Source organism: Ochotona curzoniae, unplaced genomic scaffold (genome assembly GCF_017591425.1).
Source record: "Ochotona curzoniae isolate NIBS_2020 unplaced genomic scaffold, NIBS_Ocur_1.0 scaffold_4506, whole genome shotgun sequence".
In the NCBI taxonomy this organism is placed as follows: Eukaryota; Metazoa; Chordata; class Mammalia; order Lagomorpha; family Ochotonidae; genus Ochotona; species Ochotona curzoniae.
In genome coordinates this window covers 69,654,058-69,798,236 of record NW_024467119.1, presented here as the reverse complement: position 1 = coordinate 69,798,236, position 144,179 = coordinate 69,654,058, and the positions used below count along the sequence as shown (strand labels likewise).

The 144,179-nt window shown below is 38.4% G+C and overlaps 1 protein-coding gene and 1 pseudogene across 1 annotated transcript; one reads left to right on the top strand and one right to left on the bottom strand.

The window, feature by feature from the left end:
* Window positions 1-42,992: 42,992 nt before the first annotated feature.
* On the bottom strand, window positions 42,993-117,586 carry IL15 (interleukin 15). The gene is made up of 8 exons (XM_040967108.1): window positions 117,396-117,586; window positions 92,193-92,316; window positions 57,791-57,889; window positions 56,750-56,847; window positions 54,764-54,848; window positions 49,543-49,587; window positions 47,202-47,339; window positions 42,993-43,294 (listed from the first exon to the last, which is right to left on the bottom strand). Exons 3-8 carry the CDS (start codon window positions 57,800-57,802, stop codon window positions 43,184-43,186), a joined length of 489 nt encoding a protein of 162 aa, XP_040823042.1. The 5' UTR covers window positions 57,803-57,889; window positions 92,193-92,316; window positions 117,396-117,586; the 3' UTR covers window positions 42,993-43,183.
* A 22,576-nt stretch (window positions 117,587-140,162) lies between these two features.
* Window positions 140,163-140,631, top strand: LOC121147471 (annotated as a pseudogene).
* Window positions 140,632-144,179: the final 3,548 nt, after the last annotated feature.

Below are 144,179 nucleotides of genomic sequence, written 5' to 3'. Positions count from 1 at the left end.
AACTCACTCTATAATTTTCTGTAGTTATAATTCTCCTGCAAAATCTTAATTGAGAAAGTCTATATGAAATGGTAATCAAAATAGTACAGCTATTCCACTTCCCTTCCAGCTCCCTGCTTGTGACCTAAGAAAGCAGTTGAGGACAGCCCAAAACCTTGTGACCCTGCACTTGCATGGGAGGCCCAGAAGAAACTCTTGGCTCCTGGCTTCAAATCAGCTCAGTTCTGGCCATTGCAGCCACTTGGGGAGTTAATCAGCAGACAGAAAATCTTCTTCTCTGTCTCTCCTCCTATCTGCATATCCGACTTTCCAATAGAAATAAATATGTCTTTTTAAAAAAAGAAAGAAAAATAGCTGTAATAGTGAGTGCCAGAAAGGATATGGACAAACTAAAACACTTGAACACTCATCATGAAAATATAAATTGATGATGTCACTATGAAAAATTGAAATATAAATTAAACTATTAAAATATTAAATTTAAATTTAAAAATAAGACTACATGTAATTTAACAGCCTTACCTCTGGTATTTATTCAAAAGAATCAAATTGAATGTCAATGAGTTATTTGCCCTCTCATATCCAGTGCAATTTTTGGTCAAAGAAGCTGAAATTAGAATGATGACTGCCAGACTTTGATGGGAAGGGGAAATGAGAATGTGTCATTTGCTTCTTCTGTGAACTAAGTTGTGTCCAACAAAAATTTCTATGTTGAAGCCCTAATCACTTGGCCTGTGATTTTTATTGGAGACATGACTCAAGTTAAATGAGCAGCACGCAGTTCTGCTGAAGTAGGATTAGCATCCTCAGCAGAAAAGGCACAAGAGAGCTCTCTCTCTCTCTCTTTCTCTCTCTCTCTCTTTCTTTCTCTCTCCCTCTCTCACTTCCTTCTGGATGCTTAAGAAGAAGCAATGCGATTGCATAGCAATACTGAAGGCCACTTCCTATCCAATAACTTGTAACTTAATATTGAATTCTTCCGGAACTCTGAGAAACTAAATGACCGATTTTTAAATTGCCCAGTCTGCATTTTGTTATAGCAACTCAAAGTGGCTAACGTAAGTAGATGCACAATTTCAATCATATAATGTTAACAAGACCTAAAGATCTTTGGTACAGAAATGTGCATATATTCAGCAATACTGTATTGTAAATTTTGTTAGGAGGGCAGATCCTGTGTTGTTCTTCTGTAAGCCCATATCCTACACACAACTATTCAAGACTTTTTATTTCTTTGGACACCATACTTTCCCAACTATTGCATCATATTTTACTATTTTTGTATTATCTTTGTTTATTTTTAGTTCTAAATATTAACTGGGAGAAATAACAGAAACACTGGGTCAGGGAAGATGAGGAGACCATTGAGGGTCAATACAAAATTCAGCTGCTCTAGAAGCTCAAACTGTAACATCTTTTCAACCAAAGAATGTCAGATTCTGTTCTAAGACCTCTGTAGTCCCTGCTCTTATATTGAAATTTTCCACCTGTAAAAACTGTGATGATTTCATGCATTTTAAAAGCAAAATGCCATCAGGGATTCACGCTCTATCTAGACAATGAGGCTTACCTGGAAGAACAGACAGTAGGCAGGCCAGTGATATGTCACCATGTCGGGATTGTTGAGTCTCCCATAGGAAGACCGCTCATCTAGCTCAGAGACTCAGAATCGTGTAGCTGCATGTGGCTTCTAGTAAGGCTGGATTCAGGCTGCAGCAACTAACCTCTGCTTTGTCTCTTTCTACATCCATTTTCAATCTGGTTTGTGGGGATACAAGCTTATGTTTTTATCCAGCTGCTGAAACATAGATTTATTACTCAAGATTGAAATGTATGATATAAAGGCTATGCTTATGCAACAGGATTGTGCAAGTTTGAAGGGATTCACTTCCGTAAATAACTGTTATGTGGGGCCATTGTAAGGACTCTAGCTGCAAGCATGGTTCTTTACCCCAATAAAGTCCCTCATAGAAAAAAAATCTAGAGGCAGACAAGGTTATTCAATAGATGCAAAGAAAATAAACAACTTCAAATACAAAAGCAGTTGTGTCTGCACAGGAGCCCATGTCCCTCTGCAGTTTGACATGAAGTTAAAATTCATATTACTTCCATGGAAAGTAGATCACCCATTCATCATGATCGTGAACTTTGCAGAAGACCAAGGAAGAAGGACTGAAAACAAACAAAAAAGATGAAAGAAAGTTTACTTAAAGAGGCTTGAAGTGCACAACTTGATCAAATTGGCATTAATTGTTGAGAAGCATAAAGGAATAATAGCAATATTAGCGAAAAGTCCAAATAGGAAAATGAGGATAATGTCGAATGGAAAATATAGCGAGATCAAAAGATGGCAAATTTAGAAAATGCAAAATCAGATGAAAAGACTGAATTTAGATTAATATGAAAATGAATAAAAAGGAGAAAAATGGCAGAGATCAAAGTGTGTTTCATTAAAATTTTTGATAGATTAAATTTGCCACAGAAGCAGAAATTGGTTGCATCTGCTGAATTTTCTTTGGATTTTACACTATTGAGCCTGTTAAAATACAGCCAAATTATTACAGTAAATTGGAAGTGAGAGAAAAAAAGCATATTATTGTCACTGTTTACTTTCCAAAATTTGTTCCTGCCTTCCTTCTTGCTAGAACAACCTCTCTTTGGACCATGCTATCTTTTGCCATGCTTTTTTTCTCTCACTTCCAATTTACTGAAAATAAATCACTCCATTCAAATATTCAAATATCATCTCAATCATAAAAGTGCCCAGCTCAGGAACCACAATGATTTTTCCAGATCCATCAGTTCGCAAACCTCTCCCTATCAACAGCTTAGTAAGCACATCACATCCAATAACTTAGGTGCAAAGTTTTTATATTTCTAATCTGTGTGTACAATTAAAGCTAATAGTAGGTAGGAAAGTGTATTATTTTTCAGTTTGTGTCTTATTACTGAGTAACTTGAGAAAGACACAGAGAAGTTTGCAGAAATAGTCAGGGATGAATGATCTGATTTGACTTGGGTGTTCACAGCTTTCTCCCTAGAAATGCTCCATTCTTGCCTAAAGCACTACTGAGGCAAGCCCAGCATGCTTAGAATCACCTAGAAATGCTGTCAAGCTGGTGATGCATGGGCCTTTCCATCAGTGTTGTACACCATGGTCAATCAGTGTAACCTTTAGCCTTGGTAAATTAGCATAGCTGAATCCCAATAATATGATTATTATCACATCATAATAAAATAATTACATCTGATTATATGATGAGGATGCTTCACAGATAAAGTAACAAATGGGAAGTCACAAATGCATAACACATCTATGTAGCAAAAGGGTATTTCAAAATGCCTACAGGGCTAAAACCCTGTATAATCCCAATAAAGGATTTGACTATGCTGGCTCCTACAAATTATCGTCAAAACACAAACACATGGCCAATAGTGCCTGCCAAGATGGTTTCTGTTTCACTGTATTCTCTAGATGGAGGGGATGTGCAAATGATGAAGCCAGAGAAATCATTTTGGTTTCTGGACCAAGCATGTTTATGCTTCAAAATGATCTTAGAATGGAATAACGTATAGAATAGATGGGAAGTGAGGGACAGAATATTCAGAACAGTAGGAAAATAAGTATGATTATCAGTAAGGTTGTACTAGCAAGAAAGAAGGCAAAAAAGATTTGGGCTTAAGAGACAAGGCTAGACAGCTTCACTGTGATATTGTTAGGTTACATTTTTAATAGAACTGGGTTTGGAAGTCCTGAATACAGTGCCCCATCCTATAACAGTTTAATGGAGGAACTGTGTACTCAGTAACTAAGGTCATTGACTGACACCCAATTACAATCCAGGACATCAAGGCTCAAATGGGCTTTTCTCACTTTGTGTGTTTTGTGATAATATCTAATTATTGAGTAACAAGAAGCGTTCTCTTCTGACTTGCACTGGATCCACATTCTACCTTTGCTGATTTTGATCTGTATCATTTCATTGCAATAAAGCATAATCATGAGCTTAACAGCTTTTCTGAATAGGAAAGTCATTGCAGCAAATTGTTCAACATTTGGATGACCTTGTGGGTCCCAACATAACAGCTCTTGGTAACTCATTTATAACTAAGAGGAAATCTAAAATCATCAGATCACCTGGAGAAATATAGTAATAACGTTTGTTTGGATAACTCAAAGTTTGCATCTTATCTTCTTGGGTCTCTTCAAAACGCTGTGAACACTGCTCCATTTGTTTTTCACATTAAGCACTACACTCATTTTTATGACATTACTTATTTATTACTACTTGATTAAAAAAACCTCAAAATATATTGGATGCAAAAGTAAACAAGTATAATTTTGTAATTTCCTTGTCAGGAATTCTACAAGCAGCTCAGCCTTGTGTATGGTGACAGCCAGTCAGGGAGACTGTTCTACTCAGGTCACCTGGAGGTTTAGAACATCATTTACCCTGCATACGAAGTTATCAATCTAAAAATTAGCCTGTTGTGGATGTATTTTCCAGTTCTATCTGCACTTTCCATGGTAGGGCCAGATCAAATTATTTCCCAAGCCTAGTACAACCTATAGGTTGGACTTTCCCTAGGCTTGGCAAAGTTTACAAGACATTCAACCACTTGGGACCATCACATGTGATGCCTTGATTGGAATTCACTTCTCTGCCTCAAATACCCCTTCCAGTGGCTACTGGCTGAAGGTCTTAGTTGCTTGCAGACTGGTTGCTGGGAGTCTCAGTTATTTTCTGATATGGTCCTCTCCACAGATGCACCAGTGTGTGCCCAAGCTGGCTCTCCCCAGAGCAAGAGAGAAGAATTAATGCATTTATGCTAACCTCTAACTGCCTTGAAATTTTTTCCATCTAATCTAAGGAATTTGTCAACTTCTACCTTCAATGGCACTGCCTAGAGGTAATGGTACTCATTTTAACACATCGCTGTAGCAAAACAAAGTATTGTTTCATTCTTTATTTGTCATGCATTCTTTTTCCTTAAGTCCTGAAATGTTTGTTTGCCTCTCTGAAAAAAGAAGAGGAAGAAGATAATTGGAGGTGGAAGGGGAAGCTAATGAAAGAATGTAGATTTTCTTCCAATAATTTGCTTCAATAAGAGAAATGTATGATTTTCTTCACTGTTTTTGTAACTTTACTGCTTTGAAATTAATTTTTCATTAAACATCAAAAACTATGATCTTTAATAAGGCATGCAGAAATATTGAGAAATAGGAACCCACAACCCTTTAGTGTTTGTGGTTTTATGATGAATGAAGATTTTAAGTGTTTAAATATGAGCTAAGGTATTGATATCTTGGAAAGGAATGCCATTACCATCCAAATTTTATTCCAATAATGGTAACTGGAAAACACAATAAATTAATTACAATGTGCAAGTCAATCAACCTAAAACCAAGTTAAGGGCCCTGGAACCTCTCAGTATGATGTGCAGTAGCTCTCAGTCAGCCATGCCATCACAGGGCAACACAGCTGTTACTCAGCAACTTTCTGTGTTGCTGCTCTGGGGTACTCAGTAGGCAAAGTACAAAACTTGCATGTCTACATGGCAGATTCAACTTATGATGACTTTCTCAGCAAGTAACTCCACTGTAAGCTGAAGAACTCCTACCTGAGTTCTAAGAAAGAGTCACCTCTCAAAAGAGTTTCTATCAATGTGTAGAAGGCCTCCACAAGCTGCATTATAAGCTAACTTCACCTAAAATGAAACACAAAAGGGGTTGTCTTCACAAAGTAGCTCTTGACTGGCAACTTCAGTAAACTGTAAGAAAAGCATAGAAATTGTTTCTGAGCGCTAATAGAGTGGCATGGGTTTAAGAGGCAAATTCCATGTGTGATTATCTCATTTTAATAGTACGGTCACACATTTTATATACAATTTATATTAGTCTTCTATTTTGTTCCTTAACTCATTAGAAGCTATGTAGTCTATAAAACATGCATTTATCGAATCCTACATTTCAAGAGTCTGGCACAAATCTGATTGGGCTAAACTGAAGATGCTTTCAGGGCTGTGTCTCTTACTGGGGGCTTTAAAATAGAGCTTATTTGCCTGCCTTTTCCAGTCCAAGAAAACACAAAACTTGGCTCATACTTTCTATCTCCAAAGCCAGCAGTGATGTAGCCATCTATACCTTCTTCTGTAGTTCTATCTCTCTTCCTCTCTCTTCTTTCTAACCTCTTTCACTTCTAAGTAATCTGATGTAGCCCATAAAACTCTGTACATACCTTATGGTCAACTAGTTCCGTCTTTAGAGTATATTTTTGTAATGCAATTTAGCACATTCACAGGTTCAGGAATTAGAATATTGATATGCTTTCGGATCTGTGAAGCATCACCATGCCTAACATCATTTTGATTTTATATAATTTACAAAATTATCACATGTTTTAACAATGAATTTTGGAATCCTAGTGATTACAGTCCCATTTATTACATGAAGTATATTTTTGTATTCACCCCTGCTTTGGTGAAAGACCATCAAACTGAGTTTTAAACTGCAAATTAGAGTTCATTATTGCAATTTACTTTCTCTAGAAAGTAACATTCCTTCTTTGAAAAATAGTTTTATGGTCCTAACACATGGATAATCATACATTTCTTACTCATCTCATGATTCTGTCATGTATGGTAACAAGATGATCAGAGGCATATTAAAGTATATATCATGATTGCTAAATAAATAACACAGTTTGTTCATAATATTAATGGCTAAAATATTCCAGTTTAATGACCAATTTCTCATAGCAGAGCTTTCAAGATATTAAGTATTACAAGAGTTAGCTAAAAGTCCTTAGGAAAATGTTTCCTACATTTTCAGAGTAAAGTATTCTGTAAGACACTGAATTTCCTAAGTGTGATGTTTTTAGGCCATACTAAAACTTCTAGAATCTCCAGGGTGCCTCATCTTCAAAGGATCTAGTTTAAAATAGACTATCTGTTTTATAGATGCAAATTGTCTGACAATCATGATTGGCTACATCTTCCACTTTCTGCAGGTGGTACCTTTTTGCTTCCCTTGCCTCCAACCGTATCAAGAAGGAAGACTGTCGCTTGTTTAAATAAGAGGATGCACACAGGTGGGCCAGGGCCCATGGTCTTCAATTTAAGGGCACACTTTCATTTTCAATGTAATTAGCTGTGTAATTGAGCATCCAAATTTAGCAGTACATTTGCATGTGCAATTAATTATGATTTAAAAGCAGTCTGCGTTAATGGTTTCTTTTCCATTATCTAAAAATGTAATTACTGAAGGATGGATTGAGTTGGGAAATCATTTGGGAAAACATTTTTACATCCCTGGAGCCCAGTGCTGTGAGTGCTAATGGTGATATGGGAACAGCATAACCAAAGGCAGAAGGCTGAACAACAGTTTATTTTGAAAGGACAGGGCTATTGCAGAAGGTCAGTATTCTGACTAAATATATATATATATATATATATATATATATATATAATCTTTTTTTCTGCACTCTGAAATTAATTGAAATTATAGTCACCAATGATTTAACTCTGGCAGAACAAAGATAAATTCTGGACTTGCAAAAAATGCATTTTGGAGGGGAAAGTTCACATTAAAAAATAATAACCTTCTCAGGAGAGACAGTTATCTTAGTAATTTTTCATCAGTCATAAGATCAGTAATGAGTTCACTGGAAAATTTGCACGGTTTTCTTGATTAAGGTAAATAAAGATATGACCTTCAAAAAGAGAGATGAAATTCAAATTAGAATGCAATAAAGACTAAAAAGGCTGAAAAGCCAAACAATAAAAAAAAATGTAAAAATTTTAAGTAGATTGTGTTCTTTGAACTGATTCAACGATCGATCCCTAGCATTATTTCTGTGAGAGCAAGACTGAGCACTACAAATCCCGTGCTTAGGCCCAGCGCGATGGCACAGTGGTTAAGGTCCTTGCCTTGCACGCCCAGGATCCCATATGGGCACCGGTTCTAATCCCGGCAGCCCCGCTTCCCTTCCAGCTCCCTGCCTGTGGCCCGGGAAAGCAGTCCAGGACAGCCCAAAGCTTTGGGCCCCTGCACCCTCGTGGGAGACCCAGAAGAGGCTCCTGGCTTCGGATCGTTGCGCTCACTTGGGGAGTGAATCATTGGACGGAAGATCTTCCTCTCTGTCTCTCCTCTCTGTATATCTGCCTTTCCAATAAAAATAAAATAAATCTTTAAAAAAAAAAATCAGTGCTCAAAAGTTTGCTGTAGAAGGAAACCTAAGGCCCTGCCCAGACTAGGACATCCGGCCTCAAGGGGCACACCGACACTGAGCTTGAAAAGCCCTGTCTTGTGCTGACCTCACAGAGGAAGCGTGACTTCCCCACAAAGAATATCTGGAAGGAAAGTGGTCAGTAAGGGAAGTTGGGGCAAGCAGAATGAAAAACCACGTGACAATAAAATCACCTCTTTATCAGTATATGCGGTATAACAAAAACAACAATTTCCCAGAACACTCAAGACCATTCAGATAATACCTTCAGAATATTCTTCCTGTGTCAGGATCTCCAATGTAACATCAGACGACTGACAGTCTCCACCCCTGAGTGTTGACGTAGTTTGACAGTAAGGAGTAGCACATCCACACCCAATCTTGGACACAGGAGAAAAGGCTGAACTATCTGTCACACATCTTCCCCTCCATCCCAACCCTCTCCATCCAAACTGTAGGCATATATGTGTCTGCAATACCCTTAAATTCATGCAAATAAAATTAAAATAACAGTTAAAAAGATAAACTAAGAAAATTACTACCCAATTCCTATATTTAAGTTTTAACCACTTATTATAGATGATTAAAAATAAACTTATTTTAAATTGTGTATTATTGAATATCAGTTTCTTGTGTATTGAAAAATGAAATGGAAATTTATTCAAAACAAATCATTTAAATAAAACACACTATGTACATAGTTTTAAAATAAGGAAACCAAGAGTATAGTAGCATCATTTTCTTCAAGAAGGTTCTTTTTTTAAAAAAATTTTTAAAGATTTATTTTTATTATTATTATTTTTTTTATTGGAAAGGCAGATATACAGAGAGGAGAGACAGAGAGGAAGATCTTCCGTCCGGTGATTCACTCCCCCAAGTGAGCGCAAAGGCCGATACTATGCCAGTCCGAAGCCAGGAGCCTCTTCCGGGTCTCCCACGAGGGTGCAGGGTCCCAAAGCTTTGGGCCGTCCTCGACTGCTTTCCCGGACCACAGGCAGGGAGCTGGAAGGGAAGCGGGGCTGCCGGGATTAGAACCGGCGCCCATATGGGATTCTGGGCGTGCAAGGCAAGGCGAACACCTTAACCACTTGCGCCACTACGCCAGGCCCCAAGAAGGTTCTTGATTTTCATTTCTTCAGCTACACGTCAGTCATTTAGTAGCATGCTATTTAACTTCTTGGTATCGTTAATTTCTTTTTTCTTCTTGATGTTGATTTTTTTTTGTGGCTCTTCATTAAAAGGGATGTATAGTAGCTGTGTAATGGAGACTGCCATATCTAGTAACATGTTATTCAACTTCATGGCATTGCAAATTTCTATTTTTCTCTCTACTGTGGATTTTGTGTTATGACTTTTCATTTGAGGGGATGTATAGTAGCTGTCAAATGGGACTAACATCCAGATGTGAGGATACAATGTAGTATGCATTTCTACTTCCAGACAAAGATGAACTTACAATGAAACTGTTTACTGTATCTTGACAACAGGATTCTGGACTCTTTGCCATTGTCCATGCCCACAATGATGGACATACAATGTTGTATAAAGAACTATACTTCAGTAATGATATAGAGGAACTAGGTGGGGGGTGCGGAAATTGGGGCTGAGGTAAGGGAAATACCAGGAGCCTATGGAACTGTATCATAAAATGATAATAATAATAATAATAATAATAATAAAATGCAAAAAAGAAATGAAAGTAAAATAGTTTCTCATAAAACAAAATCAACAACAGAAAGAAATTACAACATGAATGACTCGTGTATTGTTGAAGAAATGAAAAAAAATTAAAAATTTTCTTGAAGTAAATGATGCTACTATATGATCTAAGTCAGTAAAGAATTTAATAAGAGAAAAAAAAACTTTTTGAAGACATGGGAATAAAACCAAACATATCAAAATTATTGACATGTAGCAAAAACAATATTGCAATTGTATTTTCCATAAAGTTTGCCTTATATTACAGAGACATTTGTTATTTGTCCTTTTGGGACTGACTTATTCCACTGAATATGGTGGTTTGTAGTTGGGACCAATTAGTTGCAACTGCTTTTGGTGACTTTTCTAAGAGGGCTCTCCCAATTGCTATATCTTGGAGAGTGCTTCCTATGTTTTCCTCCAGCAATTCAATGGTTTCTGGATGCTTCAGCAACACGTTGATCATTCAGTACCATGTTACTTAACTGCATATTGTTGTAGTAATTTTTTTAAAAAATTGTTCTCTCTGTTGGTTTTATTTTGTGGCTTTTAATTTAAGGGGATGTATAGCAAATGTGAAGTAGAGACTATTAAATACAGATGTGAAGATACAATACAGTGTTCATCTCTACAAATCGAAGATGGACTCTCAATGAAACTGTTGAATATATCTTGACAATAGGATGCTGGACTCTGCAACTGTCCATGCCTACAATGTCAGGATACACTTAAATAGCAGAATGATGAACTTACAATCAATTGTGAAGGACAATACTATTGTAATGACATGGGAGAAATTAATTTGGGGAGGGGACAGATACTTAAGGAGGAAGGAAGGAAATCCTGGAGCCTATGGAACTGCATCATGGAATAATACAATCTATAAATTAAAAAAAAAATAGAGATAATTTTGTAAAGTTATAGTCCGTGGAATCTACAGTCTGAGGAACCCTCACATTATCTCTTTCTATGCATATATCTACAGTGAGAATCAATGAAATATTTTAATATGTAATATTATATTTCTCTTAAGATATGATGAAGGTATTTGAGTGTTTAAACAGCTCATGTGAAAAGAATCTTATGAAGAAAACTATGCACAGTTGTATTATGATAGTATTCATATTTTTTACTTACCCCAAATGGTAGAAAGTAATGTTTCTTGTCACACTGAGAGGCATAGCTCAGGTTTGCAAGCAGGTTTCTTCTGAATGATGAGCCATAAGGTTTCTTCTGTCTTATCTACCATTTTCTGCACTTGGTTTCCACATGTTATAATTTTTCATATTTATAAATGACAGCTTACCAAGCAAATCCCTCAAATCAATCTATTTTCTCTTTTATTATTAAAAATATTTAATGTATAAGAGTGCTATCTTCGCTGCTTGGTCCCTAGGATGAGTTATTTAGTCTTCTTGAGAATCACATGTTCAAGATTATAATGCCTTTTTCATAATTCTGCACAAGAATTTGCTTTAAACGGATCCTGTACCCCAATTAACTATGTAAAGATTGTCAAAAGTATAGCTTAAAAAGGTAAAAAAAAAAAAGGATCCCTTAGCAGTTCCTGGCATAACTTTGGTATTTACTGTATGTTGTCTTCCTTTTTTAGTCAATCAAGACAAAACATTACAACAAGAAAGGAGGAAGACCACACACTTATCCCTGATGTCCTGGAGAACTCAATGTGAAATGAACACTTCCAATGTTTGTCCGAAATCTCCAGTGAATCGCATACCTGTCTTTTGACTCACTGCATGCACTTCATTACCTCATGTACATTAAATTAAAACTCTAAGTTTCTAAGATAAATGAAGTGTAAGACTACAAACTGGAAAAAAAGAATCCATACCTTAATGAAGTATCTTTTGGTTTGTTTGTTTAATTTTGTATTTACTCCCCAGGGCCCCTTAGAATAAAAAGAAGTTGGAATTCTTAATTGTAAGTAGCCACTAGAATTGTTTAATCAATACTGGATTAAAACTGAATGCGTAGACAAATTTTGCTATTGCAGCTAATGTTAAATGAATTCCTAAGCATATATGTGTTAGTGTATCATATAATTTTCTTTTTCAATTTCTCTAGATAATGTCAGTTGAACTGAATAGAAGTAAATCTAACTACCTAAAATATACAGATGCATTTTCTTATGAGGAATAGAGAATTTATTTCTAACAAAATGATTACCCTGGATATATTCATGCTCTTTACAATCTCTTGAGAGTTTCAAATAGAAATGAATGCTACAATTCTGGATAATTATACCTTAAAGTGATTTTATGATGAAAGAATATGGAGAATTTTCTAACCAAGAAATAATTGAGAAAATGTTTGTGTAATTTGATAGGGTCTGTCTGGATAGTTTATAGCTTCTACATTTATCTGTCAGGTGTCAATTGTGTTTTGTTGGATTGGTCTCCTCTAAGTCAAACACATATACTATTTTTCTATTCACTGAGGTTTGTTGTTCACAATAAATCCTTATATTTATTATTGTTTAATCTAGACAAATATGATTATAAGGAATTTTTTCAATTGAGAACTCTTCTACTTAACTTACTTTGCTGGATCTGAGAAAATGATACTCTTAAAATCTTCTGTTTTATAATCAAAACCTTGTTAAAACATACACATTTCACACCATTCTTTGATATCCAGGGCAATTACCAGTATCAAATTCCTCTCAGAGATGATCTTCATGCTTTTCATTGAATTTGATTTGTCAATGTCACAAAGAGGCTACTTTGTAGAGACAACAACAACAACAACAAAATGAGTGACTCGAATACAGGTTAAGGTTTGATTCCACTAATAGCTTTGGTGGAGCCCCAACCCCGGCCCTAATGAGGACTGGCTGATGTTGCAACCCAACCCAGGCTGTTCTGCACCCTGTCCTGGCTCTCAAATCTGATAATGGATATTATGAACTGTCCCATCCTGGACCACCCCCAGACCTGATCCACATACCCATGGATACTGTAGCCTTGCATGGCATGGGCTGCTCCTTGCCTTGATTTTTTCACTTACCTGCAGAGACTGAGTCCTGAAAAAGGAGTTCCCCAAGATCCTCCATCAGATCTCTTTCCCCATGGCAGATCTTGTGCACACCAAATATGAATGAATGTGATTCTAGTGGAGGGAGGGTGACTTAGCCCAGGTTGACTTTGTCCACCTCTTGTTCTGGCAGAAATAGTATCCTGGCCAAATCAGCCCACACCCTTTACATTTCTTGTTGGGTGTTGCAGCCCAGCCACACCTGGTACACTCCCAGGCATAGCTCTCACATGGTTCAGCATGTTCTACACCCACACTGGCTCTCACAAGTACGAGTGGATTCTGGAGTCTAGCCCAGTCTGGCACTCCCCAGAGCCAGTCCACATCCATACTGAGGAAGATTGCAACCATGTCCAGTACAGACCACTGCCCCATTCTGGCTCTCAATTTCATCAGAAGGAACCCCAACCCAGCCAGGAACCCCAACCCTTAGCTTTCCAACCAGGCTTGTTTCCAGCCACAGATCTTGCATGTGTCAGTTTCTCAGTGGTGAACCCACATACCCACGGCACCCTACGTATTCTGCCTGCAGACCTAATTCTCTCACGTGTTGGTTATTGTCATGGCCCAGTCTAACATTACACCCCTGCCTGTTCCAACTCGCACTTGTGAGTATTGTGATGTAGCCCTGCCAGGTAGGCCTCCAGCCCTAGCCTTAACATATGTCAGTGAGTTGTATTCAGTGATGTTTGTTGCAGACTACCCCAGCTCAGATCTTCCACATGTGCTTGTGCTTTGGTCTGACCCTGAAAGATCCTCCCATTCCTTGCTCCAAATTAGGTCCCAGCACCCTCACTTACCTACAGGTACAGTGGCCTTGTCTGTGGAGGTCCCTCAGTGGTCATTTCTCACTTGGACATGAACCCTCAGGTCCCTGTTCACCCTCATTTGTGCCATCCTCCAGACACCCTGTAAGCCCACACCCCCAAGTACCTAGAGTACGCTGCCAGGCATGCAGAGTCAAGAGGACCAGACCAGATCTGACGTTGCCCCCACCACCTCAGGGAGAACTGGGGGCATTGTTCCATATCTTACTGCAATAGCCTTAGTCGGTTGAGTTGAATGACTATTTCATTTCAAAGGAATTCAAAGACTCTGCTTAAAGTTTAGCAATCAATGTTAGAGGACAGGGTAGATTTACTGTCCATTGCTCTCATGGAAACCTGTGATGTCAGTCTTCTGACAGGAGAAGGCCTTAATTACTCCTCCTTAGGCATCAGGAGAAATTGCTAAAATCCCCTTGGTTTAGGAGAACTTTGTGGATTAGATGGGAGGGAGCTGATATTTGAAATCTACAGCCCTGCAGGTGACACAGCTTCTGATTGGAGGGGCTTGAAATCAATCAGGTCAAGTTAGCATTGTTCATAAGTTTCCTGGGACAGCAGTAATTTGAAGAGGAATCACAGTACCAACAAGTCTTTGATGAGATGCATTGTCTATACTAGTATCTGAAACTAGAGGGAAGTCAGCTGAAAAGATTCCTAGATTCTGAAGAAAAAGCTCTTTAGTTGGAGTGCAGGCAGGCACTGGACAGACTTCCCTGAACCATTCTTGGTGTTGATTTTATAATGGTGTGTGATTTTCACAGGAAATGACAGTTTTAATTTCACTAAGTTAAAATTTTGGGAGAGAACATGGATACATCGTATGTGTATCAAGAAAAAATTAAAGACACAACCAAAATTGCGTGTAAAGAGCAAAAATTAAGAACAGAAAATAAAAACAAAACAGAGAAAAATCAAATCACCAAAACCAGAAAACGCTGCTAACAGAAACTGATGAAGTTACACTCTAACAATATGTGGAGTTTGCTACTGAAACATAAATTTTCTCCCTTAGAGCTTCTATAGTTGTATCAAACAAAATGATTGCAAGAGTCTTTGTTGTAGAGTGATATCGGATTGTTCCATTGCCCAATTTCCCCAGTGCCACAAACTCAAACACCTCTTGCTAGACTTCCACGTTGTTTTCCTGAAACTTCATCTGCCTTAGGCTTTAACGGTGTGCCTGGTGGATTTTTGAGATGCATTTACTTATTTTGTAAGTCAAAGTTAACAGAGAAAGAGGGGAAGAATGGGGAGGAAGAGAGAGATTCCACCTGCTTATTCACTCACCAGCACAAGACAAGCCTAAAGACCGGAGCCAGAAGCTTCATCCAGGTCTCCTTTATGACTGGCAAGGGTTCTTTCGGCCATGAGCAGGGAGCTGGATTGGAGGTAGAACAGGACATGAATGGGCACCCATATGTGATGGCAACATCTCAGAAAGCAACTTTACCCACTACAACCCTGAGCCAGTCACTGATGAAAGCTTTAAGCCTTGGATTTTTTTGGATCATGGTTGCACATGCGCACAGGGAAGTCATAACTGAGAACTATATGTATCACAGAAACCTGGATAGGCACGGTAAGAAAATGAAACTGGCAAAACCAAAGGAAATAAATCATTACAGGCATTTCACTTCTTCAAAGGCTTTTTGCAACAGAGTAACCTCTCCCAAGTCCCAATTTGTTTGGTGGGATTGCTGTTGAGATCCCAAATCTAGGTCCCCTCATGGGATTTGCAGAATGCTCATAACTGACATTGGGGTGGAGTAAAATAAAATAGACATTTGTTGCAAAGCACAGAGCAAGGAGCTAGGAGGGGCTGTTGCTCTTTTCTGGGGTCCCCAAGGAATTAGGGGTAAGAGTTCTTAATGATTGAAATTGGAGCTTGGAGGTGCATGGTCCAATTGTCTCCAAGTTCCTGGTTGCTCAGTAGTGTTCATGATTTTCCCATGATTGGCTGGTGTTTATAACAGCCTGTAGATTTCAGTTGGTCTAGGAGTGGGGTGGAGTATATATTTAGTAATAGATATCTTTTGCCCCAGATTCAAAATTTTCCTGCCTGAAACTGGAATTCATATCCACAAACCCCCAGCACAGCCCAATAAGGGTTCTATCTATTGAATAAATACATGATTTAATTTTTTTATAATACAGTTCAAAAGACTCAGGGATTTCTCTTACTTTATTCCCACTTCCCAATCCTCCTGTTCCGCACTGATTTCCCCTGTAATGTAGACTATCATACTGAAAAGCAAGTGCGTCTTGAGTCAGGTGATTAGAACCTTGTAGGGCCAGCTGGGTAACTCACTACCTTCAGTAATTTCTTTGCTGACTAGTAAGGATAACTTGGACCAATTTCAGGCCTCCGTTGCTTGCTACACACCATCTTTCTCCAGCCTCAAGGTCAGAGAGACATATTTGAATGACATACTCCTTCTTCAGCTGGCCAAGACTACGATCTGTCTCTTCTGTAAAGACTCACAGTACAGGTTGCTTTTATGGACAACTGGCAGTAGACCTTGCAGGACCTGCCTCATTCTGTAATGGGTTTTTCGTCGTACTCAAATTCACCTGATTACTTGCATAAAGTATAGTAAGTAATGATTGGGCCTATTGGCTCTTTGATTTCTTAATACAGTTTGTTAAAAAATTTCACCAATGGTTTTGAATTCTGGAGCGATCCAACAGGAGATGTAAATGTTCCAATTTGTCTCACAACGAAATATGTTTACAAAATTTTTACAAGCTATGGAAGGCTTTGTATCCTCCACCCACCAAAAAAAATCCTGAAGTCTAGAAAACAAACCATGAAAATAATTCGCAATGGGATAGGCAAAAACACAAAATACATAAACACATAATTAACATCATTTTAGTCATACATAATTGACTCTAGATTTATTGATGTTGGATTATCAAAAATATAACTTCAGTTTCTAAATTCTGGGATTATTCAATCCAATGTGGCATTTTCAAAGTTACCACTGACTGATAGTTAGAAATACTAATAATAGCTCTTTTGTCATTTTTATGAGCCATCAAAGAAAACTTAGGATTGTCCATTCATGCAAAGATCTTTCAAAAGAAACCACAGGACCAAAGACTCCATGATTCAAAATGTCCAAGTTAGGATAGGTGTGGTGATGTTGATCCTCTGCCTATTGGGCCAGCATCTCATGTGGGCATCCGTTCCAGTCTCATGTGTGTCTGCTTTACTTCCAATCCATCTCCCTTCTTGTGGTCAGTGTAAATGGTGGAGGACGACTCAAACCCTCATGCCCCTGCATGTGGAAGACGGACAAAGCTCCTGGCTTCTGGCTTCAGAAGACCTAGCTCTTTGCTGACATTTAGGGAATGAATTAATAGCTGGAATATCCCTCTCTCTCTCCCTCACCCTTTCTCTCTTTGTAACTCTTTCAAGTAAAGTAGATAAATCTTAAAAGAAAGTTCACATTTAAAAACCTTGGTATAGTTCACCTTAGCCAAAAATTTGCAAGTAAATATCATTATTTCTGTAGTGCACACAAAAAAATACAATGTCACAACTTATGACAGCTAACATTTACTAAGTCCTATCAAGCCACCATGAACTTCTAGACAATTTGGGAACATGTATTAGCAACACATTCATTCAAACAACAAGATTAAACATCATTCTCATTCTAAAGTATTTCACAGATTAAAATATGTAATACACCGAATTATTTCAAGATTTCTTTTCCAAAGCCAGGAACTCCAGAAGTCTCAGAATTAGTTTAGGGTCAGAGGGATTAATTTTGGTCTTTCAGAAAGTTTTCCAATATCAGAGGCTCAACACTTCACGGAAATAAGATCATAGGTCACTGTAAAATATTATAATTCATTTAATCAGAATGATTGTTCAAAATTATTAAAGAAAGTATAAGATATTACATAACTTAAAAAAAACCTTGTTTCTTTAATAGAGATTAGATTCAATTTCCCCAAGAGATTAATGCGCAAGTAAGTACAGGACATTATATGATCAACAGTCTCTGACTGTATGGGTTTGCATCCCTGTTCCATAGGATGAAATTGTATCTTCTTATTTCCTAGTAATAGTACATAAAAACAAATCCTACTGGTGAGCGGACTTTTGATGTTAATGATCAAATTTAAAACCCTTATAATAAATGCATTTAATTTTAGTCAGTTTGATCCACGTAATATTTTGGCAATTTTTTCATATAAACATATTTACATGTCAATATATTTACATGTGTATCTCTAAAATCTCAAAGCAGTCTTTCAAAATATTGTTTATTTATTTATTTATTTACTTATTTATTTATTTAGTTGATCCAAGAGACAGTGACAGAGAAGCTGAGAGCTCCCATCTGCTAGGTAACCATTTAAACACCTTCAGTGACCAGGCTATGTCAGATCAAATTGGATCCCAGGATGTCATTCTATGCCTCCCAAATAGATCACAGATCAGTTTTAAGCAATTACCTGCTGCCACCCAAAACGCACATCAAATAGAGTCGGGAGGGTACCTGACTCATGAATCCATCACTCTAATGTGGATGTTGGTGTCTAAATGACTGGATCAAATGCTTCTCTCCAAAGCAGTCATTTTTTATTGCTTTTTCAAAATTACTATTTTATTTTGATAATCTTTACATAGTTGATTAGGGCACAAAGTGTCAAGGGCTACAGGAAAGTATCTGTATCTGATTCAGGAAGGGAGACAAAAGGAGAAGCCTCATCCAGCCGCCCACCCATCCCAGGGTCTGAGGGTCTGAGGGTCTGAGCAAATCTCTTCAGATTTCACTGGCTAATGTAGTCCACCCTAGCGTCTCTGCCCAGATTTTCACTGCGAAAACATGGCTGGGGTAGATGATCGATTTGTTCTGTCCTCCATCCTCTATTGTGGTACCAGGTGTCCTCTGCAGGTTCCGATGGACTGCCATATCCTCCATGAGCATCTGGATATACTGTCCATTGCTCCGTCTGAGTCTCTGAGGAGGCTTTGACACATATACTCCATGGTCAGACCATGGAACCTGCACTTCTCTTCATGGTTGGGGTTCTGAAATCAGCAGTTCATTTGGAGGGATCCCCAAACAAACTCCATCTGAAGTAATCCCAGGCCTGATTTGTGTGTGTCCTTGCCAGTACAGGGTTCGGTACAGTCTGTCATCCCAATCAGCTTATGCATATGCTAGTGGTTGTAATTGTTGGGTCAGTTTTGTTTCCAGCCCTGTCTTCCACGCGAACCAATGGGTGTTGCAAAACAGTCTTTAAGCAACCTCCACATTAGATCATGCATATTTCCTTGAATATAAGGCATATCTTCATTCCTTCCTTTGAATTTCTCACCAAAATACACACATTTCTTAGTATAGTGTACATGGAAATACATCTCTTCTCTCCAACAGTTGCCATTGCTTGTGAGTGGGCTTGAAAAACTAGTGGGAAAAGGGCAGTAACAGATCAGGCACAATTTAAGTCAGAATTTTAAAATTATGCATCAGCATACTGTAAAATACCATTATTTCATACTTTCTAGAAATGTGTGTTTTCTCATACAGTAACAGAACATATTTACTTACAGGCCCAATTATATTTCTATTATTATAAAATTTAACAAACCAAAAGTCAATATATTTGAAGGATTGTTTAGTAATATTTTGGTATTTTATTTTATTTACAGAAGCTCAGAATCCTGATCAAGGCAACTGGCTGCACCGAGTCCTGGGTTCCTCTGATCTTAGACAGAAGTCTAGGAATAGGAAAATGCCACAGGACCTGATTCATTGACCAGAAAAGCCAGGCTGTAGGAGCAAAACAGCTATCTTATCACTCAGGTCACCAAGGCTGGGTGAGCTCTGAAATGCTTTCATTATGCCTGTCATTATGCTGTGGCTTTAGCTCCATGAATCCCGTGACTAATTTAGCTAATGAATTTTTCTCATAATTGATTGCCCATCACTGCCAGTTCAGTGTGACCCCAGTTAGATGTCTGAATTCCTTTTTAGCTATTTGTGCAGCATTATCTATTTGCATTCAGTAACTGCTGTTAGCCACATTTGAATTGCACTTCTTGGGACTAGCATTGTAGTAAAGCATGTTAAGCTTCCACCTGTGATGCCAGAATCTCATATGAAAACTGAGATCTTGCTGCTCACTTCCAACACTGTTTACACCTGGGACAGCAGTGGAAGGTGGTCCAAGTGTTTGGGTCCCTGACATCCATGTGGCACTGCTAGAGTTCCTGGATGCTGGTTTCCTTGAGGTCATCTGGGGAGTGAACCTGAAAATGGAAGATTCTCTATCCTTGTCTCTGTCATTCTTACTCTGCCTTTCAAATATATATATATATGTATATATATATATATCTTTGAAATATATATGTGTATATATACAAATTAGAATTTCCTTTAAAGAAATTCTTTAAAGGAAGGAAGGAAAGATAGAAGGAAAGAAAGAATGCAGAAAGGAAAGGAGGAAAGAAGGAAGGAAGGAATGCAGGAAGGAAGGAAGGAAGGAAGGATGGAAGAAAGAAAGAATGGAAGGAAAGAAAATTCACAGCTCTTCCCAGTGAATTGTCCATTTCCACACTCAAAGACCCCAGGGTCCCCTTGGAGTGTAAAGTAACTCTAGACACTCCCAAAAGCCAGCATTACCAACGATATTTAGGCCTTCCTATGTGAGGTGACCCTACCTGTGACTCCTGGGAATCCACCAGGGAGAAAGACAACTCCAAAAGGGGATTAATGGTCTTTCTGGAAATGACCTCAGAGCCACTGTGAGTGCCACAGTTTTCTTAGTAATATTTTTTTATCCATTGACATATGGCTTGAAACAGAAATGGCTTAAAGGGAATCCCATGGAGGACTGAAGGAAGTACATGGCAATAGGAAGAAAATGGGAAGATCAGGTTCCCAACAGTCAAAGTTCAGGAGATCGTGCAATTTCCCAAAACAAAAATCCTGCTCAAGAGGAAGCAGACAGGAGAGCTAAATATCGTTACAATGGCTCAGTTAACACAGATGAACCTATAGGGAGTACAGAAAATCTGAATAAGTGTGTGTGTATAACAAAAGTCTAAATAACAGTGTTTATTGTTTTTATTTATTTTCGTGCAAGATGATTTAAGAGAATCATATATACATTTCCATCATATTGTTTTTATCATCTCCTATATACCAATAAATTGTTGACGTGAGAGTTAAGAGGAAATTAACAAGTACAGAAGCTATACTAATTCAATTAATCCATTGTCTGGCCACTGACAACAAAGATTTCCAGTGGCATGTTTTAATCCACAATTTTTACCCTACCGACATTCTAAGAAAGAAAGAAAGAAATGAAAGTCGAGACCACAGCAGCCAAACTCCCAGGAAAAAGAGTGCTGCTTGGTCCCTTCATGACTTGGGTTCTTAGTCTTTTCAGATTATCTGCCAGGCACTGTGGACATGAATCTGTGGCAATCAGAGGTCACAAAGCCAGGCTCTCAGCTGGAGGATAAGAGGAAAAGAGAATCTGATTACATCTTTCTACTTTATGACATATCACAAAGTCTGAGACATGAATTCCTTTGAGATCTGGCATATTCAGACAGACAAGTTGGATTCACAGCAAACATGTGGTCGATTCGGTATAAACCCAGCAACAGGTGGTGAAAACCAAAGAATGTATCCTCTAGCTACAAATCCAAACTCCTGAGACAAAAACACAAAAGGAAACTCCTGTCTGGCTGGAACAGCAAGTGGTTGAGGCCCTGATGACTGTTGGCTCCACTCTGTGGTTTTCTTTAGGAAAGCTACACAAAAGGCACAGACAACGGAACCCATGACCACCTCTCAGGAGGCAAACTATCAAAGCAGGAGCTCTCTCACACACAGAGTGTAGCCCAGAGACTCCTTGACTCAAAGACACCAAAGGCTCTTTCAAAGAAATAATTCTTGCAAGTATTTTCCTCTGTCAACCTAAATTGTGAAAGAAATAGACAAAGACTTCCAGCACCTGCCAGAAGAGATTCCACAGGCTGCAGGCTGGGTCCTAGGAGACTGACATGATAGAATGCTTCCCTATGCCAGCCTAATTAGGGCCCATGTTCCCCAATCTTAGTCTCCAATACAGACTGAATGTTTTTAATCATCCCTTCATGCATGCTAGGATTATGATGAAGTTTTAACTTCACTCATTTCCCTCTGAATTTTCAGCAAATTTGATTAAAAAGGAAATTTTTGCAATATGTATGAAATGAACTGACAAAAGTCAGATAATAGGAAAAAGACCATACAGTATTTGTTGTGTGTGCATGAATTTATATGTATGACTCAAAGTGGGATCGGATATCAGACCCGTATAGAGAACGTCTAGGTAGTGGAGGTTGGAGTTCTGGGCAAGGCTGGGAGAAGCAGGTGCACAGCAAGCAGGTTTGGGTTGGGAAGCAGATGAGGAGGCCCAGGTAACAATCACCTGTGATCAGCTCTCTGTGGGCCAGCGTCAGACCCCCAATCTCCTTTTCCTAGGAAAAGATGCTTGTTTTTTTAAAAGAATTATTTATTTTTATTGGAATGGCAGATATACAGAGAAGGAGAGACAGAAACATATTCCATCCATTGCCTTACTTCCCAAACAGCCACAACTGCCAGAGCTGAGCCCATCTGAAGTCAGCAGCCAGGAGCTTCTGCCAGGTCTCCTAAGTGGGTGCAGGGTCCAGCTCCTACTTCTACTTCTTTATACTTCTTTGAGAGATCTTCTATTGCTTTCCCAAGTCAGATTTACAGAAAAGGAGACACAAAGAGAAAAATCTTCTTTCTGCTGGTTTACTCTCCAAGTGGTTGCAATGGCTGGAGCTGAGCTGATCTAAAGGCAGGAGCTAGGACCTTCTTCTAGGTCTCTAACACAGGTGCAGGGTCCCAAGGCTTTGGGCCAACCTCCACTGCCTTCCCAGGCTACAAGCAGAGAGCTGGATGGGCAGTGGAGCAGTTGGGATTAGAACTGGCGCCCATGTGGGATCCCGGTACCTGCAAGGCAAGGAGTTTAGCAGCTAGGCTACTGCACCAGGCTGGAAAAGATGTTTTTTAAGCAGATAGGAGGAGAAGAGCAGAATACATACCAGATAGCAAGATCTCTGCCTACTCTTTAATGTAGATAGACATAGATTCATTTTTACAAGAGGATGGCTGGGCAGACCCTCTGTCTGAAAAGTACTGCACTTTTTCTGAATAACCAAGTTGAAATATGCCAAAGAGATACATTTGAGATGGAATGTTTTCTCTCCCCCAGAAACAGAAAGAATAAGATCCTTATGTCTGCATTTTCAGACAATGATAAACTATGACTGCTTTTCTTTTAGAATTGCACGATCTACTTAATACTTCCAGCAAATGAACTGCCTTTCGTCTTGAGGTTTCTTTTCTGTCTTCTACTTACTGCTGTTGCGAACTGTATCTAGCTATGTGTACATTCAGTGCTCCCTTAACATTTCTGAGACCTTGAATCTCATTAGTTTTACCCACAGCACATTCCGTTAATAAAATTGTTTAAATGGCAAAGTTAGAATCTTTCACCCACTGATTGTTTCCCAAATGGCAGCACCAGCCAGTACTCAGCCAGGCTGAAGCCAGGAGTCGGTAAATTTCTCTGAGGTCCCCATCTGGGTGGCAAGGATCCAAGTACTTGGGCCATCATTTTGCTGCCTCACAGAATGCATCAGCAGCCAGCTGGAATGGATGCAGGGCACCTGAGCTCTAAAATGGGATGGCAGTATTGCTGGTAGAGGCTTAAACTGCACCACAAGGCTGGCCCCAGAGCTACAATCTTTATTAAACAACATGTAATTACAAATCTTGATAACAAACTTACTTTGAAGACTTAAGGAGGACCCGGAACGGTAGCTAGTGGCTAAACTCTTCACCTTGGATGCACCAGGATGCATAGGGGTACCAATTTGTATCCCAACAGGTCCATTTCTCATCCAGCTTCCTGTTTATATCCTAGGTAGGAAGCAGGGATTGGCCTAAAGCCTTGGGACCCTGCACCTGTGTTGGAGACCCAGAAGAAGGTCCTAGCTCCTGCCTTTAGATCAACTCAGCTCCAGCCATTGCAGCCACTTGGAGAGTAAACCAGCAGAAAGAAAATTTTTCTCTCTGTGCCTCTTCTGTAAATCTGAAATTCCAGTAAAAATAAATATAATCTTAAAAGAAAAAATCTCATGGAAAAATGGAGCAAAAAGACTACATGGTGGAGGCATTTGATCCAGCATTTAAGTGCTTAGGATATCTTCATTCCTTACTGAACTGACTGGGTTTGAGAGCTGGTTCTGCTCTGACTTCATACATCATGGGAGGCATGGAAGATTATTGTGGGCTAACGAGTTGATTAGTGCTCATTAGCCTGGGCAGGAACAGGAACTGGGCTTGTGGCTAAAAACACCTAGACTAATTGGACTGATCTGTATCTGATATCCTGCTAAATGAGGATGTGATGGGAAGAGTATATAAGGAGAGGTGAAGGAGCAATAAAGAGAGACTTCACAGACTTCCATCATCACTGGTCTCCTGTCAGTGCTTTATTCCCAGACCCTCTCCCAGTCCACGTTACTGGCTCTGCTGGTTGGAGCAGAAGATGGCCCAGGTGGCTAAAACCCCGGCATTAACACAGCAGCTTCAATCTGAATTCTCCACTCTTGGCTTTGGCCTGGCCTAGCAACAGATGGTGCAGGCATTTAAGTTGTATATCTCTTCCCTCTCCTGCTTTCTGCCCTACTCCTTTCTCTTTGTATAACTTTCTCTCTTTCAAAGAAGTAAAATAAAAATTTTAAAACACTGTGAAAAAGACAATGTAAATTTTAATGTATAAGAATTTTTTAATTGGACATTTTTACAAGCAAATTATTTTGAAGAGAAGATGCTTTGCAAATTTGTAAACATTTTATAGCACATTTTCACATGTCATCATTACAGTCAGTAATAAATTTATAGTATCAATTTTGATAGCAAAAACTTCTGAGATGACTTGCACTTAATTGCAAGGAGTTAGAGGATAGGAAGTGAAGATGGGGGTAATTAATTTAACACTACATCCTGCTTGCCCCTCCAGTTAATCCACTGGCCACAGTTGTTTCTCCTTATGGAATATCAATTCTATATATCAATTCTATATATCACCTGTATCAATTCTTCCATGCTTCCTTATTAACGACAAATGTAGTTCCAATATAAATAATGTGTTCCCTCATTCCAGGCATTTTTATTATAGAATACTCTTGGTACTTAGATCTGGTTGGCTTTCCTACTGCTGAGTGAGGGAACACGTCTCAGGGCCTGTCCTATCTTTTTAGTTAAAACTTGTGACAACTCAATCAGCCATCACAATGATCTCCCAATCTTATGAGTTTTGGTTAAACACTATTAAATTAGCTTAGTATCAAATTAAATTGATATGGAGGTCATTGTACTCGTTATTCCAGAGCAAACATTTTCTATCACCAGGCAAGTAGATAGCAACTTCCTGAAGTCCAACAGTTCTTAAACCAGTGAATTTAATTTTTTAATAGTTCCTGTGTTCACGAACTTTGCAGAACATATTTTGTTTATATGCCCTACTTTGAGAGATGCTTTGTTGTCTACCCTCCTGAAACAGAAAAGAGCAAACTTCTCTGAGTATTGGGCCTCAGGTGCCTCAGAGAACTTTAACAGCCATGTGCCTGGGACTCAGGCCATTAAAGTGAATTATCTGCTGGGTTTGTCCTCTTTCTGCCAGTGTTTATTATTAGAACCACTTGTACTGCTGTAGCCCATGGAATTTACCATAAGTGGATCCAAACAATGTGATTAGTACTGCTAGAGACTGTGGTGGATGGCCAGGGAAGTCCAGCTAGTTGATGACTGCGCAGTAGGCACACACGGCTTGAGAAATAATGAAACTACACTGGTTCTTATGTATTGGTAATATTTAATTGTTATTTTGTGGTCGTTTTTGTTTTAGCCATTCCAACATTCCATCTTAGAATCATGCTTTCTTACCCAACTATGTTGTTTGGAGTCCTATTATTTTGAATTATGATGCTGAATGGTGAAGGAAGGAATAAGAATTTTCTCTTTCATTTGAAGGCACTGATTAAGTGACTACTGCTGTGAAAATGAACTACTTGTTGTTACTTCAGAATGAGAATGCAATAAATAATAGCCCTAATATGATTTATGTCTAGAATGTTGAAGATGCATATTTTTGCCCAAAAAAAACCCTTAAATTTCTATGTTTATCTTGATTTCTCTGAGAAGCAGAATGTTTAGGTCATCAGTTTAGAAATCTTTTAAAGGCCTCATTGATTTGCCAAGCCTCATCAAATAACAGTAGGGCACCTCAGTGATCTCTAAGTCACTCAAGTAGGAAGGCCAGACTGAGGGATGTAAGGCAGGTAGGAAGGGTAGGGGGAAGGGAGGAAAGCATGTTAAGGAGGGAGGAGGAAAGACTGGGTGGATAGGAGCGGAAAAGTTGCAGAGAAAGCAACAAGAGGGAAGGAGACACCCAGACCAAGCTGCCCCATACTCTGATGCATGGATTTAACATTGATGCATTTCTATTAGTTTACATAAGGAAGGGCAAAAATTATTCCTCCCCTTCTGCAATTCTCTAAGTAGGAGCAAACATCACACAGACTCTTGCAATTCCACACAAAAAAGGCAACAGTCCAGCTTTTTCTAAGGCAGAAAGAACCTCTGGACTCTAAACATGACCATATTTTGAAAGCATTTGCTCCCTGTTTTTGCAATGCTGACCCTGTTCCGAGTCTAGTTTAGTACATTATTGGAGCCCCAAATGACCCATCCATGTCATACTGACTTTTACAAGAATTAGATGGTAAGGTGAGGTCAAGCACATTCACTTTAATATGATTTCAGATGATGGATGGCCAAAATGTGGAAGTTAACAGGATTGGTATTCAGGAAAAGTATGCTGAATATGACTAATAAGTATCATCGAAAAAGACCTTAATATTAACCAATAGTTTACCTAGTCTTTTTTGTGCCAATGTAGAGTTGAACTTATTAAAAATTTCTTGCTAAAGGCACCCTCCCCTCCAAAACATTATCATATGGAAAGTTAACAGCCTACAGTCATTGCACATTTCAAGCTGTTTGCTTGGTCTGGAAGCTTTGTGATTCAGATAATCCCCTAATGTCTTCCTCCACCCCCATTGTTTTCTTTATTAGGAAGCAAAGTTTCCCATATGTTTCCAAGCAAGATAGAATGACTCAGCTATTTTATATTTAGTGCACCCTTGGAATAGCTGTTTTAGGTTTTATGTGCTGGTACAAGAGCACAGCAATCAACTGTGACACCGGCTGTTGATGAAATGGAGACAATGACCCTGGAGACAGTTTTATTTTCTTGTTGAAATATGCAAAAAATCTGAATCTGTTCAACACTATTATTTGCCAGTGTCTCTCAAATGGTGTTTTAGCTCCAGCTTTAAACCTAATATAGCAATGAAATTGAGATCAGCATGATCAATAGAGAAGCTAGGTGCAAGGTGCTTATGCCTTAGCTCTCAGCAATTGGTAACAGTCAACAGTGAATCGGAAGATCACGTTAAGGAAATTCATTGTTCTCCAGATGCGCCCTGCCAGAATCATCTTCTATTGTATTCTCTGCTCAATGATAACACAAGTAAGAGGATCCCTATCACCCAATGGGAAATTCACGTGGAATTCCTTGTTCCTGGCTTCAGGCTTCCTTGGCCCTACTGTTGCAGGCATTTGGGGAGTGGATGGTATACCTCTGTCTGTCTCTGTTTCTTTCTCTGTCTTACAAATAATTATTTGATTATTTTTAAATATCTGAAGTCACTAAGCCCTATAGATTGTACTCTCGAAATGTTATTTCTGTCTCTTTCTGCATTAATTTCTTGATTTAGTTCTAACTGCTATGGCTATAGTATGGTAATTGCTTCATAATTAACTAGCTGGAACCAGTGCTCTTTCTTCTTGTCCATGACCTATAATAGACTTGTTTCACTAATGTCAATGTCAGCATTTATACCAAAGTTAAGCAGACTTTTAATACTATTAAAGAATATATTTATTTTAGACTATCTAAGATTCTTCATTTAAAATTCCTTAAGATTGCTATTTATTCAATATTAATATTAATACAATAGGAAAATGGGGTTGCACTCACACCTGTTAAAGCAAAGGGCCAGAGGTTTTAAAGGCTGGGGAAGAACTGCATGTCACCTGTTCACAAATTGATTTCACCCAATGGAAAGGTAAATCCTCTCTTGTCTTTATGACAATAGGTATTTGAGTAACTTGAAGCAAAGGGTCATTGAAATTTGTCCTCTGCCCAGCCACAGAGACAAGAAGGGCAATAACTTCAAAATGATGACTCCTAAGTGTTTGAGAAAGACACTTCCTAATTGTGTGACTAAGGGGAATCTTTCAAGATAATTTGCAAAGGGGTGCAGAAATAAATACAGACTTGTTTTCTTCTGAAAATGCTCTATGAAAAAGGAGGTAGGGGTCTATAATTAGAAAACATCCGTGTAAGTTTAAACAAGCTGAGGGAGACACTGAGTCTATCATAATCGTAGCTGGAAGATACATCTTCCTAAAAACCAACTGAAGCCACATTGCAAACCTACTTAAAATTTTTGACTCCTATTCTCCTGAAAACTGACCTGGTCAAGCAAATAAATTCTTAAATTTTGCCACTGGTAGCAAATCATTATTTCCTAAGGATGCATTTTTAAAAATAATAATCAAATGCCATTTTAAATGACTTTTGTATGATTAAGCCAGTTTTTCAAACATATTCATGTTTTGTTATATGATTGACCTTTAAAATAAGTTCTTAAGATTTTACACAAAAAGGATATCATCTCAGTGCGAACCTGGTTCAAAACACTTCCAAAGACAACACTGACTTAGCTAACTGAAATTTGTGTGTTTGTGAGCAAACTAATCTCCATACCCTACAAAGGTGGCTTACAAGGCATTCTTGGGTGGGGCTATGTCCTTTGTAATCTTAATAACATTTAATGTTACTATCAATAATGTTTAAGGAATCATGGGAGACTAGGAATTGAGTCCCCTAATTTCAAGGGTTTAACATATTTATAGCTCCGTAAAGTAATACTCCACTGTGATATCGAATGCGTTAGTTGGTCTTGAAATGTTTAGACACTTCCCCTCTGAATATCTGCTCATACCTGCTAGGGAATGAGAATGAGTTTTTCCACTAAGTGTGTGAATGAGCTTTATCCACTAAGTTCAGTTTAAATTTGGGCTTGTGTCTGCAAAGATGAATCATTTAAATTCCAAGATCTTTTGTGAGAAAAAGGGAGAATCTTTTAAAGTTATTTCCAAGACAACTAAAATTTAACTAAGTTGTTAATTCCAGAGAGGGTTAAACATGACATACCATGACTATTTAATATATAAAAATAAGATTTCAAGCCCATAGAAACATTTTTGCTGAATAAAATGCATATGAAAAGGAATAGAAATATCTCATTTGTACATATCAAAGACTCTGACAAATTTATAAAAAAGTGGAATCTGCCCCTCAAACAAAGGGAATATTTTCATCACCACAGAAATTTCCCTGTGTCCCTTGCCAGTTAAAACTTCAACAGAAGAAGCAAATATCTTGGGTTTGTTTTGACTATTCAAGATCTTGATATAAAAGTTATTTTTCCAGATCTCTCCTCATTCATTGAGCAGAAGGGCTTTGTGAAGTTTAGGACAGTGGATACCAAGTCACCCACCTTGTTGCATATATGACTTTTCTTTTATACTATTGAATGGCATTTAATGGTAGCATCATACTTTATTAACCCATTCTCTTGTTGACAGACACCTGAAATAGTTTTAGTTTGTGTCTATTTTGAATGAAACTGCTATCTAAAGCATTGGAACTATTCAAGCAACTATTGATTTGTGCGGGAAACATTTGTTTAACTTTGTAGGAACTTGCTTAGCTGTTTTCCAAAATTGTTACATTATTTCACACACCAGAGTCCCATTAGTTCACATGATATAGTTCTCTGTCCCTGTAACCATTGAGGTTGGTGTGTAATAGTTTCTGATTGTTTTGATTTGCATTTCCTGGTGGATAGTAACATTCCACACCTCTGTTATGTGCTTACTGGCCATTTGTATATTTTCTCCGGTGAAGTAGCTGTCAAATCTTTTACCCAATAAGTGATTTGTATTTTCATTATTGAGTTGTTAAGAGTTACTTATCTATTCTTGGAAAAGCTTTTTTTTATTTCCTGAGGTATTTCTGTGGAGAATATGTCCTCCCATCTGAGACTTGGCTATTTATTCTCTTAGTGATGAATTTTCATCAACAGAAACTTTCAGTTCAGTGAAGCTCCATTTGTCACTGTCTTTTTCATTGCAAGGACTTTCTGGGTTTGCTCTAAGAAACCTCATGTAAACCAAAGTCGTGAAGATTCTTCTGTTACTTTCTAGAATCTTACAGTTTTAGCTTTATGTCTGAGACTCGTCCATTTCAAGTTATTTTTCTTTTAATATGTGAGACCTTTTTTTACTAAATAAGCATCCAATTCTTTAAGTACTCTTTATTGGAAGGATTTAATTTCTTCATTGAATTGCTAGCATTTATTTTTTTGTTTTCCTTTTAAGATTTATTTATTTTTATTTATTTTTATTGCAAAGTCAGGTATACAGAGAGGAGGAGAGACAGAGAGGAAGATCTTGTGTCTGTCTGATCGTTCACTCCCCAAGCAGCCCCAACGGCTGGAGCTGAGCCAAACCGGAGCCAGGAGTCCAGAATTTCTTCTGGGTTTCCCACATGCGTGAAGGGTCTTAAAGCTTTGGGCTGTCCTCGATTGCTTTCCCAGGCCAGAGGCAGGGAGCTGGATGGGAAGCGGGGCTGCCAGGATCAGTACAGGCACCCATATAGGATTCGGGAGCATTCAAGGCAAGGACTTTGGCAGCTACACTATTGCACTGGGCCCACTAGCATTTCCTTATGCAAAACCCTCTGAATTTATAAGTGCAAGTCTATTCCCATTATTTTATGGTGGTAAAACCACTGCCTGGTGTGTAATGAACCCTGGCACCTATTCGTCCCACCCCGTTTTCTTCCTTAAACAAGATGCCTTTGCATCTATGTGGGCAATTACATCTAACTCCCATAGGCCTCATTTATTACTGAATACTCATTGTGAATTTTAGAATTCTTGTAAGATTTCTCTCCATTCTCCCTTTTAACACTCTTGCAGGCTCCCAGAAATATGGATGTCTGAATGTGTGCCTCCGAGAAAGTTGGAAAAGTAGGATCATTTGAAAGGAAGTGTCAGAATCCAGACTGATTATTTGGTTTCAAAGGCAAAGGTGGTTTTTTTTTTGTTTGTTTTTTTTTTTTTTTTTTTTTTTGCAGTTAGCTTCATAATGTAAGTCTTTCTAACTCTTATGTGTTTGTATGGAGCCCGGGTATTTCATGATGACTAAGTCTGCTGCTATTCCAGTTTTACTATTTTGGGTAATGTCATCTTCAAGTAACAAGACGCCCTCCAGAACCAGTGTCCAGAGCTGTGCAAGTTGAACTCCAAACACCCCTGTCCAGCCATTCAAAAGCACTGAAATAGTCACAACACAGTAGAGAGGGTTCTTTAGATCACAGCAGGGTTCTGTCATGATGAAAGAAAGGTGTAGATGTGCTGGAGGGAAGGTCCCCCGTTGTCTTCTTCTATTCTGCTCCTTGCTGGGAGATGGAAATCACAAGAATGTGGCTGGATGACCACAGTAACTCCTCCACCTGATGAGTAGGGGGATGTTTCATTAGTTGTGTTCTTCCTAGTTGACCTAGGGATTGAACATTGGGGTTTGAGGGTGGGTTGAAAATGATAAACATAGGAGGGGCCATAGTGCATATAGATTCCATTCCGGGCAACAGAGACACCCCAACCTAAGTGAGTGTTAGCCATTTCTATGACCGATCTTCTAAAATGCTGGATTCATTCTCTGAATCCACTTTTTCTGAGTTGACCCTTTCATGTAAGTTGTAACTGGCATTGTGTTCCAGAGGTAGTACCTAAAACCACTGCACCAAGCAGGAAGTTTCATCAATGTGGTTAATAGGCACCTGTCAAGATGTCTGAAAAAAAAAAAACACTGGGCTACAGTGAGTATTAAATAGAAACACAGTGGCCTCACAAAGTCACTGCAATCTCCCAGAAATGTCTGGAATATCACAGTCTCAAGAGATTCCAAGTTCCACTCAAAAGCAACCAGAAAAACCAAGGGTCATGTACCCTTGAGAAATCCTCCCATACTAGAACCGATTTTATGTGGAGCAAATGACCAGAATTCCCTGGCAAGGTTTTTTTTTTTTTACAGCCAGCCTTCTCCCTCAAACACCTATCATCATTTTTGCTTGATTAATTGCTCTTCATATGATTGCAAGGACATTTGAAAAAAATCAAGCGCAGCAGTTTTATTTTAAGCTATTTGGGGAAACAGACGTACAGAAAAGATAAAAATTATTAGTCCTTGAGGAAAGTGATGGAGGAGAGAAAATGAAAACTAAATCTGTCTTTGCTCATACAGAGAACAATCTGCACAGGGCTCAAAGTGAAAAGAACGTAAAGACCTTACTCCAAGGTGAGGCTGGAAGGCATTGCGCAGGACTCTTGCCTTCTTTCTGGAAGAAAAAAGATGATTGAGATGTTTGTTGCAGTAGACAGACAATGTCCCAGAAACGATAATGATGGAGGAAGGGCAATGAAAACAGACTCCATGGACTCCTGGGGCTAGAGGAGAGCTGTTACAGTAACCAGCTCCATTCCACTCAGTTTTGAAGGATGTGTTAAGTTTCAGTCTTTAATTGAAAAGATTCCTTTCAAAATTCAGCTCCTGTTAAGAGGTTGTCAGGATTGCTCCTGATTCCCCCCATATGCCTTTGTAGTTTTACTGTTGTCTAATGCTGATTCGAGTCTGTTGTCTATGATTTACCAGTTATGATCCTGATAGGTTATACTTCCCATTTCCTGACACATTCTAGAGTGATGTAAGATTTTTCTGCTCTCCCTCTTAACAGGAGGTCATACGCATGGAGCAGGGGAGGGGAGACCCCAGAGTGGAGCAGGTGGACAGGAGGAGGCTTGTATCCCAACCCTGGAGACCCCCAGATCCTCACCAAGGATTATCAGTACGATCACCAAGGACTACATTCCAACTGCCAAGGAAACCACGGGGAATTGGAGTGCTTTCGGAGGCCGAGAACTCTGAGGTCATCCACCCTCATTTGCATCTATCACATGGGATGGAAGAAGTCCAAATTCTGCCTTGCAGGATCCAAGGTCATCGGAACGACAACCAGGAGCACTGAGTAGTCCACAATAAACATCCTTTGGGACTAGGGAGGGGAGCTTTCTCTGGTCCTTGCCTGGTTCCGACTTTGGGTCCCCACTCTCTCTCGCAGTGACCATCAGGATCACTCCAGAAACCCCTCAAAACAAACTAACAAACAAAAAATCTAGAATAAATAGACAGAGAACAATAAGGAAAGCTTAGAATCAGACAGGAAACGGTCAGCGGGGATGCACTTATACCTCACTGGATGGGACACAAAGATTAGTTACTCCTCACTAGGATATCAAAGATTTCTCTGCACACCCCTCTTAAGGCTGTTCACCTAAACTGTTGACATATGTCTTGTTAGAGTTATAGAGTTAGACTACCCGAAAAACAGCCAGGTTCTGCAAAATCATGCTTCAATGCTATAAACTGCTAAATACTAAAATTAAAACAGACATGAGACAGCTGAATAGTAATCTATAACCATTTTAAGGTGTATAGAACCCAATTGTATATAAACTAATAATTGTAATGTCAATGTAGAAGTCACAGGATGTGGTTCAGAACTTGCATTCTTTTTTTTTCTTTTAACATATTAGTTACTCAATACCATGTCAATTAATTCCATAACGTTATAAATTGTTACTGATGTTATGTCAGGGCTTTTAATTGGTTGGGATTGTACTCTGCCGGTTCTACCTTCAGACCAGAGATGGTCTCCCCAAGAAACCATTGAACTTATCTGTACAACAAGATGCTGGACTTTATGCTTGCAACGAAAGAATCTCAACTGAATTTAAACTGTGGTAATGCAACAAGGTGGAGGAATCCACCATGGGGGGAGGGCTTGGGGAGGGATAGAGGGAATCCCAGTGCCTATAAAACTGTGTCACATAATGCAATGTAATCAATTAAATTTTTTTTAAATAAAATAAAACTATAAACCTAAAAAAAAAATTCAGCTCCCACAACTTGTGTTTAGCTCAGTGGAGAGAAACACCCATATCTCCCATCAGAGTTCTGGGTTTCTGTGTTTATTCCACGTACCTGGCAACTGAGACTCTTGGAGGCAGCAACGAACAGCTCACATAGCTAGCTCCTTGCCAAATGTGGAAAGTCCGAATTGAGTTTCAGGCTCCTTGTCTCAGCCTATCCCAGCTGCTGGTTATTGCAGTCAGTTGGAGAGTGCAACAGCATAGGTGCTCTCTCCTTCTACCTGTATATCTCCATTCCTCAAATAAATAATAAGCATTTTGAAAGATTCTGCTTTTATAATACTTCCAAGAATATGAGTGTTCAAACAGTTTGTGCAGAACATGTATTATGAAAAAGAAATGTAAGGATTACAAAATCCTGTGCACTAAAGCTTGTTATTTCTATTTTCATGAACTCTTTGAAGTGCTTTTATTTATCTAAAGAATAAATCCATTAGTACTCTATTAGGTTACAGAAAGATACAAGTTCAAATTCTGACTTAGTCACCTAATGACTTATGACTGCTGAGACTGGGTTTCTGTTCTTTTTGATTGGAATTTGAATTTGGTAAAGGGGAAAATATTAAAAATGGCAGATACTGACAACAGAGTGATGAGTTTTAAAAATAAAGTGTTTCAAAAGCAATATGCTAATAGAGTATGGACTCCCCATAGCCAATCCATGTCATTTGTTAGAAATATGAATGCCAGTTGCTTCCCTCCCTCAGGACTGACATTCTGAGAAATAAATTCTAGAGTTGAGAGTCCAACAGTCTGTGTTCTTATGAGCCCTCTTGGTGAACCAAGTCCATGTTAAAACTTGAGACCCCCTTGAAAAGATGATAGAGCTTATAAAAGAAAGAACCAAACATGAGTTGTGATGTCTGATGGGATTGGAAACACATGGTTAGAGTCCAGTTCAAATCCATGGCTCCAAGAACCCTTCTGTCCTTTTGTCAGGTAAGCCTTGCAAGTGGGACTCTGCATTGTCCTCAAGCTGTTCCTCCTATGTTCAGGCAAACATAGTTTCAAAATGTACAAAACTCAGAAGCATAACACCCAAATTTCTACAATACACTTTATAAACACAGAAGAGAAATGCTTGGTTGGCCTAAGTTTTTAAGTCGTCCCATGCTAAGTTATCCACCATGGTAAGTCTGTTGTAGGGTTTTGTACAACATGAAATGAGTTCTGCTAGCCATCTAGACAATGGTGTTGCATTCCTAGAGATTTAGTCTTCAAATTGTCTCTCTAAGATTCTGTCAGTGACCTCCATTTCGTCATGTTTCATTAATTCTTTGGAACATAACACACCTTATTCATAGAAGGCTTACTGCAGCATTGTATATCTAGTACAGATTATTTTAATTATAGATAATCCATTAAACATTGAAATATCTGTTCTAATATTTGTTCTAAATATTTGTCCATTACAGATGGTTATATGTCCTGAAGGAACACAGAACATGTAGGATTTCAGAATTAACACAATTAACACTCAGGAGTTGAGTAAATAAGTCAGATTTTGCCTTTACAGAGAGACATGCTAAAATTAAACTGTATCATAACCCAGAAATATTAATCTTTTATGCACCATCATTCAAAATTCCGTTTAAATGAGAACAGCACTTTCTTTTTCTTTAAAAAAAATGTCATTTTGGGGGGAGCAGTGGGTTCGGGAGATGCTATCTGTCAAGTAATAGTTACTATTTCCAGGGAAAACTGAGAGATGGAAGGCATTGTTCATCATGATTTATTAACTCAGAGGTCCTCATGGAAACAGTATTCATTTGTAGCTAATGGAAATTACAGTTCTGTCTTTGTATTCCAGTGATTTGAGATGACATCCTGTTAAGAGCATACTTGACATAAACAGGAATAGAAAGCATTGAGAGAACTAAACAAAAAGTATGCTTGGTTTGTAACCTTGATCATAATAGTCTCCAAGAGTCACGCAGCTCTTCCCATTTTCATATTGTGATCTACTCACACAACTGTCACCTTCAAATATTGAGAAATTAGCAAACATTACCTATGCTTTCCACCGCATTGTTGACACTAACATTTGCTATGAGAATCCGGCAATAATAAGAACTTGAGAGTAGTTCAATTTTGACTAAAGTTCACATTAATATGACCTTCATATCTTTGCTAATAAAAGTGCTAATGATGAAATTGACCTGCATTTATAGCTTAATGATGAGAACGCCAGATTATTCCATGGCAAAGGCAGTGAAAGGCAATGAGCTAAAACCTACAAGAATGTATGACCTTGCCCTACTCCGAGGCATTTCAGTCCCAGCTCCACCTAATGCTTAAAAAGTTGTTGTGCAACACCACATACACAGATTTGATTATTGACAAAGCTGAGGACAAAATGAAGGTAGAAGTCACCAAGATCATATATCAAGGTAAAATTTAAATGACTAAGTTCTATCATTGATAAAAACATCTTATTTCCCTTATTTTTGCATCAAATGATGCAGCAATTTAAGATGGGAAAACTACAAAGAAAATCATTACATTTAATAGACTATTTCATGAATTAACTAAAATTTGAATTTTTAATTCATGATGTCTTGAAATTTACTCTCATTTTTGCTGCTCTAATGTTAAATAAAAATTAAAATTTCAGAAGACATAGAACTGAGCTGATCTTGAGGTTCCTTGTCTCAATATCACTGCCACCATTGTTTATGCCAGTCTGCTTCCAGGCAAGGGTCTAAGTGGCCAAGGCACTGACAAGGAGCCAAGAGTTCCCAAAGCTGCCAGGGGTTACTTTGACACTTTGATATTTTTAGAAGTGATTGCAAACTGAGTACACCAGGGACACAGGTGTCCATGTCATAGAAGTCTCTAAATCCATCCCCATGTAGAGTAAATGCTTATTATGGAGAAGTCATGTATAAGTGTTCAATTTTTAAAAAGTTACCAGAAGAATTGCTGAAGCTTTACACAGAAGCAAGAATTTTTCAGCTACAACTTTATTAGTGCTTTTGTTTACATAGGGTATCTGTAGATAGACAGTCTTCCCAGAGTTAGACTTTTTTGTTTTTATTATTTTTTATAGACAAAGTATTTTATTTTTTATTCATATAAAGAGAACATATTCAATGTATTTAACAGACATAATCCTGAGCTTCCCTTTCTCCGCCTCTGTCTTCCTCCCTTTCTTATTTCTTCTTTTTAAAAATAAATTGGAAATGTGATAATTACAGGTTTTATGTTCCACTAGACATGGTACTGAACAAGTAAAAATTAGAAAAGACTGCTGTTTTAGAGGGACACAAACAATGAGTCTAAACAATTATCAAATAATAAGATGTCAATTTTACTCTTTATATTCAGAATTTTTTTCTATATTAGCTACCACAAATAAGAAAAATAAAAAAGATATCTGTTAGTCTGGCTTCTTTCATTAGCATAATGGTATCCAGTTGTATCTATTTTGTTGCCAAGCACAGGATAACATTGTCTTTATTGCTGAGCAGTACTCCATCACAGATATGTGCATCAATTTAGCAATGCAATAATCAGTTAATGAACACCTTGATTCCATAGCTTAGCTATTGTGCATTGAACTGCTATGAACACAGCAGTACTAATAACTTCTTCATATGCCGAATTCATTTCCTTTGAGATTATTCCCAGGAGTAGAATGACTAACTCATAGGGTAGATCTATTTTCAGATTTCTGAGTAAACTTCATATTATATTTCCTAACAATTCTACTAGTTTAATTCCCCTGCAATTTCCTCCATATCCTCACTGTGATATTAAAAAAATATATATATTTGGATAATAGACACTTTCTTAAAATTTATACCTGAAACTTCTGTCACTGACCCTAGGCTTGAAAATATTCTTTACTCTGTGTGCCTTTATGTGTGTTATTACAAAAAAATTAAAATGTCTAAAAAATGAATCTTTAATGACAAGTTACCTATGCTGAGAAACAGCAAAGGCCCATGAAAAAGCAAGTACCTTCTACCAGGATCTGCCAGCAGCCCAATTAGTTGTGCTGGGGGCATTGCACTCTCATAATGGTGACAGAAGTTAAACTTCACCTTAGTCTTCTTGGCTCAGCACTTAAAAGGCTTTCCATGAGAGCAAAGGGTTCCTCTGCCTCGGCAACACACACTTACAATGGTGTATCTCCTGTCAAGAAGCCACTCAACTGAAAACAAGTGATGGCATCACTGCAAACACCTGAATGAAATCTTAGCTGCCTGTTAACTTTCTGTTTCCAAGGAAAGATGCTTTCTTGGTCTAGACTCTTAGCCTGTAAAAATCAGGGCTAAATGGCCAGCAAAGAAAACAATCATTGAAGTGAGCCCTGACTTCTGCTAGCTGCTTTAAGTGATTCATAGAAAGCAAGACGTTGCTTGCCAGTCTGCAGTGTAGATAACAAGTCTGTGCTTTCCACTCTTCAACAAACTGGAACACCAATAGCTTACGTGATACAGAAAAGAGTAGATTTCTTTTCAGATGATATGTTTAAAGCAAAGCTATTAATAATGCTGTGTATAACAGCTGCCTTTATTTATTCATAAATACAGTGCAAACATCTTACTTGTCAGAAGGAGACGATTTTCGTTTACTATAAAAAGATAATTAATTCAGGCTGGAAAAGCTTAATGGTGCATTTGCCATCTGGGCAAAGCAAACAAAACACCAAAATAGAACTGTGTGAAAAAAAATAATCAAAATATGGAATAAAAAATACACACTCAAGCCTTATTTTGATTTCTTTTTTTAAAGATTTATTTTTATTATTTTTTCATTGGAAAGGCAGATATACAGAGAGGAGAGACAGAGAGGAAGATCTTCCGTCCAATGATTCACTCCCCAAGTGAGCGCAACGGGCCGATACTATGCCAATCCGAAGCCAGGAGCCTCTTCCGGGTCTCTCACGCGGGTGCAGGGTCCCAAAGCTTTGGGCCGTCCTCGACTGCTTTCCCAGGCCACAGGCAGGGAGCTGGAAGGGAAGCGGGGCTGCCGGGATTAGAACCGGCGCCCATATGGGATCCCGGGTGTGCAAGGCGAGGACCTTTAACCACTTGCGCCACCGCGCCGGGCCCAGATTTCTTAAACAATAAATAATTTTCCACCCCAATTATAATGTTCGTACTTATTTGGGAAGAAATATAAAAGGCAACAAGGCATAAAAAAACTCAACTGAGGCTAGACAAAACTTTCAGGTGGATTCTTTTTATTTTTGAATTTGACACATCAGTAACGGAAATAAGAAGTTTGCAAGCCTCTGGAACTCTTTCTGTCCAAGACGGACAGAAATGCTTACCAAATATAATAAGATAAATAACAGTACTTTGCTAGCATTAAAGAAGCATAAAAGGGTGAGATCATCGTTACTCTGACCATCATCCTGGTGCTTCCTCAGACAAAACAACCCAGAGATACATCTGAGGACTGATTTCAACAAAGCCCAGCAACATGAACTTGGCTAATAATCATGATCTTAAAAACCTTTGAAAACACAGCACTTGTCAGATAGAACCGATACCACAATGTTAGGCTCTTAGCTGTCACTTACTCAAAAGCGTTGCTTCTTCCCGTCTTCTCCTTATACCCATCAATTCTCTTATCTTTTAAGCCCTTGCATAATTAAACCACCGTGAATCCCTAATTATAAGAAACCTAATTGTGCTTTCCAAGTTTTCTCCTCCTCCACCCACACACCTTGCTTTTTTCCACTTTCCTTGCCTGCACTGTGTGTGTCATCACTCCCCTGAGTATACTTCTGGCACTTCTGTGACTTTCTCCATGCTGTTCCTCTTGATGAAATTAATTGGCCTCCTTTAGTACCAAATAGTTCTCAGTGAAAAGCAATTCATGAAGTCATTCTTCCAAGAAGCCTTCCTTGCAATGAAATTTGGGTCATAGGTCAATTCTGACTACACTTAACCCCGACCCAGGACTTGTATATTCCTTATGACGCCAACTTCTCAAATCACATAGACTGCCAAGATGTTTGTGGGTAGTGATTACCTGCTTGAACTGGTCACTGCATTGTGAGGGAAATAGTCACTGGCTGCAGCGATGGCTTGTTGGAGGGTTAATAAGGAGTGACTTTATGAACCAGTGCTTCACAGGAAAGGAGGCTTTGACTTCAGCTTTTCCTCTTGACAACAACATTGACGCCTCCATTTAAAAATCTGTATATGTCAGAGTAGGAGTCTTGTCTCTTCCGCAGTTTCAGAATAATCTCTCCTGGCATCTAGGGAGCAGTTGATACTCACCTGGCAGATATCCCCTTTCAGTCATCTCCCTCTTTCTGGTCGCTTTGACTTTCCCTCCCTGCTACAGAGTAGTCCCTTTCCTAGGTGGCTCTGATTCCCACTTCCCCCTGGATAAAATCCTTATTGTAAATCATAGCTGAACCCAGATATCACTTTCTCATTCCAACAACTTAAACATCTCTAGTCTTTGCCTTTATGCATTCTCCCCTAGTACCCATCAGAAAGCAGGTAGCAAGTAGCTCAAACCAAAATTTGTCAGTAGGATTGTCCTGTGGATGTTCAATCCATGACAGCAGGGATGTGGCTTTCTCATGCACAGCTCTAATTACTGTGTCACCAAGCATAAGGTTCACACAGATTTTCAATAAACATGGTAGCAATATAATTGAGTGAATGAATTTCTTCATGAAAGAAAAGAATGATTAGCGGCATCGTGAACAGAAATATGCTATAGGGAGATCCTGGATTCTTTGAGAGCATTATTCTGAAAGTTTTGACACTGTAAAAAAATAAATCACAATTTTCAATTCTGTTTCTGTGTAGCAATTTCCTCTTCAACTGCTTCAATAGATAACTTGTTTTGAAATGCATGATTAAAAAATAAAATATAGGATGAAAGCAGGACTCTTTGCTGATGATTCATTGTTTTCTTCCATTTTATGTAGGCCAGAGTATGTAATTATGGTGAGGAGACTACTTCATGATGCTGATTTGTACCTTGCACACCAAGTTCTTTTGTGAGGACATGATTCAGTCATCAGGCACACTCCAAGGAATACTGAACTGGCTTTGTATGGAAATGGGATTTCCTCTGGGCAAAATATTTACAAATGGCAGGCAAATGCTAACCATGGTTTACCTATGATTGCAGAGACTTTGCACCAAAACTTTATGCAACACAGATGAAGAATTACAGAGGCATTGTCTAATATTTCTGTGCTGAGTGAATGCAGAAGGCAGAAAAATCACAATATTTGATTTTGGTACCATGTATATTAGAGTAACTTGATGAGCTACTGGATTTGATGGCCACAGACACTATCCCATCAAAAGCTATAAGCTCCTCTTGCAAGCATAGCTCCAAAACAAAATAATCCTATTGATTTGTCTGACATAAACATAAAGCTAGACTTATAATTGGGCTTTTAAATTTTTAACCACAAACTGTGTGTTAGTTCTGTTTGCTTTCCCCTGTTCTCTAGATTCTAGTCATTTGTTTATTATCAGGGATGGTGTAGAAATAATATTGTCCTGTGTATCAGTCCTTCAGTTGAAATTAAAATGCAGGAGTACAACTCATCACTGTGACTGTGGACCTCAGCCTTCAGTTTTGGTAGTTTGATTTACTATTTGGGTTAAGTATATGATCGCTGCGCTTTTCCTTATTACATGTGATGTATGGCAAATATTTTTAGCATTTAGGATAGCAAGTGAATTATAAGCACAGTATTCTTTTGGCAAATGATATTAAGCCAAGTAAAGAGGATGACTCAAAAAGAAAGATTTTTAGGCAGAAAATGCTAATTTTGTTAAAAGCACAAGTATGATCACTTCTCAGCCTTTTGGCTAATATCAAGCGCAAGTATGAACAATACAATTGAAATTGCTTTATACTGTTGATTCTTAAGCTAACTAAGAATATTTTAAGAAATTGTAGATCCATGACTTGAGGTTCCTGAGATCAAATAAAATAAGCCATTAAGATAACGACATGAAAATAATTATAAATCTGAACTGAGGATCACTCCAAATTTAAAGCCTGCTTGTGCTTATCTAATCAAAACAGCTATTGATCACCATAAAATATCATTGACAGTATGATTGCATTATGGCTTTCCTTCCCTCACTCTAATCGCACAAGGGAACATTAACTGTTCCTTAATATTTCAATTGGAAAAGTCAGAAAATTTGCTGCATTTACTTACTCTGCACAAATAGAAAAGCTAGAGAATTTAGCAAATCTTAGTGCATATTTTAGTACATACTTATAAATAACAGTTATAACACATTATATACAGAAATTACAACTATTTTCTGTTACATAATATTGACTCCCACCAAAGATTAGATTTTATTTTATCCTAAAAACACGACAAAAAATAATGTGAAAATAAAATTTCCATATTTGGAAAGCATGAAATAAAATTATTTTGGAACAATAAATTTTCTGTATCTCCTTCTACTTACTATTGCTATTTGCACCTATGATTTAATACCTCCTATTCCATGCTATGTATTGCATTTTCTTACATGGCAAGTGCTCTGTGTATCAACAGCTATATTCTGAAGTGAAGCATCAGGGTTGAGGCGTGTCTCCTCTTTTCTTCCTCAGTAGTCAGTGCCTTCTCTGGTGCTACTCCCAGGAGGTCCCTGAGGATTCCTTGCTGGTGGTTCCACCCCAGAAGGAGCATTCCATGAAAGCTGTTGACCTGCAGCACTGGTACTCAGCCCCATCAGCTATTACATAATTTAACGATCACCCTTTAATAGATGCCCTCTATTTTTCTAAAAGAGATAAAATATTAATACAACTTCAAATGATAAAATATACACACAATTTTATTGAACATCTTCATCATGTGGAAAATATGTACAATTAATAAATTAAAAACAGATTAGCAAACTATGTCTGAAGAAAAAAGTTCATAGTCACTATGATATTAAAAGTCATTTTTCTGCCTTTTATTTCCAGGAGAACATTTAATCCAAGATCCTGCCCATCTTCTCGCTGGAAAACTTGCTTTAGCAGCTTGTTTGAAATGTGTTTGGTTGCCTGCAATCAGCAGAAACGCATTGCTCAACAGTGGAAACACTGCATAGAATCTTTCTCAATCAAGGAGAGTTGATGAACATTTGAACAATGTGGATGAAACTCTGCAAAAATTCAGTAATACTTTTTTCTTCCAGTTCCTCACATTCTTTACACCCAGATTCTGTTACGTTCTGCCAAGCAAAAAGCAAGAGTTAGAGTAGCATGTAGCATCCCTTTCTTTTCTAGGGAAATCACATTATTTAAATATTATGGTTCTTGAGGCATAAAGACTTTGCAAATAAGTATCGTATTAGGAAAAACTATGAGAATGGAGAACTGTTAGATTAGATATCAGTGTTTTATTTTCCCTCCTACGATAGATTCAAAAAAAAAAAAGCTGTGTCTGCTAGGCGATGGGCTACGAATTTAAAGCCCTTCAGTGATTTCGCATCCTTGGCATTAAGTTCAACTTCTTGTCCGGCCACATGGCACACAGGCTCTCCATGAGCTGTCACTTCTCTACTTCTTTCAGTTTCCTTCACTGCCTGTACTGTTGGAGGCACATCACGTACACACCATGGTACGTGATGGTGACGTCTGTCTTGTCGCCTTTGTTTTTCCCTCTGCCTGACACTTTTTCTTATTCCAAATGCTGCTATTTATATGTAAGTTTGTTCAGGCATTGCCTACTTTCAGGAAGCTTGTTTGAACCTTTGGGGAACCCCTGAGCTTCTGGTGCCAGATTCCACATGCCTTTTTCAGAATTCCTTGTTCAGATCTTTCTCATGCATTATGTATTACAGAGTTTTACTAGTATTTTCTATGCTCTCTTCTAGGAGGGAAAGGCTATACATTTTTGTTTCCCGACCATTTAGCATGGGGCAAGGCACATTATAATCATCTGGTCATTTTGGCTCAGTGGGACCACTTAAGTCAGTATTATAAATTGCTATAATTCAAACACAGACTCATGAATAATAAGAATATTTGAATGCAGCAATCATGAATATACTTTTTAGAGATCATCTGAACTGTGAGGGCTGTGTCAGCAAAATTCAAAATTAGATTTTACCTCCATTAAGCTTTTGGAATTCAGATTCGACAATATTTATCAAGCACATACTCAATGCCTACCACTGTCATCTTTCATATAAGGCTTTCCTATTTGAGCCTGAAGGTAATCACATCAGGGAGGAAGAAAGAATTGAAGTGATTCATCCCCATCAACATCATCTTTGGAAAGCCTTGACATCTCAGCCTTCCAGGCCTGCCTGTCTCTCCAGGACACAGGCCACACTGCCATGATGGGGTGACCAGTCACAGGAACATTAAGTTTTCACACTGGTAGTGCCATGAGTTATCCACTCAAGGACTCACTCTCCCTAGGTCATGCAGAGATAATCCACGACAAGGTATTGATTCCTTAGTCTCTGCAAGGCATTTTTCTGGGAATTGGGATTCCATACTGGAAAACAAAAAAAGTCTGCCCTTGCAAAGCTATTACTCTAGTGGGAGAAAACAATGCTTGTTATGTAAAATATGTAATAGGTCAGAAAGTAGAATCTGCAAAGGGAGAAACAGGAAATGTTAAAGTCAAAGATGGACCGCAACAGTGACATCACAAAGAAGGTGATTTCTAAACAAAATCCAGCCAGCATCTCAGGTGTGCACTGGCTTGAGTCCAAGCCGCTCTACCCTGATTCAGTATCTGGCTGATGTTCCTGAGAAAGCAGCAGAGGATGACCCAAGTGTTGCTTGGGCTCCAGAGCACACATGTGAGACTCTGAAGAAGCTCCTGACTAAGCTTTGGCCTGGCTCAATCCTGGCCACTGAGACCATTTGGGAAGTACACCAGTGGATGCAAGATCTCGCTCTTCATCTGTCTACAACAACCAAATGGACAAATAAATGAAAACTATGAAATTTAAAGCCTCCTGACACCATAGACGCAGGGTCTCCGCAATTTCGGTCCTCTCTGCCAAAACACAAAATTGTAGATATTTTAAAGCTCAAACTCTCAATTTTGGTAAATTTAATCTTATCAATTAATATTCCTCTAAACTAAAACTTCTGTCCCCATTTTTTCTTTTCTTATTTTTTTTGTCACTTAATATATTAACAGCCTAATTAAGTATTTTCTTACTGATTATCTATGAGAAAGGATTGTATTTCTTTTTTATCCTGTGTCTTGATCAATGGGAATTACTTACTACATGACCTAATTTTGTTGTCACGTCCATTATAAATTGTTTTGCTTTGCTCTGCACATAGAATAATGTTTAATGTAATTAGCATTATGTTAGTAATGAAAGTTTTCTGGTATACAATGTGTTAGATTATATGAAGTTTCCATGCTTTTTCAGGGTTGGAGTAATTTTCTTACTTTCTTCATGAGCACAACAGATAAGATTTATTTATTTATTTATTTATTTTTTAAAGATTCATTTTTATTATTTTTTTTATTGGAAAGGCAGATATACAGAGAGGAGAGACAGAGAGGAAGATCTTCTGTCCGATGATTCACTCCGCAAGTGAGCGCAACAGCCGATACTATGCCAATCTGAAGCCAGGAGCCTCTTCTGGGTCTCCCACATGGGTGCTGGGTCCCAAAGCTTTGGGCCGTCCTCAACTGCTTTCCCGGGCCACAGGCAGGGAGCTGGAAAGGAAGCAGGCTGCCGGGATAGAACCGGCACCAATATGGGATCCCGGGCGTGCAAGGCAAGGACCTTAACCACTGCGCCACCGCGCCAGGCCCAAGACTTATTTTTATTTTGTATTGGAAAGGAGGATATACAGAGGAGTGTCAGAGAGAACGATCCTCTGCCTGCTGTTTCATTCTCCAAGTAGTTGCAAATGGACAAAGCTAAGCCATCCCAAAGCCAGGAGCTTATTCCGGGTCTCCCAAATGGAGGCAGGGTCCCAAGGCTTTGGGTCATCCTCTACTGCTTTCCCAGGCCACAAGTAGGGAGCTGGATGGGAAGTGGAACAGCTGGGATAGGAACCAGCACCCATATGGGATCTTGGGGATGCAAGGCAAGAATTCAGCCACTAACTAGGTTATTGCACTGGGCACTCACTTGTTTTTTTAAGCTATAATTTAGGTCTGAAGATTGCGTATTTACTTCAGATCTCAGGATAAATTCCATACTACTAAAAATCTTATTAATTCCTCACAGTTGGTCATTTTTGTCTTTTTTTTTATTTGTGTCTTTAAAGATCAACAGTTGATCCCTTTCATTTATGAAACATCATTAAAGTTCAGTTGTATAAATGAATTCTGCACCAATTACAGTACAGCTTGCACTGGCTGTTGTTTAAAGTTGCTTTCTATCACTCTTGGTGTTTTCTGTTCTGCCATGTGTGCCATAATGCCTTTTACATCTGGGAGTCTGCATGCTCATGATACAACTATCATAAGAGCCACCAGTGGTTTCACAGAACACTGCAATGTCCATGTTACCTGGAATATAACTAATGTTATTTAAACTGTGAAATTTTATTATTCTTTCTCATGATTTATATTTTCAGGAAATAAGGAACTGACTCTGGAGTGAAGCCTCCTGGGTAAAAATCATGGATTGCTATTTTCCTGTCTGTGTGCTCTCAAAGTTCTCAGTGCTTCAATTTCTTTGACCTTCATCCAGAAGTATGGATAACTACCCCACATATGCATTGTTAAGATTAAATGAATTATCCAGTTAAAGCTTGAAGAATAGGGTCTGACACATCACAGTAACTCAATAAATGTGAGCTACTATACTTGATTTTAAACACTTGATTACATAATTTTATTTCTGTTTGTGTGCTACACCTAATGGTAAATACCTTGAAGTGAATGACCTATCTGGCTCACCATCAAGACTCTAGCACTAGAGCATGAAATCAATACTATCTAGCAAATATTTGCTAACCAAATAAATTCACAAGTAGTTCGCATGGTATGTATACTGGCAGAGGTGTCACTTTTTGATGTCACTGCACTAGATTTGAATTCTGCTATCTATGTGCACTTTAGAAAGGTTTGTTTGTCCATTAATAATGTCCCACAATCAAGTAAAAAGATGAGATTTGCCACTTTCTAGCCTTTTGAAAACTTACCCCTTTAGAAGATAAACTGCTGTTGGCTAGAATGATAAGGTTTTGTACCGTCTCGTTAATGTCCATGTCTCGGGACTCATGTGAAATAACTCGTAGCTCCAGGAGAAAGCACTTCATCGCTGTGACTTTGCAATTGGGCTACAAATACAAATTATAGAGAACCATTTTGAAAAAAACAACTTCCCAACATTCATTTTTGCAGTGAGGCAAATTTGATGGTTTTAAAGTCAAAGACCTTTATAAAGACACCTAATGCCCTTCAAATTGTATGAGTATTCGGCTTAATTTTGTCTTCTGGAGTAGAAATAAAAATGAAAACAACCAATAAAGTTAATCAAAACAATCTCAATATTGCACAGGACGAAGAACACAAAACTAGAAAATGTGGAAAGAGCAGATCAGAACATCTTTTCTTATTAAACACTTTTTTTTTCCTATGGAAAGAATGATACTGAGCACCTAGACTCTCAACACACTAATGCAGATATTTGTAAGAACATTTCAAAAATAAGACACTGTTAGTATTTTAAATAGTAATAATCTTATTTCTGCTAGTTCCCAAATTCCAAAAACATGATTCCCAGAAATATATAGGAAAACTTAAAGCAGATATAGTTTTATAGACAGTTGACCTTATTACAAGGATTATTATAAAAGTACATTTCTCACATCAATTGCTCTTTTAAAATCCTAAATTTGAAGAAAAGGGCTTTTTTAATGAACACGTGGAAAGCTGATCAAAATCTGACTGGACAGTGTCCACAAGGTGTTGTGTAGTGCCTGAGCAGCTGCAGGCCATACTCGTTCACTGAACAGAAGACTAAATGAACGAGCAGATCTATGTGCCAGCATTGGTAATACTCTTTATTCCCAAAAGCAGCTGTTTACGTTGGAAAGAAAAATATTGTCACCATATTAGCAATTACAAAACTAAGGTTCAGGTGCATTGAGTGACTTCCAAGCTAACTGAGGATGAAGTGACTAGTTAGTATTTAACGGTGAATTTCAATATTGAGTTCCTTCTATAACCCATGGGCAAAACACACAGAGACACACACACATGCACGCACACAGAGACACACACGCACACACGCGCGCGCGCACACACACACACGCACGCACGCACACACACTCAAACTGCTGAGTGTTTGTGGTTAACTTCTTTCAGCTTGAAAAAATGAAAAAAAAAGCATAAAATATGCTGAGGCCAGAAGAGGGAAGGAATTGCTACATGAAACTGCAATTCCCTTGTGATTTTCTGCTTTTTTCTCCTTGATGGATGTGGCTTTGTTGCAACGCGTGGAAAATATGAGTGAAGACAAGGTTTTCTATTTCAGAGAAATTCTAATTGAAGATTAACCAAGGGAAAATATGATGTTGAACACACACAACATAGCTTGTTTTCTTGGTTTTAGTAACAATCCAGAGAGAAATGATAAGTAACATGACTATCATCCTATTTCCGTAGGCAATGCCATCATGCTAACGGGACATACTTAAGGTTGTTTTTGAATTTTGACCAGGTTTGTGGATTATGTTTCTTTTCTCACATATAGAACACTTAGTCAGAAATCTTTTCTGACAAATGTAGAGATCCTGGAAAATGAGGAGCATGGATGCCTGTAAGCAATTTGCAGAAGATACAATTAGAGGGGCTGACATACTACCGCACTGGGAATAACTGTTATGCTAGATCCTTTAAATCGAATCAGTTAACCAAATTCTTGTGTCTAATTTCATCAAGCTCTAACTACATCATAAAATGTATAATAAATTTGGTTTGACATTGATGAAGGGGACTTTCTTTGTATTTTGATTTGGCAACATTACAAAAGTTGCATTTATTAAGCTTTTGTCCCGAAGTCACACAACCTGAACAATCACTTAGAAAATCTATTGATCATGTAAGAACATACGAAAAGTTAGAGAAATTAAATATAGGAGTAAGCCTTTCCCCTAGTAATTATGATGCCACATAGAATGTCTGTGTTCCACATTGGAGTGCCCAGGCCCAAGTTTCCTTCTCTCTGTTTCTAGCTTCATGCTAGAGCACATCCTCCAAGGTAGCAAATGATGGGTCAACGAGTTGGCTTCCTGTCACCCACATAGTTAACCTGGATGGAATTACTGGCTCCTGATTTTGCCTGACTCTAAGTTGTCACGGACATCTGGAGCATGAACCAGTAAATGAAATACCTTGCTCAGTCTCTTTCTAGCAAATAAATATTTGTAATATATCCTAAAGTTTTAACCACACATACTCCATTTATTATAAAAACATGCATGTCAAACTTTTCAATGTTGGAAAGCACAGTAATTTTGAATAACATACTATACTTACATGAGCATCACTCTCAGTATATAAAGTAGCATCAATATGGGTAGACTGAAAGGAAACAGAATTCAACAACATTAAAGTTTATGGCTTGTTTTGGAGAACATGAGAACAAACTACAACAGTAACTTGAATTTTCAAAATTAAATTTCTGGTGTCAATTTTTGATTCACATTGTTTGTAAGAGAAAATACAAAGATCCTGAGTACCTTTCATCATGTTTCCTGGTTACAGTACCTTGAAAAACCACAGTATGCTATTATAGCCAGAGCAGTTACAAGCACAGAATAGTGAGTATGGGCATGCATGATTCTGTGCCGTTTCACCAGCTGGGGCGATTCCATCACCATGAGGTTCTTCCTGCTACTCTTTTATAGAAAAACCCATCATTCTCTCCACACATCTGACCATCACCACCTTACCTTGCTAACCACTGGATACCCCTTCTCTCTTTTCCGTTCCTGTGATTTTGTTATGCCAGTAATGTTATATAAAAGGAATCATGTAAGATGCTTAGATTTTAAAATACCCCCATTTGAGAAGCTGTGCATTTACCAAGAAAAAAACCCTGAAATTTAGTACTCTCACATACTCTTGGCCCTTCCCCTGGTCTTCTCTTCTTTTATTATTTTAATTATTGCAGTGCACTAGTTACAATCAGTGAGTCAATATTGGTAACTTAAGTCTACAGTGCTCTTTTTCATGTCATTTATTCTATATCTTAACAAATGTATAGCGACACACGTTCACTAACAGTGCATAATACAATACATTTAGACTTCTAACCTTTGGCAATTACTGATTATCTAAATTTTTTTTCCATAGCTCTGCCTGGGACTTTAATTTGCATCACATAAATAAAATATATGCAGCTTTGATCAATTTCAAAAAAAAAAGAAAATAAAACCTACATGGCTTTCCTTTCCAATCTGTATGCGTATTTTTTTTAAAGATTTATTTTTATTATTTTTTTATTGGAAAGGCAGATATACAGAGAGGAGAGACAGAGAGGAAGATCTTCCATCCGATGATTCACTCCCCAAGTGAGCCGCAACGGGCCGATACTATGCAGATCCAAAGCCAGGAGCCTCTTCTGGGTCTCCCACGCGGGTGCAGGCTCCCAAAGCTTTGGGCTGTCCTCGACTGCTTTCCCGGGCCACAGGCAGGGAGCTGGAAGGGAAGCGGGGCTGCCGGGATTAGAACCGGCGCCCATATGGGATCCCGGGCGTGCAAGGCGAGGACTCAACCACTTGCGCCACCGCGCCGGGCCCTGTATGCGTATTTTATTTATTTATTTTTCCTTCACTCATTTTTTCCCTGTATTGATTTGCTAAATTTCAATGCCATGCTGAACAAAATGGTGAGAATGACATGCAAGGCTTGCTTCCATTGCTAGAGTAATAGCATCCAGTGTTACACTCACCACTGAAGTATTGTAGTTGTGGGATTTCTGGTAATTTTTGTTGTTGTTACCAAAATTGAGGAGGTTCTCCTTGTTTCTGCTTTGCAGAGAAATTTTATCTTGAATGGCTGATATACTTGTTTAGCGATATCTTAACAAAGTACCAGAGACTGGCTGGCTTACATAAAATAATTTTCTTATATTCTGAAGACTAGATGTCTGACATTGAGGGTTGGTTTCTGCTGAAACCTCTCTAATGTGTGGCCACCTTCTTTTGCCATTTTCATGGGGTCTTCTATCCCTGTATCCATACCCATCTCTTTTTGGAGAACACCGGTAAAATTGCCCCCAACATCCTCATTTCGATTTCTCTCTTCTAAGAATGCATCTAAAAATACAGTAATATTCTTAGGCTCATTTCCTCTAAGTTGTCATATTTGTGAGTTTACCATTGTATATTATTTTATTTCCTTCTTAGCTTTGTTAATCCTATAAAAATAATCTCTAGTTTCATCCCCTAGCTATATCAGTCTTCCTGAAAGTCTAACAGTTTTATTGATCTTTATATGTAGCCAGCTTTGTGTTTTACTGTGTTTTTGTGTTGTTTTACCGATTTTGATTTTATTTTTAACTTATTCATTTCTGTTACAAATCATTTCCTTTCTATTGGTTATGTTGGGTTTCTGATTTTTCTAGTTTCTTCAGGTGGTCAGATTACTGAATTGATGCCTTTGTCCTTTCCTAGTGTCATAATGCGTTTTTTTAAAGGTTCCTCTCAATATTGCTTCAGAGGCATATAAATTTATGATTTTTTGGATCACTGCTTATTTAGAATTAGATTCTTTAATTTCCACATTTAAGATATTCCTATTATGTTAACAATTTCCAGTTTGATTCCAAGTAGCCTGAGAACATATTCTGTATAATTCAAATTCTGTTAAGTTTTCAAAATTTGAGTTCAGACCTCATCACTGTTCTATGCATGTTTAAAACAATGTCCTGTTACTGTTGAAGAAGTGCTTCATTTAGTAAATTATATCTTGTTGCATAGCTATTTAATGATTATCTACAACCTTTATGTTTGCTTTATCATAGCTCTTTTAATTATATAGGTGGAAACAGTTTTCAATTGTGATTATGAGTTTTTCTTTTTTATCCTGTTATGTTACTTTTTGCATCACAAACTTAGATACTGTTGTTTGGTGCATATGAATTCAGAATCATTATTTTTTTCTTAGATCTTTCTTGCATTATTACATAATGTTACTCCTGCCTCTAGTAATTTTATTTGATTTTTTATTTGTTAAACCTGACATAAATACAGCTATTGTTTTAAATCAATATGTGCATTTATATTAGTTTGCAAGATACATATAAAATATCACAAACTGAATGGTCTGCAATAACACAATCTTATTCGTATATGACTCTAAAGAAAAGAGGAACAAAATCAAAACGCTGGTGGAGCCACGCTGATTCGGAATGCTCTAGGAGAGAACCATCCCTTGTCTTCTCCATGCTGCTGGTGACACTTGGCAAGCCCTGACTTTCCTGAGCAGGGGGATGCATCATTCCACAGCTGTTTCTATCTGTCCACAACATTCTTTCTTATGAGTTTCTCTGGGTCTTCTTCTTTTTTATATAAAGACATTAGTCGTTGAATTTAAAGGCCACCCTATTCTAAGATGACTTCATCTTCATTAATTATAGCTGAAAATGTGCTACTTCCAAATGAGATCATAATTTGAACTTCTAGGTGAAAAGGGAATATTGGATTGGAAGTTAGAGGGAAGACATTATTCATTTCACTATGCCACAGGCAGTTGGTGAAAAAAAAAAACAACAAAAGGACAGACTGCGTCTGGAATCTTGAGTTCACAGAGTTCAGGTGTCAGAGACAGAGGTTAAATTGAGGGTAACGTCCCACGGATGGGCAAACGTCCAAGACTGAGGTTAAAGTCTGCAGGTGAGGGTCCACAGTTGGATAATGACGGACGACAAAGGTCTGTGTACTTTAATATATCCTTGAGTCATGTACTGACTTGGGCCACACTGTTGCTTCCTGATCATCAAGCATTGGCTGTTTATCATCAATATGTAGCTATCAACATTTGTGCCATATGAATTCTTGTAATTGGACTCCCTAAGCATTTGAGAAAAAACTGAGGCAGTCAGCCTTCTAGTTCGAACTCCTTCCTCAGAGAAGGGGCTTTCCTCTTGTCACCTACTTTCGCAGTCTTGATCTTGTGTCTGTCTCATTTTTTCTTTTCTCAATTGCACATCACACCGTCTGCAAACCTGTTCATGCTGTGCTGGTAATGGTAACTACACTATGATTTATCCTCTGATCCTTTAGTCTCACCTGGTCTAACCACCATACTTGATGTGAGTTTCTCATCCCTAAAGTAACTAAGTTAGGTTCTCTGATGAACTCTGCCCAGCTCCAACTTTTACTTGATACACTCTCTCCCATCTGTGATAATTAATAATGGAAATTTTGATTATTGTCTCCAAGATCTCTGCGCCTTTTTACAGTTTTCTATGCAGCTATTCATCTTTCATGTAAATAATTTTCCTTTATAAAAGTTATTCTGATAATTAACATTTACTTTCAATGCTTATGGTTACAAATTGTTCCCTTCTTCAAGTTCCATTTGGCTCCATTTACATGTTCTATTTCTCTACTAAGGTTTCCCTCCTTCATAGGTTTCAAATGAATTTTTAATCATTTTTGAACTATGTTTTAATAACTGCTTTCAAATGTCTGATAATTCCAACATATGGTCCACCTTGATCTGGACGTTGCTGATTGGCTTTCTTATTCAGGTTATAACTTTTCTGCTCCTTACTGGGCTGAGTTTGAATTGTATCCTGCCATTTTGGCGATGATCTAAATCTTCCATTTTTATAAACAGCCTCTTTGGATTTCATACGCAATTTTTGACCTATTTTTATATACTGTGATTCCAATGACAGTGAAGTTTTCACAATCTTTGGAGCAGTGTTTGGTATGCTTTGGGCTCTCACATATTGGTTTCAGCTACTGTGGTAAGAGGTACTTTTCCAAGCAAGGATATTGGATTTCTCTAAATAGAGGATGGGAGCCTGGCCACCAGGGATAAAAGGTAACTCTCCAGGTCATGATTTTTAGTGGAAATCCTTCTCTCCTTCTTTCTCTCTCACTTTGTCTTACCAGTGATTCTATCAGATTCCCAATGGAGTAAGTGCTTTCCTAGATGGGGTCGCTCCCTGTGAAGCTGCCACTAACCTCTCCAGTTCCTTATCGGTGAAGACCAGAGAGCTCATTAGGGTAGACAACTTAGGGGGTAGTTTTAACAAATTAAAAATTTTCGATGGTAAGCAAAATATTTTTGAGGCCTCAGAGAGCTCATGCATTTTCACAAAAATATTGATTCAATGAGATCTCATTAAAAGTGACAGAAGACGGGCTAAAGTCCTCGCCTTGAACGTGCCGGGATCCCATATGGGCGCCAGTTCTAATCCCAGCAGCTCCACTTCCCATCCAGCTCCCTGCCTGTGTCCTGGGAAAGCAGTCGAGGATGGCCCAAAGCCTTGGGACTCTGCACCCGTGTGTGATACCTGGAAGAAATTCCTGTATCCTGGCTTCAGATCGGCATAGCAACGGCCGTCACGCTCACTTGGGGAGTGAATCATCGGAGGGAAGATCTTCCTCTCTGTCTCTCCTCCTCTCTGTATATCTGACTTTCCAATAAATAAATCTTAGAAACAAAAAGTGACAGAAGACATGAGAAGAGACATGTCATAGAAATTGTAGCAACGACGTTATGGACAATGAATACTCACTTGTATAAGATCTTCAATTCTTTTCAAATCACTAATTACATCATGCCAATTGGCTTCTGTTTCAGGAAGACCTACACTGATACAGCTTGAAAAAAGCATACAAAACATCACTTTGAATGAGCATAGTATTGTGGATAAATGAAAGAACAATTCAGATTTCTTTTTTGAAATTTGGGTCACAGAAAAGACCAGTGCTGCCCATGTTTGTATGGATTCAAGAATTTTGCAGCAGAACACAAACATCAAACAGCTTACAACCTTGACCCCTCCGGATAACTTGAATATTGACCAATTAGATTTGAACCTAATTAGAGTCATAACTCATGAATAATCTGGTGCAATTTATCACAATGGAAGAAGAAATGCCAGATGCGAGATTAGTGCCAAACATTTTCAAATGAATCATAACATTGCTCTAATCAGAGATTCTAGCAAACAGGTAAAATTGAGTTTAAAATTTAAGTCTAGAAAATAGATAATTTTAAAAAGCAATAACCATTTTCACGTAATGATTCTGACCGTACATGTTCTTGACTGTGTTAAATCAGCCCCTTTCATTATTCACACTACTACTACGCTGGTAGCAGCTTTCTTCATAAATTTTATAGCGTTTAGCCAAATCTAGGCAGAATCATTATATGCTTTCTCACTTTGGTAAAAATTTAAAATTAAAATTGAGATAAAATACTGCCACTGGGCCTGGTGAGATAGCATAGAGGTTAGAGTCCTCGCCTTGAACGCGCCAGGATCCCATATGGGCGCCAATTCCCATCCAGCTCCCTGCTTGTGGCCTGGGAAAGCCTTGGGACCCTGCACCTGCATGGGAGATCCGGAAAATCTGGCTTTTCACTTTGGATCAGCTCATGTTGAGCCTTTGCAGCCACTTGGGGAGTGAACCATCAGATGGAAGATCTTCTCTGTCTCTCCTCTTCTATATGCCTTTCCAATAAAAATAATTTTAAAAAGCACTGCCACTGACTGAGTGATTATTAAATTATTCCTAGAGCTCCAGGAAAAAGTCACTCCCTGATGGGTCTTGTAAAAAAAAGTCAACACTGCTCCATCTTTTGAGGAAGATTCAGTTCTGCAAAATGTGCTTCTTTAAATCACAAGGCATAACACAGCAGAACAATGAAAGTAAAACAAGAGTCAAATTACATAAAAACAGTGTGGGTGCTTCAGGCCCACCGACTGTACTGTATTAGTTGCATTTATGAGAAGAGGAAGAAAACTAATAGACATGGGGAAGTTTAAAGGAGAAAGAACAGATTTAAATAAATGATGAAAACTTATAATTTGATAGGAGTCTGAGGACAGGGAGAGTCGATGCCAGGCATGATTAGAAAGCTCATACATGTGAATCCTAAGTATCCAGTTTTTAACGTTGTCAATAGTATGTGACACACATGAGTGTGTGGTATAGTTCCAAGATTAGCTAGGCATCGAGAAGCCTACATTACTTGGGAAATATACTACTGTTGGGGAATAAGACCAGAAGTAGGGAATCTTACTGAAGTGTTCACTAAGCCTCCCTAATCTCCATAAACTTTTCTCTATAATATCCTGGCCACCAAGCATTCGGACTAAGAGAGGGGGAAAATAGGCAGCTTCATGGGAAGGATATTTAAGGGCAATCACCATGGTCCTTAATATGATGACGCTTGAGAAAAACTCGAAGCTAGCATTGTGGCTGAGTTGATGCAACGCCTCATATCAAAATGACGTCTTGGTGACTTTGCTTCTAATATGGCTCCTACCTGGGAAGCTGCAGATGATGGTCAAGTGTACAGGCTCCTGCCAGTCGCAGAGGAGAAACAGGTGGAGTTCCTGACTCATGGCTCCTGGAGTTTCCCTAGTCCAGCTTTGGCTATTGTGACAATTGGAGAGGCTCTCTCTCTCTCTCTCTCTCTCTCTCTCTCTCTCTCTCTCTCTGTCTCTCTCTCAATAAGTAGATAAATGAAGATTTTTAAGAAAAGATAAAATTACCTGAAGAAGAAGACAGGAATGCCAGCCTCAGGTAAAAAATGACTGTTTAGCAACAAACACAAGCAGCACTGGATGGAAGTACTTCTCAAATGTGGTTTCTGAAAAACACAATTTCCAATAGCAAGATTAAATTATTGTCCAAAAACAGAAGCTCAAACATATTTTTATACAAAAGGTGGTTTAATCATAATTTTGAATTTAATGAAGATTGGTAGCAATTATTAAACTGGAATATAGGGGTTTTTTTTTTCACTTTTTCTCCCCTTCCTCCAACTCCAGCATTCCAAATTCTGTAGCAGACACTTAGCAGTTGCATACAGGTGATCTGCATTGTAGCAATACAACCACTTAATGTTTTTCTTAAACGTTGACCTCTTCTTCATCCTTCTTTCTTCTTTTTAGCAGGCTAACATGCATATAAAAGTACACATTATTAACATAGGTAAATTATTGCTATGTTAATTTAATGTAACTATAGAAAATTAATTACATTTCCCTTGGAGAAAAAAAGATAAAATGGAATCAATGAAGTGTGTTCTATTCCTTCTTGAGAGACTTAATCCTTTTTTTAGATTCAGAAAATTATTTTTATGATTTTGATTTTTAATTTTTTTGTGTTTTAATTTTTTATGTCTCTTTTGAGTAATTAAAACTTTAATAGTTCAAAAAGTAGTGTTACCCACCTCCTTATACACCAAAAATTCTGTGCTTTGTTTAGTTTACACTGAAGAAATGAATAATAAAAGGTCTTGTCCTCAAAAACTACACAATTTACACAGCAGATAGATATTTAAAGAGCAAAATAGTTTGATATGTAAAATAATGCATTCACATTGGCATGAAATATGTAGCAACAAAGGAGTTTTTTTTTTAAACTCTGTTTCATCTCTCTTCAAAACAGGAATAAATTTTATGTGGAAATGTGTGTGTGTGATATCCCAATATTTCTGGAGAATAATCATGTAATTTATTGTGAAGTACCTAAGTTGGAAATGACCTTTTAAGAAAATTCTGTACACTATTTTATCAATATTCTCTTACCGAAATTGTCATTACTCAATGCCAGGAAAAATCCTTCAGGACTGAAGAAGAGCTGGCTATGCCAATGGGTTTCCAGCAGCCATCCATCCAGAATGCCTCCTAGAAAACAATTGGGTAAAGGAGGACCCATTAAACAGGTAGATAGGTTGGAGAAAGAAGGGCATGTGGGGATTAATATTCATTTAATACCTACGTTGTGGATTTTTTTTTTAGAAGAGGGAAGAGAGACGGAGACAAAGTACTTCTACCCATCTGTTGATTCACTCCCCAAATGCCTGCAACAGCTAGGACTAGAAGAGAAATCAGCAGCTGGATACACAATCAACTCTCCCAACTGGATAGGTAACAAGATCCCACTCATCTGAGTTATCACTACTACCTACCAGGATGTGCATTTGCAGGAAACTGGAGTCAAGATTGGGTTACAGGTATTAATAGTAAGTACTCCAGGGACCAGCATGGTCTCCTAGTGGCTAAAGTCCTCACCTTGCATGCCCTGGGTTCCCATGTGGGTGCCAGTTCCTATTCTGATTACCCTATGTCCCATTCAGCTCTCTGTTTGTAGCCTGGGGAAGCAGTAGAAGATGGCCAAAAGTCTTGGGACCCTGCACCCGCACATGAGAGATACAAAGCAAGTACCTGGCTCCTGGTTCCTGGCTTCTGACTTTGGATCAACTCAGCTCTGGACATTTGTGGCCACTTGGAAAATAAACCAGCAGACAGATCTTTCTCTCTGTATCTCCTTCTCTGTGTAAATCTGCCTTTCTAATAAAAATAAATACATTTTTAAAAAGTAAATACTCCAGTGTAGTTAACTGATGACTTTACTGTTCAGCTAAATGCCTGTTTGGCCCCTTGTTTTAATGTGTGCTTTCTTAGTTTTTAAAAAATATGCCACATCATATTTAATCTTCATAACACACCATGTGCAAGGTTAGCAGCGTTTGGGTAAGCTACTTAAATCTCACAGCAAAGACATGACAGCCAGGATTTCGACCAGTTTGTGATACAAAGTATGCATTCATTGTCCTCCATCACAGAAAGTGCAAATGTGTCACATTCCTTGAATGTATGTATTCAATGCAATTAATTTCATGAATGTGGATAACTAAATTATTATACTTTCCAGTTGCTTCAAAACATAAAAAGTGATTACCTAAAAATATCTGATGAATTAATCTTAAGAGAAAAGCTAACATTTATCTAAGATATTGAGCAAGGCACTGTAAAGATATATCCAGCAGTTATTGCTTTCTTCTGCTAAAAATATATTAAAAGAAATTCTCCAATTAAATATGATCTAAATAACCCACTAATTCTTTTATTTAAAGCAAATCCTCTTCAATACTCTCATAATCATTCTCTCTATATTATCTCAGTGCTTCAAATTTCTTATAAAACTCCCAAATATATTTGTAAGCTTATCTAAAATCTCTTATGACGCCCACATCTCTGGTGGTAGACCAACTTCTACATTGCTCAGAAAATGACAGTATGCATTGATTTGGTTTTGAGTAGTGCTAAGAGAGATATCACTTTAAATCTGACCTTGAGAAGCTACTGGAATAAACAATGGGAATCTTTCCATGTTTCAGTAGCAGTGAGTCTCCACAATGTCACAGTGGACTTCACTGCCCTGCTCTACCCTTCCTGATGGTTCCCAATTGTCCTAAACACTAACAAAGAAGACTAAGCGCTGAGGCCAAAACATGGAACAGTACAATATGGTTGGTCACTGGAGAAAGGCAGGGGGAAGCCTCCTATGAGGCTTATAACAAAATAATGATAATGGAAGCCTGTGCAGCTGAAAACAAACATTGCATGGTTTTGAGTGTGACTCAGCGAAAGAAAATGCTTGGCTTTCCTAGCTGACAGCAAAAAATCTGGGTTTTCCCAGGAGTTTTTCAAACATTCAACCTGCCACATATTGCTTCATGAACTAAAAATTTTACTGAAAATATATGGTACGTGTGTGTGTGTGTGCATATGTGCAAATCCTGTGTCCTGGGTCACAGAAGTCTGAAAGAGTTCTAAGTATTGGATTACTCTCTATACATATCACCTCGCTACTAAAAAAAACTTCACCAAAACAGAAGGCAAACCAAGACTGGATGGTCATAAAGACTAACACAGAGGAATAAACCTTAGATCAATTAGTTAATATATAGTGAACACTTACTCTAGCCTAAGAAGATTTGTTATGACCTCAAGCTACATCATTAATTAGAAAAGAAAAAGGACCTTTATTTCAGGAAGTCAGACCATCTGGGACATATACAACAATAAGTTCATTATAGATCTTGTGAAAGAGTGACAAATACTATGGGAAATTAAAATAGAATAAGGCTAGCCGGATGCTGTCACATATTTGAGTGAGGTGTCCAGAACAGAGTTTAATGAGAATACAATACTGGACTAAAAACACACATGACAGTTGCATAAGCTCCAAGGATATCTAGAGAATTGGATTTGATGTGATGGGAAGAGCCAGAGCTAACTCCCCAAGGCAGCTTCCTGCCTCTGTGTTTGAGGGACGAAAATGGGGCAAGGGAGGGTGAACAAAGGAGAGCAGTCCGGAGCTAGTCAGAATCTAAAATGAGAAATCACTGCAGATAGTTAATGCAGTCTGAGTAGTCTTGTTAAGAATCTATTTCATATAGTCAACATTTTGGTACTGTGGGTTTAGCCACCACCTGCGATGACAAAAATCCATATCAGCACTATCTGGAGTCTTGCTGCTATACTTTCAGTCCAGCCTGTGCTGAAACACCTGGAAAGCCAAAGAAAGATGACCCAAGAATGCAGTCCCCTGCCACTCATGTGGGAGACTGGGATGAAACTCTAGGCTCCTGGTAGGGTTTGGCCCAGCCTTGCCTATTGTTGGATTTGGGGAGTTTCCAGCAGTTGGAAAATCTCTCTCTCCCCCCAACCACTTTCCTTCATTGTAATTGCATTTCAAATAAATCAATCTATAAAAATTTTAATTGTTATTTGATACAGTTCAGTTAGCACCGGGGTCCCCCTTCCCTCTCCCCGAAGTCGCCCTCCTCATGTTCCCCCCTCCAGTCTCATGCTGCCATTGGAGAATCTCCCAACCAGGCAAGAGACTGTCAGCCATTTCATTGTGAGTTCATTCTTGTATTCCAAGGCCCTACTGAAATGAGGACTAGATCTTCATTATTTATGGGCAGTAGTAATAACAATGATAAAAGGGTATTGGCCTCTCTTCTGGATGGTTGATTAATGAATTACATCACAAGTTCTTATTACAAAAGGTACAGATAAGTATGAAGTGACATAAGGTAAGATTTGCATGTAATATCACTAGATTTGATATCATATTATTTCATATTAGAGCAAATACATGATATCTGAGCTTTTGGGATTGGCTCATTTCCCTTAGCATAATGGTCTCTAGTTTGGGCCATTTGGCCAAAAAGTATTGTATTTCATTTTTTGACCGTAGTAATCCATAGTGCAGATGAATCAGAGTTTTTATTCAGTCCTCTGTTAATGGACACTTAGGTTGTTTCCATATTCTTGTGATTGTTGATTGTGCTGCAGTGAACACTGAGGTGCATGTTGCTTTCTCATGTAACGAGTCTTAAAATACACTTCTGGCTCCTAAGTTAAGAACAGCATGGCAAGGGTGGTGGCAAAGGGTGCTGTGGGGCCAGAGCTGTGGTCCAAGAGAGAGATAGCAATGGCTGCAATGCAAAATTAGCTTTCAACTAAAGTCTGGAAACAACTTTAATGAAACAGCGAACAGAATTTCCTTACAGGTTGAATGTGAATGGAAGGTGAGAGAAAAAGAATTCTGCCAGAGCTTTTGCTCTGAGGTAGTAAGAATCAGAAGAAAAAAAAAAGGCTGTTGTAGGTATGCTGCATTTGGATGCGCTCTAGACATCAGTGTGAGAATATTGTTCAGGCTTCTGAACAAATACTAAGTGTAAGGAATAGAAATGGTTATGATATCCATGGGACTGGTTAAGATGGCCAGCAAAATAGTATAGGTAAGGGAAAAATACCAAAGACTGAGTTTGGCTGATACTAAAAGGAGAGAAAACAATGAAATAGTAAAGAAAAATTTATAAAAACCTGATCAATGTCAAGGTAAGAACAGTATAATGTTTTAACAGAAAACTGGGAAAAGACTATCATAAAGGAGGAAATAAGAGATGAGTTGAAAATGCTAAGTTTGGCAAAGTGTGTGTCATGGATGAGCCTGACAAGAGCATTTTTATGGGTGCAAAAGACACAGGTTGAGTTTAAAATGTTAGAAAAGAATTTGCAAGGACAGGAAGCAAAGGGAGTAGTAGGAGGCAGAAGGGAGAGGAAATACAAAATATTATTTGTACGTTGATGTAACCAGCTCTTCTAAAGAGGAGGAAATTCATCATGCAAGACAGATGGGACAGGAGTGCCTGAGTGATGTTGTCAAGTAAGTGAGGCTGAGGATGGTAGCTGAGGCATTGAAAGATGCAGCTGACTCGTTTTTGAACCTGGGAAAGAATGCAAAGCCTAAAGGTACAATGACTTATCAGTGTAAATTCTTGCCCATGCTTTTATTTCCTTATTAAAATTAGGACATAAACACCATAAACAGAGAGTGTGGATGGAAGGAGATGGTAGGGCTTTAAGTACAGAGCATAAAATGAAATGATCATGAAAGTAACTGGGAAAATGAATGAATGTGAATATAAGCTGACAAGCTAATCCACCGGAAGACCATGGCAGTGAAACGTCATAGAGTGAGGTTACTCAAAGGACTGATTATCTTTTTTCTGAACAACAGTAAACTGCAAAGATGGGCTTCCAGGAATAAGTAAAGAGCTGGATTTATACTTGTTGTCTGGATGGCAAGAAATGTACATAAAGGAGTGACTGTGAGATCTATTCGGACAACATGATTTTACTCTCCACTGTGGGAACTCATGGAGGAATTGCAATTTGAATCCTAACTTGAATAATGGAGAGATTTTAGACACAATTGAAAAAAATGAGATACAGATCCAGGCAAGGATGTATATAAGCAAGTTAATAAGTTTGTAGGGAACAGTGAGATATTTCCCTGATAGCATGGAAGTACTGGTAATTGTGTACACACTGGAACCCGTGCATAAAGCATAAGGTATTAAGTACTTTCTGCAGAGTACCAGATAATAAACACTTCTGGCTTTATAAATCATGTGGTCTCTGTTTCCACCACTCAACTCGGCCACCATAGTGTGAAAACAGCTGCAGAAGACATGTGCAGCCCACAAATGAATAGGTATGGCTGTGTTCCAACACCACATTATTTATCAAAGGATGTGGTGGCTGGATGTAAGCCACAAGGCCACTATTTTAATAAGAAGCTGACTTGCTGTCAACTCCTGACCTCTACTGCTCTCTTAATCAGACCTAATTTGAGTTTGTCTCAGAAAATAATACTTTTAAATGTCTCAAATCTTCCCATTATAAAAATACTGGAATTTTCTCAGTAATTACCCTCAACATGTTCCCTATTAATACCTATGTGAATTTTTAAAACAAAAAACTCTCTTAAGCATAGTCTATGTTTGACCTCAAGGCTGAAAATGATAAACTGAATTACCATGGATCACCACTGAATTTTTTCAAAATAAAAATTCGTTGTGCAACTATAAAACCTGAAACTTGTACCAGGTTACATAATAGGTTCACAGGATTTTGTCATAGTTTAGATGTGTGGGTGTATTTTGCACAGTAAATGTTGGAAGCTTGCTCCATCATATAGTACTGAGTGATAGAATCCTGAAGACACGGGGGCTAGTGGGAGGTAATTAGGTCAATAGAGATGCTCCTACAGAAGGCATTAGTGTCTTTCTGGGAGGTCAGTTGAGCAGAACAAGTTGTTACAAAAGAATGCCTAGCTCCAAAATCTCTGGCTTCACATTGTGTCATGTGATATGTCCAACCTGCACACTTGCCCACCCTTAACGTTAGCATTCACCTAGAGCCCCTCACCACAGGCAGATCAATGGGCCCACCTCTCTCGGACTCCTTCCTCCCCTCCAAAATTGTAACATAAAGCAGCTTCTTTGCTTCATGAGGATCTAGCATTGTGTGCTCCGTCATAGAGACAAAATTAGACAAGTTTATCAAAATAACCAAAAAATTAGATATTAGAAATGTAAATTTTTGTGCATACACATGTGCATGCATGCTTATTTTAATGAAATGACTAGGTTCTTAGGAATGGTTCTAAAAGGTAAGTACTTTAATTCTGTTGAATATTTCCAATGGCAAAAACAGCTATTTCTTTCCAAAAGGAAAGAACTAGAAAAAACATCTGAATAACTTAGCTGTCACCACTACCCACAAAACATTTATTAAGCAGAGAATCTTAAATAAAATGAAAAATAGAAACCACTCAGGCAGTCTGTCATCTAAGTAAACAAGAAAGATGCGCAAATATATAGCTAAAGGGCATCTGGGAGATGCTCTTACCCATCTCTGACCATAGTTACGTAGCAATAGATGCAGGCTTTTATTGTCATTTGGTGCAAGCGCTTTTTAAAAATGTTTTTTCAAGTGTTATTTGAAAAATTCTTGCCAATACACTTCTCTAGGTATAAGGGACAGATTTCTCATACTGGCATAGCTATGTTAGATGCTCATTCTGCTGTTCAGGAAGAACCAGTGAGATCTGCTCCTCCAGACACTCCCCAAGAGCACTTCATTCAAACACTTAAGGTTAAGACATCATCCCATACCGTAATAGAAAAGGACAGGAGGTTAGAGGGAAAAGGTAGTATTAAAAAGCGTAGCATAGAAAGTAAGAATAATTTATAACTGGGTTTAAGTAACTAGTGGAAAATATAGTTTTAAGTTCATTTTTTTCAACAGGGGATGACAACTAAATCTCTTTCTAAAAATAAAATTACTTTTAACTAATAGATAGATACATTCCAAATAATATGTTCCTAAGAAATGTAACAAAAGTGAAATGACACAAAAAGATTAAAGATAAAACAATCCAAATACACATGAAGCAAATATTACTGGCTTGGATCATAAAAAATAAACATGAAAAGTCAAATTGTGCAGAGCATCAGGGACATGGATTAAAGTTAAAACACTTTAAGAAGATATCACAATTATGAACATTTACAAACCTTATAGTGTTGCTTCAATTTCTACAAACAAAATAATAGAAAAAAGACTTAAATGATAGATCATGATTTTTGGGGGGGTTCTTTTAGTGTGCAAATCAAGATTTATTTAAGAGAATGAAAGTGAAGTTTCCTGTCATAGTGACAGAAGGGCACTCTAAAGAAGGAAAGACCCAAGGAAATGGTGGAAGTGGTGTCTGTTACGTACAATCTCAGGGAGGGCATCAAAATGAGTCACTCAAAGGGCAGAAAGAAAAACAACGAATCCCCACGGCATCCTGGTCTATCACCTTGTTCAGAAGGACATCAGAAAAGTGTGACTGGCGGCTTCCTCCTCCCATTCTGATGATAAACTGAAAGCTGAAACACCATGTCTTTGACAGTAACTCAGAGATGACGTCTCCTTGTTTTTGTAATGACAACTCTAAATGATGGGAAATGATATTCTGACTTTGTTCATTGGTTTGCCCTCAAAGGGAAAATGTACTCTTGGAAGTGTAAGAAACGGGGAGAAGCAAGATTTTCAGATTTTAAAAGGTAACAAAATCAAATGAGTTTAAAAATTATGAATTCTAATACTGCACGTTTCCTCAAAAGACTTTTTTCTTAATTCAGAACTGTCAAAGCTAGTCAAGATTTGATTCCATGAAAACTTTAAAGTCAGCTTACATTTACCTGTCCTATGTGCTGGGTTTATATCCTGATGTCACATACTAGTCATGTCATTGTTTTGTGCCTTGTAATTGATCTAGGTCAACAATTTCGTGCAACTCAGAAATTTCATGTGTCGTATCGCTTTCATTGAGTTAACTGTTTCAGAAATTTGAGATAACTAAAACTAATATAAATCTAGTCCATTATGTTAACTAAAAATGCTCAGATCTTTGACAAGAATTCTAAAGCTCAAGTATTCAAATTGAGATTTCCAGCTGCACCCATGGCATGCAAGATTGAGAGAGAGTATAATTGTCCTATGTCTCATTATTGAGACATCAACAAAGAGAAGCCTTCAAGCTCCCAACATTACTTTAGACACCTGATGACTTATACCTTCTACCAGGGACTTCTGGATTGACCTCCCACTAAAGAACACGCTGCTGGTGTTGCCCCTTAACCTCTCTTTTCAGCATTAAGCAGCCAAAGCCAGAGTATTCATTGTCCCTTTTCCCTAACCACAGTTAGGGTCTGTTCTTCTAGGGGAGGGAATGTAAGGAGTCAGATGAGCAAAAAGCAGCTAGGATCACTGGTTACGATAACATTGTGAGGAGTAAGATGTGATAATAGGCAGTTAAAGTATTTGGTTCCTGATGAAGTCACTTTTTAAAATATAAAATCATACTTCTCCCCTTTCCTCATCCTTCAAAGGACAGAATCAATGTATCAATAGCCCTCTTAGCATAATTAGAATGGGATGAGGAAGCCACCAGCCCCACCCTATCTCATTTGCTTCTGGACAAGGTGGTACATTGCTGCCATTTGGGAATAAGGTCTTTTCTCTTTTTTATACTTTGAGTGACTCCTGGAGATGGTGTTTAAGATACCATCACCACTGTTTCCTTGGGACTTTTCCTTCCTTGGTTCCCCTGCTTTCACTATGACTGGAGACCTCTTTCTTTCTTGGCTAAGCAAATCTTGCCTAGCACACTAGAGTTGTCCTCATGAAAACTCTTTTGCGGGAAATAAGGAAGGAGGTTGCTGCCATGTTTTGTGTCAAATTCCCTGCAACAACATGTTTTCTAGAAATTTAGACATAAAAAATAGGACTAGCAATAAATTGGCTGTCAAAAACTAATTCTCTTACTTTAAGCACTTAGCAATTCTATTGTACAAATATCTTCTTGTTGCCACTTAAGGTACCAACTGCTTAAAAGCCAGCTCATTAAAGCCCTGGTAATTTACCCATTTGATGTTGCAGGATGAAGCTTTGCCTACATTTCCACAGTGCCCACCTCACTTATTGAATTTAGTGTCTCTAGCACAGCACTACCTAAGTTGCAATTTTAAATCACAATGAACAATTCTTTTACTATAGGACATAAGTATACTCCAATTAAATAAACATGGGTACCATTCTATGACAAGAGATTGTCCACTAAGAAATAAACATATGTTGTGTCTGTAAAAGGCTGTCTATGACCTAGATCCAAAATAAAATTTCAGAAGTTTGCTAGAGCCTACTAGATTTTATGCTCACAACAAAATAATATGAATAACATTGAAACAATGAATTGAATAACACTGAAATAACAATTTCCATAGTATTCAGCTAAAGACTGATTTAAAAGAAAAGGATAGCAAAATGCCTATTCATTTAGAAATGTAAAATAGTCCTTTTGATTAAGCCTGGAATGTAAAAGAAATTAAAAATTAAAGTTGCATTTAATTAAAACACCTTGAAATAAAACAGAATGAAAATCATAGAAAACTTTATATTTTTTTACAGAAAGCACATTAAAGTCGAAATATTTTTACTCACCAATCTCAGAAATCTATAAAATGCAATAAACACAACAAAAACAGAATATGTCAATGATATTCAAGCAGACTAATTATGTAGGAGAAAATGAACAATTAAAAAAAAGTTGAACAAGCACCTTGAAAAGCTGATCTAGTGGTGAGATATGTTTCCTATAGGCAACAGATGGATGGGTCCTGTTTTATGATGCAGTCTACTAATAGGTCCTTTGATTGCTTAGCTTAAGCCTTTTGTGTTTGGAGTCAATATTGACAGGTAGAAATTTAGTACTCCAATGAGAATTTCTATATTTAGAAATCTTAACATTTGCTGGCATAGATGTAGAGAAAAAGGTACCCTACTCCACTTATACTTGTGTAGTCACAATAGAAATCTGTACGTAGAGTATTCAGGCAACTGAAAATTGATCTACCATATGACCCAGCAATCCCACTCTTGGGAATATATCCAAAAAACTGAAACCTATAAACAAGAAAGCAATCTATACTCCACAATCCACAATAGCAAAGTATGTAAATAACCTAGACACCTATCAAAAGAGGAGTGAATCATCAGCTGGAAGATCCCCCTCTTTGCCTTTCCTCCCTTCTGTATATCTGAATTTCTAATAAAAATAGATAAATAAACAAATCTTTTTATCATGATCAACTATCGTGTACACAATTGGAGCTTGGTCAATACTTAACTATATGAATGAATCACAAACTTCTGAATTTTCTCAGAACGAATTATGGAAATATTGATCATATATCTAATTGAAAATAAGAGCTAACTCAGTAAGTGCAAAAGGATTCAGGGATCTACTGGCCTTGACTATTTGATTTTGTTCAGCACACACTTAACTGAGCACGCTCTGTTGCTGGGATCACAAATGTGAACAAGCATACTTCCTGTTCTTTAGAAGACAACAGAAATATCACACATACTCTCACTGTAATACTAAAGAGTTTGGTGGAAAGAAAAACTCCTGAAAAAGAATATTCTAAATACTGTTTTAGAGGATTGGCTAAGTAAGTTCACCTAAGAAAAAAGAGAAGGGATTGCCTAGCATAAGGAAATGAACATGCAGTTAGCAAGGCAAGAAGCAATGCAATGCATGCAGGTGGCTACCGAGCATTCCATTTTACTAGCATATAAAGCGGAGAAGAAGAATGGTTCAAACGTGATTTGTGACAAGTGAAGGTGAGTCATAGACAGCCTCATTTGACAGAAGTCACTGTTTGTAATGTTCAAGAGTGCCATACATGTTCCAATTGGCATTTCATTTGACAGCTGTGCATAGTATAGATGCAAACAGAAGAAGACTGAAGGTAGCTGGATGAATCTTAATTCCTGGAGTCATCCACACAAAGCCTCAGACTGAGGAAGTAAAAATAGAAATTGTAAAGCCTGGTTCATTGGAGCAGAACTCTGTCTTGACAGGCAGGGGAGGGGAGGAGGAATAGTGTTGGATGATTTATAGGCTTAGGATTTGGACTATCAGGATAGTGGCTCCACTAATTGAGACTGGAAACAAGATTGGTTTTAAGGAAAAGATGTCTCACTTGGTGTAGGATGCATTAAAGTTTGGATAATGGTGTGATTTCAATGAAAGGGTAAGATGCTCAAATGACAGCAGGGCTGCAGATAAAATGCAATGACTTAAAACCAGGAGTTCAGAAGAGATCCACTCAAGACAGCATGTACAGAGAAAACTGCACTGAGAATTTGGGCAAAAAAGAAAAGCATTTTTAACCTTTCTAAGGAAAGGTTAAACCTATCTACAGATAAGGGCTCCAGAAAAAGCCACCTAATTGCTTGAGGTTATTGGTCCCAGCTAACAGGATCATCCAGCAAGCAATTACAGCACTCTCATTTACCCTGATGGTCCCTGCAGGATGTATTTCCTTAAATGTAAGAAATACAAACACACACACACACACACACACACATTTGGATGTTTCCACAATTGGGTCACATCTTTTGCGTGATTTTTTTGCCTCATCCTTGCAAAATCTGTTATTTTTTTAAAAAATGATTTTTAAAAGATTGACAGTGTTTCAGGTATCAGAGACAGAACTTTGTATAAAAGCAGTCTTCAGAAATGTCTTCAGGATCAGTATGTGTAGTGGAAAAAATATGGTGGGCCTGGGCAAATGGAGGGGAAGTAAGGTGAGCATGTAGACACTGACTGGGTCCTTTGGAATCTCAACCTAAGTTGATACAGTGGCACCAAATGGAGAGGAGACCACAGTCACTTTAATTTCTCCCTGCCAAAGTCCTCCTGGGACACACTGGACAGATTCTGATCCTGGACTATGGGAGTGGTCTTGGCAAGTGAATTTTGTCTCAGATGAGATTTTCAGTTAGGAAAAACGCAAACAGTGACGTCATAAATTGTGGGAACAAATCCATCCTTCCCTAAACGGATTAGGACTTTAGGATGGCAGGCACTACTTAAGAATACTTTGACTTCAGTGTAACTTCCTGGTAACCCGATCAGGAAGTATCAACCATAGCTTTACTCCAGCACAATCCAGTTCAAAGTCTTCTTTGTAAAAGACTGGTTTATCTACAAACATACTCTCTTTGGGATAGCATAGAGAAAGAAAATTCTTCCCGAATGTACTTATCAGAATTACTTTCTTTTGCAATTAAAGAGTAAAGTAATAAAAACAACAACTAATTTACTAACGGAAGAATGGAGGGTGGGCCCAGGCTGGTGATCCCTTTTTACTTCTTAAAGTTATCTTTGGTTTGCAGCAGCCACCATTGGCAAGCAGGCTTCCAGTACTTATTTCCTCCAACTGATACTCCACTGATAATCTTAGCAGAAGATCCTGTATCTTACTTATGGCCCTAAAGATGAGGCTGTTGTGGCACTATGTCTCACTCTTTACCTTCAGCTCTCACAATTAGACCTATCTGCACACAAATGTGAAGATATGACATTCAAAGGGAATTGGCCAGATTGGACCACTGCTAAGGCACTGGTTGGCTGATACCATTGTGAGCTCAAATGATTCACTTCTCTAAGACTTGACAGCATGCGCAAGAAAAGACATGGTGCCTCTGTGGGAGTACTATGAAGATAAATGAATAGCTGCTAAAGCATCAGCAATGAAAAGCGTATTTAAACCCAATTTTACAAGAGAAAAGAATAATTTTTCTTCAATTCTCTCTGGAGTAATTATGAAAATCATTATCATATGAAAGAAAGAATTTGAGTGTCTGCATTGAAAAATATGTAGGAAATAAAATATTCTAAAGATGACTTAGGAAGTTAATTAATAATGATAATACATTATGGTGAGCATGATATTTTTCAGATTTTTAATATCTGTAATATTTAATTTCTTTACTCAAAATAAATGCCTCAAATATGTTCAAATGAGCTCATTTGCATCCATAATTTGGATTCTTTTTCTTAAAGAGAACCCAACCACTGTAAAATGTTGAGGCCCACAAATAACTGTCTTTACCTTAGAACATGTGACACAATGTTCCAAGTGGCCACAGAAAGATACAGAACACTCCTAATAGGTCTCTGTATTACCAATGCAAGTCATATATTAAAAACAACAACAATAGCAACTAAAAAACTGGCATTATTGGGGCTGGTATTGTGGCTCAATAGGCGATTTCTTCACTCTCATGTGCCAGTGTCCCATATGAGGAATTATTCATTGTGGCCATTTTGGGAGTGAAACAGCAGATGTAAGATCTCTATATGTAGATAGATAGATAGATAGATAGATAGATAGATAGATATCTAAATATAGATATATCTTTCTCTTTACATATCTACCTTTGTAATAAAAACAAACTTTTAAAACATTGACATTACCGTGGTTACCATGGGCTTAGCTTTACACAGGTAATAAACATTCAACTGCAAACTCAGTATACTAAATGCTTCAACTATATATGTCATTAGAATTCATGCTTAGGACAGCCTCTGTATCACAGAAGGAACTCAATAAACATCTGTTGAAATTGAATACACAAACAATAAATGATATAAAAACACCTGCTGGAAATGGAAAAGACTTATTTCTGGTGGCAATTAGGCAACTGAGGTTAAAGGGCATAAACTCTGCATTGAAGGGAAGATTATTTTACATTATGCACACCTATAAGCAATAGTGTTACAGGATGAGAAAACCCACATGATGCCATTGTCTGGAAGGATTCAAGAAATGAAAGGAATCAGCCGTTCATGAGCACATTGAGCTGGATTGCCTGCAGCCTTCAATATCACATAGAAGAATCTGATCCGATATTCTAGAAAAGGAGCCATGACTTGAGAATCTTAGACAATGATGTTCCCAACAATTGTATTTGTCAGGGACCAATAATTCATTGCATAACAGAAGAGAAAAAATACGCTTTTAAAAAACATAATTAGGCATTAAAAATGCAGGCATACTATTTACCTATTAGAAGGACAAGTCCCTAATCTGGTAAGCAGTACCACCCACTGAATGAATAATCAATGATGGTCACTCTTACAGAAGGGTGCCATTGTTGACTGTTGACTAACAAAGGGGTAAGTATGGCAGTTGATTATATGCTAATCATATGTGTTCATTATTAGTTCCAGAAATAACACATACTCAGCAAAAATGCTAGCATGTTTGGGGCTGGTCCCAGCCAAAGCCGGGAGTTGGGAAATTCTTTCATCGCTTCCGTGAAGGTGCAGGAGCCCAAGTGTCTGGACTGACTTCCATTGTTTTCCCAAGAGCATTTTCAGAAAGCTAAAAAAAGAAGCGGAGCAGCCAGAACTCAATCCAAGGATTTATGGCGCTGGGTTTGGAGGCGGGTGGGACTTGCTGGTGGAAGCTTTGACATTCTGTACCGTAATGCCAGCCATACGTGAAAAAATAAACTTCAGCTTTCTGATTCTAAACAAATTTTCAAAAAAGACCCCAAACTCAGCAAACATACACATTGTAACAATGAAGTTGCATATGGATATCCTCTATAATATGGCATATCTGTTCAAATGTTGTAGCTGTCATTATGGAGTCTAGGCTCGAACATCTGTCTAGAATAAAATAGCTTCTTAGCAGAAAAAATTTCTACCTGAGTTCTATGTCTGTGAACTGAAGCACACAATTTGGCTACTGTCAAAAAAGAAATGGATGATTCTTGGCCACAGGAACAACAAAAATCTGTTATTTAATATCTGAGAGTTATATACAACCAACACGGAAAACCAGCTTGGGCACTAGCAAGCCTAAATCAGGCCAATCAGTGATTTAACTTAAGCACCACCAGAATTATGTGGATTATGAAGTAGGAAAAGGAGAGAAGACAGAGATTTATAATAGAGTGAAAATGTAAGACAGAGTACCTGCTTTTGGAAAAACCAAATGTTTCCTCATGTCTTAGTGCAATATCTGAAACATAAATCATAAGAGAATGAAAAATATGTGAAAAGTCCTGTTATTTACCCTAATCCTCCCAGGCTCCCATGATCATTTTAGAAGTGACTATTGACATCAAACTAAGAACGTTAACACCAGAGAAGATGAAAGAACAATTTTCCCTGTTTAGAGCATTTAGACAGCTGAGCTACCATGAAATATAAGGCACTACTGAACAGCCTGTCTGGGCTGCTACTCATTCTTTTATTTATTCATAAAGAAAAACGTGAAGGAATTTCTATGCCGTTAAACTCCCTTTGGACATAGAATAACCCATTTCCAGGAAAAGTAATAACGGTGATCTTGGTTATCTTTTCACAAATTTTCAATGCCTCTTACTTTTTGCTCAGGTTAACTGAATACGCCAATTAAAAAAAGGCGGGGGGAGGAAATTGTGTTTCATGTTTGTCTCATGTAAGACCTCACGGCTAGAACTGAAACATGCTCTGGGGATACTTGGAAGACAGGCATTCTCCAAACTCCTCAATTAAAGTGAAACAGGAAGATCAATGGGTCACAGAACTACAGGGGCAGAAGTGAGTCAGTAAGAACACAAAGTCAGGGTTACAAGGTCACATAATTTTAAGCGGAGACAAGAAATTTTAATATTAAAGAACTATCATGAAATCATGTTCACTGTAAAAATATCAATTCCCCAAAATGTTCAATTAACATTCACTGACAACTCCTTGCTGTGAAACACTTCTTAGGAGTCATGCTGCGGATATGCAAGAGGTGAAATGTTGAACACAAACAGCATTCGGTCCTTGATGTGGCAAGAATCCAAGTAAGAAGCCAGGGAGCTTGGTTTCTGTGCAGAAGGTGGACTGGACAGGATAGCTGAGCTCTGAATGGAGGCTGATGGGAGAGATGCTCTGTAGGAAAAGCACGGCAAGATGAAGGATGTGTTCAAACACAAGACACCCACAGATCTGAGTTCAACCTAGCATGCAAGCTTTGAGCTCTTAATAGCACGCAGGATGGGAACATGCAAGGACAGTTGTCGATCAACTTTTACAAAACTTTACAGCCAAGACATAAAGTCATCTCCATGTAGGACAATTTACAACGAGGTTCTCCATCAAGGATTTGACAGAAAAATAAACATCTGACGAGTCTCTGATATTCACACGAAAACATGAAAACAGGGAGGCAATCTTCACTCTGCGGAATGACACACTTAGCGCTCAGGCAACGGCTCACTTTTGGACACGGTGCTTCTAATAATACACAGTCAGACTCTCTTCCAGCCATAATAAAATGTTGCTATTAAGCCAGAAAATCAACAGATTGGCTTGCAAAGTGCATGGACTTGGTAGTTTGCCTATCAGAATCCTACAGCTTTATGAAGCCACGTACTGACAGAATGGCAATGTAAAAGGAAAATAAAATCCCAAAGAAAAACAGATAAACAGCTGTTTTCCTGTGCACTAACACATCATTGCAAGTATATACCAAGATAGGTTCATGCAGACTGAGAATTCCTTTTGTTCTCTACACACCAAATGATAACATGAATAGTTTTGCTTTGTTTTGTATAATATTTTCCAAACTTTATTGCCAGAAATCTTTGTTCACACTTGCATGTTGTTATTCTCCACTCCAGGGCAAGACTTTCTATCCTAACCCCATTTTTAAAATTACAATTTAATTATCCTCAGTTCTTGAAACACAAGGATATGTAAATTTGACACTCTAGGGAAACACACCAAATGATAATATCAGTGTTTCACACAGTGTTTTCACGAAGGAAGTTATGATGTTCTTCTGAAGACAATGATATCTATGCTAAATATCATCTTTAGCGCGGTGTTTGTCTTATAATATTGTGATAATTTATATTGGATAACAGAAGCATTTGTATTCCCATGTAAAGTAAGCATAATCACACATAAAGTGTAATTAAATTATATCAAATACAAGCATTTTTTTCTGGTTAAACAAAAGAAAATTGAAAAAAAAATCCAAGTTACGTGAGAAAACTAAAGTGTGCAAAATAATAGGAAACCATAAAAAAGTTTTATTGCATCAAGAAAGACAAATCTATAACTTTTTTGAAAATATTATTTATATATTTGAAAGGCAAAGTTACAGAGAAAAGGAGTGATGGAGAGAGAGAAGTCTTCCACCTGCAGGTTAAAACAATTAGGCTTGGGCTTGGCATGGTAACCTAGTGGCAAAAGTCCTTGCCTTGCACACCCCAGGATCCCATATGGGCACCGGCTCCCACCTGCTCCACTTCCCATCCACATCCCTGCCAATAGCCTGGGAAAGCAGTCGAGGATGGCCCAAAGCCTTGGGGACCCTACTCCCACATTGGAGACTTGAAAGAAGCTCCTGACTCCTGGCTTCTGACCAGCTCAGTTCCAGCCATTGGGGCCTGTTGGGCAATCTTTCTCTCTGTCTCTCCTTCTCTCTATATATCTGCCTTTCCAATTAAAACAAATACAAACAAACAAACAAAAGCAGCCAGGGTTAAGACAGGACCAAACCAGGAATAAGGAATTGCTTCCAGATTTCTGATGTAGATGGCAAGGGGCCAAGCAACTGGACCATCTTTTTTGCCCTCCCAGATTCATTAACAAGGTGCTGAACCAGAAGTGGAGCACCTGGGACTTGAATCAACATCAACATGGAATGTCTGCACTACAAGTTGTTGCTTAACCCTTGTGTCACAATATCATGATGGACAATGCTATAAGTTTGTTAAATAAAATAGACATATTAATCAGTTTTACCATATTGTTCACAGAGATTCTTTCTTAGAATTACTCGATGTCTAAGGAGAGCCCAACTTCCAACAAATTAATATGTTTTATTACTTGAATATTGACCAATGCTTATCAAAGAAGGTGTTTTTGAAATAATAAATTTTGGAACTGCTGCTTTTTGTAACTAGGGGACAACAAGATCCAGAGTTGTTTAGTATCTTGTCCTGAAATATTTGTCTAGAGTATACAAGGTTGAAACTTGGTTCACACAATCCATACCACTCTTAATATTCCCAAACTGGTTATCATCCATGAGGTTCCATCTGTTCCAGTGAATGATCGAGCTCGGAGTGGAGAGAAAGCAAATCCTTATTGTTGCCTTAATGGAGAAAGAGAAACTATCCTATATGTGTCAACACCAGTATGAAAACAAAAATCAGCAGTTCTCACAAAAACTGTTGGATTCAGTAGCCCAGCCAATAAGCATGGGATAGTTTATACTAGTATTTATGACTAACAAAATAACACTTGTTTCCCCTTCATCTGTGCACATGTAAATGCGCTTTGTTTTTCTTTATAACAATCCATGTGGTATTTAGATAAATAGCATCCTTGTTTGATACAGGATATAATTTTCCCTAGTTGACTTTTATATCACCCTTAGCACATTTGCTGTGAGAATTAAAGCTGCTTGACTCAAGCTGCCTCTAAAAGGATTCAAGCAAACAAAAACACCATGATTTCATTCACATTTCCAAAAATAACTACAGTGACCTTGACTTACTGGCCAAAAGTTTTTGTTTGTTTTGTTTTTGTTGGTTTGTAAAATAATTTGTAGCTACTTGAAAGGTTGAGGGCAACACACACACACATTCAGAGAGAAAAAGAGAGTGTGTGAGAAAGAGAGCAAGAGCAAGAGAGAAATGGGCAGGGAGAGGGAGAGAGATTTTCTACCTCCTGGATCACCAACTTCTTATCAAGTGTCCCTCACTGGAAACACTTGGCTGGCACTAAAGCCAGGATCTAATATTGAAATCCAGATCTCCTGTGTGAGTGGAAGGAATTCATTTACTTGGTTTATCACCTGTTGCCTCCTAAGACCTGCATTAACAGGAAGCAGCAATCAGAGCTAGGACCAAGAATCATATCAAGACTCCAGTTTGGGACATTGGCACCTCAACTGCTCAACTGCCAGGTCAAATGCTTCCTCTAACCAAATTGTACAAGTGTGTTCAGAAGAGAAGCAGAAAGGAGACAAAGATATAAAGATCAAGGCTTGAAATGCAGTCAGGCAGACTAAACAACACAATCAAATTCAAATCACAGCAGTACATACAGCATAACAAAACCTGATCTTTGATCATCTGGATCTCCTATTTTGTAGGAACAGTGTGCATAAAACTTGGAACCTCAGAGTCAGTACTTTTTATAGCAGTATATAAGATCAATATCATTTGTTTATTCAGCAATAAAGCTGATTCTCAGAATGGTCACAGGGGGAAAAAAAAAGAAAGAAAGAAAGAAACAGGACTTCTGGCAGTTGTCATATAGAGATGAAGACCTAGAGTTCTGTCAAACCGGGTTTGCCATCCAACGCTGCCGATTACTTATGGTAAACAGAGTTATACTGTCCTCCACCGCTCAATTCCACGATAGCTGTGTATACAATCAGACTTCGCTCCTCTAATTATGTTGTGTTTTCTGGCATAGTTGACCCCAAGATAAGGAGATTTGTTGTGGGCGGAGTGGCCCTTAGGAACAGAGCATTTTTTTTCCTTAAATGGCGGAAGAAAGAAGACTCAGATATTGAAACCATGAGAAGAAATAGACATATCCCTGCAGGTGTGAAGATGGAGGAGTTGAATGAGGTGGAATCAGGCGGATTCTAGCAGTGAAGAAGCCCCTGCTGACAGCCCCAAGGAAACAGCAATGCAGCCATACAAACAAAAGTGACTTGATTCTTCCTCTTTATAGAGAATTATTTTCAGTGTCTCTAGAGGAGGATGCAGGTCAGCTGACACTTTAATTTCCGTCGTGTGAGACTCTGAGCAGAATATCCACCTAAATCTGCCTGGATTTTGGATTTCTATGGAGCAATTAACAGATTTTGTTGTTGTTTTTCATTTTCAAAATTTGTTTATTTGTTTGAAAGACTAAGTTACAGAGGAGGTAGAGAGATACAGAAAGATGTTCTGTCCACCAGTTCGCTCGTCACATGGCCACAAGAGCCAGAGCTGGGACAAGAAACAGCCAGGAGCCAGAAGTTTCTTCCAGATTCCTACACGGGTGACAAGAGCCCAAGCACTTGCACCATGTTTTGCTGCTTTCCCAGGTTCATTATCAGGGAGCTGGATCCGAAATGGAGCAACTGGGACACAAATACACACCTGCCTGGAATGTGAGCACCTCAGACAATGACTTCAGCTGTGATGCTACAACATTGCAACCTAACTGGTATTTTAAATCTCTTGGTTTGTGATGATTTGTTACACAATAAGAGAATATTAGTACATAGAAAAATACATTTACCTGCTAGGCTGATCAAAAACAAATAATAGTAGAAATCATAAATGGTTATAATAATACTGATATTACGCATGCAATATGCTTAGTGCACTATTGAGCATGGAGTGAGAATTTAAGATGCAATTACTGTGTCTTTAAATATTTCATGAAACTTGAGAGATGTCTAAGTTAAACTTCCTGTTAGTTTTTGCAAAACTGTATTACTTATATTCCGCTTCCTTTTTATCTTAGACACACTCACAGATTTGTTAAAATTTACTTTTCGGCATATACACAAAATAATCAGATGATTCCACAAAGTCCACATGCATGTCAATCTTGCTAATCTGTATTTGTATTCCACACACGTCACATTCGGCTGAGCATAACAAATAAAAAACAAAACAAAACCAAAACTAAACTAACAAGTAATTATTAAAATGAATGGCACTCTTGATAGGTATACAAAGTTCATAGCGTTCTGGATTGGAATTCTCCAGTATAAAGATCAACTGAAGCACTACTAATCTGAGAGAGACTTTGCTGAACTTTGTAAGTCTCACGAGCTACACAGGAAAGAATAAATGCTTAGTGAATATTCACTTTGCCTATAACCGTCGGCTGGTCCAAATAATTTATGGCTATGAAAGTGCAAAATCAGGTCAAGAGTGAAGAGCACATTACTTGCACTGGAATCTTAGGAGTAAGATAGTCAAAGATCATTGACTTTGTAGGGGACAAACTACAAAGGGAAACTTGGAAGGCAAAATCTATCACACTGCTCTCAGGGTGAATGGAGTAGGTTTCCATGTAAAGCATAAATAGAGAAAAAGAGGGGCAGGGCAGAAAACTACAGACTGAGTTGATGTACTTTGCAAAAAAGGCATAAACATGCATCTATACATTGTGTTGCCAGAGGCAGAAGCAAAGTACTTGCATTAGACATTGAAAAACTCTGAGGACAAAGGAATAACTGTTATTGTTCCAGAGGGTGAAGTGGGAATGAAGGAAAAAAGGAAAGGAAGGAAGGACGGAAAGAAGGAAGGGAGGAAGGGAAATGAAAAACAAGAAAGAAAGAAAGGAAGGAAGGAAGGGAGGGAGGGAGGGAGGGAGGGAGGGAGGGAGGGAGGGAGGGAGGGAGGGAGGGAGGGAGGGAGGAAGGAAGGAAGGAAGGAAGGAAGGAAGGAAGGAAGGAAGGAAGAAAGAAAGAAAAAGAAAGAGGGAAAGGAATGAAGGAAGGAAAGAAAGAGGAGAGAGAAAAACCTTGAATGATACAGTTATCATTCAAAGAGCCATTACATTGTTACTGGTCTCCACAAACCACAAATAAAAGACACAATATTTGATATGTTGTACACCATGTAAATATAAATCACTGTACCTTTTTTCTTATTCAATATGAAGCACCTATTGTCCTGTTCTATAAAATCAAGTTTCTAAAGTTTCTACTTTCTTTTTGCTTAAATGAAGAATATGACAAGTAAGCATGTGATTTTATTACAGTCTGCCCCAAATTGGGTCATTAAATCACTCCCCATAATACTCCAACTGCTGTTTTGGGGAGTGACGTTATAACAAGGTCAATGTCTTACATGCCTTCATTGGGCTCACATCCTACTGTGAAAGGCCCAGAAGTCCACAACAATTCTGTATCAGTGATAAAACTTACAAGAAAGAGTCTGCCATTGCTGCATAGTATGTAAATGTGTTACCTGTAATGCTGACATCCCTTATGGGTACCAGTTTGTGTCTTGGTTACCCCAGTTCTGCTGACTGCAGTGAAGGATGAACAAAGTCTGTGAGTCCATCAACCCTCATGGAAGACCTGGAGGCAGTTCCTGCTTCCTGGCTCTGGCTGGATCAGCCCTGGTCACTGAAGCCACTTGGGGAGTGAACTAGCTGCAGAACATCCTTCTCTGTGTATCTCTTCCTCTGTCCCTGTAACTGACTTTCAAGTAAATAAATCATTGTTTAAAAAAAAAATCTGTTTGAAATTTTGTTTTTATTTTCCATGGTAGAGTTTTTGTAAGGGTTCATCCCTCCCACTCCCCTTCCTATATCCCAATTTCCCCCTCCACCATTTGTCCCTGGCTTATCACAATAGTATAATCCCTTAGTATAAGTTACAGGCTTAACTTTATGGTATTTAAATGTATCCTGACACGATAAGTATATGAAAAAGTAGAAAACCTAGTATCATAAAGTTTATTTGTATTTGTAAGTTTCATTGGGCCTCCTGCCTTTACTCAGGAGTACAGATGCATACCTTTGCTTCCTGGTGTGCTAATTTCCTCCTTACACTTCATATTTATACATATAAATATATATTAGACTATGTGTATCAGCTATCTCATATCAGAGAGAACATAAATCATTGTGCTTAGTGAAACAAATAAATAAACCTTAAGAAAAATAAGAAGAAAAAGAAAATGGGCCAAGATGAGATTTTCCTAAGTGAAACTAAAGCAGGGACAGACAAGCCAATAAGACGTTCTTGAGAGAAACGTGGGAAGGATTCCAAGCCGAGCAACACATATCTCAAGTCAAGGGAAAAGAAACTGTCTTCGTATTCAGGGAACAGAAATGCATTCCCTATGCCTACAGAGCGTGGTCTATAGTTACTGACTATAGAATGGCATATTTTTGTTCATTAACTGATTTTATGTGCTTAAATATCTTCATATCAGTCATGCTACCAAGAGTATTTTTATAGTGTAGAATTCTTGCTGTTCACCAATTTATTAAATATGCTGCTTTTCAAAGGGACAAACCTGTGTTTTCTGTTTGTCACACATGCATTAAGAGATTCTGCTATTACAATTACAAGTTTGTGAAACTAAAAAAACTCAAAAGATATATCAACACAGCAAAGTAATTTCTTTCTGTAACGTTGCAGTGAAGCACCATCTTGTTGAAGCAACACTGCAACCACCACTTTTATATAAAGACCAGAAAACCACTCCCCATTGGACAATGTGTTCTTTAACCTTTCGTTATGCACTGAGATAAGAGAAAGACTGAATGAAAATATTTTCTTGTCATGATGAGTCTAAGTGGCAGCTATTAGAGGACAAAATTCACTTCCTATAACTACACAATGCTGAGAGTGTATTGATCAAGTAATAAGGCTTCGCAATCCTCAAATTAATAGATCCGGAAAACATGTTGATTAAAAGTTGCTGAACAATTTACTCTTTAAAAAGATTTATTTGTTTTCTAGACAGAGTAACAGAGAGAGGAAGAGACACCTTTCACTGCCACAGCACATATGGTTGGGCTAGAATGAAATCAGAAAATCCAACCTGTTCTCCCTCATAAGTGGCAGGGAGCAAAGGACTGGGCTCATGCTCCCTTGCATTCTTCAGGCAAAATAGCAGTAAATGAATCAGAAACAAAGCAACCGGGAATTCAGCAAGAAGGTGGATTGAAAGTAGGATAGCTGGAATGTACATATCTTATTGTAAGCAAAATCTGATTTGTCAGTGTTTCTCTCAAATGCTCCACATACCAAGGTACCTGAAACTAGATATAATATTGAATCTATCTGAAACTGATATTTGTGACTTAAACCCTGGATTCCTATACATGAGTGGGATTTCAAAGCTCATCTGAGGGACTGGTATTATGGTATAACAAGTTAAGCTACCAGCTGCAATGCTGGCATCCCATCCACACACTGGTTTAGATTCCAACTGTTGCACTTGTTATCCAGCTCCCTGCTAAGAGCTTGCAGGGAAATGCAGCAGAATGTAACACTTCCATGGGAGACTTGGATGGAGGTCCTGGCTTAGGCCTGGCCCAGACTTGGCCACTGTGATCATTTGGGCAAAATATACGTCTAACTACTTCTCTTCCTGTCTCTATAACAGCTTTTCAAATAAATAAATCCCTTTTTAAAATGTTCACCTGATATACAGTATTATCTTAAAAGAAAGCTATAAAGCAATTTTTAGATTGTATTAAGGAAAATTTGGATTGCTCTTCCTAGAAATCTGCTGTAAAAAGCAAAATGTGTCGGCTATACTTTTAAAAAGATTTCCTTCAAAGCTATTATTAAGATTGAGTGGAGAGGGAGAGAGGAAGGAGGAAAGAGTGAGAGGGCCAAGAAGGAACTAGAAAGAGGAGGAAACCTCCCATTTCCTGGTTCACTTTCCATTTGTTTTGGCAGCCAAGTCTGGGCCAGGCTGTAACCAAAAGGCGAGGAAGTCCATGTAGCAGGAAGCCAGGCACTCAGACCATCACCCACTGTCTTCACAGGAGGCAGAGTAGTGGGACTTCGAACTGACCTTCCAGTCTGAATCTGGGATGCCAGCGTTGCAAGCGGCAGTCAAAGCAATGTGTGGCAACACTGGCCCTATGTCAGTTAAAACTAGAATTTTCTAAATAAAATGTGTTTAGCTTCCGAGTAATCTATTTGACTTGAAGGAATAAATGGATTCCTTATCACGACTAGTTTACTAAGTTTCCACATACTGTGCCATTGATTTTAGTTAATTTGAATATAACTAAAGAAATCAGCTGCTTTTATTCAAACTGGTTTTACTTAAATTCTATCAATAGTGCAATTTTGAGTCAGTTTGAAAAAAATTTAACTCCTCTAGTCCCATATTTAAAGCAAAATATGCCAGTGACTTGATGCCGAACTCAGCTTGTTACATATCCATAGCATCATGACATTAGGAATTTTATGAATAATTATATTAAATTATAACCAATGCTATTTAAGAAACTTTAATCAATAGAAATCCTTAGAAATCACTTTAAAGGGCTTCCAAGAAATAGAAACGATCTCATAAAAACAATTTCTGTGGAAAACCTCATTTTAAATATTTATATAATTTAACAATAGCATTTAATTATAACACTATGCATCTAGTACACACTGTATCAATACAAACTGAAACTCATTTTTTTTGTATTGTTATCTCAAAATAAATAGATCTAAAATTTAAATGGGAGGACAACAAGCTGTTGTCCCATTTGTGCTGGATTCAACACAATGCAACCACTGGGCTCAGCAGTGCCTTCCACCAGCAGCTTCCCTGACCCCCGAGGACGTCTGCTTTCTGTCCTTGTCCACACTGCTCTTTGCACAAGGTGGTCCAAGCCTGCGTTGCTCTGGCGCTGAGTTTCTATAACCCAGTTTCTGGCATTTCTATCAATCAGTATGTGATCCTAATATAAATATAAAAGCAAAAGCACTGTTTTCTTCAACAATCACTGAAATTATTTCAAGTGTTCTTGCCTGAATTGACACAATTGGAAGAGGGAGGCATGTTTGTTTTCTTAGAGTTATATCAATGAAATCTGTTTAATATAAAATGTGAAGAAAAAATAAATTGTATTACAATTCCAAATCTTGCCTAATGAAGTACCTGCTTTTCTGATCTTACTGCCAGATAGTCATCAACCAGAAGTCACAGGTCTCCCTTAAGTCAGATCAATCCCATTACCAAATTGTATGTCCGCCCTGCATCTTCAAAGAGAAAATTTTAAAAAAAAAAAAAGGAAAAAATGCTTTACTTGTAATAGTACTAACATTAGAGGTGGAAATTTGGTGCAGCAATTAAGATGCTTCTTAGAATATCTACATTCCTTATTACAATATCTGAATTCTGTCTTCCCCTTTTAAAAGGATAGGATTGAACTTAACTCATGTTCCAGTGTTTGCTCAATCTCAAAACCTATTAGGAGGCTGGGTTTATATTTAAATACCAGGAAAAGCACTCAGAAGCAAGTAGGACTCAACCTGTATTATGGTTTGTGTTCTTTAAAAGCAAGAGCCAGTGGTAGATAAAAGTGTCTGTATTTCTGCTCTTACCTGTGTCTATTTAATAAGAATAGCTTCCTATATCTAAACTGCTGCCGGGCCGGCTCAGTAGCCAAGTGGCTAAAGTCCTTGCCTTGCATATATCTCAATCCCAAATGGGCGCCGGTTCTAATCCTGGCAGCCCCGCTTTCCATCCAGTTCCCTACTTGTGGCCAGGAAAAGCAGGTGAGGAGGGCTCAAAGCCTTGGGACCCTGCACCCATGTGGGAGACCAAGAAGAGGTTCCAAGCTCTTGGCTTCTGATTGGCTCAGTTCCGGCCATTGTGGCCGCCTAGGGAGTGAATCAGTGGATGGAAGATCTTCCTGTCTCTCCTCCTCTCTGTATATCTGACCTTGCAATAAAAATAAACAACAACAAAAAAAGTGATAGCAGTGTAAAAAATAACAGTTAGTAAAGATCACATGCTGAGGACATTTCAGTTGCTATTCAAAGCTAGTTACATCTCTTGAACTAGCTATTGGGTACAGCCTTATAAGAAGTAATTATTATCAACATTTTAAAGATGACAAATCCAAGCAATAAAGAAATCACATGACTTACTTGATGTTATATAGCCAACTGCTAATAACAGAAATAGGAACACAGATGTCCTGGCTTGCAGCCAGATTTTACCTCTGCAGTTTGTTCTTCTTGGAATTAAACCAGTGCTACACCTCATTGAAATGAACCTACTATATAGTTTTCCTAGGGCTCCAACCTTGGAACTGAAACTTGCCCCATGTCCAAGTTCTTCTATAGCAGAGAATGGAAGCTACTTGCCAATGAAGGCCAGAAATGAAGCAATGCTCTCAAGGAGGAAGGTAAATCACTGGTTTAGTCAGGATGAAGCACAGGAAGAGAAATAAAGTAGAAGTCAAGGCTGGTGTGATGGCTCAACTAGCTAGCCCTCGCCTTACTAGTTGTGGGATTCCATTTGGGTGTCAATTCATGTCCTGGCTGCTCTAGTTCCCATTCAGCTCCCTGTTCGTGACCTAGGAAACCAGTAGAGGATGGCCCAAACCCTTGTGACTCTGCACCTGCATGGGAAACCTGGAAGTGACTCCCTGGCTCCTGCCTTAGTATCAGCTCAGCAATGTGGCTGTAGCCATTTGGGCAGTGAAACCATGAATACAAAATCTTTTTGTTTTTTTAAAATCTGTCTTTATCTTCCCCCTTAGCCCAGATACAGAAAATAGTAATAATGTTGTGGAAATAATGATCTTACCCACCTTCCTGTAGCCCTTGAGCCTTTGTGACCTAATCAACTATGTAATGACTATCAAAATGAAATAATTACCAAAAAAATCTGCCTTTCCAATAAACAGATTTTTTTAAGATTTATTTATTTTTATTGCAAAGTTAGATGTACAGAGAGGAAGACAGAGAGGAAGATCTTCTGTCTGATGATTCACTCCCCAAGTGACCACAACAGCCCGAGCTAAGCCAATACGAAGCCAGGAGCTTCCTCTAGGTCTCCCACAGCCATTGCAGGGTCCCAAGGCTTTGGGCCATCCTCAACTGCTTTCCCAGGCCATAAACGGAGCTGGATGGGAAGCTGGGCTGCCAGGATTAGAACCGGTGCCCACATGGGATCCTGGTGGGTGCAAGGTGAAGACTTTAGCTGCTAGGCCACTGCGCTCTGCCCTAACTACTGATCTTTAAAAAGACAAAGAGGAATTGAGCAGAACTCTTATGTAGCCCCAAGTTACATTCCTAGGCTGACATCTTGCAGGTTTGATTTACAAGAGAATTGGGTAATATCATTGCCTCCTTTCAGAATTCCTGACAGAAACCCACTCAATTAGCACTTCTATTCAAGAAGCAGCAAGAGGTGGTGGTCAAAGGGGAAGTTTGGTTAGTTGGAGAAATGGAGAAGTTTGCCCATAACCATGAAACGTGGACGAGGCCACTGCAGCTCTCTGCTTAAAGAATTTCCATTCTTAAGAAAACATCTCTGAACAGGACATGTAAGTATTTCTGGTATATTTGAAACCAAGTACGATTGCTCTACCATGAACTCAATCATTTCGTATATTTTAATAAATGATAAAATGGTTTAATAACAATTACAAAATACATATGAAGAAGAAGACTGTAGGTGGCACTCACTTTCTTCAATACTCGGGTTTCATTACTACAAGAATTTTACATACTAAGATGGGGTAAAGCTTAATATATTAATGTCTCATAAAACATTGTTCGCAATGTCAGGCTTCTACTCTGTATTAAACTGGAAATTACAGTAAGATGTCAGATTCACCTAACCAACAAATTAACTCACTACAGCAGATGCTGGTGGTGAGTTACACACTGTGTGCCTATCCATACCCGAATGATCCTCAAACAGTAATGACAACAAAGTGTTGCATGCTTTAGAAAATCAAGACAAAATAAACATGCTCCACAGTAGTACTCAATATAAGATAACAAACCGTGTTAATAAGCATGTGCTTCAACTCCACAACCACTCCTTGCAACCCAAGAAGCAGGATCAGGGTGAGCAATGGGTGGGTGCTCCTTGTTCTGTGCTGATTGCTGTTAGTGGATGACCAGTCAGTGCAGATTACAGGCACTGTGGTGGGGAAGCGGTTTAGCATGGAGCTACTCAGGAGAGGGGACACCATTAGCACTGGGCAAGATAAAGCTACATATCTTAAAAAAAAAGAATGGGGAAGTTGTGACATATGACACAGAAAAACAAGGTATGGAGTATACACAGGTGCTCAAACACAGGGTGAAGGAGATGTATTCTAAGACAGCCTGTGCTAAGATCCCAGACCGGCTTTCATGTCTGGTTATCCTATATACAACTCACACCATCATCTCAATAAATGATAACAGGACTCTTCCCTGAACATCCTTAAAGTTCTAAGCACTACATAAAGGAAATAGAGGTTGCAGATCCTTAGTAAATTATAGAAGCCTCAGTGGCAGATGGGAATACAACCTCTAAATAGAGGTTCTTGTAATTCGTATAATTACAAATGGCAAAATGAAAGTACAAGGAGTTTACTCAAGGCTGGGATACGACATAACAAAGTGAGAGTTGGACTTTGAGCACAGTCTCTGAAACACTAAAGCGATGGTGATATAATGAGGCATTTGATGAAAGTCAGCACCCATTCTTTGTTTTAAAGAACACGTCTTGAACCAAAGGAATACAAAGATAATTCTTAATTTTAAGCCATGTAGCAAGTGTCTGCGGGCATAGCTAATGCATTCAGGAATAAGAATAAGATAGCCTGCCAACTAATCTTCTTCCTGTATGGGACAATGGGTGTGAAAGAAGTGCAGACAGTACTACAGCTCATCACAGAGATGCTCACCTTGACATAGAGCCTTGGCTACTCTTGTTGCAGAAAATATTTTGTAATCCATATAGAAATCAAATATTTATTTATACTTTTAATGATGATTTTATTTTAAAATCTGGAATTTGTATTCCAGGTAATATGATATAAGAATGTAAAATCTCTCCTCATTGTCCAATTATGTTCTTTGTTCCCTACTTTGTTGCTTTATATTTCCCCACAAATCCCACGAGAGGAAACTTCTGGTGATTTGAGCAGTAAGCATTTCACCCCCTACTTAATCCCCTTTTGTATCTCCCCAAAGTGAGTTTATATCATTTCCAACCTAAGGATTTTCTAAATGAGTCAGATTTGTCGTTTTAATACTGCAGTTGAGCAATGTTTAGGAATCATCAGTTAAATTCCCTTGGAGTTTCTAAGTAGTAATTCGTGAAAACATTACACTTTCACTTCCCTGTGCTTGAGTTTTGCAGTTCTAATTCCTTTCTCTTTTATGCTTCTCTTTTCTGCTTCGTTGGCGTCTCTGCAACAGCTTTTACTGGTGGGGCTGATGGTTGTGTGTCACTATCTCACTTTTAGTTGCAGCAGGAATGCCTCTGATGTTTTGGAATTGTTTGTGATACTGTCTTTTGGCTGAAAGTTTGTGTGTGTGTTCTCATGTGTCTGTATAAATAGTAAGCTGTCATGGTTATGAAATGTTTCTCTTAATTAACTGGATTGTCTTTTCAAAAATTTGCACGATGGGGGCCTGAAGCCTGGTGTAGCAAGATAATCCTCTGATTGCAATGCCAGTTTGAGTCCCAGCTGCTCCATTTCTGATCCAGCTCCCTGACAATTGCCTATCAAAGCAGCAGAGGAAGACTCAAGGCTTTAGGCCTCTATAGCCACATGAGAGACCAGTAAAAAGCTCCTGGGTCCCAGCATTGGATGGGCCTTGCTCTGGCCATTGTAGCCATTTGGAAGTGACCCTGCGAATGGAGGATTTCCCTCTTTGTCTGTCTGTCTCTCTCTCTGTAAGTCTGAATTTCTAGTAAATTGTGTGAAATTAATATTCTGTGTCTATAGAGATTAATGCGTGATTTTTTCTTCTTAGAGTAATTAGTATGATGGATTATTTTTTTTTTTAGAAAGAGCATTTCCAATCATTTCTTTCTGGAATGACCCCTGCTTGGTAAAATGATATATTACCCCACTAATGAGCAGTAGGTTTCCTGCTAGTGATAAGTTACTGAAAGGTTTTGCACTGGTAGTCCTAAAATAAAGTGGGGCTAGTTCACAAAGGACTGATGAAATACTGTAATACCTAGGTAACAATAGCTATAAAATATTTGTATTGTAATGTCTAAGACAACAAACAGAACAATGAAATAACATTAAAAGGACCAAAGGAAAAACAAAGTTAATTAAAACAAATAAAAATAAGAAAGAAAGGAAAGCTGTGAAATGACATAGATTAAACATGAAAGTTTTACTATGTTAGGTATAAGCACAATTATTCCAATAATGTATTACATGAAAATGAATAAGCACTCAGTAAGATTAAGAGTATCAGACTGAAATAAAAACAAAAGTGAACACAGCTACCTGCTGTCTTCTAAATATATCTAAAATGTACGACAAAGACAGGCTGAAAGGAAGCTAAAGGGAAAATACCCGTCATGCAAACACTAAATGGAAAAACCTGAGGGGGCCACATTGCTTTCAAAACACATGTGAAGGCAGTGAGACACACAGGAGGGAGGAACATGTCATAAACACGAAAAAGCCAGTCTACCAGCGGAATCTCATCATCAAAAGTCTGTAATCCCCTAAATTCCTAACTTCAAATTTCCCGAAGCAAAATTAATATAACCAGCAAAGTAGAAAAGGTCAAGTTCACCCCAGGGGTAATTTTGAGACAGCTCCTCCAAAAGCTGAAGGATCCACGTTCTCTCTCTCTCTCTCTCTCTCTCTCTCTCTCTCTCTCTCTCTCTCTCTCTCTCTCTCCCTGTCTGTCTTCTCTTATTCTAAGTGATTAATAAAGGCTGGGAAGGATTAAGGGAAGGAGTACAGAGAGATGACCCAAAACACAGCAAAACAGAAATACCAAGTTCAAGTATTGCACCGTGAGAAGAACAACTACAAACCACAAGGAAGTCTCATACACTGCACAGAAGAGAGAAGCTCCAGGTTTAAACACAAAGAGAAAATAAGAAATTGATCACAAGAGTGATAGGGACCCATATACGTGGTCCTTGCTTCACAGTCTTCACAGGCAAAATAGCCGAAAGCTGGACAGAAAACAGAACAGCTGGGACTCGAAACAGTATTCTAATACAGGATGCTTGATAACATAGTCAGTAGTTTAAATTATTGTGCTATGCTGTCCCTTAAAATAGCACTTCTTTTTTTTTTAAGATTTATTTGATTTTTATTTGAAAGACATGCTTTACAGCTGGAGAAGGAGAGACATAGATAGATATATTCCATAGTTTCCAAATAACTGCCATGATGAGTTGGGCCAGTCCAAAATCATAAACTTGGAGCTTCTTCTGGGCCTCCCATGTGGGTGCAGAGGCCCCAAGGATTTGGGCCAGCCAGGACTTAAACCAGACCCATATGAGAGACTGGCACCTACTCTACCGTGATACTGGTCCAAAATACCACTTTTAATAATTTAAATTAATTAATAATGAATTGTGATATATCTTAAAATGAAGTTCTTATGTGCACTATTTTATATTTCATTTCTGTAATACCCCAGGGAACTGTCACAGTTTGTTGTTACAACAAGCAAAGCCACAAGGCAAATTTTCAATCATTCATACGTATACTATTAGTAAAATAACCCTAGAAAGAATCAAATAATGATTTGCTTCCTAATAATTGCACAGCTAATATTTTCCCACTTCACATTTTTTTGGGTGGTTTTGACTCTCACTCTTAGAGCACACATTAGTTTAATAATCACAAAGTGAGAAATAAAATCTTGTAGCAAATTGAGCTAAGATAGTCAATCGGGTCACCCAAGCTTATAAACTGTAGCCCCGGATGAAAGAAAAAAGGAAACTGAGCATAAATGAGGCCTGCATTAACCTGCTCTGCATCCTACTTCCGCCTTATAGAGCCTTTTATTCTCCAAATATAAAAAGTGAAACAAAGGTCATGATAAACACTAAGTGGGCTTGAGTTAGCACCAGTCATGCAGTCAGGAGTCTAAACCAAATAAGCTGTTCTGCTTCCTGAACAGTGCCTTGCAGTCCTGGCCACAGCAAAGGCAGAGCAAACTAAGCCACAACTCACCCATAATTGTCTTCTTGCATGATGCAAAGGAAAGGAATAGCTGAGACTTCAGTTCACCTTCACTAGATTCTTGGCTCACACTCACATCAGACAGGAATAGCTACCACAGGCCACCATAAAATAGCCAAATGCCTGTTTAAAGCACCTCAACGTAGGATGCCAAGCTCAAAATGCCTAGAAATCAATATAAGTTCCTGTAAACAAAAACAGAAAGTACAGGCTCCTTTCCTTCTGACTTCTTAAAACTTATTCATGGCTCAAATACGAGGGGAGATTCCTGTTTCAAGTTCTGACACATTTCATCCATGATTTCATTTCAAGAAAATTCCCCTGTCATAGCATAATTGTCCTAAAATTGGTCATAGTAGAATTTCTCAAAAATAATGTGTGCTTCTTTTCATCACTATTTCAGAGTGGCAAATAAAAATAAATAAAATAAATCAGTGCAGTATTGTTATCAGCAAAACTCCCCCGGATTCCATGGTTCCATATCTAAAACGCCCTCCGGTTTCTTACTGGGGCCCTGGATGCAGCAATCCCCGGTATGTTTGCACCCATAAAACTGCCAGTAAACGGAGTCTCAACCACAGAGGGTTATTAATAAAAACCCTAGGAAGCAGAGTTGTCTCAAGGAAGTGTATGACATTGGGGAGGCAGTTTTAGTAGATGGGCAATTTTTGCCAAGGAAAATATTTTTTCAAACCTTTCCATTCAATTTTTATCTATTTATTATTATTTCCTAGTGCCAAAAATAAAACAGTGAGAGAGAGGAACTGTCTTTTCCCCTTAGGATTATTTCAGAGTTTCAGTTTCCTTTTATTTTCTCCGCTGTTTATCTTAATGCATGAGAGTACTTGTAAGAATTCAGGAAAACGAAATTAAAAGGGAAATGTATGCTGATACAAAACATTTTAAAAAATCAGATATAAAAGAGGGCTTCAATAATTTTATGTAAAACACGTATTATGAAAAGACTACATATGGATTTCAAAATTTTAACAACACAAACTTGCCTTTTAATTGTGTTTTCCATACTTTTTGAAGCAGCCTCATAACATTTTTCTGTTTCAAAATGTTAAATAGGAATTATAGCCAAAAGATATGTGGCCACTTTACCAATAAGAACTCAGTGCTCAGACTTCCATTCCATGTCCTCATTTTTGTTTAGCTCTCGATTTTATCCTATCTTCAAATATTTTTCAAAAATTTCAATTGTGGATTTAAGAATCCAAGACACAGTATCCTCTGGAATCTTAACTACATTGCTAAACTCATTTGGAAATCAGACAGCTGAATTTATCATTTATTCTTAAACACTCTAATTGTTAAAATTGTGGGTTGCCCAACTGTGTCACTTTGGCCAGAATTGGCAAGTATGAAAATCTGAATATATTTAAGTTTGTCTGATTAACTTCATCTTACTAAAGTTATTACATAAAAGTGCATATATATATAATCATATCATTTTCATAGTTTATGGTTTTTTATCTTGAAAGGCAGAAAGAGAGAGAGAGATCTTCAAAATTCAGGCTCACTCTGAATGCTGAAGGAGTCATGCTGGGTGAGGACTAACCTGGGAGTCTAGAGCTCCATCCAGGTATTGCACAACAGTGACAATAGCCCAAGCATTTGAGCCATCATCTGTTGCCTCGCAGGATACATTAGCAGGAAACTCAGTCAGAAGCAGAGCAATCAGGATTGAAACTGACACTCAACCCATGGTGCCACAATGCCCACCCCAAATAATACAACTGAAAAACTTACACCACTTTCTGTAGCCTGGCTCTCTGCCGACCTGGACCTTTGTGCTCCATGTGACATCACCAGGAGAGAACATGATGGAACACTGTTGCAAGCAGCAAAATGGCCATAGATCAAAGCAGATTCTCTAAGAGTCAAAGGTAAAGATAAAGATTAAAAATTAATATAGCTTAATCCTCTCTTTCTCAGATTTACGATTGCCTATGTACCTGATCAAGCTATATAAAAACAGAAAGATGAGTAAGGAGAAAGAATCCAAAGTAAACATTCGATCTTTAAATTTTTCCTAAAATGTTCAAGAGTTCCCCGCACTTCAACATGTATTAATGTTGACTACAAACTGCAATTCTCTATACAGCATCGTAGTAAAATGCTTTTCATTTAAAATCAATATGGAACAATCAAATATGATTTCACATTTATTTGTATGCTTGATTTCAAGTTACTGATAGTCTCAAGAAGATTTTGGAAATAAGTCTTAAGAACTATTATAAAATTGCATGGCAAAGTATCTACCCAATGAAATAATCAGCATTAAACTCAATACTGTAACATCATGTTATACTGTGTAATTAGGAAGGGGTTTTAATACACCAAAATATTAGAAAATCTCATGTCCCCCACTTCTCTCTGTGTATATGTAACTTTTCATTTCAAATGGAGGGAGAAAGAAAGAGAGACTAAAAGAGAGATATTGCACCTGCAGCTTCACTCAAATGGCTGCGGTCAGGGCTGGGTCAGGCTGAAGCCAAAAGCTCAGAACGCTGTTCAGGAATCTCCTACGTGCGTTCAGAGGTCCAGGCAGTTGAGCAATTCTCCAGCGCTCTCCTGGCACATTAACAGAGAGCTGAATTAGAAGTAGAACACCAGGACATGTGTAGGATGCCACAGGTACAAGCTCAATCAATTGCATGAAAGTGCTAGCTTCCTAGTTTTAATCTTTAGGAATCTTAAACAGTAAGAGACAACCTGAAATTAGCACGAGAGTTCTTTGTTAAGAAGAATGAAAAAAGTCTGTGAAAAAGATTTATTGGGCTTGGCGTGATATCCTAGCAGCTTAAGTCCTTGCCTCACACGTGCTGGCATCTCATATGGGCACCGGTTCTAATCTTCTGTCCTCTGGCTCGCTCTCCTAGTGGCCACAATGGCCCAAGCTGAGCCAATCTAAAGCCAGGAGATGCTTCTGAGTGGCCCACGTGGGTAAAGGGTCCCAAGGTTTTGGGCCATCTTCCGCTGCTTTCTCAGGTCACAAACAGGAAGCTGAATGGGAAATGGGGCAGCCAGATCAAGAATCAGTCCCATTTGTGATCCCAGCACATGTTAAAACAAGAATTTAGCCACTGGGGGTCATTCTGGGCCATAGTTAAAAATACTTTTGAAAGATGAGTGATTTGGAAAGACTTTCATGGAGAAGGTATCATCCAAAATGACCTTGAATGATTAATAGTTGTAGCTTTGCAAAGAAATTCTGTTTTCAGGCACCCAGAGTTCAAGGGGAGGGGACATTTTAATAGGATTTTGAATGTGACTTCACCTTTGCCCTAAAGTTGGTGATTAGAACCAAATACTAAGCATAAGGAGCATTACATTGTCCTAAAGAATTTTGTAGCTTAGGTCCAGTCACCTGCTCCAAGCTAATTCAGAGGCAGGAAAACCCCTAATACTGCTAAAACTTCCAGCCATCAATTCTTCCAACACTTCATCTCTGCTCCACCCTCAGAAGGCTAACAAACCCAGTGAATGATTGTAGAGATGCTATTAGAACAATCATTCAGGAGCACCATAAGTAGCATTATGGAATTGTATACCAGAAAGATGGTGCTGGAGAGTGAATTCAGGCTCCAAAATTCATAGTTTAAAATCCTAACATGATGCTAGTAGGTCTTGGGGCTGATTGGAGGATAACTAGGTTTGGGAGACAAGATAAGCATCCTGATAAGAGAAAGCCTCAAAGAACTTTTTAACTCTCTCTCTCTCTGCCTCCCTCCCTCCCTGCCTACCTTGCCTCCCCTCTTTCTCTCCTGTTTTCCTTCTCTGCATATAAAGACACCCAGAGAATGTGGCCATCTACATCATAAAATAAGCTTCCTCCACAAAAGCCACACCAGCTGGGACCTTGCTGCTGGACCTTCTAACCCTCAGAAACCCCTGTTCTTTGAACTACCAGATTGCAATAGTTTCTTTTGGTGGCCCTAGGTGACTAATATAGATTAGTCACTAGTTGGGCGTCAAAAATCAGCTCAGGATCATTAATTCATACTTAACTGCAAATTAAATGCAGACTTTGTTTTTAGCATTTGAGCCAGCAAATCACTGTGAATTTCTAAAGAATTAAGGCTGGCATCTTTTTTGGACTAAGATCACTAGATCTAGTGAACCATATTACCAGAGCAGGAGGGAGAGTAGGAAGAGATTTAATAACTCAAAGTATATTAGATAAACCTCAGGGGCAATGTTAAGGCCACCATAACAGTGTGGTAAAACATACATATAGCCTACTTGAGGTCCAGATCCATCAACAAATAACCCTTGTTAGCCAACAAGAATCCACGGTAAGATGGTCTTGTTGAGTCAGGAGACAGGCCACCTTTCTTCCCTATGCCTCTCTGTCTCAGTCTCCAACTACCAGCAGCCAGATTAGAGCTGACCTACTTATTGACTGTCGTTATGTGCCCATGTATGTATGCTTGGTGCAACTGAACTCAGATTTCACAATGCAATTGCTATACACTTAAATATAGGTAGACAAAAAGGACATTAGGTGTTCTAAAGAATGTTCAGTTGAGTATCCATACTTCATAGAACTGCAAACTATCCCAAAGTGACCCAGTGACTTGCTGTGACTACCCAGGCTATTTAAGAATGGATCTGCACTGCATTAAAAGATGTAAAGATGCTTTTGAGGCTACGATAAATTGTGAGATACCCACTTTCCCAGAAGAGAGCCAGTAGCTGAGTCCCTCCTCAGATAGCCTTTCAGCAGAAGGAAGCTGCCCAGCACAAGCTCACCCTCTGCCCAGTATAACTTCCTTTGACAACAGGAACTATGAAACTCCAAAAATGACTCACAGTCACCAAAAATCATTTAGCTTCAGATTCTTTATATAAAACATCTCATGAGACTTAAGTTCTGGTAAAATATATTCTAGTAAACGTAAATTCTGGGAAACATTAGAGTGTCTCGACAAAATTACTCATGTCAACATTTCCTGTAATAACAAAAGAACAGAAACAATCTAAATGTCCATCAATGAGGGATTGTTCAAATAAATCTTGGGGGCCAGGCATGGTAGCCTCATGGCTAAAGTCCTCTCATTGCATGTGCCAGAATCCTACATGTGCACCAGTTTGTGTCCTGAAGGCCCTGCTTCCCATATAGCTCCCTGCTTATGGCCTGGGAAAGCAGTCGACCTGCCTGCTGCCTGCCTCCCAGTCGAAAGCCTGGGACCCTGCACCTGTGTGAGAGACCTGGAGGAGGCTCCTGACTCCTGGCATTGGACTGACTCAGCTCTGACTGTTGTGGCTGCTTGGGGACTGAATCAGCAAACAGAAAATTTTGCTCTCTGTCCTTCTCTCTGTGTATCTGACTTTCTAATATTAATTAATTAATTGACTGATTAATTAATTAACAACGGCACATGTATACATGGAATTATGCATCCACAGAAAATAATGAGAACCTTTTAAAACACAGGATGATGAGCCATTCAAGTTATGTGTTTAAGTATAAGATCAAGGTTATTCAACAGCATGGATTTGTATTATAAAGGGAAATGATTAAAAAGATATGTGCATTGTCTTATGACCACATAAAGCATATATAAGGGCAACATGAGCAAATAATAGTACTAATTGCATAAGTAGGAATAAGAAAGCATTTTCTCCATACTGAAATGTAAACCACAGGAAGATGTTAATTATCCAAAAGCTCAAATACTTAAAATTTTTAAAAATTAAAAAACAGGATACCACAAAACAGTAGATAGAAGAGACATAAATGCTTAGTTTAGTCATACATCATTAGGAGTCCTGAAAAAAAATCTTGGATTCTGAACTCTTAGAAGACAGGAACCACATCTGATTCCTGGAGAAGACCTGATACCTAGAAAAGTGTCTGAACCAGAGGAGGCCATATCTGTTTGTTGAATTTTCTTATAATTATCACGGGTTTCCTTATACAATTTAGTAACTGCAAACAACATGTGGCCATTTAAATGTAAATCAGTAAATAAAATGAAGCTAGAAACTCACATCCTCCATCACAGGAGTCAGGCACTTTCCAAGTGCCCAATGTCAGTGTTGGCAGTGGCCACCCTGTGGATGCATCAGCGGGAGAACATTTTCACCTCTGCAAGAACTGCTGGGTGGCATTGATCCAGGGGAATACAAACTCTGGTATCACAGAGATCAGGCTTAAAATCTGACCCCTCCTAAGAGTGAGGTTTCAAGCTAGTTAATTTATTTTTGCAGGGCCACACTTTCAGTCTTTTGTTTGTTTTGGTTTGGCTTTCATTTATGCAATAGGGAGATGACAATACTCACAGGGTCATCATGAGTTTTAAGTGAGCTCATTCAATGCATAGAACAGACTTTTGACAAACAGTCAGCACTTGTTAGAAGTGAGGAGGTGAGGGGGATGGGGAGCAATAAAAAGAAAAATTAAAAACAGACAAACAAAAAGAAGTGATCACCATTGTGAATTTAACATTTCACCAAGAACTATTTATCTCACCGCTCATTGTCGGCCTTTCCCACCCTTCCCCTGAGACTGGAGAGGGAGGAAAGAGCTCTTGGCATTCTATACTAAAGTATCACTTGCAGCACATATAACTTGTACTAAAACCTTTTCACCTCTTCAGGAACAAACTGTCAAGTGCATTGCTGATGTGGCTGATAGACACGTTGACACTAGTGCTTGATCATATTTATTTATTCTTAAAAAAACATCTCTATGCTTCACGTACAATGGTATCATTGGGAAGATGTACCCTTTGAAAAGGCGGTAAAATTTGAATAAGGCTCTAAAGCATTGCCATGAAAACGCAAAGCCTCCTGGAACTGAAGTGGCAGAGACACAAAGGGGGCTGTGAGGTTTCCATGCTGATACACCTGAGCTACTATATGAAGAGCAGAAAAACTATATAGAGGAAGAGAAACTAGTAGAAAAACAATAATAAAGGAATAATATAAGATAAAGGAAGAAGGAATGAAGCCACAACATTTTCATCTTTCAAGAATAAAGGAATATGGACCCTACGCGGTGGCCTAGCGCCTAAAGTCATAGCCCTGAACACACCGGGATCCCATATAGGCACTGATTCTAATCCTGGCAGCCCCGCTTCCCATCCTGCTCCCGGCTCCTGTCCTGGGAAAGTAGTCAAGGACTGACTGGCCAAAGCCTTGCGACTCTGCACCCGTGTGGGAGACCAGGAAGAGGTTCCAGTTTCCTGGCTTCGGATGGGCTCAGCTCCACTTGTTATGGCTGCTTGGGGAGTGAATTATCGGACGCAAACTCTTACTCTCTGTCTCTCCTCTCTGTATATCTGACTTTGCAATAAAAGTAAATCTTTAAAAGAAAAAAAAAAAAATAAGAAAGCTTTTAACATGGTGGTTAAGCTGCTACTTGTAATACCTGCATGTCATGTTGGATTTCAGGTCCTGGCTCCACTTCCAATTGCAAAGCATGCTCAGGGAGGAAGCAGATGCTGGCTACTGTATTTGAAAGCATCTCACCTACATGGAAGACCAGACTGGGTTCTGGCCTCCTGACCTCAGACTGACCCAGCGTGGATGTTGTGGGCATTTGGAGAGTGAACCAGTGGACAGAAGATCTCTGCCTATTATCCTGCCATTCAAATAAACAAGAAGCAATAGAATAGAATAAATAAATAGTTTCAGTGATAAGGACAGTGATTAAAATACCAGATGGGCTGCCTGCTTCCTATATATTGACATGTATGGATTAAAGTCCCAGTGATAATCCTGATTCCAGCTTTTGGTTAATAAGCACACTGGAAGGCAGCAAGTGAGGGCTCCGATGTTTGTGTCCCTGAATTCTCAATTCCTGCCCCTGGCTTGGCCCAGCTTCAATTGTCACAGACATTTGAGATTTGATCCAATAGATGGAAGATCTCTTTCTCTTTATTCCACAGCTCCTCTTTCTCTGTCTTTCTCTTTTTTTTTGGGGGGGGGGGGATAAAGGAGTAAAGAAACACTTCATTCCATAGGTGAAGCCATTTCTTTCTTGTGGCTTCAAACAACAGAGAACTAGCTCACTCCTTCTTACATAAAATAGAAATTGGTTACATATTATATTTAAGCACTAAACGTATATATGATACATATAGAAAACTGTTTTGATGTGCAGCTAACACTTGGACACTGCAGTTAAAGATAAATAAGTAAAACATTCTAGGTATGCATTTAACATGAATGTGCTTATGAATTCATCAAATATTTATTTTAGAATTTCTATAAAATTATTCTTCATTATGAAACTCAGCCAATCATTACTAAACAGTTTTCCAGAATTGTCACTATGAATAATAGTTTAACTATTAGAGTGTGTGTTGAGATTTACAACAGCCATAATGACAACCAAGCTTTCCGTGATAACTCAATGCTGCCGTGGGAGATGTACTTCAACTATTGTAGCACAAAACACCATCTGACAATTTGTAATGAGGCGTTTCTCACTCTCTTCTGATAATTATCTACCAGCAGACACAACAAATTAGTAATATAGCACATTTTCTATTGGCAAATAATGGATAAAAATATTTTAATCCTTTCTGCTAGGTGTACTTGTTATAGGAGAAGTAAGAAGGCTGCATTGTTACTGCTTAAGTTGTTGAATTTTATTGGCGAGGGAGGAGTGGCAGTGGTGAGGAAGTATTTAAGAGGTGAAGTTGGGCCCGGCGCAATGGCACAGTGGTTAAGGTCCTCGCCTTGCACGCCCCGGGATCCCATATGGGCACCGGTTCTAATCCTGGCAGCTCCGCTTCCCTTCCAGCTCCCTGCCTGTGGCCCGGGAAAGCAGTCTAGGACGGCCTAAAGCTTTGGGAACCTGCACCCGCATGGAAGACCCGGAAGAGGCTCCTGGCTTCGGATAGGCATTGGCCGTTGTGCTCACTTGGGGAGTGAATCATCGGACGGAAGATCTTCTCTCTGTCTCTCCTCTCTGTATATCCGCCTTTCCAATAAAAAAATAATAAAAATAAATGTTGAAAAAAAATTTTTAAAAAAAGAGGCGAAGTTGAGCTATTTGCTTCTTGAGCCAGAGCTAACCATGAAAAACCAAAGCCATTCTGTTAACTTCAATGAACATAAAAACTAATAACAAGAAATTGGAAAGTCTAATGGAATGTATTTCATAAGTTAGAAAACAAAGCAGAAAATTCTATCCATACGGGAATACCACAAAGTTGTCCATGCAGTTATCATTAAATGTAACACCCCCATGTGCTTGATCCACATTCCCTTCCCTACACATAAAATCCCTCTTTTTGGATGTGTTGTATAAGCAAAGGTATTCTCCATCATCTCTTCCAGAGTACTGCATATAGACAGCTACCTTGTCACTCGGCTAACCACATAAGCATTAACAATTTCCAAAGCTGATGTTAAGGCAATATTGAGACAGAAACTCCCTCATGAAATCCAGAGCTTCGCAAATCTTCCCAGAGTCAAGAATGAACTGAAAACTAGAGAGCAGTGCCCTGGTCTTGTTTGTTTTTAAAGAGCAAGTGACGTCATCAAAGTAGTTCATATATATGAACTTCATTTCCTTATCGTTAAATAAGGTTAGACAGGAGGCATCCAAAGTCCAGTCTAGAGCCTAACTAACTTTGATAAAGGTCAAAGATTGACTGTCTCCGCACAAATATAATTTATGCATGTTACTCTTCAGAACCATCGGACTTAAGATCAAAAAATATTTCTCCAATCATCTCAATTTCTCAGGAGAGAAAAAAAGGAAAGAGAGATTAAAAATACAGTCCAAGTTTACATAAAGTGGTAAAGCTGTGGGCTAACAATGTGTTTTGGATACCAAGTTTTTCTCTTTTTTGGAGTTTATTCAGAAAATACTCAGCACCCAGATTCTGCTATACATTATCCCACTTCTCCAAACTCACCTTAACTTTTTTCTTTTTTTTTTTATTTTAGTTTTATTAAAAAGTCAGATATGCAGAGAGGAGAAAAGACAGACAGGAAGATCCTCCATCTGATGGTTCACTCCCCAAGGCCACAATGGCCAGAGCTGAGTCAATCCCGAATGCAGAAGCCAGGAACCTCTTCAGGGTCTCCCACATGGGTGAAGGGACCCAAGGCTTTGGGCCATCCTCAACTGCTTTCCCAGGCCACAGGCAGTGAGCTGGATGGGAAGTGGAGCTGCCGGGATTAGATCCAATGCCCATATGGGATCTTGGCATGTGCCAAGTTGAGAACTTTAGCCATTAGGCTACCATGCCAGGCCCCAAATTCGCTTCAATTTCAAAATGGATCTACTATATTCTTAGAATCTAAGAACACAGTATAGTTGAGGCTAGCTATATTATATCTAAATGGAGATATTGGTAAACTTTGAGGTCTTATTGTTATTACACATCATAGGTCCCATATCATCATGACCACCAGCAAAATGCCATTTGCAATGCAATTCGCTCCACTCTACTTATTTTCATTTTCACTCTACTTATTTTCTTATTATTTCATTATTTTCATTATGCTATGCTTTGGTTCAGAATACAGAACAGCCTGCACATGCCTCTGGAACAACTGTTTCACGCTATCTCAAAGTAGTTCAGCAAACGTTCTCGGACTCAGAGGACAAGGTGTGGTGATCTCCCTCCCTCCAAGGGCCAAGGAGATCTTGAACTGAATGGCACCTAGTAACTTCTCAGTAAGAATCAGCTACTGTAACCTTTGACTTCTGTGTTCCAGGAGAATTTGTGTCAACACTGTCATTCCTTTTGTCTCCCAACAATAAAGGATATTTTAGATCAAATTCTGCATTAAATATGCTGTTTATTAGGGATTTTCTCATAGATATCCTTTACCAAACTTTGAAAGATCTCATTTATTCTTATATTTTTTAAGATTTGTTTTATTTTATTGGAGAATTAGATATATACGAAGGAGAAGAGACAAAGATCTTCTATCTTCTAATTCATTTCCCAAGTGGCTGCAATGGCTCGAGCTGAGCTGATCCAAAGCCAGGAGCCAGGAATTTCTTTTGGATCTCCAACACGAGTGAAGGGTCCCAAAGCTTTGGGCCGTCCTCAATTACTTTCCCAGGCCGTAAGTAGGGAGCTGGATAGGAAGTGGGGCCACTGGGGCTAAAACTGGTGCCCATATGGGCTCTTGGTATGAGCAAGGCAAGGAGTTTAGCCACTAGGCTACCATGCCAGGCCATGATTCTTATATTTAAAAGTCTCATTTATTTTTATTCTTCTAAGAATCTGATATTGACTGTTCTAGTGTGCATGAGATTTACTAACAGAATTCCTGATGTTGAGCAAACTCCAATTCCTAAGGTAACTGTATTTCATTGTGGCAAGTGCATTTCTGTGGGAGAATGTTGCATTATTTGACTAATCCTGCTGCCTTAGCTATATTTAAGACTAAATGCAACTGAAATTTTTAAAAGTCTTCCATTTGGCAATCTTTATAAACTCTCTTATATTTTAATTTGCATTGCTTTTATATGCAAATAAAATGTACCTCCTCTTTCCACTTATTCTAACAAGGAAGTACCAAGTAGGTAAAGATTGCATACTTTTCAAGCATGAATTCAAACCCGAGACCAGAGTCTGGGCCAGTCACGTATTCTCTTGTTGCCTCAGGTTACTCTTCTGAAAAGTTGAGGAGGAAAGTTCCTCGTGAATTAAGTAGAATTAGATAAGTTAAAATGCTTGGCATCATAAATAAGAATTAATGTTTCTTTACATACAAACACTAATCGCTCCACTAGATAATACATCCCTGAGGAGTATCATGTCTGTTTTTGTTTTGTTTTGTTTTAATTCCTCACAGCACTGAGAAAGAAGGTGATCGATGAATATCTGGCACAATGAAGAACAGTTTTCTGATCCCTTATTAGCCCATCTGAACTGCCAAGCTTAGCCTGCAAGCCATCCTTTGTACAGTGAGCAACTGAGAATAACATGGCTTGCATTTAAAGCTGTCTTTAAAGCTTAGAAGATAAACTCCCCAGTGTCAAGGTGAATAAGCCATCATCACAATCTTTTGTCTCAAGTTGTAATGCTCTTCAAACAAAGTGAGAAAACTAAGATCTTGCCTTCCAGGTAGAATGAAAATATACCTGATAGGGGCTGGTGAAGTAGCCTAGCAACTAAAGTTGTTACCTTGCAAGCACACACCAGGATCCCATGTAAGTGCCAGTTCTAATCCTGGCAATCCTGCTTCCCATCTAGCTTCCTGTTTGTGGCCTGGGAAAGCAGTTGAGGATGGCTCAAAGCCTTGGGACCCTGCACTGCGTGGGAAACCTGGAGGGAGCTCCTGGCTCCTGGCTTTGGATCAGCTCAGCTCTGACCATTGTGGCCACTAGGAGAGTAAATCATTGGACGGAAGATTTTCGTGTCTCTCTGGTCTCTGTATATCTGACTTTCCAATTAAAAAATTAAAACATATACAAAAATTAAATACATATACAAACATATATATGCAAACATATATACAAACATACAAACATATATATGTTTGTGTATATATATATACATGATTGGATTATCAGAAGAGATACCAATGCACATACCAATAAAACGATTTTTATAATATTTCTGTCGGAGTACATACTTCTATTTTCAAAATATTGAGTAAATAGAACTAAGAAAATAAAAGATTTTCTATTTTAAGAAAGCTGGGTAATAGAGTGTGCCTTTACTAAATTTTCTCTCATTAACTGAAGTTTTAGACTTCTAAAAAGCTTTTATTCCCAACAACGAACATAAGGATTCTCTCTGTAGCCTAGCCCCCATCAAGCCCTCAGGAAATTCTGTTTTCATTCCTGACTTTGATAATAAGAACTACAGTGGGATAATTTTGCCCAAACCACGGGATTACTATTAGCTTACTTTGAGTCAGACCTAGTCAAACTTGTTTTCTCATAACCTTACCTTACTCAATCTATCAGCTATATAAAATAGACTACTACTACCACTATTACTACACACACACCCAGCTATCATATGTAGGTTTACTATGTGGAGCACAAACGCTAGGCACATGGGAAAATTATCTCTCAAATACCAACCCATGCAACTCCACCTCCACCATTTTTGACATTCTTTGTATCTTACATGTTTAGTCTGGAAGTAAAGCAATATGAGCGCAGTTAAAATAGAAAATTACTGCAAGAACTGCTACAGAAGTATCCATTAAGTAGAGAGTACACAAAAGAAGGATGTAGGTAACACTGCCAGAAGAAAAAATAATTAATATTGGGAATTTGGCAAGAAAACTGGAAAACACTCTTTAAAGATGAGTGTGTAAGAATAAGCACATGGAGGCTGTAAAACCCTTCAAGAGTTCAGCAGGGAAACTGAATGACAGGCTACCAAATTCTGGGGGGCATGAAGTCTAATGCTGTTTCAAAGATCTGGGTGCTGGTCAATCTTTTCTGGAAGACCATGCCTCAACACGCATTCTTTCAAAATGCCAAACTCTGTGGGGAGGGGGAGGGGGAATCCAGTGCCTAAAAAACAGTATCACATAATGCAATGTAATAAAATATATATATATATACCAAACTCAGGGATGGCCCCTCTGGTCATCTTACGTGACTCCAAACTTTCAACAGAGACATCTTCCTTGTGAAACATTTTATTCTGATACTTGGCTTCTATCAGTATTTCTCTACTTGTTAACTCACAAACCAAAAATTTCATACAAATAGCTCTGTCCATCTTCAGTCTAGCACATTCACTAACATATGAGACATTTTCAAGAGTTTGTGTTTGAATTCAGGTCAGGAAGGTCTGGGAAAACTGCCTGACCACATTGCCTTTGAAGAATTCACTGAATAAGTAAAATGTACTAATAAATTAGATTTATTAATATATTATTATATGCCAGGTTATGACAGATGTTGGGATATAATAATGAATGAAGTAATCAAAATGTACATCATTCACTACATTTCATATTCTAGTGGTATGGGGGTGTGCTAAAAAGCAAATGAATATAGGACTGATGAGATAGCCTAATGGCTGGATCCTCACATTGCAGATGCTGGGATCTCATGCGGGTTGCAGTTCCAATTCAGGCTGTTCCACTTCTGATGTGGCTCCCTGCTTGTGCCTGATAGGGCAACAGAGGATACCGCAAGGCCTTGGGACTCTGCACTCGCATGGGACACACAGAGGAAGCTCCTGGCTCATGGCTTCAGATCTGCTCAGCTCTGGCTATTGCGCCCTCTTGGGGAGTAAAGCAGTGGACAGATGATTTTTTTCTCTCTGACTCTCCTTCTCCCTGTAAATTTACCTTTCCTATAAAAATCAAACAAACATTTAATAAGAAAAGAATTAAAACAGGGGTAGGCTCTGTTACCCAGCAGGCTAAGCTTCTGATTGGGACATCCACATTCCATATTAGAGCATTGTTTTGAGTCAGGCTACTCTGCCGTGCCTGGAAAGCAGCAGATGGTACCTCAAATACTCCAGTTCCTACCACCAATGTGGGAGACCCAAAAGGAGTTCTTGGATCCTGCCTACAGCTTGGTCCAGTCCCAGCTGCTGCAGGCTGTTTGAACAGTTAACCAATAGATGAATGGTATCTCTTTCTCTCTCTTGTCTCTCTCCTCTCACTCTTGCTCTCTTGCTCTCCTTTCCTCCTGCTCTTCCTTTTGTGTCTCTCTCTGTCATAATAACAGCAAAAAAGTGAATAAACCAATAAACAAATACAACATACATAAGTCTACATTCCCTTTCCTGCAATATTTAAATACAAAAGTTTCTATAAGCTGAAAGTTTCTCAAATCATCAGCTAATAGAACATGAACTGAGTTTGCATATGTCTATTAATAAGATTTCTTTTTATTTCATTTTAGGGGAGGTGACTGAATAAGGTTTATTCCTAGACCTAGATGGCATAAGGACATTACGTTACTTCTTAAAATATGAAAACAAGCCTAACAACAAAGCATATTCCACCCCAAGAGTTTTGGATAAGGTACAACAAACTTGGTTCTCTGTCAGGTGATAAGTGTTTGTCAGACAATGAAGAGGAGGTAAAGCAGGGAGCATCCATGGCAGTGAAGTGAGAAAAATACAAGACACGGAGAGCTTCATTTGAGTGAGCCCCAAATGAGATAAGGAAGTGTACAACATCTGAGTGACAAGCATTCTAGGTAGAGGACCCTTAGACAAGACCGTAGCATTGTGGCTGATAAGTAGAAATTCTGTCCATGTGACTGAGTCAGTGAGTCAAGGGGAAAATATAGCAGATGAGAAATTAGGGTTACATATCCCCTGACGACGTATGGAACACTGTGAGAAGGCAATAGTAGGGTTTGTAATACAGAAGTGACATGGCCTGATTAATATTAAAAAGTATCACCATGGTAGGCAAGCAATCTCCAAAGATAGCAGTTGTCATTCAGCCAATCAACACTCTCACCCCCATGAACAGCCATGACAATACTCATTAGGTAGTAGACCCTGGGAGGGTCGTCTGACTGGCTTCCCTCATTAAAATGAGACAGACAGCTTGGTAATTGTTCATGCAGACCTTTCAGGGTTTACAGCTCCCCCTTCTTGTCTTGTAGAAGCTGGAGACTATCCAAGATAGGAGTCTGACAACCTTGAGACTTCGATGTTGTAAGAAAGTCAAATCTAGCAAGTTGGAAGGTCCAAGAAAAGTCAAGGAATCCAGCAAGTGTCAGTACTGAGGCCTCATTTACAGGACACAGTGTCTCAAGCCATCTCAGGTATTACTTAGCCAATTAAATTATATTCTTTGAAGCCACAGATATTACAGAGTAGAGAAAAGTTATCACTACCATGTCTTATCCAAAATTTTAGCATTGAGAAAATAAAATAATTCTTATTTTACACTACAAAGTTTTGGAGATGCTTATTCTCTGACAATTACTGACTGCGAAAGTGAAATGGGACTCAGTGTTCACCAAAAGAGTTGAGAACACTGTTCGTAATTCTAGAAAGGTAGTGACAGAATTGTGAGAATTTGCAGAGAGGGTAACAAAGGTTAAACAGTGGCAAGATGTCTGACATCACTACCATTTGCCATAACACAAAGCAAAGCAGACGTACTTTGGAAAGTGAGTATTCGCTTCATTTAGCAGTCTATATTTCAGTACTGCAAGAGAAAGACACCTGAAATGTACAAGTGGAATTTAGAGGAAACAGTTCCACCTAACACTTGCTAGGTAAGAAAATGATATCTGCACTCATCTTTGCTTTTCAAAACAACACAAGATTCTCAAAGAAATAAATGTTTTTAGGGAAAAGATCAAATCCAGGTTCTACTAAAACTCTGTGCTAGTTTAGAAGATGATATTAAGCATGTAACTAGAATACCACTCATTAACAACTCTGAAGAGCTTCAAGTGGTACCTCATGGGCTTAGGCAGCTTGTCAAAAGAGCTTCTAATCTTGACAGCTTTTCCTACAGCAGCAACCTGACTCATAGACAAAGCAAGGAAAAGCCACCTCAAGAGTTTAGGGGGAAATCCTATGTCTAATGAAGCTAACACCAGTAAAGCTCAGAGAATGTGTCCAACAGTTTAAAGAGAACTGAAATTTAAAGATAAGAAAGAAGAAAATACCAACAGCAAAAACAAAAGGGAATACCAGAAGCTCTCTATGTCCCTAATTCTATCAGCAGGAAGCAGGCAACTCAACTTCTTGTGGAAGAAGAGAAGAATTGGAGCAGAAACCAAAAGAGCAAAGAATGAACTTCACAGCTGCTGAAAACCATTCCCAGGGAGTAAATTGTAACCTCACTTGGGAACACTTTCTGCTACATGGAAGGAAAGTAGGGCACTGTACCTGGCTGGATCCGAAACTGCCATGCAGTCGTGCTTGTACTCTTCCATTTCCTTTGTTTAAAAAAATTATTGCATACATTTATTTGAGATACAAATAGAGAGACCAACAAGAGTTGGTTTACTACCTGTTGCCTGCAACAGCTGAGGGTGAGCCAGGTTGAAGCCTGGGGCTAGAATCTCAGTTCAGGTCTCCCAGGTTAGTGACAATGACTCACTGTTTAGGTCTTTACCTGCTGCCCTAGCACATCAGCAGAAATCTGGAATTGAGCACAGAGATAGGATTCAAACCCAGACACTACAGAATGGTATGTAGGTATCCACATGGCCAAATGCCTGCCCCCAATTTCATGTTCATAAATCGCATTCATTGAAGTGAAATCGCCTTGTATTTTTCTTGGTATGCTGGTGCAAAAGGAAAAGAGTAGCCAAACTGTGTTTCTGTCTCACAGATCTCTGCCCTGAAGATGTCATACCATAGACAACTTATTCACGTTACAGATATAATTTAGTACCTTTAAGTGTGAACTTGATGCTGTGTGACCCATCTTGGAAGTCACTAAGAAGTCCCACTCTTGAACTATCCCCACCCTTTGCCACACAGACTCCTAGCATGTGTAGCACAAGTTCATCATGTGAAGAGGCTAAATAGGAAAATGCCCGACATATCACTAGCTTTCCATCTGTCTTAGGCAAGACTTCAAATATGGGAATGTAGAAGATATCCTGGATGCTTTATATCTAACAGCTCAAGATGATTCAACATACTTTCTGTAGCCTATATAGAAACTTAAAACAAATAATAAGTCACTCTATTTTAAGCCACTTAGACTTGCAGTATTTTTCTTTATTGTCGTGTGGTTGAACTTTCAACTGACAGATCACTAAAGCACTGTGGTTGTTGTGCTGAGTAGAAGCTGCAGCAGAGTACAAGAAAGCAGAGCAGCAGGAACAGCTCTTAGAAGCATGCCCAGTGATTTGGTAGAGATTGGACTCAGGTAATAGCAATGGTGGTGTGAGTAAATGTTAGAGGCGGGGCATGTTTTCAAGGCATACCTAAAGAATTTCATACCAGGTGTAATGTGGGGTATGAACCAAGGAAGACTGAAAGATTACTGCAAGTTTCATTAACTGAATTTTTATTCACATGAACATGACAGCAGTTAAAATGTGGAGGACTATGGGAGAAGCTATGTGAGCACAGAAACTTACATCCAATAGACTTTGAATATGAGTCGGAGTTGAAGGGAGAAGACATGACCTCAGACATAATTTATGAATCATCAGTAGATGAAGGTATTAAAAGCCACGAGATCGGATGAAATCTCCAAGGGAGTGCAGACAGAGAAAAACTTAAGAACCGATCCTTTGAGCTAGTTTATTTTCACAGGTTAGGAAAATAATAAATCAGCAAAAAAGATGAGGAAACTAAGCAGAGGCAGGGATAGTCTAGAAGCCAAGTAAAGAACTCCTATGTCCTGTTAATGGAATACATAGAAAGAGAACCAAGGTTTATCTCATGCACTGAGCAATATAGAGGCTCTGAATACCTTTGACAAATGTATTTTCAATGGAGTAGTGGAAATGGAAGTAGAGAAACCAAAGATACGGTAGCAAAGGCAGAAGAAAAAAACAGAAGAGAAATACAATGAGAGTTTTGCTTTGTTTTTAATGGAAAAAAATATATAGCACAGCTGTGAGCTAATGGAAAAGACCCACTAGAGACAGAAAAAAACAATGACAATAGCGCAGCAAATGGCAATGAGACTATATGCTTCAATTCACTGTGGTGGACTTTGGGTTGGTCTCCTTATCTCTAATTTCTCTTTTTCGCTGTGAATTCTAACTGAAACTAACTTTCCTAAAATGCTGTCTTGATTACATTGTTACAGATACTTGTATTTTTCATCCTTATGTCTCCCACTTTCTTACATGGCTCTTCTATGACTCCAAACCTTCTGATGGGCACCGTGGCTCTCAGTGGAGTCAGTACAAATCAGCTTTGAGATTAGCTGTCTGTGAGGTACGTGGTAGACACTGTCCTGACTTTGTTGACAATGTAAGTGTAGAGACAGATACGTAATAAAATGAACTTGGAGTTGTAAAAGTGATTACGGGAAATGCAGGTAGTCACCAGATGAATTTACATAAAGGAAAGCGTAGTTCTCCCTGGACAGTCAATAGGCACCGTGAGATCTGTAGTTAGTGGACATGGTGAACAAGACCCATAACGGCTGACAAAGAGTAGCAAATGTGTGCAGGACACCAGAACCGTTTTACTCATGTCATTCTCAGGCCTCTGTGTTACTTGGGGCAGCATTGCAGCTCAGCTGTGTGTGTTTTCAGGGTCTTAATGAGATATTTCAATGATATGCCCAAAGCCAGCACGTTTCTGGCAAGATTTCCGAGCCTGCTTTCCCTTTCATGATCATCCTTCTCCTACATCTCTCCCTTATCCATCTGTTCTGTGCACTGTGTCACCATGGTGCCAAGGATAGGGGCAATTTGGAAGGTGATATAAGAGAAATATTTTGAATAAAACATTGATATCAACCCTATCTACTTCCATATGCCTATTCCACAAAGCTTTAATTGTATGTCTATAAATATTTATCAAGGTTTTGAGATCTTTTAGTTGCACACTAACAATACTTAAAATATTATTGAAAAAGAATGATTGTAGGCTGGCACAGTAACTCAACAGGCTAACACTCTACCCTGTGGTGTCAACATCAGCACGCTCTGCTTCCCATCCAGTTCCCTGCTTGTGCCCTGGGAAAGCAGTAGGGGATGGCTCAAGTCTTTGTGAGCCTGCATACAAATGGGAGACCCAGAAGAGGCTCCTGGCTTCAGATTGGTTCATCTCTGGTCATTGCGGCCATTTGGAAAGTTAACCATCGGATGGAGGACCTCTCTTGGTCTCTCCTTCTCTCTGTAAATCTACCTTTCCAATGAGCCAAAAGGTTAGATGCCACATGTTTTCCTTAATTTAAGATGAAATGATGTCAATCTGAAAAACAATACTTGTAAACTGTAACATTATTCCAACCCCAAAATAGCCTGTATCACATACAATAAGATATTGTGATGTAACCAATGAACCAACAATCAATGGGAGTCAGACAGCTTATGATCTACGTCAAAGAGCTGTAAAACCTAATACACTTTCAAGACCCTATGTTATTCTGTAATGGGGCAGGAGAGCAGAGAAATCGTCCACCTCCTTAGAATGTGTGAGGAAGATGTGAAGTATAACCTATCAAAAATATAACAGGTAACTTATAGATAACAGACTTGACCTAGCATTAGACATTAGCAAAACTATAAAGTCATACAGAGGGAATCAGAGTGATCCTGACAACCTCTTAACAAGAGGTCATATGCACAGAGCAGAGGGGACCCCACAGTGGAGCAGGAGGGCAGGAGGAGGCTTGTATCCCAACCTTGCAGACTCCCAGATCCTCACCAAGGACTATCAGTATGGGCACCAAGGGCTATATCCCAACTGCCAAGGAGATAACGGGAACTGGAGTGCCTTCAGAGGCCGAGAACTCTGAGGTCACCAACTCCTGTCTGGATATATCACATGGGATGGAAGAAGCCCAAATCCTACCTCACAGGATTCAAGGTCATTGGAACAACAGCCAGGAGCCCTGAGCAGTCCGCAGAAACAGAACAACAGCAAACTTCCTTTGGAACTAGAGAGAGGAGCTTTCTCTGGTCCTTACTGAGTTCCGACTTTGGATTCCCACCTCTCTTGCAATGACCATCAGGGTCGCTCCAGAGTTCCCCCCCCAAAAAAAAACAAACAAACAAAAAATTAGAATAGCAGACAGAGAACAACAAAGAAAGCTTAGAACCAGGCAGGAGATGGTCAGTGTGGATCCACATAGATCTTACTAGGTAGGACACAAAAATAAGTTACTCCTCACTGGGGTAGTATTAAGGATTTCTCTGCACACCCCTCCTAAAACTGTTCACCACCTCAACTATTGACATATGCTTTGTTAGAGTTATAAGCCAGTTTAGATTATCCTAAAATCTGCCAAGTTCAGCAAAACTATGCTTCAACACTATAAACTGCTAAATACTAAAATGAAAATTGAGATGAGACAGCTGAAAAGTACCCTATAGCCATTATAAGGTGTATAGCAGCCGGTTCTGTATATAAACTGAAATTGAAATGTCAATGAAGTAGTCACAGGATGTGGTTAAGAACTTGCATTGTTTGGGCCCAGCGCGGTGGCACAGTGGTTAAGGTCATCACCTTGCACGCCCGGGATCCCATATGGGCACCGGTTCTAATCCCGGAGGCCCCTCTTCCCATCTAGCTCCCTGCCTGTGGCCCAGGAAAGCAGTCGAGGACGGCCCAAAGCTTTGGGACCCTGCACCCGTGTGGGAGACCCAGAAGAGGCTCCTGGCTTCGGATCGGCATAGCATCGACCGTTGCACTCACTTGGGGAGTGAATCATTGGACGGAAGATCTTCCTCTCTGTCTCTCCTCTCTGTATATCTGCCTTTCCAATAAAAATAAAAAAATAAATCTTTAAAAAAACAAGAACTTGCATTTTTTAGCATATTGGTTACTCAACATCATGTAAATTAATGTTATAAATTGTTGTTAATGTTGTATTGGGGCTTTTAATTGATCGGGATGATATTCTGCCAGCTCTACATTCAGACCAGAGATGGTCTCCCCAAGAAACCGTTGAATTTATCTGGACAATAAGATGCTGGACTGCATGCTTGATATAGGTATGCAAAGAAAGAATCTTGACTTAATTTGAACTGTAATACTGCAACAAGTCTATGGCCATACCACCCTGAACGTGCCCGATCGCCTCTGTACTACTGCAACAAGGTGGAAGAATCCACCATGGGGGAGGGCACAGGGAGGGGTTGAGGGAATCCCAGAGCGTATGAAACTGTGTCACATAATGCAACATAATTAATAATAATAATGATAATAATAAAATATTTATGAGGTATAATGACCTGACAAAATTGGAATTTTAGAAAAGTGTATGTGGCAGTGATATGCGGAATGTGTGAGGAAGTGACACGAACAGGAACCAACAAATATACTTCTGAAAGACCAAATTATTATTTTAGGCTTTGTAGGACATTTGGTCTCTATTGGAACCATTCACCTTTTTTGTTGTCCAAAAGCAGCATTAGTTAATATGTAAACAAATGAATGTGTCTGTGTGCCAATAAAACTTCATTCTTAGAAGCAGATAGCAGGATGGATTTAGCCTGTGGGTCATAGTTTACTGGTCCCTAAACTAGAGAGAGAGCAACTGGGTAAATGGCAATTCCAATATTTCAGGTCCTTAGTCTTCTGAGCTTGCTTTGTAGTACAGCGAGTTAGAAGAAAAAAAAAACAACCAAATGCATAAAATATTCAATAGTCACGATTGTCTAGATGATTTGGGCAGAAGTCACTCTTTAGCAGACTGGTGGAAACAACCAACTGTAGTCCAGGTGTTTTGGCCAGTGTTGTCTGTTCTTTGTTTCTGTCCATATATATAGCTCAGCTTTCAGAAAGTATTTACCTATACTCATACCAAAGGGATATGGACATGAAAAAAACAAAACAAAAGCAAAAAAAAAAATCTACCTTTCCAATAAAAGAATAATTTGAACAGTAAAATCTTTAAATAAGATTAAATTTTCCATTTATATATTAATTTTGCTGGCTGGAGGAAAGAAGTTAAGATGTGGCAAAACATGGGAATAACATCAAAATCTCTAACTGAAGAATGTTTCATTAAAGAAGGATTATTTGAAACTTCAGATCCAGCAAAGTCCTAAGGGTTAACTTGTTTCTTTGAATTTCAATGAAAAGACACTTGAAAAAATTTAGCAGCAATTAGAGGAACTCTGTGTTTACAAGGGATCCAGGCCCTTTTCTGTGCCCCTTTTGCGTCTCACAAGGAAAGGTGGAATCCAAGCCCCCAACCCTTTCTACCCCACTACTATATTTTTTTTCCTGTAGGTCTAATTTCACTTTCAATTCCTTTAACTTTGCAAATAATTCTTGTCACTCTCTTTGTCTTTCTGCACTGCTCCTCCTTGGAGGAACCATTACTATTCGTGCTACACTCAGACTTTGCTATCCATTCATAAGTCCCTAGTTTCAGTCCCATTGAACTGCCCTGGAACGAAGCACCATTTCCAAATATCCTGGTAGTAGATATGAATTATGTAGAGTTCATATTGCTAGAGTCAAGAGAGCTCAAAGAGCCTATTTATTTCTAATCTCTGACTTCAGCAATGTATGACTATTAAAAACATGACATTCGCAAACATAAAGCAGAGTAACAGATAGTACTGCATCACCCCAAATGATAACAGCATCTATTTCAAGGCACAAAAATGGCCATTTCATTTGTGTTTATGTGACCTTTCCAGAAGATAAAGCAGGATATTCACAAAACAACATTAACTTTAGAATCAAGATAAAAGGAGTGGGTGGCAGTAACAACACCCATGAAGACTTCCATGTGGCATACAGGAGTAGGCCAGTTCAATCAGCTGCTCTGGTTGCTGACTAAAGCTCCTTGGAAATGCTAAGGCAGGCCCTGGAATGCAGCACTGATGACTCTCTTGGGAGACGTGGGATCCATTCCAGTTCCCAGGTGTTTGGGCAATGAATGAGCAAAGGAGCTCAAGGTCTTTCCCTCTGATTCTTAAATAAATAATTAATTAATAAATGCCTTACTAGTTGTGTCTTAATTCGAAAGAAATTGCCCATCAGTATTGTTTATTACGTTTTTTAAGTGAGAATAAAACCACAGTAGTTGTTAGAATTCAGGGAGGACATGTAGATTAATTGTCAACATAGCAGGAGTCTCGTTTTTATCAGTTTCAAATTCTCCGTAAGTTCCATTTGGGATAATGTGAATGCCAGTAATTTGCTCCTTAGTCTCTCTACCAAGATTTCTTGATGACTCTTGTTTTCCTATTCAATACAAACTGGAAACGATAAAAATGAACAGCTCTATATATTCACAGTCATTGACAAATGGTTCAATATATATAATATCTTTAAATGTGTATGCTTTATATATATATATGTTTTATATAGTCTTAAAATACAATCTTTAAATACTTTATGTATACACAAACACCATATATGAATATTTGCAATATGTCCATATACTTGACAACAGTTAATTAGTGAGACTAGCAATCAAATAGTTATTACTTAATATATTCCAATACTTACTAAAAACCACAACCTTTTTCTCAAATTCAGTATGAAATTTTCCCATGCAATTCATTTAAATAACATGACAGTAAGTTATTTTAGCAATGTCCAACTTTAACAAGCTCATGAAATAAGAGCTACCATTGGTAGACAAATGTAAGAGCTAAGCTTTAAGTGAAAGAAGCAGTTGGTTCCTTGCCAAAACTGTAAACTGTAAATCTTACCGCTGTAAATTCTAAAGGGGATTTCCAAGAGAGGGAACTACATTGTTTCCATTTGTGAAAAAAATGTGAAGGTCTGGTCTAATCTCTTCTTGGATATTAGATAGATAGATAGATGAGCAGCTAATGGCAGATAAATTGAGCACTGCACATTTGGCTACTATTGATTGAGCTCTTTCACCAAAAAACTGTTCATGTTACACAATTTCACTCAAGGAGCATGAAAGAAATTTCTTTGAGGGATTATTCACATATATGTATTCACATGGATGTAACTTATTTGCAATCCTCACACAATCAATATTATCCGTTATCATACAAGAATCACCTAACACTGATATTCTGCCATAATGCAAACTTAAAATGATATAGTAAATGATTGTCATGGACAGATCGTGGGAAATATTGCTATTGAAACAATCCCCATAAATATCAACACTCTTGAGTCTATCTGAGTTGGAATCTCAGTTCCGTTATTTTCTAAATACATGACCTAGGCAAAATTAGCCACTAAAGACTTCAATTTCATCAATTGCAAAGTACAAAGAATCCTGTACTCCCATGTTCACACCAGCTCAGTTCACAACATTAACAATCAATCTAGATGTCTGTCCAACTCCTGATAATTGGCTAAATAAAATGTAATGTATACAAGCAACATCATTCAGCCATTAAAAAAATGAAATCCTGATTTTTGCAGCAAAAATAGATGCAGATAAAAAGACATCATTAAGCTAAGCGAAATAAACCAGACCAGGAAAGATAAACACATTCTGATTTGTGAAAGCTTATATAGAATATAGAAATTGTAGGGGGCGGTGGGCCAGAGCTGTGATTTATTGAGTAAAGGTGCCACCAGCAGAAACCCATTTAGGCAACAATTTGAGCACTTGCTGCTCCACTTCTGATCCTGCTTCTTGTTAATGTGCTTGAGAATGCAGAGGAAGATAACCCAGGTGTTTAAGCTTCAGAAAAAGAATTAATACAATGAATAGATCTTAACAGTAAAGTATAAGATAAACAAACACACAAGAATTCCAAAAGTTGTATGAAGAATTCCAAAAGTTCTAAAATTGTCTTGAGCCGGAAACCCATTTAAAAACCTAATTAGAGTTACATATTCTTCTTCAGAGAACTGCACACACACACACACACACAGAGCATTGTATTAGCCCTGCTTACAACCATCCTTTAGTCATCAGGGGAATCAAGTATAAGATGGGAGAACCCCCTAGAGTAGAAATCTTCAATTTGCAAATTTTACTCCAGAAATATTAAGCCATTTTCTCCCTATCCTCTACTTAGGTGATGAAAACACATATATTTGAAAAAACACTCCTTTGCAATGTACTGCTGATATTGACTATGCTAATTTCATAGAACAAAAATCACATTAAATCTAACAGCAATCTGCAGGAAACTTTGACTTGAACTACCACTCCAGGTTCTGGAATTTTAACTCCAGTGAGGAGACAGCAATAAAACTCAGCATGGGGAAACATGCTTGTAGAAGGTTCTGGACGAGCGGCCGGCCTTACTTCTCTCTGTCATTGCTGCATAGCAGCAGACAATGCAAGAGAGACTTCAGTTTGAAACTCTGGGAGGAAATACAAGGCTATTTTTTAAAGTTCATGAAAAAATTAAGCTCAAAGGTAAGCTTATCTGTGATGCAAAAAGAAAACTCATTTTGAAATCCACATATAATTGTTAAGATACACCACTTCAGAAACTTTCTGGAATATGACGTTAAGAAACCATCACAAAAAACCTTGAGAGTGTTCAGATACTGACTTAAGCCTCAATTTGTTGGTTTGTTTCTTTGTGTTTGTTTTTCCTCTGTAAAGGCAAAAAGGCCATTGCAGGGTCCTAAATACTCCCTTTATATTTGTCTACATTTTTCTTGCATACTCTTTTGGTCCTCTGTCTACCGTGTCCACCACAGTGCTGTTAAAACAAAAGACAGGCTTTTACATGTTCTTATAGTTGAGCATCCTGATGCTTTCTGGATTGGTCCCCTTTGTGGCCATTGCTTAGTTAGATAAACAAGACATCCCCAACCAGTACCCAACAATTCAATACAACTCAATGCAGCCTCTTTCGCCACACTGACAAAGCAGGATGGCGAGCGTGTGCAAGTAAGGGGCAGGACTAATATCACAGCATTAAAAAACATCTTTAAAATATTTAATGGAAAACAGCTGGGGATAGCGACTTCGCTTCCTGTTTCAGTTTTTGACTCATCCTATGTAAGAATCTGTTAGAAGCATCACTTTAAGATTTATGGTGCCTTACACACACTTTGAAGTCAAAATAATTTTAAATGCATACCCTTACATAAATAAAATTTAAATTTCTTGCTGAATTGTGTGCCACTATACCGTGGAGACCTAATAGCACTAAAGAGAAAAAAAAGCCCTATTTTCATTTAAATTCATCTTGGATATGGATTTTGACTTTTGTATCAATACAGTTCACTGCCATATCTCTCAAGTTCTTCTCTTCCAGATGTCACTGATCTAAGAAATTAATGGGCTCCTGAGGATTTGGAACTAACACGACTCAAGCCTGACTGCCAAGTACGGGTTACGGCCGCAAATTTCAGTCTCTTGAAAATTCCTCTAGATCAAAGTCAGAAGTAATTTCATTTTGCATACAAAGCAGCCAGACGCAAGCACGCAAGCACGCCCAAGTTCGCCCAGTTGAGGAGTTGGGGAGGGGACCCAGTGAAAAGCCGAGAGCTGCAGTACCTTTCTTGACCTTTCCGAGCTTGGTGAGGTTCAGAGTACTCAGAGCTCAAAGCTGCCAGACCGCGTCTTCTCAGAAGTTGGGAGCTTGGCGGGCGCTACCAGACGCACGCCCCAAACTGTGGGCCGGGTGGCCTCGCAAGCAGGAGCGCAACGCGCAGGGGCGCCCGCAGCCCAGATCACGGATCACACGGTGCACTGGCAACCGTGCTCCAGGGCCAAAGGGAGAAGTACTCTGCGCTCCTCCGGAGGTGAGAGGATGGCCAGGAGAAAGAACCCGGGAGGCAAATGAAGAATCAGAAGGGAAAAGCCCTCTGCACGTAGAGAAAGGGAAAACTGTAGCCGCGGTCAGGAGGCGGGGCTGCGGGCGGGTGGCCAAGCTAGGGAGACGCGTGAGTAGCGCAGCAGCTGGGAGGGGCCGCGGGCGTAGGCTGTCAGGGAAAATTCCATCACCCTACCGCCACCCTTCCCAACGCTTGGCAGCTGAGTCCTGTACCTCCATTGAGTGTCTGCTGTACCCTAGATGGGCGACAGCTCGCGCCGTCCAGAGTGTGCAGTCACCTGCCTCCCTAGGGCTTTGAGGGGCTGCGAGAGAAAGTTCTGTGGGACTCCACTGCTGCCCTCCACCCAGGGCGTCCCAACACCCCATGGAAAAGAAAAGTGAAAGAGAAAGAAGTGGGAGGCAAGGCCAAGATAAACACCGCGGAGGGAGGGGCAAAAAGGCAGCAACCTCAGGGAGAAGCGTTCCAGGTGTGCAACTCCATGGGAGCTCAGCATGTCTCAGCCAGAGAGATCCAGGGTACAGAACTTGAAGAGAGCGGTGGAACTTCCAAGCCTTAGACTTGATCCTTTGCCTCAGCCTCCTGGACCACCTGCAGAGCACCTAGGCCAGGAGAGGGGCTCAAGCCCACCGGTCACAAACAGCAGCTACGGGCGTTGTGTGGGAGACATTCACAGCTGGAGGAACCCCAGAGGGGGACGGTGGCCTGGCCAAGTCTCCCAGAGGAAAGGGAAAAGGGTGTTGGACCCAACAACGGCTTTGCTGGCAGGCGCGTGAAGGAGGAAGTCTGAAGTCTCGCTGAAAAAAATCATTCCAAGGAGACGCCTAGGAAAGGCCGTCGCCCGATTAAGCGGCACGGTCAGTGGTCTTGTAAAGATGAGCTTCTCTCAGCTCACTTTTTTTTGTTCAACCAAATGTGTAACTTGGTATAAAAACAATGTTTTAAAATGTTTTTGTTAAAACTTTGCTTTTTGTGCTTTAAAATTCAACATTTTTAGAAAATACATTTGACCACTTTCACCTTAAATGTGGACGTTTTATTACAAACACTGTATACAGTTCCTATTGAAGGCAGGGATATTAACATTATAAAATGAGGTAGTTTACATTTGGGAGAAGGAATCATCTTCCGTGAGGATGAGGGAGGTACAGAGCTGTTAGAGTGACTAGCAAAGACCTCCCCCAGTTTTGAAAGCTGTGAGGTGAACCCCACCTGAGAATTACCAAAATCTAAAACCTTCTAGATGTGGCCCAGAGGACATGTCTCCTGCAGCTTAGTAGAACATGCAACTACAGCAATCAGATAAAAATGAAACAAAACAAAAAGCATTAGAAATTATTAAATATGAAACACACACAAATGTCTGCATAAATCATATTTATGTCTGCATTTTCATATTTACGAGAAATCTGCATGTTTCCATAAGCTTGCTTTTTCTGTATTACTTGATACCTGAAGTAACTGTAAACCTCAAAATATGTAGAAAGTATTTTAAGACTGTTCAAAAGTGATGAAAGACTATATGATTGTAATTATATGGGGAAAATACGTCGGCATGGGAATTTGGGGTGGTACAGAAATCCAGGACCCTATAGAATTGTATTATAAAATTCAAAATTTAAAAATACAATGAAATTTTTTGAGAGACTCTTCAAAAGTTAGTTACATTTGAAAATGTGTTTGTGGGCATGTGTGTGTAGGTCTTTGATTTGAGCAGACACTTTGATTTATTCATTCAATCTCAATGCCAGGGTTGGGTGGAGACTAAGCCTAGGACTCATTCCAGGTCTCCAAATGGATGGCAGAGAACCAACTGATTGAGTCATCCAGCTGCCTTCCAGCGTCTGCAGTAGCAAGTTTTAGGTATTCTCAGGTACTCCATCATGGAACTCAGCACCCACAATAGAAATACAAGATATAAAAGGATCATTCTTTTCTGCCTGGAGCAGTGGGATGTTGTTACATTTTCTTATGGGAATCGCAAGGAGTCTCAAATCCAAATCAGCATTTTTATAGCAATATGTAGGATCTGTTACTTGCAGAAGGAGAGCAGGTCTGAGTCTGCGTTGCATTTCACAGCCAGGAGTTGGTGATGATGAACCACTGCAGTGCGAATAAATGTGAAGGTAGAGATCCAGGTGGAAGAGTTGACCTTGTGGTCCACTGCAGCTAGGACTGCCATGGAACTTCTGGGACTCCTGCCAGGTGACCTTCTCAGCTATCTCCTCCAGCCTTGTGGACATGGTGTACTCTGCAGCTGGTGGAAGAAGCAGAGGTACAAGCAGTAATGCAATTCACGGGCCACACTCTGCAGCATGAGATAGAGCCATATTCTTGCTGCCAGAGGGTACACAGCACCCCAGATCCTGCTCGTCTGACTGTCCATAGGACTGAGGGATATGGCTTCCTGACACCACACTTAAACACACTGTGGCCACTACTATGAGTTGAACAGTTCACGCGACCAGAGTTTTTACAACACCCTGTGCAACCGACGGGAGCGGTCTCTATTGATTGAGCTCTAAAGTCCAAGGTGAGTATTTGAGAAAATTGAAAGTGATCCACAATCACTGATTGAGACTCTGGAATAGTAATTTTTGAAACAAGCTGAACAGTACATGAATGCATTGCAACCAAATTTCGTGGAAAATGGAATTAAAAGATATATTTGTTTTGGAGCGAATGTTTTGAAATCCATACATATGGGGGTTTTTCAAGAGGAATATGGAACATTTGTTAAAGCAAAACTATGCATAGCTTCTAAGATGGTTGTTGTACCACAATAAATTTAACTTTCAATTTTGTTTTCTATAAGCTTTTTAAGAGATCTTCATATACTATAAAATATTCATGTCATATTGTGGAGATCAGATCAACACTAAAGCAAAATTGAAAATTATTATCCCTATAGGATAGGTTTTACTCTACTACATGCCTCTTAAATATATAGGTCAAATTTGTTTTCTTAATTACAGAAAAAAAACCAGCATTCTTGAATTAGTTATAAGTATCTGCAACTCAATGAGGTGGATTTGAAACATAATTTGTTTTTGTTTCATAGCACTCACAGAGGAAAACTTAATGAATGCAACTTGTATTTTCAGCTGCCACAGGCTGTTTGGCAAGATTTTTGAAAATTACTCACACTGATGAGCAAGTAAATTCCATTGCATAAATTAAAAGCGAAGACTGAAATTGATGAAATACTTTGGTACAGCTATAAAATAACTAATAAAACTGCATTGTAGGAAGAAGTAAAAATGAACTAAATCTCACAGAAGTGACCATAGCAGTCACTTTGAATCGAAAGAATTAATAAAACCATAGTTCAACACAGTTCTAATACATGATGTATTCCAAATATGTTTACTATCTTTAAATTAGCAATACATGCTTTCTACAATTTTTGAGAGAATGTGGAAGAATTAAAAATTTGATAGTTCTCTGATCTAGTATTCAGTCTATGACTATGGTTTCAGTTATGATTTCTAAAATTAAAGGATAGGCCAAGAGCAAGTTGTTCCTTTGTGCTTTGGAAAGCATGGCCTGTCCATCAGCCTTCGAGTTTCAGCTCTGGATAAAACGTACTTGAACTGGAGCTAGTGTGGTGGTGCAGTATGTTGAACTACTGTCTGAAAACATCCACATCAAATGTCAGTATCTGGGAGCAAGTTCCACCTCTGATTCCCATCTAATTATCTGGGAATTAGCAGGTGATAAGCACAACCTGGGAAGCAGCAGGTGGTAGCCCAAATGCTTGTGTTCCTGCTTCACACATGGGTGGTTCACACGAAACTCCTGGTCTTGGCTTTCCCTGGCCCAACAGTGGCTATCGCAGTCCTTTGGGGGAGTAAATTAGCAGATGAAAGATTCTGCAGCTGGTTTTCCCTTCTCCTCCCTTACTTTCAAGTTAGTAAATGTATTTTGTTGTTGATGTTTGTTATTTTAAAGAAGTATTCCTGAAATGGAACCTGTACCTCAAGATTGCCCCCTACGTTGTGGTTTGGTGATGCTGACAATACAGCTTCAGTATTGGTACTATTTATTTCTTACAGTGCGTCTTTAGCACTATGCAAGGCACATATATTCTCAACTCATTGAATCCTCACAGTAATTTCATGAGTTATGGATGACTCTGTTAACATGGCCATTTAACAGAAAGAGAAACTGGAGCCTAGAGAAACTGTGCAACTTCCCTAGGATCACATGTTGCTTGACACAGAAAGGACCTGAACTCAGGCAGGCTGGCTTTGACACTCATTCCTTTCCTCTGCTGCCTCCAAATTAATAATTGTGTTTCATTCCTTCTAAACTAAGCAGAATAAGCCACTAACTTTTTTTCAGGCAATATCCCTTGATCAATTCTGCTTGCTTTGGCGTAATTTCAGTTGCCACCAGGGAGGAATCTCATCAGTCACTTAGATTTTCTGTGTCCTCATCTCATTGTGTTATTGTGATGAAACATCTCTGAGGTTTGTAGCATGGCTGCAAACATAGGTTGTTTGAATAAAGTGGCTGCCAGAAGGTTGTCAGAGCATTGCTTGCTGTAGGATTGAAACAGCAGAATGGTAGAGGATAGATTCTGGCTGATCCCTAACAGAGATAGATATTTGCATTAGAATCGATGTGTCAGAATAGACTCATAGAAATGAAGGGAAAGACAGCAAAGTTCTAGCTGGAGATGAGTTAAAAACAATAATGTTTGATTTAGTTCTTTGTACATTTAGAATTACCCATAACCTCAAATGTCTTGATACTTAGTAAGAGGGTGAAGAAGTTTAAATAGAATCATCAGATGAATTCATGTGCCAGCAGTTTTATTCTGAACAGTGTTCTAAGGTCATCTTTATCAATCAAAAATCTAGGTCAAAATTAATTACCATAATTACATTTATAATATGAGAACAAGTTATAAATGTACACAATGTGAATTGATCTTATAGGCTTTTATTTTAATGACTAATTAAAGAGGGATTTCCTTTTTTAACACATGTACAGGAAGATAAAAAGTAAATACATATTTTGTGAATTGGTTTTATGATGTAAACTCTTACACAATTATTATAACTTGTAGTAAATAACAATAAGTTATAAATCAACAATAAATAATATGTATATGTCAACACTAAAAGCTAAACTTACATTGGTATTTAAGAAATGTGGATTTGTAGTGAATAATGAAATAACTTAATAATTTGCATGACTTAATTTTGTGGTTGCATATGTATTTAGCATTGCAATATATTGAGTTAACTTTCGCTAAAATATTTATCAAGATAAGTTTTATTAATTTTTGAACATATATCAATCATACCAGTAAATGATTCTGGTAACTGGTTAAAGTAGCATTGGTTCTATAATTATAGTAATTATTGTTTGGGGAGTTACTTTGATGAAATGACACCCTCCAATTAATAACCCGGGAAATTCTGAACAGAAAGTCTTTCAGAACCTAGTAATATGCTCAAATAATATCATTTACTAAAACAGTCAGCACAATGAGAAACAAATAAAAGAGACTGAGTATAAGATGAATACACTTCACATAGGGTGTCTTAGTATGAAAGAATTCCAGTATCCAAATTGTTGTTTATATAATGTCCCCTGCCCTTCTTCCCCATCCATTCCTTTGTACCCTCTCCTTTCTCCAGACCTTCCTACCTCCTTTTTTCTTTTTTCTCTGTATATCTTTATGTCTTTAGCTATATTATCTCTCAGATATCAATCTTCCCTGCTAATAGTTGGTGATGGGGCCCAACTTGCATAGGATGCACAAATCTGGTTTATCACAGGAACATTGGAGTGCAGCTATTTATTTTCTTGCCTTTATTTGAGATTTTTTTTGCTTTTTTTTTTTTTGTTGGAAAGGCATATATTCTTGCCTTTTATGTGTCTGAATGCCATATGGGTGCCAATTTGAGTCCCAGCTGTTCCTTGCTTGTGACCTGGTAAAGTAGTAGATGATGGTCCAAAACGTTGGGATCCTGCACTCACGTGGGAGACCCGGCAAAGGCTCCTGGCATTGGATTGGCTCAGCTCTGGTCTTTGGGGCAACTTGGGGAGTGACCCTAGCAACAGAAGATCTCACTCTCCCTCTCTGTCTCTCCTCTCTGTAAATCTGCCTTTTCAATAAAAATAAATAAATCTTTAAAAAACAAAACAGAGCAGGACAAGATATATTAAAGAAAAAAAGAATTGCTATGCCATCTCTCTCCCAGTTTCAAGTGCAGCTCCATTTCTCCTGGCTGGTGAAGAGAGAGGAATTAAATCTAGATCCAGAAGTTTATTGTTGGGCCTGCCATTGTAAAACCCATTGCTGGTCAGGACCTTGTGGTCCCTGCCTTTGAGCTGGTACCTCCAGACCAGACTTAGGCCTTCCAATAATTTCAACTTCTGGCAGATTCAAGCAGAGGAGGTAGGAATGCCTTGTCATGCTGAAACAGCCAACCATGCACTAACTATAGACTCCAACAAAGCACCATCTAGTGCTGAAATAGCAGAAGTGTCCTCAAATTTCGACAATTTCTGCAAGGGAGTTACAAATAAGAGATTCTGGAAACTGGGGGAAAAACGTCCTAGTTCTTCAATGCAAAGACAATGTTGTGTAACAAAAAGCTTTAAGAACTTTCAGAGAAAGGTGAGAATTTCCCACAATCTGTAGTGGAGTGTCTGGATTAGATCTAGCATATGCCAACTTTTTTTTTTTAAGATTTATTTATTTTTATTGGAAAGGCAGACTTAAAAAAAGAGAAGGAGACAAAGAAAAATCCTCTGTGATCTGGTTCACTCCCCAGATGGTCAGAACAGCTGGAGCTGAACTGATCTTAAGTCAGGAGACAGGAGCTTTCCCCTGGTCTCCCACATGGGTGTAAAGTCCCAAGGCCTCGGGTCTGCCTTCACTGCTTTCTCAGCCACAAGCAGGAAGCTGGTTGGGAAGTGTAGCAGCAGGAACAGGAACCAGCATCCTTGTGGGATGCCAGTGCATAGGAGCAGAGGGTTAGTCAATTGAACCACTGAGCTGATCCCAGCAACTCCAATGGAGGTTCAAATTCTTGAGTTCCTGCTAGCTATAGGGGAACTCCTGACTTTGGTCCAGCTATGCTTATCTGTTTTAGTTACTTCAAACATAACACAGTAGACAGAAGAAAATAAGATATTTGCCTGTTGTTTTCATTTGCTTTTAACTAAAAGAAAAAATATATTTTTTGCCTTTTCTTTTTGTTTTCTTAAGAACTTTCAAGGAAGCATGATCTCACTTATTAAAACAAAACTCAGAAATCAAAGCAATAACTATTGATACATATACTTCTCCTATGCAGAATTTAAAAACAATTACTTTTAGAGAATTCAGTGAGATTCAGGAAAACACAGTGAAATGATACATTAATCTAACAGAGTAATTGAACGAAGAGGAAAGAAAGAAATTAAGTTTTTTAATTAACCAGAAATTTTTAGCCTGAAAAGTACATTAAAGTGAACATGAAAAGGTCATAGAAGGCATTAACAGCAGAATACATGAAACAGAACATGGAATAGTGAGCCCAAAGACAGACTGATTGAAAATACACTGAGAGGAATCAACAAAATAAAGAGGAATGAGGAAAGGTCACAGGAAATTAGAACATCACTTAAATACACACACACACACACACACACACACATACACACACAGACACACACTATCTAAGTTATTGGGATTTAAGTGAAATCAGAACCAAGGGGGTAAGAGCATATTCCAAGAAACAATAGAAAAAAATCCCTAAATCCAAAGATACTATTATCTCAAGACAGTCAGATTAAACTTGACTATGTTTATCCTCAGATATAATTATCAAGCTTTCCAAACTTAAAGAAAATTCTCATGGTAGCAAAAGAAAAAAAGCAAATAACACATAACAATACCACAATTTGACTAACTACAGACTTCTTGCCAGAAATCTTAAGGCCCACATAAGAAGTGAATGACAATTTTACTACTCACAATTGTGAAGGAATGAAAATAGCAACCAAGATTACTGTACCTAGAAAAGCAATTGTCTAAAACTGGTGAAGAGGGTGAGGGAATAGTATAAAAACACAGTTTATTATCACTGGGCATGTCCCATAAAATTGCAATCTCTCCAAATTGTAAAACAGCAACATTAGCAAGCAAAAAGAACATATTAGAAAACTCGTAGGATAGAGTTTGATGTAAACCCACAGATGTAAAATCAACTCAGCCGCAACAGAGGTGTTAAGAACACATTTTGGAGAAATTAGAGATTTTTCAATAAATGGTCCTGGGGAAATAGGAGATCTGCACACTTAGGAAGATAACCAGATCCCTATCTATTATAGTTTATAGAAATCCACTCAATTTGGATTAAATGGAAGGTCTGAATCAATGAAACAGCTAACAAGGAAAATACTTTAAAATCTTGGAATGGGCATAGATTTTTATGAAGATTCCCAAAGCATAAAGAACACAGAAGACATGAGATTTAAGGGAAACAGAGCAAAGACTCAAAGCTGTTTTTTTTTTTTTTTGCATTAGGAAAAACATTTGTAAATTACACGTATGACAAGGTGTTCATAATCTGTATATGTGAGTGAGTCAACTATTACATGGAAACAAATTATACAATGGGCCATAGACCTGAATGGGCATTTTTTAAAAAATGTTATTTTTGATGTTGATTACATAGTTGATTAGGGTGGGAAGGGTAGAGGCCTATGGGGAAATGGGTGTGACCGTCTTTCCACATTTTATTTTTCTTCTTTCTGTCTGTGATAAGGAGGGAGATAAGGGGAGAAACCACATCCAGCCTCCCAACCACATCAGTATCTGGGGATGGAAAACGGCCAACTGATGTCCCCAATGTGAAGCATGTTCCAAGGGTTCTGTTCAAGTGGTTTCAGTAGTTCTGACATGATATTGATCTCATGAATCCGGGGATGAGGAAATCTTTCCAAGGTCTGTTGGCAGGCACAAATCCACCTTAGAGTCTCCATTTACCCAGAAATCTGCTGTCAAGCTTCACTGCGATAATTAGTTGATCAATTTGTTCTGCCCTCCTTCCTCTGCTATGTACCAGATGTCCTCCACAGGCTCCAACAGACTGCCTAATTCTCCATGTGCATCTGACTATGCCGTCCGTCCACTGTTCCCCCAAGCTACTGAGGAGGCCCAGTTCCGACACATGCACTCCACTCTCAGGTCACAGGTTGAACGGACACTTGTGTGGAAGATGGGGAGGTGATCAACAAGATCATTTTAAAAATGCTCAGCAACACTACTAATAAAGGAATTTTAGATCTAAATAGAAAATATTTCACTTCAATTTGGCTTCAGTTCAAATGACTATTACTAAAGAGATAGAATAACAAAAACTAATGAGGATATGGAGACGAGGTAAGCCTCGTACTCTGTGAGTGGGGATGTGAAACAGCTCAGCCACTATGGAAAGCAGTACAGAGGTTTCTCAAAAAACTAAAAATAGAATTACCATATACTCTGTCTGTCTCATTACTTGGTGTTTATCCAAAGAAAATTAAATCATTCTGTGAGAGACATCTACAATTCCATCTTTTTAAAACCCTATTCACATCAGCCTTGAAGTGGTAACAACCAGTATCCATCAACTTATGAATGAATGACAGAAAACGTGATACATGTAAGCAACCCAATGGTGGCAACCATCAAAATAAACTAAATCTTAACATTTGTGTTGACAGAAGTCATCAGGTCAAATGAAATCAACAAGGCACAAAAAGATAACTGCAATATCATCTCCTTCATAAGTGGATTTTTAAAAGGTTCTAGAAGTTGAGAGTAAAATTGTGTCTACCCGAGTATGGAAAGAGATGGAAGAAGGCAGAGTTTGTTGTTGATTAACAGATGCTAACTTATAGTTAGATGCTAGAAAGAAGTTCTGATGTTTTATTTCAAAGTATTATGACTATAGATAACAAGATAGCACTGTAAATATTGAGAGAAAGCCAAAAAAGAAAGTTTCGAATCTTTTCACCAAAAAAGGATAAATATTTGAAACAGCTGTGTTAATCTTGTGTTCAAGTTTACATATTGTGTGTATGTATCAAGATATCATGCAATATGCCATAAATATATACAATTGTACATTTCAGTTAAAAATGTGTGCAATTTAAAACATGCAAGTGTCCAAAAGACAGGAATATAACCACGATTCTGTCTCTTTCCATAAAGCAGTGCCTTTGATTAATGTGGGATATATTTAATGTGCTCTGTATTTAACATACCTTTTCAGGCTATTAACCTGTCACTTGTTTAACACATGTTGCATTTTCCACTACCTCATAAATTATTCATTTACACATAGCACATACATATTCCATGTCAATGGTACTTGCCCATATCTCAAAGATATTAATTACTTACACTAGATTGCTACTTAATAAAAGCTTTATCCAACCTATTGTTTTCTTGTCCTCTGTAAAAGAATTAAGGATTCTCTAATAATACAATAAAATAACATTTTTGTGATGCTTTTTTATTTATTTGAAACTGTGAGATTAGTATGATTTGGGGTTTTGTAGTATTTGTAACCCTTATACTCCATCAAGTTTGGTACCTTCATCCAAAGTTCCTTCACCTACAGTCTCACGGCTACTTCGATGTTGAACATTTATCTTTCATACTTAAGGCACTGCCTCAGATAGGACTTAATTTTGGATCTCAACAGTTTCCTAAGATGAAATAATTTGAGAAAATCAACCTCAGGCATCATAAAGCCCATCAGAAAATTGGAAATAGAAAAGCACTCTCAACCTGGCAAAATGCATTTACAAAATGCTATAACAAATATTTTCTATTTTATTGAAAGATTTATCCTTGTTGTCAGCAATAAGAAAGATAAATATTCATCACTTTGGTTCAGCTGGTATTGGAGCCCTCAAGTAGTACAATAGGACAAAAAGAGGGGATCTAATAGAATTGAAAAGGTGTAAGTGCATGTTCTTTACCTATTCCTGAGGAATCCACGAATCATTGTTTTAGAAATGTAAGTGAATTTGGCAGTCACAGGATATTAGACAGATAAATATAAATGTGAAATCTAACTTTTGTGCATAAACTATTAATAATTGAAAAATAAAAATTTAAAGTACAACTTAAGAAAGTACCCAATATAGGTTACCTAAGAATAAACTCAACAATATATACTCTGAAAACTGTAAGATCTTGTTGGGTGAAATTGAAAACGGTTAGAATTGGAAGCTGACAAGCTACAGTCTATGGTCTTTGGCTTATTTTCATGTTTATGATACAGCTATACTCATTTGTTTACATATGGGTTCTGCAGTTAAGAAGTTGCAGGAAAACCATATAGCACAGCAAGGTTTAAAAGCCTGTTGCACTATCATTTGCAATAAAAGCTGCCAGCCATCACCTAAGGCTTGCAGAGAAGCACTAGCTCCATGAATTGGAAAGCAAATCATTGTGGAGTTGCTAACTCTTCCAAACTAATGTTAATGGCATGAGCAAAGACAGATGAATGTAGGGAACAGAAGAGTAAAGGATCAATTTATTTTGATCATTATGACTATATGAGACAGTGAATGGCTAATTCTGAAAAAACAAGGTAGGGGCAACCAGGTGTCTTGACGGAAAAAAATTACTTCCAGTTCCCTAACTCAAATCATACGTGGTTATCAACTCAAAATGAATAATTGACTTAAAAGTACAAGCTAAAAATAATTTTTAAAAATAAAAAAACAAAAAAATCTACAGTCTTGGGGTAGAGAAGATCACGAACAGGACACAAAACCTACTAACCAGAAAAAAAAAAAAGATTTAGATTTTGTCACAATATTAACTTTCCAACTCAAAAAGACTATTAACTCATTAAATACTCTGGAGCAATATTTAACAGAATATTGTTTGATCCAATTCTCAAATTTAGCGATCAAAGAGACATCTCAAAGTAAACGCTTGTAACATTCTGTTGAAAGCATATTCCTTTCTTCTGGAATTAATTCCACTACCAATGCTAACTGAAGATGAAGGGCATGGCAGTCAGAATGGCAGCTGTTTTCCTATAGAATGGCTGTGGTTTGATTCTACACATATTTCACTGTATTGTTCCTCATGTTTGAGATATTGCAATAATTACAACTTTCGAATATTATTATTTAATAGTTGCAAAGCTTAATAAACTACTACTTTACTCACAGATATATATAATAGTTTTACTAAAAATTGTAAAAGCCTCATATAAAATTTACTGGGAACATACATTTAGCCTAGTAGTTAAGATGTCAGCAGGGAAGCCCAAGTCCGTATCAAAACAGGCGAGTTTGCGGTGAGTCCATTTTTAAAAAATATTTATTTATTCATCAGAAATTCAGAAGTATTTGACTTATTTGAAGAGAGAGGGAGAGAGAGAACTTTCATCCACAGTTCCATGTGGCTGCAATGACCAGGGCTGCTGACTCCAAGTCTTAACTCCAGTTTGCTGCTAATGTGGACTCTAACATGTAGCACGAAGACCCAGGTAATTTGCCTTAATAATTGACAAGTAATTCTAGAATTCCCAGTGAACTAAAATTCCTGGATTGTAAATACTTAAAGATGACAACATGATTAACTGCCAAAATATTTACAATACAAACTTATCAGAAACCAATTAATAGCATATTAATTTAAAAGAAAATCTTTGAGTAATTAGTTTTATGTAGTTGAGACAGCAAAGCAAATTTGAAGCACCTGTAACATAATATTTGGGTTGTTCTAATAAAAACAAAAACAAAAAGTAGGAAAATTGTCCTGAGTTTTACTTAGAGTTTGCTGTTTACTGATATAGTCAAAACTCAGTCATTGAGTAGTCATTTTTCTCAAAAAATTTCAAAAGGGAATGCTAGAAGTTTTGTTCTACTTGAAACATAAAAAGATGAGATTGTTGAATAAAGGAAATCTTATGTTTGTAAAGCTGACTTTTATATTCATATGTAATGAAAGTAGAAAGTGTTGAAATTTGTCTCACATGACACTTCAGCAATGTTTCTATACATAAATAATTGTGATTTGGGAATGTGTTAGGAAGCCTGCCATTTGTATATTTCACCATTTACCTTTAAAAATGGATATTCTCACTTATTCTTAAGTTTGGTTTGATAAGGCAACGATTTTTGGATAAGAAACAAGCTTTTGACATACTTGAAGTTAATCTTGCAAAACTGTAGTCATTGGCCCAGCACGGTAGCCTAGCAGCTAAAACCCTAGCCTTGTACACGCCAGGACCCCATACGGGCACCAGTTGGTGTCCATGTGGCCCTGTTTCCCATTCAGCTCCCTGCTCATGCCCTGGCAAAGCAGTCTAGGACGGCCCAAGCCTTGGACTCTACACCTGCATGGGAGACCTAGAAAGGATCTGGGCTCCTGGCTTTGGATTGGCACCACTCTGGCCATAGAGGCCACTTTGGGAATGAACCAGCAGACAAAAGATCTTCCCCTCCATCTCTCCTCCTCTCTGTATATCTGACTTTCCAATTAAAAACAAATAAATACATCTTTAAGAGAAAAAGAAAACTGCAGTCACAGCATAAATCAATACTTTCCCTTCAACAGGTCATGTGGTATAGTTGTTGCTATTAAGAAGTTTACAATGGGGTCCAGCACAATAACCTGGTGGCTGAAGTCTTCACCCTTGCATGCACGTGGATCCCATATGAGCGCTGGTTTGTATTCCATCTGCTCCACATCCTTTCCAGCTCCCTGCTTACAGCCTGGAAAAGCAGTAAAGGATGATCCAAAGCCTTGGGACCCTGCTGCTGCATGGTGGACCCAGGAGAAGCTTATGGCTGCTGATTTCAGATTAGCTTAGCTCTGGCCGTCGTGGCCACAAGGGAGTGAATCAGCACGAGGAAGATGATTCTCCGTGTCTCCCTCTCTGTGAATCTGACTTTTCAATAAAAATACGTAAATCTTTAAAAAGTTTTTAATCTGTTATAGCTGATTTATGTATGTTTAGCAGAATTTCAGAGAGTGATTTGCATGTAATCTTGTACCTATGTACAAAAAACTTTTCCAGAATTTTCCATAATCAGTTTGAAAGAAAATTGCAATGTGATTTTAGTTGGCTATTGTTTTGCGATTTTTTAGTGGGAACTTTCATACTAGGTGCATATTAATCTTTGTGTAAATTCTAAAAAAAAAGATTTGATGTTTCTAAGTTACTTAGGCAAGTAGCAAAAAGTTACACAAACTTATTTTGCAGATATAAATCAAGTTAGATCTTGTTTGTGAAATCAGCCTTTTGTAATGGGGAAAAATACAAATGTAAAGCACTCAAAGGTTGGCCTATTTTTAATATTACTAGCCTAAAAGGATAATTTAGTAATTTAGAAACTAGGAACCACAAATAGATTTGTCCAAAATCACAAACAATGGTGATTAAGTAATAAATTCAGTGTTTGAACAAATTACTTCTACAAAGCATTCACTGCCTTAATATATTGTTAGATCAATGAGGATTGACCTACATGTTAGGAGTCCTTAAGTTTATGAAAACCTCATTTGTTTGTAAAAATATTTACAACAAAACAGATAAGAATAACTTGGAATAAATAAGTTATGGAAAATGCTCACTATGAAAGATACACATTGTGTTTTTTTTTTAAAAATATATCAAAATAAACATTATTTAATTCTATTTATAAAGGATTTAAGGTTCTCTCACATTTTTAGTACCTGCTATATATCTATTCCCATAAGATGAGTTTGAGGCTTCAAGTAAATCTTTACTCTTAAAATCTAGGTGACATAATAGGGATGCTATCTTTAATTTGCATATGACAAAATTGGGCTGTAAGAGACTAAGCAATGACTCAAAAGAGACGGAAATGAGCTAGGGGACTCCATTTTCCTATTTTTCTTTATTTAGAGCCTTCGAATGTCAATCACAGTGTCATACTTTAAGGGTGCTGACATGAACTTAAGAGGGAAATGATGTACTGTGAAGACCCCACACAATTAGTTCCACAGGTTCAGCATGACTTTTCCACTGACTATAATCCAGAAAGCATTTGCTGTGCCTTTAGGAGTAGGCCTGTGTTTTCAGGCCATTTTCACCGTGTGTGTGTGTGTGTGTGTGTGTGTGTGTGTGTGTGTATACGCATGCGTGCAGGGCGAAGATTCATGGCCCAACTGTTTGTCTATAAATTATTACAAACACAATGTATACAGATAACATCAATGGGGGGAGCATATGACATTCTTTTACTCATTAACCAACTTGGTGATTAACACCTGATACATCTCCATACATTTTATTGTGATTGATATCTGCAACATAACTGTCTTGTTTAAATGTGGTTCAGTCTACCCTATAAAGAAAGCCAAAAAGTTTTAACAAAAAACTTTATGAAGCACTGTATGTACTCATTTTTACCAAACTCTGATTTCAATTATTCCACTAGCCTGTTCTTACAATCAATGAATAGTGAACTAATGATTGTGTATATGAAAAATAGTATAAAGTACAGTTTCACAATTCCAGCTGCACTTCATTAAAACACAAACACACGGATTTTCATTTACCTTTTTGGACACAGAGTTAATAACAAGTGAAAAGAATAGCCAATTAAAATGATCTTGTGACCTTTCTTCAAAGTAATTGTGAAGTACACATTTGTCTTCTGGAAATCAATGGAGAATTGATTTCAAAAGTCTTTAATATGTGAGCAAAAATTATGTTAACATCAAAGGTTCAAAATTCCGAAATAAGCAATAAAATATAATTTTCACTTGGTGACTTCTTGAATTAACAGAAGAAATAGATGATAAAGAATTGCTTTTACTAGCAAAAGAAAACATGAAACAAAAAACGAATATGCTAGAAGCCAATGATAATTGAACCTTGAGAAAACACATAAAATCAGATATAAATTTACTCCTTTAAAAAATTGTTAATTGATTTATTTGAAAGTCAGTGAAATGGAAAGAGAGGAAGAAGGAGCAGAAGAGAGGGAATAAGAGAGAGAGAGAGGGCGAGAGAGGAGAAAAGAAGCAGAACAATAGAGATTTATTCCCTGGGTTAGTAAGTTAGTCCCAAAATGTCTGCAACAGCCAGGGCAGGATCAGGATTAAATAAGAAACCAGTAACTCAGACCAGATCTTCAAATGAGTGTTAATGATCCAAATACTTGAGCCATCACCTGTTGCCTCCAATGGGTGTATTTAAGTTGGGATTCAAACACAAACATTCCGAAATGTGATGCAAGTGTTAAACGGGGGAACTTGGGCCTGCCTCAACGACTCACGCAGCTAATTCTCTGCCTGCAAACACTGCCATCTCATATGAGCATTGGTTCATGTCCCAGCTGCTCTGTTTCCCATCCAGTTCTCAGGACATGACCTGGAAAACGATAGAGGATGGACAAAGCCTTTGGAGACCTGGAAGAAGCTGCTGGCCCCCGCCTTCAGATAAGCTCAGCTTCAGCTGTTGTGGCCATTTGGGGAATGAATCAGTGGATGGAAGATCTTTCTCTCTATCTGTTCTTCTTTCTGTATATCTTTCCTTTCAAATATAAATATATCTGCCTTTCCAATAAAATAAAGGCAGAAAGGAAGATCTTCTATCTGTTGATTTACTCCCCAAGTGAACGCAACAGCCGGTGCTGCACCGATCCAAAGCCAGAAGCCAGGAACCTCCTCCAGGTTTCCCATGCAGGTGCAGGGTCCCAAGGCCTTGGGTTGTCTTAGACTGTTTTCCAGGCTATGGGTAGGAAGCTGGATGGGAAGTGGAGCAGCTGGGATTAGAACCAGTGCCTATATGATATCTCATCATGTTTAAGGCAAGGACTTTGAGGGCTTTAGCCACTAGGCCACGGCACCAGGCTCAAAAAATAAAGAAATCTTTTTTAAAAAAATGCCTAAGGCCCTCCTAGATATAAATGTTTAGGCTTTTGCTCAAAAAGTCTTTCCTTAGTTAATTACCGAATTTTATTTATTTATATCTGTATGCAGGTTTATTTTGTCTGCAGCATCATCTTGCTTCTTCCTATACCTTATCCCTGAAAGTATCTCTGACTCATTAGTTGAATAATAGTTGACACACTAAGCCAAATCCTTTCTTCAAAAGTATTAACAGATTTCCTCACCAAGTATACTTTTTCCATATTTGCCTTAAATCATGCTTAGCTTCCCTTGGATGAAGTTTGTGATCCTTTAATACACTTGTTTATATGTTTATTTTTTCCCAAGTGGTTTCACATTTACAGCTATTTTTCCGGTAGTAGTGGTATACACGTGGACTGGTTAGCTTCTCAAAAGTCAAATTGATGTCTCAAAGCTGGAGCTAGTTGAAAAGAACAAGCTGTGTGTGTGTGTGTGTGTCTATAGTGATTCCCGATTTATGGGGTTCAATTTAGGATTATATATGAGTGCGTGATGGGCATATCCTCAATAACTGCACAATAGTGCTGGACTTGCCTCGTAATTTCTGTGTGATCTCAGCCAATTTTGTATTTGCAGTTTCCAGTTTTATAAGGTGCTGAAAAACATGGTGAAGAGGGAATTGATTTCATATAGTATCCGTGGTAAATTTTTCATTAGCATGAGCAAGGTGAGATCAGGCTGACGGCAATGGAGGCCAGCCATCTGGCTGTCCAAAGACCTCGCGTTATTGAATTCAGCTAATTTAATGTGGGCTAATTTCTTAGACCAGATTGTGTTATGTGATTAAATATTTAACAGCCTTAAAATCTTATAATCCATGTGTCCTCCTCCATATCCCAGAAAACTATGCAATTTTATCAAGACTCTCTTCCACCTGGAAAGTGAATTCATAAGCATCACATGTTCTCTCTCTCTCTCTCTCCTGTTTTCTTCCCTCCCTCTTTTTCATCTATTTTTATTTCTGTCTCTCCCTCCTTTCTTTGAACTATCTCTTTCTCCTTTACATTTATTCCTTTATCCACTCTCTCCTTCCCATCCTTCTCTACTTCTTACGTCCACTTTTTTCCCTCCCTCTCACTTTCTATTTGAACTAAATGTAAAAAATACATATCAGTACACAATGTCAATATTCAGGAGTCCTAGACATTTTTCATACTTAGAAGGATTTTTTACTTCATTACGGGTAACCATACCATCTACATATAACCATAATTCAATGAACTTTCAAAAATACATATTTTAATATTTTAAATGGTTATTAGATTTGTTCCAATTTCAGAGCAACTTTAAATAAATATTAGTGCTTTACTTACTGATTTTATTGGGAATTACTCTAGTATTTTAATCTTAAATGTGTCCATTTCAAAAAATCATTTGAAGTGAACACTGGGAATACTGGGTATAATTTCAGTGAGAATACTCATGTACCAAACAAGAGTTACCAGGCTTGAGTTCTAGCTCCATTCCCGCTCCACTTCCCCAATAAGGCAGACCCGCGGGGCCAGCAGGTACTCGGGCACATCCAAGGGGAAACTGGGATGGAGTTCCCACTTTCTGATTTCTGCTGTCTTCATCTTAGCTGTTAAAAACACTTGGAAAAGTAATCAACAAATAGGAACTCTCTGTCTCTATTCTGTTTGCTCCTCATTCTCTTTCTTTCCTTTTTTTTCCCCAGATTTTCTTTTTTTTTTTTAAAGATTTGTATATTTTTATTGCAAAGTCAGATATACAGAGAGGAGATAAGACAGAGAAGAAGATCTTCTGTCCAATGATTCACTCCCCAAGTGACCACAACATCCGGTGCTGCACTAATCTGAAGCCAGGAGGCAGGAACTTCCTCCTGGTCTCCCACATGGTTGCAGAGTACCAAGAACTTGGACCGTCCTCGACTGCTTTCCCAGACCTCCAGCCGGGAGCTGGATGGGAAGTGGAGAAGCTGGGACTAGAACCGGCGCCCATTTGGGATCCTGGCATATTTAAGGTGAGGACTTTAGCCGTTAGGTCACTGTACTGGGCCCCAAATTTTATTTTCATTGGAAATTCAGAATAGATTAATAGAAAGAAGGAAAGACAGAGAAAGATTTTCCATTTGTTGGTTCATTCCCCAGATGGTCACAAAAGCTAGAGTTGATCTGATTGTGCCTGGCCCCATTCTATTTTTCTTTCTTGTTGTTTCAGATAAGCAAAAAATATTAATTATTATGAAAATAAACATCCTCACTTAGCAAACTCTCTTATTATAGAATAGAAACATTTTACAGACTAAATATTTTGTGGGGTACAATTCAGAGTTAATTGCGTGAACAGCTGACATCATAAAAGAACACCAATTCCAGTTCCTGTTGCTCCATTTCCAATTCAGATCCCTGCCAATACATCTGGGGAAAAAACCAGAATATAGTCATAATGCCTGTACCCCTTTCACCTGTTTCACTTATGTGGGAGACCTGGGTGGAATCATAGGCTTCTAGCTCCTGGTTGACGAAGTGTTGGCCATTCTACTAATTTAGGAAGTGAACCAGCAGATGTAAGATCTGCCCCCTCTCTCTTTCCTTATCTCTCTCTCTTCTTCTGTCTCTAGAACACTACCTTTCAAGTAAATGAATAAATATTTTAGAAAGTAAAATGCTTTTTCCCTTTGACATATTTAGACTCTGCTTTTTGTATTTTAGCATCAAACTGTAAGTATATCTCCTGTTTTCTTATTCTTTTGTATTTTTGTAATTTTGATGGATTCAGTAATTATTTTTTCAGAGATCTGCATCCACACCTATAAATTAAATTGACATTTTACTTTATTTTCCTATTTTGTGAAGAAATTATGACAGACATAATATATAAGGTTTTATAATATATTATTTGGTATAATGTCTTAATATTTTTATATACACTGATATTTTTAAAATTCTGAATATTAATTATTTCTTCTATTGTACAAGTAAGTTAGGTTTATCTTTTTGATATTTTTTATGTAAAAGTTAACAGTTTAAACAGCTGAAACACAAAAACATACTTTCAAATATACTTCCCTGGGCCTTAAAGTCCTCTTGTGCCACTGGGATAATGATACTAACATTTCTTGTTACTAAGTAGTAAGTGATAGGTCAGGTACTAGGGTGAAAGTAGAGTGAGTCCAGGCTTGCAAATAGGAAGACGTTTCTTCTGTCATCTTCCATCCTCACCACTGTCTCTAACCGTCTTACCTTCTCTAGATTTGTTTTGTTTATTTTTGCATGTATGTTTCATTGCCACTTCATTATTTTTTTCACACTACTCTATCCTTTGTTCTAAGAGGGTTTTGGAAGTTTTTGTCCACTGGCAGACAAAAGATTCTTCATCAATTTCAGGCTAGTCGGGGCCAGCGTTCTGTCATGCATCTCCCTTCACTTATGAGCTTACTATTTTTTGCCTAGCATTCCGTTGTCTCCTCAACTTTTTTTTCCTTTATTTTATAACACAGTTTAATAGGCACTGGGGTCTTCCCTCCCATTCCCCATGTTCCCTCCGCTCTGCATTATTCTCCTCTCCAGTCTTACAATAGGTGTCTTTCATGATGTGCCCTTGGAAGTCCATCATACACTGCTGTTGAGGTGCCTTCCAACAGTAGGAGATTATCTGCTGTTTCACTGTGGGTCCATCCTTGTAACTGCATGCACAGGGACACACTTGTCTGTATTTCTACCTACGAACATACTTATTTCCGCTGTTTCCGTTATATATCCCTTTAGGTCCTCAACTTGTTCTTTACATATCCCCGATACTCATTTTTTTTTTCACAGCAATTTTGTAAGTATTTTGGTCAAACACAGTTTGTCAAAGCAGTAGTCCAAAAATGTGGTTTACTTCCTTTTGTAAATTATAACTAGAGATTTGTTTTTAATATAATAATATGCTTTTCTCAGGCCTAGTGCAATGGTCAATGGCTAAATCTTTACTTTACAAGCTCTGGAATTCCATGCGGGTGCCTGTTCATGTCTCAACTGCTCCAGTTCCTATGTAGCTCCCTGCTTGTGGGCTGGAAAAACAGTAGAGAACAGCCCAAAATTTTGGGACCATGCATTCATGTGGGAGACCCAGTAGAAACTCTGGGCTCCTGGGTTCAAATCATCTCAGCTCTAGCTGTTTGGGGAGTAAACCAGCAAATGAAAGATCTTTATATTTTCTTTTATCTATATATCTTTCTTTCCAATAAAAATAAAATAAATCTTTTTAAAAATATGCTCTTTTCCCCCTATACTATTCCCTATAAACTCAATTGCTTCTCATTGGATCCCATTTGCATAAACACCTAGAGCTTCCTCCTAGGACTTTTCTAAAATATATTATCCCTGATGTATATCCTTTAGTTGTTTCTACAAGCAGAATCTGTTTTTGGTAGACCTCTTACTTTTGAAAGTATCTTCCACTTGACTTTCTTGAGAGATGTCCTTTTGCAGTCCAGTACCTTGCATCTACTGCTTCTGTAATTTCTGTCTTCCTTTAAGAAGCCTGTTGAGCCCAGTTTTCATTACTTTGTTCATGACCTATTTGTTCTGTTTATTTTAAATGCCTCCTGTCTTAACACCTCTAGCTTTCTAATTTTAATCTAAATGTTATAGTTGTATCAAGTGCCAGCTCAAGTTCCAGTGCTTGGCCTTTGCTAAACTGATTCCTAATGTACCTGGAAAACAACGGACCATAACTGAAGAATTTAGGCTCCTGGAATTCATCTGCCAGAATTTGGTGGAATCTTGTCTCCTGGCACCAGCCAGGCTTGGCCATCACGGCCATGTAGGAAACTGAAACAGTGAACAAAAAATATTTTTTCTTTTTCTGCCTCTTTCTTTCTTTTTTTCACTTAGCCCTTCAACAAAGTAAGTCTTAAAAATAATGATCATTTATTCAACTTTAGTTTTGTTGATATTCCTCAGCGTGAATTCATTAAGTTCCTAAAGATTTAATTACCGTTCATTCAAACATAGTCAGTCCATTCCATGAACAGTATATCTATAATCTAAATATTTTGGGAAAATAGTTTCTTCTTCATACAGAGTAAGTCGCAATAAAAATGTCTCCTGTTTCATATAATCTTAATTATTGGAGCTTCACCCAGATGTGCAGGCTTGATTCATTCTGGACGGCAGGGAATTTTTTTCAATTTCCTTTGTAATTTGGTTTAATTTTTATTTATTTGAAACCCACACACAGAGAGAGGGGGAGAAAGAGAGAGAAGAAAAGAGGGAGGGAGAGAGAAAGAGATAGAGAAGTCAAGGAAGAGAGAGAAGAGGGAAGGAGAGAGAGAATCTTCTACCTGCTTGTTCACTCCACATTTGGTGGCAACGGCCAATTAGGGCCAGGCTGTAAATGGAAACCAGGAACTTATTTCTGATATAGGATGTTAGTGTCACAAGCAGTGATTTTTCCCACTGCACAACAACAATTTCTTCAGCAGATCCCACTAGTTACTATAATTGCAGGTTTGAGCTTATGCAGCATGTAAGATTTTTGTTCACAGTTCTTGAAGATTTTTTCAAAAATTCTTAGCATTAAGCGTCACCAGCGGTACGCCGGCGTGGAGGTTATGAATCAGCCCCACAGATGGACAGCCTCATCCTTTATGATGACTACCCGGTGGTTTTCCTGCCTGCTTATGAGAATCCCCCAGCATGGATCCCACCTGATAAGAGAGCATAACACCCAGACTACAACAATGGCTGACCCAGTTTTTGCTCGAATTGTCACACTGAAGAAACCTCCTGGAGCTCAACTGGGGTTTAATAGCCGAGGAGGAAAAACCTCGCAGCTAGGCATCTTCATCTCCAAGGTGATTACTGACTGATGCACATCGAGCTGGACTTCAGGAGGGCCACCGAAGTACTAGCTGTGAATGATGTGGATTTCCAAGATATTGAACACAGCAAGGCTGTTGAGACACTGAAGACAGCCCATGAGATCAGCATGCGTGTCTGCTGCTTTCCCTATAATTATCATCGCCAAAAAGAAAGGACTGTATTTTAGAGAGTTGCATCCCAGAGCCCCCCATGTAGAAACTGCCGGGATAAGCTGACCAGGTCCAAAAGAAGCCGCTTGAGACATTTTCTCAATCTCTCCCTGGCATAGTGGCGTGGGAACATGCGGGCAGCTAGCCAACTATGTCACCCAAACCGTATTGCACTTTCAGTTCCCTAGTTTGCTAAGTGAGCTTCATTCCCGGAATGGGAAAAGATGATGGTGTTCAGGTAGAACCTAGCCTGAGGGGAGCCCCCCTGGCAAAGGCAACTGACGTTTTTATTGGATACCATGTGCTAGGACTTACCCATGCTCTAGTATCTTAATTATAGAAATCAATGGAAAAAGAATATTGGGAGCCTTCCATCTGATTTGCCAAGGCATCTCATCCTCTGCTTGTATTGTCAGAGGTCTCACACACTTGAGAGACTCTCATGAGACACTTGACCCTTCCTCTTCTTCCTGTTTTTGCAAAGCAAAAAAAGGTAAAGCACAAGGCTGAAGAAATGTTGGTATGATTTTTGAATATTACTTATTGGATGTCAGATGCTATTGGGATATATATATATGTATATGTATATATACATATGTATATATATATTTTTTTTTTTCCTAAAGAGCCACTGGAAGAAACAGCAATACTAATACCTATGTCACAATTGTCTGGTCAGAATGTTAGGCCCAGGTACTTTCACCACAGCACAACCAACTTAGAGCATAGCATGGAGGGTCCTAGAGGGGCTTTGTCCCCTCAACTTTGGACATTTCTCTGCACAGGGTGGTAGTAATGTAATTCTCTCCTCTTACCCATAGTCTTTGAACTATAATATAAGCCAAGGGAGGGCCTTAGGTGATTTTCCTCTCAGAGACAGCAGCAAGGAATTGATTCTCATTTGTAAGCTGAGCTGTATTAACTGCTAGCTTCCAATCTTTCGCTTCACTCAAACTCTGAAAAATGTCCTTCCATGTTCTTAGACCTCATGTTCCAGACCTATTGTTGGTATTCTCCTGCTCACATCTATCTCCTTCAGCAAGTTCAGGACACCAATTCAGAGATGAAATTGTTGTAGGGAGGTTTATGAGATGAAGCCTCCTTAGGATGAAAGGTGCAAAAACTGCCTTGAAAGAATTTTGGGAACTTAAATAATTTCTCTATGGGCTCTACAACGGAATGTGATTCTGTTGGTCTGATGTAGAACCTGGAAATCTGCATTTTTAAGTAAAGAAGTTTTCATATATAAGAAAAAAATTCTTAGCATTTTTGATGGTTCTCCCAAATAAAGATTTTAATGTTGTCAGTGAATTTGCCCATGCTGGGACTCAAAGAGGAATATGCAATGGATTCTGTTTAGTTATTCCATGATCATTGCAGACTTCTCCTTTCATATCTTCATGTACACTTAAATTGAGTTAATGTTCAGGTGGGTATGCAAATATCTTTTATTGTTGCCAAGAACTGACACAGAAAATGGATTAAAGTTATGATTTTTCCTGAAAGACTACTCAAAATCGAGTCTCCTTCTGAAGTATCCTTTACTCCTTGCCTCTTGGCCAAGCCCTTCTTTTCAGTTCTGTCTACATTTTTCTTTCTGCAGTGCCAACCATGTCTAGTTCCTCTAAGCAGGAATGAAGATACTCTTCATGGGTCCCTGAACGATTTTTGTTCTAGTGGTTCCTCCAAACAATATTTTTTTCCTGGGTCAGCCCATGGTGGAGTTAGGGAGATAAAGAGCCCAGATATCCCTTAATATAATCATTAAGAGCACAAAGGTAGAGAAAATCCCAAAATTTTAGAGTCAGATATTAAATTTTTACTTATTCTTCTTTTTTATGATACAGTTCCATAGGCTCAGGGCTTTTCTCTTCCACCCTTCCCATTTACCCTCCCCACAACATCCCCCCCCATATTATTACAATAGTATAGTCCATTATCCTTCTGTTTACGTGCATCATGGCATTTAGGTACAGACAATGGTCGAGTCCAGCATCTTATTGTCAAGATATATTTAACAGTTTCGTTGGGAGTCCACCTTTGATTTGGAAGTAGAGATGCATGCTGTACTGTATCTTCCCTCTTGGTATGATAGTCTCCCTTTACACTTCTTCCAGAGTCAAGTTATAAAAATATAGTTGGATAATTACTTTCACTTAGGATAAGTTTCTTGTTGTTGTTAGCTCTCATACCATACTTTGTGTTGGGATACTAATGTGCTCTGGTTCCTTATGATTTTTTCTGGTTTCCCGTGCTTATGTTTTCCAGGTGCATTCCACCCAGGTCTACACAATGGCTTCTTTCTGCTCTGCTTGAAATGATCACTTACCTGCAGTTTCTGGGGTTTTCCTGCCACACAGAGCAACAAGAATGCAATTGCCTAACTGATTTTTTTCTGGTGGCTGATTATGTTCCAGTATTCTGTTGTTACCTTTTACTATCCATGAATTCAGAGTTTATGGGAACATTATTGCTCAGGAAATATTTCGTGTTCTAGGTCAGTGGTAAATTCCCACCTCACAGCTTGAAAAGTATTCAAATGCGATATTAGCCCCACTCCTTCAGTTAAATCTGAAGTTTTCCTGGAAGTAATAATTTGAACCAATATGTTTTTATTATGTTTAAATCCACTCCTAAAAAAGGATATATATATATCACCAATGATTTGGAAACTAATAAGAAAAGCTTAGTATAACAAGTTTTCCCTTTCATTCTGTATGCGCATATGTGACATAGCTAAAAGATTTTTGTTTTTCCCCCTTTTTGTCACTATTCTCCAATCCTTCTTTGCTCTGTTTTCCAAAAAAAATAAGAGAAAGATATTATACATCTCAAGATCTAGTTTGTTTCTGTTGTGCAAAGAAAGCCTCATGACTGGAAATACATTTAAATGTGAAAAGCACAAAAGAGCCAAGATAAAATGATATACTTTTTCCTTGATTTTGATTAACACAACGTTGCATTACATATAATTTTATCAAATGCAAATCATACATAAACATTTTAGTAAAATTCGATGACCTGAAGCTTACCAATATGGTTAATATTTCACTAAGACCTGACATCTTTAAACCCTGTGGAAAATCTCCAAAATGGTATTATTACAGGTTTTGGATTTTATTAAGTGGAGTAAATATGCATAACCACAATTACTTTCTAACCATTCTTTGCCTATTAAATAGCAGGAAGTATTTTGTAAACATGATGAATAAAGTGACTCATAGATGCTTATTTTGCATTTCAATTTCCTAAGTTAACACGGTGATGCACTTGAGAATATAAACGCCTGGTTTTTTTTAAGATTATTTGTTTATTGGAAAGTCAGATATACAGAGAGGAGGAGAGATAGAGGAAGATCTTCCGTCAGATGATTCACTCCCCAAGTGAGCGCAACGGACGATGCTATGCGGATCCCAAGCCAGGATCCAGGAACTTCTTCCGGGTCTCCCATGCAGGTGCAGGGTCCCAAAGCTTTGGGCCGTCCTCGACTGTTTTCCCGGGCCACAAGCAGGGAGCTGGATGGGAAGTGGAGCTGCAGGGATTAGAACCGGTGCCCATATAGAATCCTGGAGTGTTCAAGGCTAGGACTTTGGCTGCTAGGCCATGTCCTGGGC

Coding starts and splice junctions, on each gene's coding strand:
- IL15 (XM_040967108.1), bottom strand. Junction 49,588..54,763: donor GAATTGAAGATCTTATACAA/GTGAGTATTCAT, acceptor GTTTCCTTTCAG/TCTACCCATATTGATGCTAC. Junction 43,295..47,201: donor GCAGTTTATCTTCTAAAGGG/GTAAGTTTTCAA, acceptor TTTGCTTGGCAG/AACGTAACAGAATCTGGGTG.